Source organism: Cuculus canorus, chromosome 26, assembly GCF_017976375.1.
Source record: "Cuculus canorus isolate bCucCan1 chromosome 26, bCucCan1.pri, whole genome shotgun sequence".
In the NCBI taxonomy this organism is placed as follows: Eukaryota; Metazoa; Chordata; class Aves; order Cuculiformes; family Cuculidae; genus Cuculus; species Cuculus canorus.
Window position 1 is genome coordinate 1684248 of NC_071426.1, and position 135799 is coordinate 1820046.

General features: G+C 56.2%; 5 protein-coding genes across 14 annotated transcripts; 4 read left to right on the forward strand and 1 right to left on the reverse strand.

Moving 5' to 3' along the window:
• The first annotated feature begins 15554 nt into the window (after window positions 1–15554).
• On the forward strand, window positions 15555–54285 carry TACC1 (transforming acidic coiled-coil containing protein 1). 4 transcript variants are annotated; one of them, XM_054088825.1, is made up of 16 exons: window positions 15555–15689; window positions 27165–27271; window positions 34456–35521; window positions 37047–37082; window positions 39735–39795; window positions 40100–40298; window positions 41789–41844; window positions 43908–44042; window positions 44218–44294; window positions 44675–44718; window positions 44820–44980; window positions 45475–45581; window positions 46183–46303; window positions 47094–51789; window positions 53087–53200; window positions 53925–54285. In XM_054088825.1, the coding sequence occupies exons 1-14, from the start codon at window positions 15673–15675 to the stop codon at window positions 47160–47162; spliced, it is 2256 nt and encodes a 751-aa protein (XP_053944800.1). In that variant the 5' UTR covers window positions 15555–15672; the 3' UTR covers window positions 47163–51789; window positions 53087–53200; window positions 53925–54285. The 4 variants fall into 4 exon arrangements, with proteins under 4 accessions (XP_053944800.1, XP_053944797.1, XP_053944799.1 ...); XM_054088822.1 differs by lacking the exon at window positions 15555–15689 and adding an exon at window positions 25584–25784; XM_054088824.1 differs by lacking the exons at window positions 15555–15689; window positions 37047–37082 and adding an exon at window positions 25585–25784.
• Window positions 54286–54991: 706 nt separating this feature from the next.
• Window positions 54992–77573, forward strand: PLEKHA2 (pleckstrin homology domain containing A2). 4 transcript variants are annotated; one of them, XM_054088982.1, is made up of 12 exons: window positions 54992–55111; window positions 63177–63340; window positions 64339–64395; window positions 65674–65722; window positions 66213–66310; window positions 69288–69434; window positions 72393–72539; window positions 72698–72766; window positions 72865–72935; window positions 73790–73853; window positions 74207–74284; window positions 74680–77573. In XM_054088982.1, exons 2-12 carry the CDS (start codon window positions 63200–63202, stop codon window positions 75022–75024), a joined length of 1266 nt encoding a protein of 421 aa, XP_053944957.1. In that variant the 5' UTR covers window positions 54992–55111; window positions 63177–63199; the 3' UTR covers window positions 75025–77573. The 4 variants fall into 4 exon arrangements, with proteins under 4 accessions (XP_053944957.1, XP_053944956.1, XP_053944958.1 ...); XM_054088981.1 differs by lacking the exon at window positions 54992–55111 and adding an exon at window positions 58517–58654; XM_054088983.1 differs by lacking the exon at window positions 54992–55111 and adding an exon at window positions 58744–59896.
• A 252-nt stretch (window positions 77574–77825) lies between these two features.
• Window positions 77826–81607, reverse strand: TM2D2 (TM2 domain containing 2). Of its 2 annotated transcripts, XM_054088918.1 has the most exons (4): window positions 81395–81607; window positions 81232–81319; window positions 80408–80523; window positions 77840–80152 (listed from the first exon to the last, which is right to left on the reverse strand). In XM_054088918.1, the coding sequence occupies exons 1-4, from the start codon at window positions 81577–81579 to the stop codon at window positions 79939–79941; spliced, it is 603 nt and encodes a 200-aa protein (XP_053944893.1). In that variant the 5' UTR covers window positions 81580–81607; the 3' UTR covers window positions 77840–79938. The 2 variants fall into 2 exon arrangements, with proteins under 2 accessions (XP_053944894.1, XP_053944893.1); XM_054088919.1 differs by lacking the exon at window positions 80408–80523 and having other exon boundaries at window positions 77826–80152.
• A 5442-nt stretch (window positions 81608–87049) lies between these two features.
• ADAM9 (ADAM metallopeptidase domain 9) lies at window positions 87050–114580 on the forward strand. Its single transcript, XM_054088969.1, has 22 exons — window positions 87050–87258; window positions 94593–94690; window positions 95695–95759; window positions 96805–96883; window positions 99044–99120; window positions 99796–99985; window positions 100754–100819; window positions 101226–101297; window positions 102002–102171; window positions 103379–103460; window positions 103921–104054; window positions 104273–104444; window positions 104553–104645; window positions 104877–105072; window positions 105570–105675; window positions 106405–106588; window positions 107237–107317; window positions 108265–108370; window positions 109579–109711; window positions 110173–110266; window positions 110887–111014; window positions 111674–114580. The coding sequence occupies exons 1-22, from the start codon at window positions 87171–87173 to the stop codon at window positions 111786–111788; spliced, it is 2529 nt and encodes an 842-aa protein (XP_053944944.1). The 5' UTR covers window positions 87050–87170; the 3' UTR covers window positions 111789–114580.
• An 822-nt stretch (window positions 114581–115402) lies between these two features.
• On the forward strand, window positions 115403–123807 carry LOC104068583 (indoleamine 2,3-dioxygenase 2). 3 transcript variants are annotated; one of them, XM_054049772.1, is made up of 11 exons: window positions 115403–116665; window positions 117762–117857; window positions 118380–118499; window positions 118693–118811; window positions 119212–119226; window positions 119494–119593; window positions 119765–119882; window positions 120280–120331; window positions 121601–121843; window positions 122116–122264; window positions 122502–122630. In XM_054049772.1, exons 1-11 carry the CDS (start codon window positions 116567–116569, stop codon window positions 122537–122539), a joined length of 1149 nt encoding a protein of 382 aa, XP_053905747.1. In that variant the 5' UTR covers window positions 115403–116566; the 3' UTR covers window positions 122540–122630. The 3 variants fall into 3 exon arrangements, with proteins under 3 accessions (XP_053905747.1, XP_053905745.1, XP_053905746.1); XM_054049770.1 differs by lacking the exon at window positions 122502–122630 and adding an exon at window positions 122888–123807 and having other exon boundaries at window positions 115406–116665; XM_054049771.1 differs by lacking the exons at window positions 121601–121843; window positions 122502–122630 and adding an exon at window positions 122888–123807 and having other exon boundaries at window positions 115410–116665.
• The last annotated feature ends 11992 nt before the right edge of the window (window positions 123808–135799 follow it).

A 135799-nucleotide genomic window follows, 5' to 3' on the forward strand; every position in this document is an offset into this window, starting at 1 on the left:
TGGGGCGCGATATCGGGTTCTCCTCTCTGCGGTGCAGCATCTCCTTGAAGCGTGACAGCTGCAATTGCTTCCAGATGTGCGCCTCCTCGCCTCCAGCCAGCCGGGGGGGATGTGGTAAACTCCACGATGGAAACCAAAACCCGGACCAGATGCACCGTGGCAGCCCCAGCGCTGCGCACATCTGGCCCCAATGCATGGGCACCATCAGTGTTAACGCCTGGTGCTGCTGCTGTGCCAACAGCATCGGCATCCAGCGCAGCCCAGCCGGGCTCAGCCTCCATCCCATGGGCTCCAGCAGGAGCGATGGCTTGCTCGGAGCCTGGAAATGATGGGGAGGGCTTGGGGACCCTTGAGCTGTTGCCCTGGCTTTGTTGACTGCTCCTTAACGCCGCGGAGAGCAGGATCTCGAGCCACTTGCTGGGCCAATACCACACTGTCCTGCCCTGCCCAACCCCGCTGCTGTGCCAGGGACGTGGGGAAGGGCTCGGGATGTCACCGGTGATGTCAGGAAGGACTGGGATTGATGACATCATGGGATACATTGAGTAGGAGGAGGGATCTCTGCCTGCGCACAAGGCTCTTGGCAGGCAGCAGCGACTGGGGAAGCAGTGGGGAGGCTGAGGACAAGCTCAGCGCTAGTCCAAGGGAACAGGCTGAGCGGCGGTGTGTGCCAGCCACCCCAGGGCTGGGGCTCTGCTCGGCCACACATCGCCCGCCTGGGCTTTGCCTCCCCAAGGAGCTGCAGGAATAGCCTTTAGGGATGGAGCCCGGGTACCAGAGGGCCTTCTCTGCATCTCCCGCTGGCGCTGTGACAGCTCAGGTCCCTGCTTTTACCTTGGACTCTGCTTCTCCCCTCACAGCCAGCACTAATAACAATTATCCCCATGCACCTCCTTTGCAGAGGACTTGAGAGAAGCAATTAATCTCTGTAGCAGGCTTTGAAGAGAAGAAGTGCTGTCTAAGCACTGTGCTCTTCTCCTTTTGATGGGGTTAGCCGTGTCGGAATACGAGCGAAGACATTTGGAGTAAATTAATAAAGAGTTTGATGACATCCAAAAGTTAGGGAGATGAAGCATTTGAGAGGAGTTTATAGCTTTATGGGGAGGGAATAGCAACGCAAAGGACATGTTTTCTTCATCAAGCCTGCTCTTTGGGTTCCTGTGTGACTGAGCCTTTGTACCTTTTACCCGGGTGCATCCGTTCACCCCGATCAGCCCACGCTCCGTGTCCTCCAGATCGGAGGTGATCTGTGGCAGCGCTGCCCACAGAGTCTGCAGCCGGGCAGGACGGGGCAGGGGTGCCCAGAGAGCTGGGGTTTCACCCTCGGTGCATCCACGGTCGCTTTGTCGCTGACGATGATCCCAAATGAAAGGACTTTTTGTGCAAATTCCTTACCTGAGGTGGGGGAAATCACTGCCTGGGCAGCTGTGGCTGTGCTGGGGGGGAATCACAGAATCACAGAATCACCAGGTTGGAAAGGACCCATTGGATCATCGAGTCCAACCATTCCTAACACTCCCTAAACCATGTCCCTCAGCACTTCATCCACCCGTTCCTTAAACACCTCCAGGGAAGGCGACTCCACCCCCTCCCTGGGCAGCCTCTGCCAGTGCCCAATGACTCTTACTGTGAAGAATTTTTTCCTGATATCCAACCTGAACCTCCCCTGGTGGAGCTTGAGGCCATTCCCCCTTGTCCTGTCCTCTGTCCCTTGGGAGAAGAGCCCAGCTCCCTCCTCTCCACAACCTCCTTTCAGGGAGTTGCAGAGAGCAATAAGGTCTCCCCTCAGCCTCCTCTTCTCCAGGCTGAACAACCCCAGCTCTCTCAGCCGCTCCTCGTCAGACGTTCTCCAGCCCCTCACCAGCTTCGTTGCTCTTCTCTGGACACTCCAGAGCCTCAACATCCTTCTCGTGGTGAGGGGTCCAGAACTGAACACAGTATTCGAGGTGCGGTCTCACCAGTGCCGAGTACAGAGGGAGAATCCCCTCCCTGGACCTGCTGGTGACCCCATTTCTGATACAAGCCAAGATGCCGTTGGCCTTCTTGGCCCCCTGGGCACACTGCTGGCTCATGTTCAGTCGCTGTCAACCATCACCCCCAGGTCCTTCTCCTCCGTGCAGCTCTCCAGCCACTCTTCCCCCAGTCTGTAGCTGCACAGGGTTGTTGTGCCCCAAGTGCAGGACCCGGCATTTGGCCTTGTTAAACCTCATGCCATTGGCCTCAGCCCAGCCTGTTCAGATCCCTTTGGAGCCTCCCTACCCTCCAGCAGATCCACACTTCCTCCCAGCTTAGTGTCATCTGCAAACTTGCTGAGGGTGCACTCAATGCCTTCATTCAGGTCATTGATAAAGACATTGATAAAGCAGCGCTCCCCTTCCTGCAGGGATGCAGGGCACCCACAAAGCAAGGCACGCAGCCCCTTCTGGCGCTCCAAAATGAGAGGATTTGTGCAAATGCAGCAGGAGCCTGGCAGCGCCGGGTTGGTGCTGGCACTGCCGCCGCTGCCTCTCCCAGAGCCGTGGTGGGGAGGTCCAGGCGGCAGCGGGAGGTTGTTTAAATCTCAGCATCCCCATAAGTGGTGGAGAAGAACCATTATAATGCAGCAGGTGCCTCGGGCTCTTCTGCCTGCAGTCTAAATGGTCTGAAAGCACTCCAGAGATAATGCATTCTCCTAGCGGTGTATTTATGAGAGAGTCAAGACATGAGCACTTGGCCCAGCTCCCAGCATGAGTGTCCGATGCTGCGCACCCCATAGATGGTGTTTTTTGTGTTGTTTTTATATTTTCAGCCTGATTAATGCCCTTGTGGGGGCTGGAGCATGGAGATCACTTCATATTTTGCCAGCAGGCTCTAAAGCCAACATAATTTACAGAGCTGCTGGCGGAGCAGGGAAGCACTGACACACAACAAAGCGTTTCTCGTTGCTTCTGCAACACCCTCCCACCCATCAGCTGGCCAGGTCCTTTGCTGGGATGTGACACACCAAATTCCACAGCACAGGTGATACCGCAGCCCTTCCAAGAATCAGGGAATGGGTCAGGTTGAAAGGCCTATCCAGTTCCAATCCCTGCCATGGGCAGGGACACCTCCCACTGGATCAGGGACTCCAAGCCCCATCCAACCTGGCCTGGAACCCCTCCAGGGATGGGGCAGCCACCCCTTCTTTCACTCATAATTCCGGAGTGTTGGAGCATCCTGAGCAGAGATGGTCCTTCCCTGCAGTTCTGTTTGGAGGACGGAGGGAAGGAGCAGGGAGCAGGGTGTCCTCCCTTCCCTCAATACCTACAGCTCAGCACAAGCGTCCAGTGCAAATCTAACGCTCGAGCTTTGCTGGGTGAGGTGGGGAGAAGAGCCCCCCGGTGCCCCTCCTCCGGCTCCAGGCAGCTGGGGCTGCTGCAGACGTGCTCCAGGGGTTTGTCTGCTCACACCAGCGCTGGCAGTTCTTTTCTAGACCTTGGCACAGGGCAAAATCAACCCCGTAGTTAGGAACACATGTTTAGGGAGTGACCAGATTAGCTTTTGCAATGGTGCTAATTACTCTGAGTTAATTAGCAATCAGTTACCTCTAGGCTATAAAATCCCTCAGTGAGTGAAAATACCTAGCTGGAAGGTTCTGAGGGCTGGGAGTTGTGCATTTGCTCCTCTCATGTTTGTCTTTCTCTCTGCAGGATTGGGGAAGTGGAAAAGTGAAGGGGGACTGTGAGGACTTAACGTGATCTCAGCTGCAAACAGACAAGCGAGTGGCTAAGAGCGGTGTTGCCATGGTGTGTTAAGGGATGCTGGCTGCAGGCATGGAAGAATATTGTTTCCTGAAGAGCACAGCCGGTTCCCAGTAGTGGGGGGAGAAGGAAGCAGCCCCAGAAGGAGAAATAGAGATCTGAGTGATCTGTGGTAGCTCTGGTAGCTGCGTAGGAAAGGTCATCTGCTCCCAGCTCAGCCCTTTGTGTGAGGTGCTCGGGGCGGAAGGAGCTGCATGTGCCGGAGTGAGATGTGACGGGGGTGAAAGGGGGGAGTTGGAGGGCTGTGGGTTGTGCTGCTGGTGCTCTGGAGTGCACCCCTTGTCGGAGGCACCTGCACCCCCAGGGATGTAGGGGTTGCATTAGGGCATCTCTAACACACATCAGTGTTTGTGCAAGCACACGCACCTTCCGAGGTGTTGACTGAAGCAGTGCACGGCTTCCTCGGTGTCTTGCGCCAGCAGAGGACAATCTGCAGTCTCTTTAAGATGACTTCTGAGCAGGTAGTGAAGAAAAACGACTGTGCTCGTGCTGTATAGCAGCAGGGGCTGAGTGCTTCCTGGCCAGCGAGCTACAGCAAGAGGTTTCCTCGCTCCTGTGTAGTTCTTGGCACCCTGACAGAGTGATTAACGCTGCCGGCTAACGGCTGCTGGTGGCACCTAGGAGTGGAGAGCACATCACTTTTTCCAGTGGCTTCTGCCTAAATACCTTCAGCCAAAGGAATGGGGATGCTCGCCAAAGCAACCAAGCAGGCAGAGCCCCACGCCGTGCCCGGAGGCCCCACCAGCCTGTTGCAAGGGGCCCTGCCCGGCTGTGGGCAGCGTGGTGGGACCAGTGAGGATGTGGCTGGAGGTGAACCACCCTGCAGTCACAAATGCAGCCTGGAGTGTCCCGTGTGCCACCTCTCTCCAGGTAAGAGGAGGGGCATGGGGCATCTCGAATGCTCTCTGGGCTGTAGCAAGACCCTGCGGGCTGCCAGCCCCGTGGTCCCGATTCTCCCTTTGGTGTTGCCATCGTTTTCTCTGCTGTGAGGGCTCTGGGCAGATGCGGTGACGGGGAGCGAGTGGGAGCATAAAACGAGCTGGGGTGGTGGAGTAGAAAGTCTTTCCTGTGGTGGGGCACCATGCAGCACATGGACCGCACTTTCCTCTTGCGATGGGCAGGTTCCTGGCAGTGGGGTCTGCTGCGGGTGCCCCCGGACCCCTGTGGGGCTGTTGGGGGTCAGCCAATGTGTGAGGAGCCAACCTGGGTTGCTCAGTGCAGCTGAGGGAAGCCAAAAGGTGCCTGGTGTCCCTCTATTTGTCCCAGGTCTGGTTCTGCAGCTCTTCCCGAGCCAGCGGGTTCATTGCAGGCTGCTGCCAGCACCGCTCTACAGAGGTGTTGGTGCCACACAGATGGGATCAAGGCCACCTCAAGTGGAGCCCTGAGCTACGTGGGGAAAAAGATGCTCCTCCAAGAGCTTGCAGGCTCCAGCTAAAGCATGTTGGCATAGCAAAACCGTGTTAGCTAGACCTTTAAAAAAAAAAGTAGGAATACATAAAAGGCACATGTACATTTATATAAACACACACACATGTGCTTGCACCTCTGTGTGCATATGGATCAGTTAGAGTGAGTCCTAACATCATTTTTGCAGGGAAGACATCTGTCTTTGCTTGGGCTGGATAGCTACCACGTTCCACATTGCTCCTGCCCTGATTTTCGCAGCACGTCCTCTCCCAGCCCTGGCTCTCGTGCTGCCGAGTGGCTTCCTTGGGCTTTGTGAGCACTCGGACCTGGCAATCGGCCTCTGCGTCCTGAGTGCTTCTTCCTAGCAGTGTGATGCAGCCACGCTGCATCCCTGTCCTCCTTTGTCTTTGTGTAGGGCCAAAACTTGGCTCCTGGTTTTCTCACTTCACAGCTCCAGCAGTGAGCGTAATGGGGACATAAGCGGTTTGTCCTTGTCCCCTGTGCATTGACTGAGCCCTGCACTGCTGCCCAGGTGCTTCTTCCCTCCTCCGATGGGGTTTGCGGGCTTCTTCCCAAGGAAGATCCGTTGCGGGAGGCAGGCAGGGCTGCTCCAGGTGCTGCTGGGCTCTCCCGTTGGCCCTCAGTGCACTTTGGGGCAGCGGTTGGAGAGCAGAGTGCAGCCAGCATGCACCATCCTGCCCTTTCCACGGGGCTGACGTGTTGCCTTGCAGATCTGCAGTTATGCCTTAATTCCAATCTGTAAGTACGCAATCAAGCTCTCCAGTGCAATAATTCCAAACCCTTTCTTGATTCCTGTATTAAATAAAGTACATTTACAGAGTATATGAATTCCAGATTTGGCCTGGGACTCCAGGGACGCATATTCCTCTCCTGGAACTTGTATATCCGGCCCGAGGATGAAAACCCCCCGAAGCCCCAAGCATAACAAGCATTTCTTGTATTTTTTCTGTCTCCGTCACATCGGCCGTGTAGCGTGTGCTCGGGCTGATAAACAGCATCTGGTTGGAGTCAGGTAAGGCTGTCTCGGGGGACCAGGTTTGTGGTCAGCTGCCAACCTTTCTCTCCCTCCTTATTGTGCTTTTGCAGATGGATGAAAGCTGCAGGCCGTCGGGGTTGGGGTTTCGGGTAGCGCTGGGGAGGGGAGAGGGTTGCGCTCGGTCTCTGCGCTGTCGGGGCAGATCTGCTGCCAAGGCTGTTGCTCAGCGCAAGGCGCATGCACGGCAGAGTCCACATCCCCTTGCAAAGGACTGAGGGGACTTTTTAGGGGGGCAGAAGCCCCCTGACCTTGGAGCACACTCCTCTTCTGTGTAAATTCTTCTTGATGGGAGCAAGGTGGCAGGGGAAGGAGCAGGGGCTGCTGTTGGCCTCATCCTCCAGCTCTGAGCATCCTGCAGCCGCTCTGCTCCGTCCGCTCTCCGCAGCGCTCCCGCTGCAGGCGTTGCCCGAGGGCTGCTGACCCCTCTTTTTGCCCCACGAAGGCACCTTGAAGACCTTCTCCCCTTCTGCAGCTTCTGGGTTTGGTCCAGGGGGGAAGGTTCTGCCTGTCCGCCTGGGATGCAGTGGGAAATAGCCCTGGGTGACCGTGGCATGTGTGACCGTCCCTGCTGGGGCAGCTGCCCATGAGACACCTTCAAGGAATTGGTTGTGTTGGAGTGGGTTGTACCCGTCCACTCGCTTTTTGTTGGAAACCTGGAAGTCCTGCTGGCTCATACGCCTCGAGGGATGCGCGGGAGCCTGCTGCCAGGCTCTGGAGCACTGGCTGAATCCGTATTTCTTACAAGCATTTTTTTTCCTGCAGGGGGAGGAGGAAATTCTTGTATAAAAATGGAAGTGCACCCCTTCTGCCAAGCTATTAATTGGGCTTCCTATGGAAACCGAGAGGTTTCCCTGCCTTTACGCTGTGTTTCTGCACTGAACTTCCAAGTTTATTTTTATGCCCAGGTTTGGCAAAGCATTTAAGCCTGAAGACAACATCGTGCGTGAGCTGAGGTCCATCCCTGCGTGAGGGTGGATCAAAACCACCTTACGGCACACAGACATGGGCTTCAGCGACCCCAACCCTCCCCCTCCGGCTCTGGGATCATTCCTTCCTACAGAGACTTTCTTTTTTCGTCCTTGCCAAGTTATCATTTGCTTTAATTAATTTCGCACAGCGAGCCTGGGAGCTGACTGGTGGTTTCAAGCCTTTGGAATAGCCAGGGAAACCAATTTAATTAGCTTAAGTGAGCCAAAGTTACTTAAGCGATTTGTAATAAGTTCCAGGCTCTCCCACACCAAAGGGGTTTCGGCTGAGGACAGAAACTTCCTGAGCGTGTTCTGCGGGGCAGGGATGGGGCTCTTTGTGCCGCAGCCAATGAACACTTGTGCAGGGACGGGAGCAGCCGTGGCCGGGTGGCTCAGAGGGTGCTCTTGGGGGTTTGGCATCCTCGATGACAGGGCTGCGATTCTGGGTGCAGCAGGCGTCGCTCCCCCTCCACGGCCCACGAGAGCGCTGTGCAAACACAGCAGTTTCTCATTTGTGCACATCTTGCTTTCCTGCGCTGCCTGCCCCGCGGCGAGGGAAGGGCTGGGGAGGCAGTGTCCTCGGCGAGGGGACCTCTCGTGTCTCCCAGCACCCGCCAAGGGCCATTCTCCGCAGCTTCGTCTGCGTGGATTTATGGCGTTAAAAAATCTGTGATCAAAACACTGGTTTTCACTCTTTCTCTGCTTTCTGGGAATTCAGTGTCGGTGTGTAAATCCATACATGTTCTTGTTGTTGCAGGCAAGCTGATAGCATGGATGTCCTGGCTCTGCTGGCATCGGGGCTGTCAGAAACTCCTGAACCCCAGTCTTCTTCCTCGCCTTGGAGGCAGGAGCTGCCACGTCGCATCCGCAGCCGATCCCTTAAGCCTCAGTGCAACTGATGCTCCTCCAGTTCAGCCCAGTTTGTTCAGCGAGGACCTGCCAGGTAGGCTGGAGCGCTGGCCCAGATGCGCTGTGTTGGCTCTGCTGCACGGCTGCGATATCCTGCGCAGGCAAAACCGCCGTGAGACCAGATGCCATTCCTGGGGCTTGGCTTCATCCCCTTGTCCGGCTCCTGGGGGCTGCAGGCTGCTCCTCACCTGGCAGCTGAAGGGCTGCAGAGCTTCAAAATGCCTTTAGTCAGGGAAAGCACCTGGCTGGCTGCAGGGATGAGCTGGGATGTGTTTCCCCAGCCTTGGAAGCGGGGCTGGGACCGCACAGGGCAGGTGATGGTGGGGGCTGGCAGCTCTCGGAGCAGCAGTGGGGAGAGCTCCCACCCGTGGGATGAGGGTGCCAGCATGAACAGGATCCCAGCTGCTGACGATGACCCTCCCAGTGCCTCCGCTCAGCTCCCTCCCAGGGAGAACAGTGAGCCTGGCAGCCCCTTTTCCCTGGCACGTGCTCCCCACAATTCACTCCGGTGAAGCAGCTCCAGCTGTTTGCCTGCGATGGGAAAAACAACAGCCTGGGTCTGCCATGGTGACAAAGCTGTCCTGAGCCCTGGGGCCAAACTGCCTTGGGGAAATGGGGGTTCTTCATCCCCTGGCTGCGTTCCGGAGCTCCCCCCATGCATGCCTACTGCCTTTCCTTTGGGAAATGATGAAGCATGGGCCAAGGTGCCCTCCTGACCATGCCCAGTTTCACCTCCAGCCCTCAGCAGAGGACTCCTGTGGTGACCGCAGCCCTGTGTCTTCGCCCCTTCCTACATGATGGCTTTAGGGACATATTTGACCTCTCGTCAGATATGCCAATAATGTGTCCAACTGCAACGGCATGTTTGTCTCCCTGGCGCCTCTTGGGAAGGATGGAGCGAGGCCAGGCAGCACATTCGGCACCGGGCAGATGCCAGAGCTGCTCTGAGTGGACACGAAGAGTCTGGAGCCACAGCAGGAGCTGACCTTGCCTTGCAGCCCTGGTGCTCGCTGCCACCGGCTGTGAGCTCCCGCTCTTGGCTTTCTCCATTGCAGTAAACCCTATTTGCCTTCCTGCTGCTGCAGAAGCTGTAGCTGGGCTTCGGATGCTGCAACCTCGCTGTTGCAGCATCACAGCTGTTGCAGCATCACAGCTGTTGCATCGGGACAGCCCCGCAGCCTCTGCACCACCCTCGGAAAGCGCCAGCTCTGCCCGAGCCCCTGCCACCCGCCCAAAGGCGAGAGGTGTTGCTTTGCAGGGGAGGCTGGAAAGGCGTGTAAATTAAACCCAGGCAAAAGTCAATTTAATCATTGGGGAATAAAGAACCCATTATTCTCTCTGCCTTGAAGCAAGCGAAATAAATTTCTCTCGTTTCCTCCTTGAATTCAGATGAGAGTGGAGAGATTTATAGGGAAGGTGCGCCTGGCACGGGAGGCGGGATGAGCCAACGGTGTACGAGCCTGGCAGGACCTCGAGTGGGATGGTGGCATTGACCCTGTTGCCAGCACCCTGGCACCACGCCGCGACCCATCCACACGCCTTGGGAGGACGAAGGTGCTGCCAGACAAACTCCTTTGGCTCCAAGCATCTCTGTGATGATATCCAACTTGCCCGGACAGCTCGAGGATCTTGGGCATCGATGTCTAACAGCTCGCATTGCGTTCCCACCAGCCTGGAGCCCCTGCAAGGAGAGTCCTGCTTCAGCTCTCAAAAACACGGACCTATGCAATGAAGAGAGAGGTTGTCCTGACTTTCTGTGCAGCTCTGGAGACCCCCACCCCATCTTCATCACCATGCTGTTAATTAAGTGCTGCTTTCTCCACGCAAGGAAAAGCTCCCAGCCTGCACCCCTCGATTCCTGCCGGTGCCGCCAGCGCCAGGTGCACACCTGGGGTGAAAACAACCATCCGCTGGGCAAAGTGGGGGATTTGGGAGAAAAACAGCTGAAACCACATTTTTCTGGCAGCCCAACAGTTGGGTCTTAAACAAGACATTTTAAATTTACGCTGCGAGCCAAAAAAAGTTGTAATTTGAATATAGAGCATGGCACATTCCTCAGAAATTGATCATAAAGTTCTGTTAAAACACAGGCACGGCTTGAGTAAAATAAATATTTTTGCTTCCAGAGAAGTGAAAGGTCTGGCCAGCAACTCAATTTATAATATTTTTAGCAGGTGATTCATCGAAGAGGCGGAAAAAAAATACCCAGGGCAGCTGAATCCAGTAATGGCTCTTTGTCTCCACAGGGCGATCGCATCCAAGCATGCCGGTAGCAGCCTGTGGCGAAGGTCCCTGGCTGGGATGGCTCCCCACGGCCGTGACCCTTTCCCAGGGTCTCTCCAGCCCCGCAGGACCTGCTGCCTTCAGCAGAGCTGTGGAACATGTGGCTGCAGCCCCTCGGCAAAGCCAGGGGCTTCTGGTCACTTTGGGGATGGTGCTGCTTACGGCATGGCAAGCGCTGAGCGTGGGAGCCAGCACTGCATCCTGGTAGTGGGTCCCCTCTCCCTGTCGGAGCTGGAGATGAGGCAGGCAGGGACTGAGATCCCTTTTGAGGTGTTGTTTGCCCAGAGCAACGCCGGGAGCTGTGGGTTTGGATGGTGTTTCTTGACCGGATTCCACTCACCACATCGCTGTGGTCTTGGAATGGAAAAACAAACCCTTTGGCCTTTCCAGCCTCCAAAAGAAGGGTTTTTGCTTTTCCTCCCCGCAGGTACCAACTCTCTCCCCCCAGTTGCTCCAGATCCGCAGCCACTGACACGTGGGCGCTCTTTGCTTGTGCAAATCCTTGTGCAGCGAAGGTGAGCACAGTTGGAGGAATTGGGGGGAAAGTACAGGTAAAAAGGAGTTTCTCCACAGCCCTGCTGCTGTATTCCTCATTTTGCACATGCACAGGTCAGGCTGTAAATCCCACGGGAGGCTGCACACCCTGCAGGACTGGGTGCTCCTATACCGGAGGTGGCAGCTCTGAAGGACACGAGTGAGGTACGGGGACACCTACGGCTCTGCTTCTCTGGCCGGGGCCGCATCCGGAGCCCCTGCTGCTCTGCTTCCCTGTGCACAGGTGAGAATCGGAGGCGTAGCAAGTTGGACCTCAGTCCCACAGAGGCATCCGAAGGCCATTTCTGGAGCTGGTGGGCATTGAGTTGCAGCGATGCCTTCAGAATCTGGGAAGGATTGTGGCCAAAGGAAAAGAGGGGTCTTTAAACTGGCTGCTTGTGATGCAGGAGACACCTGCTCCCGGCTATAAAAATGGATTAACTGCATTGCATCTGGAGCCCATCCAGGCAGCAGCGCCTTCTCCAGCATCCCATTTGGCACGCAGAGCCCACCGCCTGAAAACGCAGGGAAGCGGAGAGAAGGGATAAGGCACAGAGTTGAAAGGAGGCTCTGGAAGCTGTGATCCTCTCTAGGTGGAGAACCAGAGGGCTGCTCAAAGCAGGCCCAGATGCAGCGCTGACACCGAGGGCTGGGTCCTGCCTCTCCACCACCCCTTGCCGTGCCTTTCCATTGTTCTTTGTACTCCAGCCTGGTCCCAGCATGCTCCCAGCTGGCCGGGTTTTCAGCCTGGATGCAAACTCCAAAGCAGCAGATACTAAGTCATTGTATTCTGAGTGTTGGAAGGACTCCATGGCCCAATGCAAATGGAGTGGCGATCCATTAAATAGGAGGAAAGCCCTCCTTAGCGGAGCATCCAGGATGCACAGCACTGAGGACCTGTCCTGGGAACCTGTACCCAAGCCCATCCCTCCACGCTCCAGGGAGATCCTCTGGGATCAGTTCCTGCTGGTGTGATCTTGATGTTCCTGAGAGCCTGGCGTGGTGAGGGGGATCCTGCTGCTCCGTGGGGTGCTCGGATGGCTCCGTGCCAGAGCGGACAGCTGGGCACAGCCTTGGTGGCAGCGCTCTGCTCTGGCTGCTGCACAACGGAGGAGCAACTGGCATCCCGCTTCCAGGGTTCAGGAGTGTTCCAAACCAAGAGCTTCCTTCAGTCACCTGGAGATTTTACCCCTCTGCTAGACATCTGCCATAATGCAGTCCTGTTTGGATGGTGAACCACACGTGGAATTTTATTATGCTCTGAATACCAATTGTTTCAGGTACTCATGCAGCAATCTCTGCCCCAAATGATGCAATACGGGAGTTGGAGCGAGGCTGGGACTGTGTTTGGGTGATGGCTCTGAAGCTGTTTTTAGTGTAAGCTCTCTGGTCAGTGTGCCACTCCATCCTCCCCGCTCTGGTTTTGCCTGACGCCCTCTGCGAACCTTCCAGCTCACGCAAGGCCAGATGCTTGGGACCAGCTCTTGGAAAACAACTGGGAAAGTCAGGGCTGCAACCCAAGGCTCAGATTTCTGACCGATTTTTCAAGGCTTGGAGAAGCTCCAAGAGTTGCAACATCTTTCTGAACCCGTGGTATCAAAGGTGGGCTGCTGAAACGGGCTGGGATTGGAGCTGTGGAACAGCTGAGGAAGGCAGGGAGCTGCGGAAACCAGATTTCTCTGAATGCTGACCTTGGGAGGGACTGGGCAGAGCAGGCCACCCCTGCCCCATGGCAGCAGGTTTTTCTCCAGGACGCTCGCCTGGATTTGAATGCGAGCAGCATCCCTGAAAAGGGCAGATAAACAAAGAGTGGATGGGAAATTAATGTGGCACAAGGCTGAGCTCACTGACCGAGATGCGGCCAGGGTGATGCAACCAGGGTCAATTAAGCTGCCACCACACAGCCGCGCAGGGCGAATTAAGTGCCAATTTTCTGCACTGCTGAAGGGGTAAAGAATGAAAATGATAACTAACAGGAAGTTTCAGCTGAAAAGAAAGAGCAAGTGGGGAGTTGGGAGTTTGAGGCTGGACTCTGGCCAGCAATGAGGCAACCAGGCGAGCAGCAGTGCCCTCTGCTGAAGTGAGCTGCCACACAGGAGAGCTTTCCTGCCCCAGATCCTGGGGCGATGGTGGGGTCTGCAGGGTTGGCAGGGCCTGGGGGCTGTGTGCTGGGGCTGGGGGTGGCATGGGCTGTGTGCCGGGCTGGCAGGGTCTGGGGGTGGCATGGGCTGTGTGCCAGGGCTGGCAGGGTCTGGGGGTGCCATGGGCTGTGTGCTGGGCTGGCAGAGCCTGGGGGCTGTGTGCTGGGTCTGGGGGTGGCATGGGCATTGCCACAAGCCAAGCCTCACTGAGCATGGCTCCTGGTACAGGTAGGACACACAGCTATTCAAGCAAAGTGAAGGAGTAGAACCTCTTCTCCTTGACCGAGGTGCCCACACTCTGCCCTTCTGGCCGGAGGCAGCAGCGGGTGGCCAGGGAGGATGCTTGGGCATCCCAAGGTGCACAGACGAGGAGCTCCCCAAGGCAAGAGCGAAGTGGGCTCCTGGGCTGCAACACCCCTCCCCTGCTCGCCCAGGTGTCCCTCTCCTTGTGAGACACAGCAATGTCCTTCCCCATCCCCATCCTCCTCCTCCCTTCGTGCAGGAGGTGGGGATGCTGGTTCCGGTCCCTCTGGCCAGGTGAGGGGCGCAGGGGGGCACCGGGGGCTTCGGGACCGGACTGCAGGATGTGTTTGTCGAGGGAAGGTCCCTATCTGAGCAGTTTCCCCCCATCCTTTTGGGAAGCAACATCCCCTTCTCGAGGCTGAAATGGCTGCGAGGTCCCACCGCCCATTCCCTCTCCTTGCGCTCCCTCTGCAGGAGCGGGCGGGGGCCGCATCCGGCAAAAAAACCGGGAGGAGGGGGCGCTGGGTGCTTAAATCGAAAGACTTGAGCCGGTTTCCATGCGTGTGTGGCGGGCTGAGTCCTGTCCAGGAGCAGACTGCAGCCTGGACTGGGGCAAACTGGGAGTTGTGATGTTCTCGGAGTGTGGGAACTGGGGCGGAGGTGGGGGCTGTCCCGGAGGGGAGAGCTGGAGAGGAGAGGCCGTGGGATGCAGGGATGCTCGCCAGGGTATCAATGTCTCGGCTGTGAAAACCCATTGCTGGGGTGGAGCCCCAAACAAAGCCTCCAAAACTTCGGAGGAAAACAGCTCCTCTGTTCCAAAATCTGTTTTCTGCTCCTCAGCTAAAACTCCTGGCTGTCCCCCCACTGCCCCAAATCCGGCGCCTTCTGCACAGGGCGATGCTGTCTCCTTCCAGGCTCTCTGTGAGGCTCGGTGGCTCCATCCATCCCTGTTCCCCGGTCTGAGCAGCTTCCGTGACCCTCAATCCAGAGGCACATCCACTGCTCCCTGTCCTCCATCCCCAGCCTTGCGGGAGCTCAGGGATATTTCCCCATCTCATTGCCCCGCAGCCCCAGCACCGCAGCTCCTTCTCCTCCTGGAAGTGGAGAGTTTCCTCCCTGCCAGAGGCCAGGCTGCCAAATTCCAGCCAAGAGTGCATTTTTACAGCATGACACCAGTGGGGCCCCAGTAGGAGACGGCGCAGGATCGGCATTTGCCGAGGGGCTCTGGTACCGCAGCGGCATGCGTGGACAGCTGGACCAGCACTGTCTGTCCTGCTGGTTTCCTCTCCCAGCCCGGGAAGCACTCGCCAAATATCACAGAGCATCCTCCTCCCTTTTCCCAGGCTGCAGGGACACTCGCCTCAGCCTGGCGCTCCCCACCCTGCCCATCCCCTTCCTTCCTCCCTGCTCCTTTTCCAGGCACTCGCTCACACCAGTGGCTTTTGAAGGAGTCCCGGCACAGGTAGCAGAGAGTGACGGAGCCCAGGACAGGTCTGCAGCTGGAAAGGTAGGAAGGAGAAGGGAGCTGAGGGCTGGGAAGCTCGCATTGGGCAAGAGGGAGGAGGAGAGCGGGAGCGAGGTCTTCTCGGCCACCCCATGATGCAGAGCCCTTCCCAGGCTCCCACCAACCCCTGCAATGGTAGACCTTGGAAGACCATCACGACCTGTGATGGTAGACCTTGGAAAGCCATCACAGCTTCCTCCCTGCTTTGCCCTGCCGGGAAGCTGGATCTCGTGGTGCTTTCCCAAAGCAGAGCGAGGCACCGGCACCTGCCAGCCGGCCCGCGTGGGCACGCTGGGCTCCCCGCCAGAGCCTCCGCGCCGGGCGGCGATGCTATCTGCCGCCGGGGCCCGTGTTGTGGCTCTGTTTGTGTTGCTAAGGAGGAGCTGCCAGACTGGGATCCAACGCGGTGTGCTGGCACGCAGCTCCGCTCTGCCTGCGCAGCCGGCCAGGGCTGCCCTGCCTCGGCAAGCCGAGAGCCGAGATGCCACCGGTGCTCCGAGCGAGCCGCAGGTGAAGAAGGGCTCAGGCACAGGAGGGCTCGGATGCAGCACATTCTCTCCAAGGCATTTTGCTGCTGCGCTGACAGTGGGCACGGATCGAGGTGCTGGGATGTCGCCGCAGAGGCGAGATGCTCCTCCAGCCACCGTGCACCCAGCGGTGCTGGCTCCGGGCAGGATTGGAGGCAGTGGCAATTAGATGGGAGGCTCCAAGGAGGCATTTAAACACCATCCATGTGACAGAGCCAGCTCTTAGTCACTGTCCCTGGAAAAAAAACAAACAGTGAACCTCTGCCTCGGGCGGCAGCGAGGGCTTGGCCAGCCTCTTTCCCAGGCACACGGGAAGTTCCATGGAATTAGCGCCCAGGTAATTATTGCCGCCTGCCTCCTTGCAGACAGCAGCCGCCCCGCCGGCCAGCTTTGGTGCCCCTCGAGGTGCCGAATGGGCAGGGGGTGCCGGAGCCCCGTGAGCTGTGCCAGCGGAGCAGTGGGATGGCCCCAGAGCCCTGGCTGCTGCCCTTGGGATGAGCAGATCCCTACAGCTGGGGCACACCTGGCTGCTCTGCAGCCCCGCACGCCTCTCTCGGCACTGTGCCTGTTGTGCCTCCACGAGCAGCGCCAGCCCCTGCCCTCAGGAGAACGGCGTGCTGGGCTGTGGCATTGGCTGTGTGTGACTGTTAAAGGTCTTGGGACACGGAGCACAGCTGGGAAGCGAAGCCATCGCGTGCAGCTGTGCTCAACTCCAAACCCTCAGAGCGCGGCTGTGCCGCAGCTCGGGGCTGGACTGGGGCTCCTGGGGGTCTCGAACAGGACCCATCCCTGCTCTAAAGCAGAGGTTGTGGCTTGCAGACGGTGATACATCCCCTCGCTGTCGTCCTGCAGGGCTGGGAAAGCTGAGTTAGGTTTATGCCAGTGTTTGTCAGTCTGAGGGAGCTCTAGGGAGGGTGGGGTGGGGTGGCACTCTGCACTGTTTGGTGTTTGGCAACCAGTTTTCTCTCCCAGGGTGCTACGTCATTCTCATTTAGTTTTGGTGCCTTCCCCCTCCCGATTTGTCCTCGCAGCATCTGACCGGAAAGTTCCCAGAGGTCGGTATGTGTTCATGGCTCCAGGGAGGGGCCCCTTTGCCAAGGGGCGCTGCAGATGGAGCTGAAATAGGGAGCACAGAGTGGCAGCAGGGACACATCCCCTGCTCAGCGTCCGGCACAGCGTCCCCCAGCTCTGCCCAGCACGACAGCCTTGCGATGCTGGAGCCTCTGCTCCCCTGCCTGGTGCAGAGAGGGTGATGCCTTTGGGTTCACCCCTTTAGCTGAGATTCCTGCTCCGACAGGACAGACTGCTTAGGAAACACTGAATTCCAGCTGCCTGGAGGCCTCGTGGAAGGGCATTTCCGAGATCGGTCCCTGACGGCTGGATGCAGCATCCCAGCTCCAGCTCTGCAGGTGCCAGGCAGCGCTCCCCCTGCTTCGGGGGCGCTGAGCTGAAGTGCAGCCGTGAACTACACCAGTTCAGCATCTCCTGGCACACCGGGATATAACACGGGCAGGGAAGGGCAGCTTTTCTAAATGCACTGCTTGGAAACGGCTGCAGGAAACTCTTTTGAAACCAAAGGCACGGAAACAAAAGGGCTGAGCCCTCCGGAAGGATGCTCGTGCCAAGGGCCAGCCCTCGGGCATGGCACAACGGATGCTGTGCAGGGACTGTGATGCTCGGATGGTGCCCAGCCTGGCACGGGGGGGTGGCTCCCACCTGTTGGACAGGCAGGGCTCGTCCTCTGCTGCAGAGCGGGGAAGGTGGGCAGCGACACCAGGCGCAGCACATCATTTATGCGGTGTTCTGCCTTTTAAATGCACGCAGAGCATCAGGGCGGCCAAAAGACCACTCTGAGCTCTGCATCGGGAATGCCAGAAGTCCTCTCTTCGCCTCTTTTCCATACCTGCTCAGAGCTCTGGGCTTGTGCTCCAGCCTGACCCCACCATGTGCTCCCATCCCGGCCAGGTTCTGCCAGCACTGATTGGCAGGGGTGCTGGAGCGGGATCCCTTGTTCCCTATGGAGCTGCTGGGAAGGATTTGGAGCAGATCTCTTCCTGAGCCACACTCGGAGCTCCTCGCTGCTGGGTTTTTCCGAGCTGTGGGTGCAGTGCTGGGAGGTGATGAGCATCCCAGAGGGGGCATCCCGAGTGGCACAGGCAGCTGCCAGCACCTCCGGATGCCCTGGGAGTGCTGGTGGCTGCGCTGCCAGGGATTCTGCAGCCACACACACGGCCCCGCGCTGCGCCCCACATGGCCATTGCCTGACGGGGGCACAGGCACCGGACACAGCCTCCAGCCACTCTCCCAGCACACCCGCAGCAGAGGTAACACTCCCTTTACCGGGTGCATTTGTGGGATCGGGGGTGCCTGGCGTGGCCGGAGCTGTTGGAACGACTGCAGCTGCTGCGGGAGCTGCAGGTGGAGGGGGGGTTCCCTGCAGCGCCTGCATTGGGGTGCGTGGCTGCGGGCAGGAGGGCGCTCGAGCCCATCAGGGCTTTTTATTTCATCCAAGGTTTGGTTCATTTTGATGGGTTTTTTTGTGCTTTGCTGTTGTGGTTGTTCCTCCTTAGGAAGGTGAAGCCTCTCAAGGGTATCAACACTTTTCTGGTCAAAAAATAGCGCAACCTAAGCCAGAACACCCTGATCAACAGAAAAAAAGATTAATATTTGAATTTTCAGTTTTTTTCAGAAAAAAAACTGAAAGGTTTGCTATGTGGAAGAAGGGAGGGAAAGGGAACAAGTCCGGCAGCTGATGTGATTGCTTGTGGGATGCCGGTTCCTTGACGCTAGGCTGTGTGCTGACCCGTTATTAACAACCTGGCAGCAAAGTTGCATCCCAACAGTTCCCACCCTGTGCCAGGGTGCAGAGCCAGCATCCTCGCTGCCGAAGCCTTGGGCTCTGCGGAGTAAGGAGCGTCCTGGGAGCCTGGTGAGTAGGTGGTCAGACGCCACGGGGATGGGCATCTTGAAGGGCTGGTGGTGATAGCGGGAGATTTCAGCCCTGAGGTCACAGTGGAGTGTTATCAGCCCGGGGTGGGAGAGGACACCGAGAGCCGAGCACGGATCATAAATGCTGTGTGCGGGCAAAACAACGAGCAAAGCAGTGCCTCTGGTGTTTAGGTTTGTGTAGTAGAGGTGAGGTCTAGGACACAACTGTCGCGTGTGGCTGTGAACCACACCACTGCAGCACCTCCTGGCATGCTGGGATTTAATTTGGTCAGGGAAGGGCAGCCTTTCTAAATGCACTGCTTACACAGCTGTTCTTTCACCGTCAACGGCACATCCAGGTTGTCATTGATAGGGGAGAGGGTCTGGTGGGTCTCGGCTGCTTCTCCTTCCTACCTCTTTGCTCCACCTTGAGCAAACTTTGGTTCCTCTCCCATCCGTTATCATTTCCCTCACCCTGATCGTTCCTTCGCTCCTCGGGTGCCCCCCGTCCCTGCCAGCACCCCGCGCTGAGGGGCGAAGGCGCTGCTTGCCTTCCCCATATCACAGAATCATAGAATAGAATCAGAGAACGGTTTGAGTTAGAAGGAACCTTAAAGATCATCTGCTTCCAACCCAGCCAGGGCCTGACAAACACCTGATAAGAGCATTCCTGCTGCATAGCACCGGTATTTTTAGCAAACAGAGCGAAGGAGTTGATAGGGGAGTAAAGAAGCAGGAAGATGGAGGCAGATGCCAGTGTTCATAAAGCATCAGTGAGAAAATCAGGCTGGAACTCACGTACCTTGAGCCTGTTTCTATTGAATTGCTTTGCATCCTCACATCCCCGTGAGCAGCAGCAGTGAGATCAAACTGTGGTTGTTTTTAAAATGCAGGAATATCAGTGCGTTCGTTTTCGTGTTGGTCCTTTTTCATGCAGGCAGCACTGTGTGTGTTTATTAATTTGATGGCGGTGTGGTGGGGAAAGGCAGCTGGGGCGGGGGGTGGCTGGTGGTGGCGGGGGCTCATGCCTGACAGTTGTGTCCTTGGCTTCTATTTTTGTAGAGCTATTTGGATGGAATGTGTAGCGATGGGAACTGTCACATCCAGGGCTGTGAAGGGTCCTGGGGGAGCTGAGCTGCTCGGCAGTGTTGTCCCACGCTGGGCATTGCTCTGCTGCTCCGGGCATTGCCGCCGCCGGTGACACCTCGGTTCTGCTGTGCCCTGGTGAGCAGATGGCAGAGCCTGAGCTGGGAGGAAAGTGTGTTTTGTCTGCCTGAATCCCAGGGCATGACGTGTTGTGCCTCTCAGCCCCGTGATCCGTATCCAGGCTGCGGCACCACCAAGGTCAGGACAGACAAAAGGAAGGCGAGAACTCTCCTGTCACGGGTTGGCCCTCCCTTCTTCCTTGGCAGGGACCTCCTCTGGGTGGTGGAAGGCGCCCCAGATGCCAGCGGGGTTGAATCGGGCCGGTTGCCCCTTTCCACCCTGCAGGTGCAGCGACTGCAAAGCGTTACGGGGCTGCGCCCCTGCAGCCCCCCGCGTCTGTGAGCACGAGCACAGCGTGAGTGCTGCAGGAGGAGGGATGGGGTGAGGAGGTAGGAGAGGGCAGCGAAGGGGGCAGAGTCTCTGCTGTGCTCCTGCCTGCCTGGGATGGTGCTGGAGGGTCTTCAAGCTCCAGAGGCGTCAGCTCATCCCCAGGGCTCTGTTGGTCTATGCCCTGCGCTGGGTGGCAGCAGCATCCCGGAGCATCCCGCAGCATCCCGGAGCATCCCTCTCTCCCGGGCTCCCGCCCAGCTCCCCTGTTCGCACCCTGCGGGGCGATGCGAGCCCGGGGGAAGGCGATGCACAGCCCCAGCGCTCCGCACCCCGAAGTGTGGGAGATGCTGCAGCCCTTGGAAATCCCGTCCTGGAGTGCCCTCTAGCGAGAGCAGCGCCCGCCCCGGGATGCTCCGGGATACTGCGGGATACTGCCGTGCCTGGGGGATGCTCTGGGATGCTTCGGGATAGTGTCATGCCTGGGGGATGCTCTGGGATGCTTCGGGATAGTGCCATGCCTAGGGGATGTTCCAAATGCTCTGGGATACTGCCATGCCTGGGGGATGTTCTGGGATGCTCCGGGATACTGCCATGCCTAGGGGATGTTCTGGGATGCTTCGGGATAGTGCCATGCCTAGGGGATGTTCCAAATGCTCTGGGATACTGCCATGCCTAGGGGATGTTCTGCGATGCTCCAGGATGCTGCCATGCCTGGAGGATGTTCCAGGGTGCTCCGGGATACTGCCATGCCTGGGGGATGTTCCAGGGTGCTCTAGGATAAAGCCATGCCTAGGGAATGCTCTGGGATGATCCAGGATGCTGTTGCACCTGGGATGTTCCAGGATGCTGCTGTGCTGCCATCCCCACCCCTCGCAGGGACAGACCCCGTGGTCTTCAGCCGGTGCTGCCGCTCTTTCTTGGTTCCCCACTTGCCCACTGTCTGCTTTTTCCCAGGGCCCAATTCCCTTTTTGCTTCAGGCTATCAGGGAAGAGGAAGGCTGAGCCTCTCCTTGGCTGTGCTCTGCAGCCCCAGAAGATGAGTTGGAGGCAGGAGTTACCACTCTTCATCTTTTCATCTCACAGCAAAGGTCAGGAAGCGCCTTATGAAGCCATCGCTGGCACACCAGCCTTTGTGTGAGGTTCTCCTAATTCCCCAAGTCTGCATTTTTCACAACACAACAGCAGCGAATAACTTACCTTTTTACCCATGCGCAGGCCCGCTTTGAGCTGAGGAAAACATGATAAATAGAAACAGGGAGGCGTAAAAGACAGCAGCAGAAAAATGTTCTCATGAAACACCTCAAACCTTCTTTTCTGGAGGAGATAAATGTTGTGTGGATAAAGTGCTTATTGCAAGCTCCTAAGGAGACTTAAACAGCAGTGAAATACGGATTCTTGTTTCATCGGTGTTCTGATCGTCCTGTGCTGTCCCTGCCAGACCTTGCCTTAAGGCTCCTTTCCACCAGGGCACAGCCAATGGTGCCGTCCATGTGCTCCATCCTGGATCTGGCCATGAGGAGCCAAACCCCGGTCCTCACGGGGAGCGAACGGCCCTGCTGCAGCGGAGCAGGGCATCAGGAGTGGAGAGGAAAAATGAAAACTCACAAATGATCCATTTCTGGCTTGCTGGACCGTGCCCAGAAGAGCGCCTCAGCCAGAAATAGATGTTCTCCCGCCTAATGAAAGGGCTGAGAATGGAAACTCCAGGTGCACGCCTTGCCCTCACCCGGGGCGCTGCAGCTTCAAACGAGACAAGTGTGGCCGTGCGATACCTGTTCTGCAGCGCCTGATGCCCACACCCTGCCCGCGGACTGAGGCGTGGTAACGGCGAGAGTTGGGCACGCTGGGTTTGTGGGGCGCAAGGCCAGGCAGAGGCACCGCTGCCAGCCAGACAAGAGGAAGCTCATCATGAAAATACAGCGTATAAAATAAGGGAAAGGCTGTCTGAAGACAGAGCTGTTACCTCTGGGGGCAGCTGGCTTCCTGCAAGGATCAGCAAGCTTTTGCATCTTCTAGCTGGCTCTCTGATGCCAGGGCTCTTCCAGTTCCCAAACCCTTGGGGCTCCACCTGCTTGCTTGGAAGCGGAGTGCTGCTGCTCGCCCCCTTCCCTGGAAAACCAAAGCAGCGTAGGAGCTGTGGGTGGTTTCTAGGTCAGTCGATGCTGAGATGCTCCGCTGCCTGCCTGCTCCCGGTTCTCCTCCCTGGAGCAACTAGGACAGCCCTTGGCCAGAGCCACCAGGACTGGTGATCTGCAGGGAAAGGGCTGCCAGAGCCTGGATGATCCCTTCCCAGGGAATGCGCTGCCTGTTGTGTGCTTTGTGGAGCTGACGGAGAATGTCACGTACATAACCCACAGTGTTTGTTTGAACAGAGGCAAATCCAGGAAAAGCAGTTCCTGAGCAAGGAAGCCTTTGCTGGGAGGTCACAATTAAAGCCTCCTGGAGCTGGGAACCACCACGCTGCCACACCAACCTCTCCTCCTGCACCTGCTGTGTTTGACCTTTTGCCACACTCCAACCAGGAGAGGGGCAGGATGGTGCTGGGCTGTACATTGGTGGGCTGTACGTCGTCACACAGGCTGTTTGTCACTGCCTGTCCCCGAGCTGCTGTGCTTGCGCAGAGCTTGGCCCGTCTCCTGCGCTGCGGTGAGGTGCCAGCGGTGCAAGGACAGCCCGTCCTGCCGCTGCGTGCGTGGGCTGCAGCTCACCGCGTGATGGAAGCTGCTGGCAGGTCTTTTTTGTTTTTTGAGCAGGTCAGCATCCTCTCTGCCCTGCAGAAACGTGCCTGCTGACTACACCAAGCGGTGTCTGGCAGCCAGAGCCGCTGGTGGGACTGACAAAGTCAGGTTATCTCCTCAGCGTTTGGTTTGCAGCCAGCTGGGTTGGGTGCCAAGCTGGAAAATGCCACTCGAGGCATTTTCTTAATTGCTCACCGTCAAGAGCAAGCGGGAGCAGGCTCTGCTCTTGCACTGCTCCGGCATCTGCCTGCGCCAGGGCTTTGCAGGTGGGGAGCTTCCCAGCCCACACTGCTGCTGGGGTGGTTTGATCCTGCTGATGCCATTCCTGCCTGCCACTCTCCTTCCTCGGGGCAGTGGATGGGAGTGGGGGGGTCCTCGCTGAGCACATGGGGTGGGGGTGTGTGCAGCCATCACAATGGAATGGAATGGTTTCCTCCGCCAACGGCACACGTGCGCCTGTTCCCTCATCCAACAAGTGGGAGGGCTGTAGAAACCAGTCTATCCGGCATCCTCTGCCTTCTCCCCTGCAGCAGAGGCAGCTCGCTCCTGCCCTGGCACCCGCGCCAGCTGCTGCTCCTGCGTCACTCGAGTTTCTGTTCTCTCTCTGCGGTCACCGGCAGAACCCACGCAGCTGCCGGCGATGCGGTTGCTCCCCTGGGCCGGTGGGGATCCGGGCAGCAGCTGGTGCGAAGGGGGTGTGGGAGGAGGCGTTCAGGCTGCAGCGAGCGCTGCTGCAGAGCGGCTCACGCCGCGCGAGATCCCCTTATGTAAAATTCATCTGCAGAAATCAGCTCTGCTGCTCCGCATGGTGGGAAGCGGCTGCTCGTTTCTGCAGACGTAGGCGACAGGATGCTGAGGTTCTGTTGTTGCTTCAGCTCCTGGGGTTTTGGTGAAGCTATGACAAGTCTCACGTCGTCCCTTCTTGCTCGGTGACTTCTACGCAGAAGCAGGGAGGTTGCAGAGCTCCTTGGCTCGCGGACCCGGATGATGTGAGGGCAGCGCTGAGCTGTGGTCTGGGCATTATCCCAGGGTCCAAACCAGTGAGCTGTTCCTGCCAGCAACACGCGCTGGGAACTGGTAGCACTGGTTGAAGCAGAGGGACCTATGTGGAGGTCTGGAAATGTTGTCTGAAAGGGTAAAGGATTGTCTTTGGCAGAAGCCAGACAATAAAAGCATGCGGCGATTGTGTGTATGTTTAATAAGGACACTAACAGATGGAATCTTGGAAGGAAGGCTCCCTGTAAGGAGGTTATTTGAGATGCTTCGCAGAGAGGAATGAGCCATCTGATAGAGGCTGGTGATAGAGGTAGGCAGACCAGACGGACGGGTCTGGTCTGACCCAGGGGCCTCCCTGCCCATGCGATTCATTCCTGGCGCTCGGAGCTGGCTGATGATTCACAGGAAAGCACGGCGCTGCGGTCTCAGCCTGCCACGCGGGCTCTTGGTGTGGGTACACGGGACCCATAGCGCTGATTCACTGTGGGATGGGTTGGTTTCCACAGGACAGTTGTCTGCCCTTCCCCGGGTCACCCTTAGGACCCGCTGCTGGGGCTCCGGGCTCTGCGGCAGCGACTGTCACAGAGCCTCTGCCCGAGCCCCAGCCATGCCTCCCAGCGCTTCGATGCTGCACGGCATCACTAACGTCATCTGCTTCTCTCTAGCAAGCGCGTGGGAGGGAATGAATTTGGGAGCCCTCGTTAGGGGGGAAGATTCCCGAGGGAGACCAGCCTGGCAGTGTTTATTTCTGCAGGGACTGCTGCCTGTTATTTTTAAACAACAATAGTTTCATAAATAAATAAACTCGCTGCCATGGAAGTGTGCAGCATCGGCCAGGGCTGCTGAAGTCAGTGTTTCCTTGGAAAATGGAAGAGACAGGTGTTTCCCTGCCCTCTGCTCCTCTCCCTTGGTGGCCGGATCCTCAGAGCAATCGGCTCTGCCTGGGATTTGGGGGGTCCTAGTGGTGAGGGTGCCGTGGGATCAGCTCCAAGGGCGCCTGGTGGTGTTTGCTGGCACATGCAGAGTGGAAGGAATCTGCCGTCCCGCCGGCTGTGATCCAGCACAGGTGCAGTCCTGATAAATGTGTGATAAATCAGGGTGGGATCTGGTTTCACAGCCCCCGCCTCTCTGGCGTGGGGGTTTCCCTGGGCATGGGGGGAATGACAGGACAAAGCGCAGCACCAGAGAGAGTGGGGGACAGGAAAGCTGAAAAGTGCTAAAGGGAGGCTGAGGAGGGGCCCTTAATCAGAAAGGGCAGGGATGGAACGAGGGAGAATGGTTTTCAGCTGAAAGAGGGGAGATTGAGATGAGATCTTAGGCAGAAGCGTTTTCCTGTGAGGGTGGGGAGGCCCTGGCCCAGGTTTCCCAGAGCAGTGGTGGCTGCCCCATCCCTGGAGGGGTTCAAGGAAAACAGAGAGCAGGTGAAACAACAACCTGATCCAGTGGGAGGTGTTGGAACTGGGTGGGCTTTGAGGTCCCTTCCAACCCAGATCATTCCCTGATTCTATGACACAGCAGGAATCGCCTGGCAGGGTGCTGGGAGCGATGAGCACAGGGGATGATGCCCCAGCTCTGCGTTTGAGTAGAAATAGGTGGATTTGAGAGCTTGTGTGGGAAGGGAGGAGAGCGAGGGAGGGGCGCGGCAGGGTGGGGATCGCATCCCCCCCTGCACCCCACCCCGCATCTCACCCCGCATCCCCCCCCGTATCCCCCCCTGCATCCCCCTCCGTATCTCACCCCACATCCCCCCTGAGCATCCCACCCCCATCCCACCCTGCATCCCCCCTGAGCATCCCACCCCGCATTCCCCCTGCGCATCCCTCCCCGTATCCCCCCCTGCACCCCACCCCGCATCTCACCCTGCATCCCCCCTGTGCATTCCCCCCCCGTATCCCCCCCTGCATCCCCCTCCGTATCCCACCCCGCATCCCCTTCGCTCCCCCGCGGGCAGTGGGGGTTCGGCGGTTCCTGTCCCTCCCCGGGGCGGTGCGGGGGGCTCGGCGGGTCCGGTCCCTCCCCCGGGCGGTGCCGAGCCGAGGGGGCGGTGCGGGGCGCGGAGCATCGCGGAGCGGAGCGGGGCTGGGAGCGGAGCCGATGGCGTTCAGCGCCTGGCAGATCCTCTCGCCCGTGCAGTGGGCACGGTGGACCTGGTCTGCGGTGCGGGGAGGGGGCGGCCCCGAGCGGGGGGAGCACGAGGAGGACCCGCCGGCGGAGGGCACGGCGCTCGGCTTCAGGCAAGTCGCCCCGTCCTTCCCCCCGACCGCGTCTGCCGTCCCGCGGACACGGGCACCCCCCCATCCTCCCCCATTCTTCCCCATTCCTCCCCCATTCTTCCCCATTCCTCCCCCATCCCTTGCCTTCTCGCTGCCCGCTCCTGCCTGGCATCGCCTCGGCTGCCTGGGAGGGGGGGGGGGGGGGTTGCATCCCGCATCCCACACCCCGAATCCCGCACTGCACCTCGGGAGGGTCTGCATCCCGCATCCTGCATCCCGCATCCAGCACTGTGCCTTGGGAGCAGAGGGGGGATACGCATCCCGCACCCCACCTTGGGAGCAGAGCGGGAATATGCATCCCTCATCCTGCACCCCACCTTGGGAGCAGAGGGGGAATATGCATCCCTCGTCCTGCACCCCACCTTGGGAGCAGAGGGGGAATATGCATCCCTCATCCTGCACCCCACCTTGGGAGCAGAGGGGGAATATGCATCCCTCATCCTGCACCCCACCTTGGGAGCAGAGCGGGAATATGCATCCCTCATCCTGCACCCCACCTTGGGAGCAGAGGGGGGATATGCATCCCTCATCCTGCACCCCACCTTGGGAGCAGAGGGGGGATACGCATCCCTCATCCTGCACCCCACCTTGGGAGCAAAAGGGGGGGTGCTAATCCCTCATCCCACACTGTGCCTTAGGAGTAAAGGAGGGGTGTTCGCGTTCCACACCTCAGGAGCATAAGCGGGGAATCCGCATCCTGCATTCCACATCCCACACCCCACACCGTGGGAGTGAAGCAGGGTGGGGGCTGCGTCCCACCTCCACCTTGGAAGCAGATGGGGTGTTCACATCCCTCACCGCTCCTTGGGAGAGGAGGATGGGGGTCCGCATCCATCACCGTGTATCGGGAGCAGAGGGGGGTCTGCATCCCGCACTGTGCCTCCGGAGCGGTGAGGGGGTCCAGGAGTGCAGCCGAGCTGCCTGGCAGTACTGGGTGCTGCTCTCCCTGGAAGATGCTGGCAGGCACAAGGCAGGAGTATGGAGCCTCGCTTCCCATGCTTGTCGCCCTCTGGAGCGGTGTGGGAAGAGTCCAACAGGGCTGCTGCATCCTTGGAATCTGTGGTGGATGCTCAGACAGCCTGGAGGAGGCCTGGCAGACGCAACCGGCTCTGCTGAGATGCGGGTTGGGGTGCGCGGGGGGATGCTCGTGATGTTGTTTCACCTGCTCTCCCTTTTCCGTTCGCTAGCGTGTCCCGCTGGACAGGATGGAGCGGCTGCCGCGGGATGACCACAGCCGGCTGGCCCGGGAGCCAGTCTGGCTGGATGTGTAGGCAGTGTGGAGGATTTCAGAGCTAGCCTTGAAAGCGGTAATTCCTCACTCTTTTCCCCCCCCCTCGGCAGCTCGGACTCCGAAGGTAATTTTGAGACCCCTGAAGCAGAAACGCCGACCTGCTCGCCACTAAAGGAGTTCTGCGAGCCACCACCGCATCCTGAGGCCGGGACCCAAGGTAAAGAGCCAGCGCGCACCTTCTGCTTTTGGGCTTTCTGCTCCGGATGCAGAAAATCAGGGTGGGGTCAAGGAGGAGAAGTCGCTTGTTTTGAATAATGCCTGCCACATTTTTTGTGGTTAATGGCCTGGATGGCTCAAACGCCAGGGCTGAAGGGCTGCTCTCCCCCTTGAGTGCAATGTTGATGTTAATGAGTCACTTTTGAGGGAGGAGGCTGCCCTACAGGCTCAGAAGGGTCAGTTTGTCTCCCTTGGCTACGCTTATGCAGTGTGAAATTATCTTTGTGCTATTTCTCAACCACCAGTTGCATCTTTTTGCCGTCCCCGAGCCCAGGGCTGCGGGAGGCAGAGCTCTGTGCCTCGCGTTTTGTGAGCTGCTGAGCCGAGGGATGCTGAGCCTGCAGCCGGGATGGCTGGGATGGATTGATCGAGAGGAATCGAGCTTTTGTTGAACCGTTTAGTCAAAGTGCCCTCTGCCGCTTCCCCTGCGGGGTGTGGGGTGCAGGGCTGCCTCCCATTGCTGCTGCCCCGCGGGCTCTTTGCCCTCACGCAGGAACTGACGTGGTGCTGGGTTTGTGTCCTCTCCGCGTCTGGTTGCTGTTGGAGGTTTCATTGCACCTTGGATTTAGCAGTCAGGTGTCTTTGCTGCGTGGCTGCTGTAAAAGATGCAAAAGCTCCACGTTGCAACACCCCATTCCTGGAGAAATCGTAAACTGAAAGCACAGGGGCTCCTTTGCGGGTTCCTTTGTGGGTTCTGTGCTGTCGCTGTTGTTTGTCCTCGCGTCTCGCACCCACTGCTGCTCCTCAGAGTGTGACTCCCTGCTAACCCTTGGCCTTTTGGGCACTGATTCCCCCCGTGCCGCCGTACCCTCTCCCCAGGGGAGATCGCAGTTGGTCCCTGTGGCTGAGCTTAGTGTTTGTGTCTGTTTTTGCGTTGCTGGGAGGAAGCTTTGAAGCTCTGGCATCTCTGCAAGAAGGGCTGGAGGTTATCGGGCAGGGCAGGGAGGAGACCTCCCCTTTCCTCTGCTCTCCCAGCAGAGTGGGGTGACTGGGCAGTGTCAGGGTGGCTGTGATCCCCGGGGCAGCGCGTAGCCTGCATGGACCATCCTGAGCATCCTCTGCCCTCAGCTGCTGGGCTGACAGCTCACTGCTCGGAGCATGCTGGCTCGAAGCATCACCTGGGCCCTTCCCACACTTCAGCCAAGCGCTGCATGACCTTGGCTGTAGCAGGGTGCTGTGCAGCTCCATATCCCGTGGTGTGTTTTACTGCTGGGATGGATCAGGGTGCACGTTCATCCCCATGAAAAACAAAGGTTTGGTTTGCCTTGGTGGAGAGAAGTGTTCTGTTCGTGCTTTCGATAACACAGCTCTTGGAATAATCCTTCCCTTCTAAGAAGGGATGATACGGCATCTTTACTTTGGAGGATGATGTCTGGTTAGGGGGGGTAGGAGGGATAAAGGCTTTCCTAGCAGGCTTGAGGATCATTTCTGCCAAAGCTTCTGCTCAGGGAAGCGTGTGGCCTCCGACTCCAGGAAATCACCATCCCCAGCCCATGCGCCTGAATCCTGGGACGAGCAGTTCCTCGGAGCCAGCCTGGCACAGCGGGATGCGAGCCGGCTGCTCCCGGCGCCCTGCACACAAAGACTGCAGTGTTGCAGGGCCGAGGGGATGATGTCCAGCAGAAGCTGTTTTTCCATGCTTGTGGATGGAGAGCGGGATGTTGGAGATGGCAGAGCCAAACCCGCTGTGCAACTTCACCCAGCTCCATCCCTTCCCTGCCTGGGGCTCCGCTGCATCTCCTCAGTGCCTCTGAAATGGGGAAGGGATTACCCGGGTGCAACTGGGAGCTTGCGGTGTGCAGAAGGTGCCCTGGGGTTAGAATAAATAGGGTTAGGAAATACAGGGGTATAAAATAAACAGGGTTAAGAAATATAGGGATATAGAATAAATAGGGTTAGGAAACCCGTAAGACAGAAGCTGTGAGGGCGTTGGCCGCTCTGCGTGCAGCTGAGAGGTGGCCTGGATGCATTAAACCCTGTTCACAGGGACAAAAATCCAGCGGGTCCTGGGGAGGAGGGCTGTGGATAGGCTTTATGGCCACGTGGGATTCCTCTTGCTTGGCGATAGAGACTGGAATTCTGTCCCATTCCCGTTGAAGTTATTCTCAGTCATCTGCCAGAGGCACACGTTCTGTGCAAGGAAACGAGCCGAGGCAGCAAATATGGAAGCGCCGGTGATGGGAGCAGGCTCGCCGGCTTCTACTTCTGTTGCCCTGATGCAGGGCACGTGTTTTCCGGTGCGTTAGTCCAGCATCGTTTGCCGGTATGCTAATTCTTAACAGAATAGATTTAAAAATAGACCAACGTCTGTTAAACAAAGCGGAAAGCCGAAAGAGGAAAGAAAAAAGTCGTTAGCTACGTAAGTGTGAGCTGAATGCACCGTCCAGATATCCTGTGCTCAGCCTGTGTGTGGCAGCGAGCCGGGAAGGGAGAAATGCGTGACTCACGCTATGCGCAAAGCCTGAGCCCAGCCAAGGGCTGTGGATAGTGGAGGGGTTGTTCTCGCCGGTGTTCGGCATTCGGGGCCGTGCTGGGGATCGTTGCTGCTTCGCTTGGTTGCTGTCTGTGGGATGAAAAGGGCGCAGAGGCTTTGCCTTGCCGCGCGGCTGCTGCCAAGTTCTCCTGATTCATCTAAGGCAGCGAGGGGTGGCTTGTGGGAAAGCTGTGCCATTGGCCGGGGTTTGTGTTTCGTTTCAGCCTGAGGAAGACAAGCGGAGCGATTAGAACGCATCCACACGTAGTGCCTGTTTCTGCCGTGCCAGACTGTCCTCTGTACATTTAGCTTTAGAGAGCATAAAATCTCCTTTTTCAGCCTGTAATATCCCCTCTCCTACCCTGGCCGGACCAGACCAGGGTCCGATTTGGTCTCTGAGGTTTGGTCTCTGAGCACAGCCGGTACAACTGCTGTTTCCAGGGATATGTAGTGCCTTTATGGGATCTGTGTTTGAGGTGGATCCTGGGATCCCTGAGCTTCTGGCAGCACCCTCATGCTGAGGCTAAACCATCCCTGCCTGCAGGGCATAGAGCCAGAGGTGAAATGGGAGAGCTCGGGGTCACCTTTTCGGGATGCTGGGATGCCTGTGAGAGCGGGATGCGCTGCAGCCGCGTGAGGTGGGTCAGCCTGGCTGTGGGATCACCTTCCCCCGTGGGGCGTTCGGCACAGCTTTGGCCCCAGAGGAGCAGGGCGGCGAGGCGGCTGCGCTGGGGAGGCGCTGGCTGGCTCTGCAGGCTGGTTTTCCTGCAGGAAAACCAGGAGACGTGAGCGGAGGGAGCGCGTGCTGAGCCGGCGCGGCTGCTCTCGATGCGACGGCACGGGGGTGGCAGGGAGCTGGGCTGCCTTGGCGTGTAAATGCCTGCAGAGGCTGGGAAGGAACAGGGAAAGCTGCACGCAGCTCTCCGGGCAGGGAAAGGCTCCCTGGGGAGCTCGCAGTGCTGCGCTGGGGTTATCGCGATGGTTGTACCCAGCAGAGTCAGGCAACTGGGGAGGCCAGGACGCCGACCTTGGCTCTTTCCGAGCATCCTGAAGCCCTTTGGGTCACTGGTTTCTGTATCCTGTGTAATTGTTCCTGCAGGAACGAGCGCTCCGGTTGTTTGGCACCTGGTGGGAGGCTGCGTTGGAGGCAGAGGAAACGCGCAGGGGGAGGAACTGCGGCCACCAGGCTGGGAGGGGGGATTGGGGCCAGGCTGACCCCCAGCCTTCACTGGCGGGGGGCACCGTGTGGGGTGGGGTCGCCTGGGATGCCGTCACCTTTGGGACTGCTTCACAGGAGGGGTTTTTGTCCTGCTGTCATCAGCAGGGTCAGGGCTGGCTCTTCATCCCCACAAGAGGCAGCTGAAGTGCTGGATGGTGCTGGGGAGCACCCACACTCCCGGCAGGTCCCGGACCCACAAACCATCACACTCTTCCTCCTGTCAGTGCTTTCTGGAGATTTTATTGACCTCCTAGCTTTGCCTGCCTTTGTCCTCTGTGTGCAGTGCTCTCGGTGCCAACGCGAACTCGTCCTGGGATGGCCTCAGGAACGGTTGGACTCGATGATCCAGTGGGTCCCTTCCAACCTAATGATTCTATGATTCTCAGCCCCAGGGCTGTGGCTCCTTCAGGAGGCGATTGCTCAGCTCAAGCCGGGATTGAAAGCCGGGGCTCTGGGGTGTTGTGTGAGCGTTTGGGGAGGGCAGGGATGGGGTTCTTGTGGTGGAGGTGGGCAGGCTCCTTGCCAGCCCTTGGGCTCTTGCTTTGTGCTCTCATTTCCCTCGGGCTGTGGCTCAGATGCTCACACAGGAGATTAATGCCTGTCTTGCACCCAGCACCTCTCCAGAGAAGGGGAGAAACCCCTCCAGGCATGCAGGAGGGACAGTCCTACTTCAGAAGATTGCCAGCATCACAGGCGAGCTCCTACGCTGCCCTTCACCTGCCATCTCCCAGTATATCCCAGTTCCTCACTCTCGGGGCGGCTGAGCAGGGAGAGGGCAGCAGCTGAGCTGTCTCCGGGGGGGCAGAAAACATATGAATCGCAAAATTGGAGGGCCTGAGAGTGCAGTTCTTCTAATTTTCGTGAAGAAGCAGTTGTTCTGAGTGATGGTCACACGCACCATCCCTTCTTCTCTCCCGGCCCTGCAGACACCCACAGCAAGGAGGATGCTGTGCCAGCTGCTTGTTATTCGAGGAGTAATTACTCATTGCTTGGGTTAAAAACCAGGATGGGTTTGTGTCTGTGAGAACGGCGTCTGCAGAACCTTCTGATGGGAATGTAAAATGCATTTAAAAGGTGCCTTTTGCCCTGACTTTGAAGTCTGTTCTTCTATTTAGGGCTGTCTCAGTGAGGTTTAAAGCATCTGACCAGCACAGCAAGTGTAATAAAGTTTTCTTTGGGGTCTGTTAAGGAGGTTTTCCTGGTTCCTGAGGATGGAAGGGCCTGGCAGACGCTGTCTCCGAGTGTTTTCTGGCTGCACTCCAAGTACGGATCCACTGGATTTGTGTTTACTGATGCGTTTTCTGGGGCAGCAAGGCAATGTCTGTTTGGACGGAGCTTTTTTTTTGCAGTCAGAGGGAATTTTATTTTGCAGTTTCAGGGAGCACACAGCCCCTCATGATTCACTTCCATGAGTTTTAGCATCCTGAAGATCAATTATGCAAACCAGGAGCCATCAGCTGAGTCAGGGTCGCTGGCAGGGTATCCTGGATTAGCCCAGGGACCAGATATTTGCCTGATTGGCTTTTCTTCTCCTGCCAGCCCGTGACTCGCTCCGTCACCAGCAAATGTGAGCTGGTTGCAAATGCCCAGCAACAGAAACAGCTTTTCCAGGGAGATGCGCTTGGGGCTGCGGGGGTGCGAGGCTCCGCAGGAGCTTCTCCATCCTCTGCCCAAACCTCCTCCCTGCGAAAGGAGGGTGTGCTGCGTGTGACTCCCCGCCGTGGCTGTCACCCCAGTGCAGGGTTGCAGCAGTGGAGGGGACAGACAGGTTTCCCGAGGCCGAGCTTTGCATCGCCTGTGCTGCAGCTCTCAGCCAGTTTTCCAAACCAGTTTGGTCCTCAGGCAAACACTGCTTTTTTTTTCCTTTGAAAGTCCTGGCTGGGCTGCGTCTCCCCAGAAAACTGCTAAGTGAGAGCTGCGGGGTCCTGTGCTGCCCCCCCCCAGATAGGTGCTGAGCACCCCAGCACCCTGTTCTGCCTTATCCCAGGAGTCTGAGCAATCCCCACGATCACAACATGGGAGAGGAGGTGCAGGTGAGGTGACGCTGGGTGTTTTCCTCTCGTGCCCATGCCGAGGTCCTGGCTCTGGGTGCTCGGTGGGTGTAGCTTTCAGGATGCCTCGGTAGGTAAGGAGCTTCCCCATGGCCTGACAGCAAAGAAAAGATTAAACAGTAAAAGGATTTAGGGGAAGGGATTGCAGTAATAGTGATTAAGTCATGGATCAGGATTTGTGATTAAAAACTCTGACAGCAGCATGGTCAGCCTGGGACGTGGGCACAGGCAGGATTTGTGCAGACAGGGGCACAGGCAGCGTGTGGCCAGGGTCCGGTGGGCAGGATGGAATCTGTGGCAGGCGCCGTGCTGAGCAGAGCAGCTCCCAGAGCCTGTGCCCAGCTCCTGGCGGGCTCACTGCTTCTTGGGGGTCTACTGCTGTGCCCCCTTCCCTCCCACCCCATCACCATGCAGCGTTTTTGCTCTCCCGATGCTTTGGCTCCTCGCATTTATGCATTGCAGCAACACTTTATGAGCATCACCTGCATGTGAGTGCACTGTCTGGAGCTCTTGGCTTACAGGATAACCTCCTGACGGCTGCGTGGCTCGGGCAGTAGCAGAGCGGTGCCCTGGCATGGGCACGGATCGGCCGTACCGCGTGGCAGCCCCGCACTGGGTGTCTGTTGGGGCTGCTGAGGCTGCAGGGAGCGCGGGCTGGGGAGAGCAGAAGGTCTGTCCAACCCAATTCTGCACCTCAGGGTGCGGTGCCTGGGTCCTGGGGAGCTGTTTGCATTAGGCACCTTCCCTCTGCCTGGCGTACACCAGCCCTGGCACCGGCCACCCGTGGACGCTGGACCCCCAGATCTCCCTGCATCCTGTTCCACGCTTCTTCACTAAGCATGGCATCCTATTCCTGTTCTCCCAAGGACCTGCTTAATCACATTTCGTGGTGTTTTCTCGTGTTGTGCTTCCCTGAATTCCTCTCGGTGGTTTTCACCCTCCACCCAGGTGAACAGTGACTGCTGCCACTGCCGCTCGAGTGTTTCTGCGCCGGCAGCAGCCGCTCTGCGGTTGGTCCTGGCTGGTGCCTGGTCCTCGGGAGCCTCGTTGGGCTTTGCACAGCACCTCTGGCGCTGCCACCACCTTGGCTGGGAGAGGGAAGGCCTGACTGGAGTCATTGGAGGGTCTGCTCGTGTGGTGCAGACAGCGGCTCCCCCCCGGGATGCAAATCACCTTCATTTTTCCCCACTGTGTCCAAATTTACCTCTAGTCCTTGAAGCCAGGGCTGCGCCGTTGTCCTGGCAAGTGGGGAAGCTGAGCTTCGGGCCGGTGGCTCCCCCATAAAATCTGAGCCTGGAGCAGCTGTGGGGAGGGGAGAGGAATCCCTCTGGAATGGGGCGCACTGCAGGCAGGGGTTTAACTGGCTCCTTTTATCTTTTCAGAGCCTGGTGGCCATGGTGACCTGTTGGTAGGGGAAGCCGGCCGGGACAGCTCGCCTGGGAAGCACCCCGAAAATGAGGCTCAGCCGGACATCGGAGCCTCTGGAGCCAATTCGGATACTAAAGGGGACATCATCCCCGAAGACTCATCCCTGACGCAGCCTCCAGCTGCCCTGGGAAGCGGGGCTGGCGCTGGCGACGCCGCCGTGCCCGCTGCAGAGCCAGCCCCGGTGCCTGATGCGGGCAGAGCTGCCCCGGAGCAGGTCATGTCGAGGGAGGACACGGCGGATGCTGGGATAGGGCTGCTGGAAACGAAGGCTGATGCTGCACCCTGGGAGCGCTCACCCAGCCGGGACCAGCTCGGGAAAGGGAAACCACCTCCGCTGGGGAGGGAAACAGAAGGAACCACAGAAGAGATCCTGGTGCCCAAAGCATCCTACGGGTTCGACCCTGAGCACTATAATGAGAGTGTAAACCCCTTTGTGTCAGGGGGCTGCCGGCTGCAGAGCTCCCCGCCAGCATCCCCACGCCGTGTCCTGCATCCCGGCAGCAGCCCCGATGAGCTGCAGGGGGACCCCGCAGAGCCCAGAGCACAGGTTCCGAAACCCGAGGTCGATTTTACGGAGCGGGGAGAGAGCACGGAGGCCAGGAGAGCTGCGCCCAGGAAGGGCAGCAGGATCCCGGCTAGCAAGCTGACCCCGAAGCGGCAGCGGGAGTCCCCCAAGAAGACAGGTCAGGATGCAGAGAGGGGTCCCTTGGAGCCGCCCCGGGGCTCCCCACGGCTGGGTCGTGCGCTCTGGGACAGCCCAGGGCTCAACGCCTTCAGTGGCAATTCGGCGCTGCAAAACTCGCCAACGCTCCCGAAGGGCTCTTACCAGTTCGACCCTGACAACTTGGACTCCGTGGATCCCTTTAAGCCCACCAAGACCCTCGCCAGCACCGCTGGCAACTCCTGCCCCACCGCTGATAACAGCCTGAATGAAATCCTCGAGTCTCAGACGCTGGAGGTGCAGGAGGATCTCGTGAAAGGCAGAGACTCCCCGAAGAAGCCCAAGTCACGCTTGATAACGTGAGTGCCCTTGTGTGCGGAGCAGGCATTCAGCTCGGGGCTGGCAGCTCCCGCGTTTCTCACGCGCCGGCAGGGCGGTGGTGGTGCTGGTGGTAACGGTGCTCCTGCCCCTGTGCCTTCCGAGCAATTCTGATGTGCACCTCGGGCTCTGTTGCTGCTCTGTGTTTATCTGCCCGTGGTCCTGGCGGAGAGGCAGCTCCTGTCTCCGTGCCAGCACCCTGGCTGCTCAGGAGTGATGGGAAGAGAGGGACGGGTGTCCCGGAGCAGTGCCAGCACCTCAGGTCCCAGACAGGGCAGGGAAGGCTGGACCAGGACCCGCTTTGCAGGATCTCCTCGTTGGGAATGCCCTCGGGGCGCTGCTGGTGGGGTCGAGGCACAGGGCTGTGGAGCCAGAGCAGAGCTGTGATGGAGACTTGAGCCCACCATGTGCACAGGAGGACTCGTGAGTTGTCTGGAGCTTGTGAGGGCAAGTCTGGTTCTCGGATGCTGCTGGGACAGCAGCTACTGAATTTCCTCTTTTTAGAAGAGGGAAGAAAATAGAGGTTCAACAGGCAGGGTTATTGCTTTGATCACAGCGGCGGTGGGGAACTGCTTGTCCCTTGCTGAACCATTTCGGTGGGTTTTAGTTCCTGAACCGGGCTATTTAAAACTCCCTATGTAAATGGTGACATTCCCCGGCGCCTCGCAGGAATGCGTGCAACATTGCTCTCCTCTGGGAGCAGGCTTAATGGCTAAACCTTGCTATTTTCCTGCTCTGTCACCTGTTGTATCACAAACATCCTCAGAGCCGTGTCTGGGCACGCTGCAGCCTCAGCCGGAGGTTCGGGAGCTGCTGCTGAGCTGGGCTTGACTCTCCCTGCCCTCCCTCCCCAGGGTCTCTGGATGGGCAGAGGGGTTTTTGTACAAGGGAGCAATTGCCCAGCCAGTTTTGTGTTCTTACACTATAATTTGTGCTTGCACTTCACACAGGTAATTGGAACCCATTGCTGGGTTAAGCTGGAAATCAGCTTAAAAGGGGATATTTTAGGATCTCAAGAGTTTGTGGCTGATTCAGCAGTGGAACTGAAACAAGGCACCACTCTGCTAAGGGATTCTCCGTTGGGGAAACCAGGGAGAGTGGTTTTTTACAGAGAGAGCAGATAAAGCCCAGCAGGCAAAACCAAGGGTGCGTTGGATGCTTTTTCCTTAGAAATACCTTGCGGAGTGTGTAACCACGGGCGAGCAGGAGCTGGTGACGAGGGGAAGCAGTGGGGAATTTTCAGGCTCCCTCTCCATCACCTTGGAGCAGCACGGGCTGCTCTGGGCGTTCACCTCCCCCGGCAGCGGGATTTGTGGTTGAATCTCATGCTGCTGCCACGAATCGCAAGTGCAGAATCAGAGCATCCTTTATCTGTGTGTTCTTTCCCGAGAGACAGAGCCGGGCAACCTGCTGTGCTTCTCCAGATGAGAGTTAATATCCAGGTCTTTTCACACGCTCTTCTTCTCTCCATCTGTCTCTCTCCCTGTCCATGCTTTGGTGCATCAGGACTACTGAGCAAGTGAAATTTCTCTGTTTTCTGTTGTAAGTACTCTCTCCTGTATTTATTTCTTCCTTTCCTTTGCTGATTTTGTGTTCTCTCTCCGGGTGTGTGCTGGCCCCGCTCATCTCCGTGGCATGCAGGCTCCTTCTTGCCCTCTGACTTGTGCTCTCCGCTGTCTGGTTTGTGTCCCCATCCCCGGGGCAGCTCAGCCTGGCAAGTGCCCGGGAGCGAAGGCGGAGAGGAGAGCTGCACGGAGGCGTGCGCCTGCGCTCGCTCTCGCAGCATGCCGGCTCGCAATGCCTTCTGATGGTGTATGAGGATTCAAAACCAGCTATGGGAAGGGGAGCAGGTTTCTGCGGTGCAGGTCCCTGCGAAGGTTTTAGTCCTGAAAATGAGGATGTTTTTTACCCCTTCCCATGCAAAAGCAATGGGCAGGCAGCTGCTGCGGAGGGGCAGCGTGGAAAGCATCAGCTGGGAGGCGAGGGAGTCAGGGGGTATCTCCTCTGGCTCAGGGATGTGTCAGCCTCAGGGAAACTTTGCCCTCACAGCTCCAAGCAGGGCTCTCTTTAGACCTTTGGTGGCTGCCAGAGCTGATTTGCCCGGGGCTCCTTGAAGCATCTCTGCTGTGCCCACAGCCGGGGCAGTGCAGCTGGTCTGCAAGATCCTGAGTGGGTTAGAGAGCTCGACTCGAGCCTGGGCTGGCGCAGCGGGGCCAAGCTGTACCCCAGCATGAGCAGCGGTGGGACACCAGTGAAATATCGAGTGCCCCGTGTTGTGCCCCCTCGGGGCTCACTGTTACCCTGCGCTTCCACCCCGCAGGGAGGGCACACAGGAGGGAGCAGCCTTACCCCTATTTAGCCTCCTCGATGTCTCCTGCAGCCTGTCAGTTCCCCCTGGTCCTTCTGGGCTCATCTGGGCTTTGCTGTTGTGCCAAGGGAGTCAGAGGAAGGAGCCTGCTGGGCTTAGTTCCCGATCGTATGTCATCCATCCCAATGCCCTTCTTGATGCTCAGTGCCGCCTGCCGTATGCATGGGCGGAATTAGAGCTGGGCTCGAGCGCTGACAGCTGTGTCGCGGCCGAGAACTGCTCTGCCTTTCCACAGCACAATGTTGAACAGCAGATGCCCGTCTCGGTGTGGGACCTGCAGCGTGGCGGGTCTGCCCGCGCCTCTGCTGCCCACGTTTGGGTTTATCCCGCTGCAAACACTGCGAGCCCGCGTGTCCCAGCGTCGCGGCAGCGCTGGGGCTGTCTGCCTTGGCTGCCTTCTTCCCGTTTCCCCGTCCCCTTGGGCTGCAGAGCTGTTGCTTTGGTGTTGGGGGCAATCAAACCTGCCAGATGGTGCCCTAGGAGGTGGTGTGGAGCAGAGGGGTGGATGAGGGCACAGCGAGCTGCGGTTTAGCTGCTCACATTAAGGCGTGATGGAGAAAACCAGTCAGGAGCGATTTTTCAGTCTGACCCAGGTGTGCGTTGTAGCGTGCGGATAGGATTCCCGTGTGCCAGCCACGGTGTTCGCTGTGCTCGGCTGGCACGCGTGTGTGATGGGACAGGGTGGCTGGGGTGGGAGTGGCTCTTTAGACCTTGGTACAGCTCGTTGCAAACCTGCTCAAGACCCCGCCTGTGTCCCTGTGGTGGGCAGCGCCGAGTCTGGAGGTGGACATCCCTCACCACGTATCCCTAGTGGGCTCCCACCCTCCAGCTTAGGGAATATCTCTCTTCTGGGGAGCTGGGGCATGGCAGCGAGACGGGGAAGATGGCAAAACGTGGTGTGAGAGGGTGATGAGGTGCGGGAGGAGAGCTGATGCTCTCCTTTGTGTGCCAGGAGCAAGTGCTGGGATGCATCATCCCATTGCTGACTCTCTCCATCCCCGTGGGCTTTGGTGATGTGGATTTAGCACCGCTGGGGCTGAACCACAGCTGCCCGTCTGCTGCCTTGAGCTGCCTCGAGGTGCTGATGCCCAGTGTGCCAGGACACGGTCGTGCCCGCAGTCCTGCGTGGCCAAACTCCTGGATGCTGCATTTCGAGGGACAGAGGACAAAATCCCAGGGAGAGCTGCCTCTCTGGAGGGCATCCAGCCTTGACCACCTGCAAGAGCAACCTAAGCTGAACCTTCTCCCCTCTTCAAGGCCCTTCTCCTCAGGACAGCGTTTGCATCCGGCGGAGGGCACGTTTGAGGCGCAGCGGACTGCGCTGGTGCTCAGCTGCAAGCCCAGCAGAGCTCTCTAACGGGAGACACGGGGATGGTGTGGAAATGTCCCAGACAAACCTCCAGTTGCAAGCACAGTGCATGGGACGGCCTGGAAATGGTTTCATCCTGCAGAAAACCAAGGGGCGCTGAGACCTCAGGATGCCATCATGCTGGAGAAGGAAATCTTTCTTTGCAATCTCCTTGACAATCGCCTCTCTCTGTCAGCACCTCGGGGTCCTTTCTCTGATCCTTACCTTCAAACGGGAATAAACGCATCAAAGACAAACCCAAAATTGCTTTGTAGTCGTGTGTTTTCTTCGCTTCTTCCTTCTGTCCATTCCAGAACTTGCTCTGCCTCGATATTTCACTGGTGAGTGGGGTTGCTGGCACGCAGGGTGCAACGCTGGCGCTGGGGCTGCCTCCCCTTGCTTGGGCTGTCTCGCATGCGCCCTTGCCTGCTCCCCACGCAGCCCGCGCCTCAGCCGCCTGCTTCTCTCTCCCCTGCAGGAGCGGCTGCAAGGTGAAGCAATACGAGACACAGGCCCTGGTCCTGGATGCTTGCGCTCAGGTAGGTGAGATTTGACCGTGGGAGCTGCTGGCTGGATGCAGGATGCTCGGGCAGCCCAGACAGCGGCACGGGAAAAGCTGGGCTGGCTGAGGTTTGGGCTGGCGTGTGCCTGCAGTGCCTGGCCGAAGGGCTGGCTCCCTGCAAGCAGGAGCTCTCGGCCCCGTGAGCGGTTTCTGGTGGGAAGGGTGGGAGGAGAGCTGTGCTTCGTGCCTCCCATGCTTTCCACAGGCTGTCCAGGCAGCCTGGTTACCTGATCCCTGTGGATTAGCTCAGTCCTGCTTAACCGCATGCCTTAATCCCGCAGGATGAAGGACCGTTGATCTCAGAAATCCCAGCTATTGCCAGTCGGGATGGACACGCCACCGACGAGGAGAAGCTGGCCTCCACCACCTCTGTGCAGAAACCTCCTGGGCTGGAGAAGAAAGGCGAACCAGAAGATGACCTGGAGTACTTTGAGTGCTCGAATGCTCCTGTGCCGGCGGCGAAGCATGCTGTGGAGGCAGGTAAGGAGCATCCCCGCTGCCGTGTGTGCTGTGCATGCACCCAGGCAAGCTCTGCAGCCTCTGGTGATGCAGCGGTGCTGTTGAGGCAATGCAGCTCCATCAGGTTTATTTACATTGACAGGACTAAAGGCTGCCGCGAGCTCTAATGAAACCCCCATTTGCTTATCTGCACTATTTCCATTATGGAAAAATCGTGGTACGGGCTGCCTTTAGACTCTCTCGGTGCAGAGCGCTCTGCACACTGAGGCTCCCTGCCCTGCAGCCATGCTGCGAGTGCCCTCCTGAATCCAGTTTTCCACCGGCGAGCTGAGATAATGACCGAGCTGAGATACTCTCAATGCACGCCCTGCCCTGCACGAAGCCTGTGCCGGGAGCAGAGCTGCCAGGACGCAGTGTCCCCGCACAAGGGCTGTGGTTGATGATCTCCACGTCGCTACAGCAGACTCCGCTGATGCTCCTGGCGGCGTTCGGCTGTCAGTCTCCTCTGTAATTAGCCTCTCTGACCAATCCATTAAGAAATAATTAAAAGCCAGCAAGATGACATTTAATCAATAGCAAACTTACAGGTGCAAGCAGGAGAAATGACCGCGCGGGAGGTCTGCAGCTCTGCCGTGTGCGGGCACCCATTAATCATTTCTCCCTGTGGAGCTGCAGGCTCTCGGGAGAGGAGAGCGAGCCTTTGGCTCCGAAGGGAGGAAAAGATTTGCTAGGAGGGAGGCTGGGAGGTTTTACTTCTGGCTGCTCGTCTCAGAGGGCCAGGCAGGGGTGTGCAGGGATGGTGCTGTGAGCTGTGGCAAGCAGCCACTGCCCAGGACACAGGGATAAAGGGAGGATTCACTAGGAAATCTGCAGTCCTAAGCATTCCCTTGCCTCCTTCCTTTCCTAGCTGGGCTCTAGCAACACGTTTATTCTCTGCCCCGTTAACACGTGAATGCCAGTCACGCCTGCAGTTGTTTGAGCGAGGTTCATAAATTATCTCCTGCGCTATGTGAGATGCAGGGTGTCCCGCAGACGGGAGGAGATGGCTTTTATCTCCTCTCTGCTGCTGTTAAGAATAGCAGGGGCTGTGGGGGAGCTCCTCGAAGGGCGCTGGGCCCAGTTGCTGTGGGCTGAGGCTTGTGCTATGCAGCCTGAGCAGCTGGGCTTCATCCAGGGCTGCATCCTGCCTGCGCCGGCCAGAACGGTGCAAACTGACCCGTGAAGGGAGTGTTGGTTTCCACTGCAGGGATGCATCCTGCATCCCTCCTGCAAAGACAGGAGCTGGGGCAGGGGTGCAGGATGCGTCCTCCCTGCAAGGACAGGAGCCAGGGCAGGGATGCAGCATGCATTCTTCCTTCAAGGGCAGGAGCTGGCAGGAAAGAAGCCTTTTGGGAGAGGAAGTTCAGGGGATGTAGAGACTCGGGGGGGTCCCCTTCTGCATCCCAGCAAACCTACGTGTTCCGCCAGTCTTGTATCCAGGTAGCTAAAAGGTTCTGTTTCCTTGTGTTTAGGCTTTGAAAAGGACATCTCCAAGCAGTTGGAAAAGGATGGGCCTGGCATCTTCCCCGTGAGTGCCTCTCGCTTCCTCGTGCTTCGCCTGAGGGTGGCCGTGCCGGGGCTGCCGTGCGGCTCAGCAGGGCAGAGGGGCTGCGGGGGGGCTCATTCCCTGCCCCACTGGGCAGAGGTGGGGAGGAACCTGCAGAAACCTGGCTGCTCATCCTAGAAGCGCTACCAAAACCTCTCTCAAATGAGGTTCCTTGGGAGCTAAAATTCCTGAGAAGCCCACGCAGGGACTTGTTAAAACCAGCAGCGCTATCCCGTCAGGCCAGGAGGAGCCTGGCAGAGGACGGCGGGGTGGGAGGGAGAGATGCTGGGAACGGAGCAGGGCTGGTGAGGAGCCAGGGCTGCAGCCGTGGGAGGGCAGCGAGAGCCAACCCTGCGTTTGGAAGCGGCTGAATGGCAGTGAAAGGGCAGAGGAGGTCATGGCAGAGGGCTGAGCTGCAGGACAGGGGCTGCCTCTCATGTGAAGGAGTCCAGGGCTGGCTCTGATGGATCCTTAAATGCTGCTTTCAGGCACGAAGGATTAGTGACAGCAGCCCTGGCACCCCAGCAGGGGCATGGGGGCACCCCAGATGTGCCCTACAGAGCCATCAGAGGGGCCCGAGACCTCTCCATTTCAGGGGGACCCCGTGCCAGCTTAGCCACCCCTGGCCAAAGCTGCTCGAGGTGCAAGCAGATGACAGCGCGATTAGCAACATCAGCACAACGAGCTCCCCTGAGACAGATTTAACTGTGCTAAGCCCCGCAAGGACACTGGGCAAAGTGAACCTTTTGTTTGGCGCTGGGGAGAGCGTTGGCTGGCTCTGCTCCCGCAGACGCGCCGGGGTCATCCCAGACCCACAGCGTGGGAGGATTTGCCGTGGGGAAAGCGGTGGCGCTCGCAGGCGTTCAGGTGCGCGCCTGCTTTTTGGAGGCACTGCGGGTGGCTGCTGCCAATGCCAAACGGGGATGAACCACGCTGGTGTTGGGCTGTCCCGACCCAAAGCTGCCCCGGGGATGGCTCTGGCCGCTGGCCATCACTTGCCCACTGCTGCGGGAGCTGTGAAGGGCTCGGTGGTGCTTGGACCCGGGCTGCAAAGCGCAGGGAGGTGGGGAGAGAGAAATGCTGTAGCGCTCTCGTTTCCAAAACACGGCAAAAGCAGGCTGCCTCCTCCAAAGCTCTTCTCTATTTATGGCCTGGCAGCCGGTTCCCTAGGAGATGGCTGCGCAGGGCTGTCACTGCAGCTGGGATGATAAAAGGAGAAACAGGCGGTGGGGTGAGCCTGGATTTGAAGAACTGCTTCTTTGGAAGCCTTGCAGACTGCACGACTCGTGAGGGAAGGGATGGGGCTGGCATCCAGGCACTGGGCTGAGCTCCCAGTGCCCCCAGTTTGGTCCCTGTAGGTGCAGCACTGGTGGGAAGGAACTGGGCTCTGGGGGGAGAAAGCAGTGAGCAATGGAAGTGCCATCATCTCGTCTCTCGTAAGAGCACTTGTAATGGAAACAGGAGGGTGCTGGGAGCCCTGTGTGAGCGTCTCTGATTGCGGAGCTCTTCGGGCAGTTGGGCACTGTGGGATGAGCGGGGCTGTCCCTCGGGGAGGGGAGAGGGAGCAGCCTTGGGGCTGGCGCGGGGAGGTGAAGCCTGTGCCCCCCCAGCAGCTCCCTGGGCAGTCAGGGCAGCGAGGGCAGCCCGGCAGTGTCCCCACAGCAGCATCTCCGCTTGGAGCCTTGCAGAGCCCGGTCTGGCTCCGTCAGCGAAGGTCCCTCAGGCTGGAGGTGGTTTAGAACCAACCCTGGGGAAAGCGAAGGGGTGTGAGGTGTGAGCACATCGCTGCTGCTCCTTCTCAGATGAGGCCCTGCTCTGTCTCCCTTTGGGATGTCAAGCCCTGGGGCAACTGTGGGTGTCCCACAGTGCAGCCCCCGATCCTGGGAAGGGGCTTAGCAGAAAGTGCACTCAAAGCAACGTCTGGCTGAGCAGGGAGGGAGGTTCAGTGCCTGAGCAGAGGCTGATAAAATGGAGAGAAAACCCAAATGGGAGAGGCAGAGTGAAAAGAAAACCCACACAGCATCCCAACTGGGTGATTCCCCCAGGACAATCCTGGGCTGTGCTCCTTGGATAAGTCCCCCGTGGCCATCACCAGCGGGAGCAGGAGCGAGAGTCCCCTGGACGGTATCTGCCTCAGTGAATCCGAGAAGACGGCTGTGCTTACGCTCATCAGGGAGGAGGTAAGGGCTGGGGACCCCCTCCTCCCCAGGCTGCCCCTCACCAGACCCGATCCCGACCGGAGCTGCCGGGGATGCAGGGGCAGCGCTGCCCACCCTGCATGGATCTGGTCCCCTGCACATCGCAGGGAACCCCCCCAGAGCGCATCCCGAGGGTCCCGTGTCTGCTTCAACCTAGATAATCACAAAGGAGATCGAAGCGAATGAGTGGAAGAGGAAATACGAAGAGAGCCGCCAGGAAGTCTTAGAGATGAGGTAAAAGCCTCCTCCTGGGGCATTTGCCTGCCTGCTGCCCTGCACAACGCGATGCTGCGCTCTGCGTGTTCCCCGTTGAGTCCCAGAGTGGGTTGGCGGGGCCGTGACGGGGTGATGCGTCTCAGCGCCGTCAGGGTGGGCTGCGTTAGGGGCGATGCGCTCTTTGTGCTGGGCTGTGTTGAGCTGCCAGCTCCTTTGTGCAGGATTACAATCCCATTAGCTGCGCTGGCTCCAGCGGATGGAGGGAGGTCGCGGCGCAGGGGAGCGAGGATGGGCTGCCTTGATGGTGTCGGGTGGCCCTGGAGCAGTTTGGTGGCAGCAGAGCTGTAGGAACCTGTCTACAGAAACTTGCTGCCTCTCACCTGCTTTTTTCCTCCTAGGAAAATCGTGGCTGAGTACGAGAAGACCATCGCCCAGATGATCGGTGAGGGGCCCTCACCTGGCTGGGGGCATGGGATGGGGACCCAGCCGCCCCGCCTGTCCCTGCTCCCTCACCATGTCCCCGCTGTTTGTTCTCCATCGCAGAGGATGAGCAGAGGACAAACATGACGTCTCAGAAGAACCTGCAGCAGCTCACGATGGAGAAGGACCAGGCTCTGGCAGACCTCAACTCCGTGGAGAGATCCCTGTCGGATCTCTTCAGGAGATATGAAAACCTGAAGGGTGTCCTAGAAGGCTTCAAGAAGGTCCTTACCTTGGTTTTCCCTTTCTCCCTGCAGTGCTGGTCCCTGGCCCGGGCAGCATTGCCTCTGCTTTACCCCATGCTGCGTCATGGCTCTCCTATCCCACGGAGCGTGGCTCCAAATCCCCAGCTTGCAGCACTGCTCACTCGCTCCCCTCTGCTTTCTGATAAACCAGCGGAGTCTTTCAGGTGCCAAAGGAAGGCAGCGAGGGGCGCCGGCCTCTGCAGGGACCCAGCTCTTCTCCACACCCCTACCCAGCGCTCCTGCTGAGCTGCCAGCGATGGAGCATCGTGCCCTGGGCAGAGCAGGGCAAAGTGCCGCGAGAAACCTTCATTTCTCCATTTTTCCATGCCGCAGAGCTGGATAAGGGGCTCCAGCATAAGGGAGAACTGATGCTATTTAAAGCCTTTCCATTTACACTCAGGAGATACCACCCCCTCAGAGCAGCTTCCCTGTCCTCAGGCCCAATGCAGACGGATGTGTTTTTTCTTCCCCAGAATGAAGAAGCTCTGAAGAAGTGCGCTCAAGATTATTTAGCTCGGGTCAAGCAAGAAGAGCAGCGGTATCAGGCCCTGAAAGTCCATGCAGAAGAAAAATTAGACAAGTAAGGTCATGCATGAGATCGCTGGGTGCGCTGAGGAGCTTTCTGGGTGCTCAAAGCCCTTATAGGGCAGTGTCTGCTGTGGCTTTCCTGAAGTTGGAAGGCAGGAGCTCATTGATGTGAAAAGCTGTCTTTGTGCTCAAGTGACTTAAAATGACTGTAAGAAAGCCGGCACAAATCCCTGAGTGGAGTCTGAGCTCTGCCGTTAAACCATAAATTTGGTTTAATGGAGAAACTGAGTTTCACGGTTTATTTGCAGTCACTTAATGGGTTTCCACGTTTCCGAGGGCTCATGTTTGTGGTGTGTGAAGGGGCTGCACGGCCGCAGAGGTAGCTCACCGACCCATGGTAGCCCCGAGTGAGGTGGGTGAGGAACCAGTTTAGCTTCACTCTGACAAAGGAGAGTTTCCATACAGGAGTTTGGAGAAGGTGAATTTAACCCCCTTTTGTGCAGGTTTTCCATATGGGAAAACCACTTCCGATGCATGCAGGCAAGCAGGAGCCAGGCTCTGCCAGGGCTGCGTGGCTGAATGTTGTGCTGTGGTGCTCCTGCCTGCACCCAAAGACGTGACTGGTGTCTTCTTCTCTCCAAACTCCACCACAGAGCCAACGAGGAGATCGCCCAGGTGCGCACTAAGGCCAAGGCGGAGAGCGCAGCGCTGCACGCCGGGCTGCGCAAGGAGCAGATGAAGGTGGAGTCCCTGGAGAGAGCCCTCCAGCAGAAGGTAACGCGCCCACCCTGCCTCCTCACTGCGACCCGCGCCAGCTTTGCTCTGCATTGCCAGGGCTCCCTTTTGCTTCCCTGAGCATCCCGTGTACAACTGTTTCCTCTTGCAAGGAAGGAGCTGCGAGCTCTGCCCAGGAATGCTCACCTCCAGGGATGGGGCACCACCACTGCTCTGGGCATCCTGTTCCAGCGCCTCCCCACCCTCACAGCACAACATTTCTGCCTAAGATCTCATCTCAATCTCCCCTCTTTCAGCTGAAAACCACTTCCCTCATCCTATATCTGCCCTCCCTGATCCAGAGCCCCTCCTCAGCTCTCCTGCAGCTCCTTTCAGCCCCGAAAGCTGCTCTAAGGTCTCCCCGGAGCATTCTCTTCTCCAGGCTGAACAACCCCAACTCTCTCAGCCTGGCCTCGTACAGGAGGTGCTCCAGCCCTCGGATCATCTCCGTGGCCTCCTCTGCACCTGTTCCAACAAATCCATACCCTTCCTGTGCTGCATGGGCAGAGCTTGCTCCCCTGTGCCCACGAGCAGACGAGGGCTGCGTGGAGCGTGGTGGGCTGCAGCGCGGCAGCCGCTGCTCTCTGTGCAGCACTGGGAGCGTTTGGGGATGAGGAGGGCTGAGCCCTGCAGTCCCCGCGGCACCTGCGTGCTGCGTGGAGGAGCTTTCGCGGGGGTGAGCTTAGGAGCCGGCTGTCCCTTGCCGTGCTGGCTGGGTGACAGATGGGCCGGCGCGTTATCCCCCATCTGTGCCACCGCAGGGGGTCCTCAAGGTCTGCTTCTCTTCCAGAACCAGGAGATTGAGGAGCTAACCAAGATCTGTGACGAGCTGATAGCGAAGCTGGGAAAGACGGACTGAGCCTCGCCGCCCCTCGCCCAGCGCTCTGCACTTGGCCGCTTTTCTCGTAACGTCGAGCACCTTGCCTTATTCCCAGGAAACCCTCTCGGCAGGGAAGCACACGTGCCCAGCCGCATCTCCGCTTGGCTGCCAGCCCCCGGCCCCATGCAGAGACGATCCCCACGCTGCTCCTGTCCCGTTTTCCCAAGGGCTTTGGGGCTGGGTTCCCCAGGATCTGACTGGGCGTGCGTGTCCCTCTGGGCATCAGCAGCGCCGTCCGGCTGCACGGATGCCACCTCTCAGCTGGGAGGTGACACCCCGGGCTCTGTCCCCCTCGGCCGAGACGGGTCTGGTCGTGTCCCTGTGTGCTCTCTCGCTGTCCTCACATGCTCAATCACAGCTTCTGCCCCGGGATGTGGGTGATGCACAGCAGAAGGGGACTTTGGCATGCGGGTGCTCTGCTGGGGAGGCAGCGAAGGGGCTGGGGGACCCCGGGCACCCCCCATAGGCAGTTTGGGGCCACCAGCGTGGATCCGTTGGCTGAAGCAGCCTCCCGGTCGATTGGTGGGGTTTGAGGAGGCGGTGGTATTCAGGGGCTGGTCCCGCTCTCGGGTACGTGGGTGAGACATGGCACAGTGCATCCTCGTCCCTGACTGCACCAGCCTCGGGGTGGGAAGCTGACGTCTCTGCATTTGTGCACTTTATTAGCATTTGTGAGCAGTTGGGCTCTCTGCACACTTCTTCCCATCAGCACAGTCCCGCTACACATCTCGTTTCCCCCCAGGAGCACAGATAGAGTCACTTTAGTGGTATAACTTCGGTCCCCTCAGAGGAGAGCTTGGTCAAGGGAGCACAGGAGGCTTCTGCACCGAGAGGTGTTTGAGAAACAGGGAAGGTGTTGGTTCTGGAGAGCCGGGACTTGTCCATCCATCCATCCATCCATCCCCGTGGCCGCCCCATGCACAGCCCTGGCACCTCCTGTGGCTTCATAACGTGGGGTTTCTGGTCAGCTTTAAAGCCCACACAGCCAAGCCCTTTGCTATTGTCTCCCCGTGCTGCGGCGAGGTTAGCTCCCCTCTTTGGATGCTGCAGGAGGAAGGAAGCAAACCCTGACCTGCCTTGTGGTTCTGCTGACTTAGGGCTCTTTTCCCAGCCGGTACAGAAAGGCAGGAGGGTGCAACATTGACCTGGGCCTTATGCTGCTGTCAAAAACGCCTTTGCAGCACTGAGTGTTAAGAGAAGCAAACGAAAGCCTTTACAGGCAAAGGCAGATACAGACAGCAGTAAAATACACTTTGAAATCTGTCTGGATGCAGCCCAAACTCTGAGTCCCCATGCGGGCGGGCTGCCTGCTCTGTGTCAGAGGAGTTTGCTTTCCAGCAGCGTTGCTGGGGTTGCCTTTGCCCTGTGCAGGTAACTGCGCAGCTCTGCGGTGATGCGCTGTGTTTGAATCCATGTGTGGGACCCATCCCACCCTGCACGAGGCAGATCGATGGGATCGGGCAGGAGTTGCAGCGGTGGAGAATTCTTTACTGTCACCTTGAGCACGTAGTCGTGAAGCATCACATAAGGGAAATATTCGCTCTTTAGGCTGTTTCCTACCCAGCCTATCTATAAGACCTTCGCAAACCTTTTTTGCTGCTGCCTTTTTGTAAAAGAATTGAGTTGTTTTCCTTCTGTTTTCTAATTCCCTGTGTTGAGTGTGCAGTGCCAACATCGGTTTAAGTCAGAGCCATACACTTGGTATCTATTTTATTAGTTATATTATGTATAGAGAGAATTTATTATACACTTAAGCAAAGATGCCGCCAGCCTGTCTGAGCACGCAGAGTCCAGCCCTGTTCCCTGTGCTCCCAGTTAGGCCAGTGGATGCGCTGGGAGCCGTGCGGTGGGGAAGCCAAGGGCTGACACCGCTCAGAGCTGTGCGCTTGTGGCTGTGTGCTGAATATTCACCCCTTTGCACAGCTGACAAAGGGAAACCCCCTTTGTTTCTTTTATTTTTTTCCCCTTTGTCCTCCCTGCGCATCCCTCTGTGGGCTGGTAGAGAAACCTCCGTCAGATGAGTTATAAAGACAGTTTTAGTGTGGGGAGTCACAATGCCAGCCCCATCCCGCAACGCGACTGCCCTCCTCTCGTCAGCAGTTGGGGTTTGAGGGGTGCAGCACTGCTCTCTCGTGTCCCCCCCTCGACGCGGCTTTCCTGCCTGGCTGCAAGTGGCCCTTCCCTGGCTGTGGTCACTTCGCCTCTGCCCGGGGTGGTGGCAGCAGGGAGGGATGTGCTGCCCCTTCAGACCTTCTATAGGGCTGTACAGGTGAATTAAAGCCCTTGAGACCCAGGGGTTTCTTAGGGAGTTGTGTTTCTCTCTTTGCGACTATTGGGAAGTCGAAGGGGGTTCAGAATTCAAAGAGCAGCTTTGCAGAAGCTCTCAGAGCTCCTAAGCAGTTGATTTGGGGCCAGTTTGTGGTTTGGGATGTGTCATACGTCGTTGCTGTCACGCTTGTAGCAGCGGTCGAGGTGCCAGCACGGGGCTGATGGAGCCAAAGCGTAGGAGTTCACAGCACGCTGCACGGCACTGGCTTGGCACAAAGTATGTGCCAGTGATGGTTTGCTTCCCACTCCGCCTGAAGGAATGCCGTTGCTGTGTTTGCTGTGCCCGGCTGGGGCCAGGTTTGCTCACCCTGGGGCAGCTCTGAGGAGCAGAGCACCAGGCTTGGGGCACCAGGGAGCCGTACTAAGCGTGTTTGAGCTCGGTCTCTCCTCAGGGGTGTCATTCTGGCTGCAGAGGTGGGAGATAATTGCAGAAGTTTTGGGTTCAGCACTTCCCCAGGGCTCCAGCCCGCGTACGGCACAGCCAATGCTGCCGTCTTTCCTCTTCAGCGGAGAGGAGCCAGCTGGGAGGCCGGGCTGGCTGCGGAGCGCAGCTCTCCTGGCAATAACCCACCCCGGCACTTCCTCCCCATCTCCGCTCGCTCTTGTCTCCTGGTCCCATTTTGCTGCCTCTCTCCCCCCAGCGCCGTCGCGTTCCCATGCCTGTCAGCATGCACTTCCAGTCCGGGCAAAGAAGATTCCTAAGGAATGATTTGTTAACTATAATATGGTTATAGTTACATATATATAAATATATATATAATGGTCATAGTCCCATACAATAGAAGGCATGCGTTTATAACAGTCGATGGGCAGGGCTGTTGGATCTCGCGTGCCGCTCTCTGGCGTGTGAAGCCAAGGGCATCCGAACACCGCCCTGTTCTTCCAGCCAAGCTGTGTCACCAGTGCAGGGAAACTCTGCAGCCACTGCTGCGTCGTCGGGATCCCAGCCTGGTTGTGTTCGTTGTCTCTTTCTTGCCGTGGAGTTTCAGTGTCCCTTTCCGACAGCGGCGGGTGCTGCCCACGAGCCGCCAGCGTTGCCGTTTGCCGGTGTGCGTTCGCCAGCAGATCCCTGTCCACAGTAAGTGCCAACTGGTGAATAACCTGACCGCGAACCACTTCCCCCGTGCCCCCGCCCCAGAGGTAGGAACTTTCTCTGCGTTGACTACTACCCCCGTGTCTGTAACTGCCGTCGCCATAGATTTTATATGTCTGATAATTTCCCTTTTATATGTCAGGTAAATATTTGTAAGAGTTACACTCACACAAATGAGATTATTATAAGGATTACTAATATATTTTTTTTCCATGTTTCATTGCCTGAATAAAAATTGTGTATATCACTCTTGAACGCTTGCTGGGTGTTCGTGGGGTTGGTGCGTGGTGTTCGGGGAAGCTGGCTTTGTCTTCCAGGAAGGGCTGTGTTCTCCACATTTCTATTAACGTGGTTGATGATGCAGTTGGTTTTAAATAAGTGTGGTTATCATCTGTTCCAGAAATCTGTGTTCATAGACTATGGGATTCAGACCTGAGCCAACCTGGATGCCCCATTGAGTCTTACCACACTGCAGTGATGCTCCCGACAGTGGGCTCGGCCAGGAGGAAGCAGCGAGGGGACATTGGGCAGTGGGAACTGGCGTAATCCTCACTCTGACCCTGATAACCTTTCCTAATCTTGGGCAAATCCTCCTGTAAGGATGGAGAGTGCGCCCTGCCCAGCTGAGGGCTGGGAAGTAGGCAAGCGCAGGGGCGTCTCTGCTTGGCTCCCAGTCCCCTATGGGTTTTCCATCATTCTCTTCCACTTCTCTTTTGGGTGGGGTGGAAAATTTGGAGGCTTTTCCCCCAGCTTGGCTGCTGCAAACAGCAAGAAAGGGGTTATTTATTGTCTGGATGGAGGAGATGTGCTTGCACAACCTCTTTGAAAGCCACTCCAAGGGACCACGTCTGGGATGGAGAGGGTTCCCAAAGCAGGCAGAGAGGGGGTGTGGAGCAGAGCCCAGCCCAGCAAGCCTGGGCAGGTCCAACCACCTCCACCAGCACTGGGCAGGACTGGCCCATGCCCTTGGGGAGCCGCGTCCCGTCCTCCTCTGCTAAGATGGCATTAGCCGGGGGCTGCAGTAAGTGTGTTATCCCCAGCCGGGTGATCCAATCACCCAAGCAGATTAGCTGTAAGACCTTAAGACAAAACAGAGGCTACGCGCCCCGTGCTGCGCACTGCTGAAAATGTCCACCCTGAAGACCCTCCTGGCCCTGGTCGTCGTCACATCCCTGGCTGGAGAAAGTAAGTGTCTCGTAGCTCCAGTCAGCGCTCGGTGGGATGAATTGCTGTAGCTGCTCTCCTGCTTGCTGGCTGGCTCCATCCCTCCCGCCTGCACCCACGCGCCCGTTGTGCCCCTGCCCAACACTCCCATCCCTGCAGAAAAATGGTATTTTGGGGTGGAAGGTGGCTTTCTCCTCCCAGGAGCACCCAGAGGAGCATCCTGCCCTGTGCAGGCATGCGGCGCTCAGCAGGAACCGCAGAGCCTCCCAGTCTCCATCTCTGATGGAGCTGAGAAGGTACCCGAGCCAAAGCAAGGCAGCTTCTCCTCACTAGAGTGGTGTTTCCCAGCTAAAATTTGGTTCCTGAAAGGCAGGGTCACAAAAATCCATGTGAAAGGTGGGAAGGTTGGTTGTGCTGCTCAGAGCAATGCTGTGAAATGTAGTCAGGATGGGACAGCTTCAGGGTCTTTGCACCAGGAGAAGATGACCCCAACTGTGTTTCCAGCCCAGGGTAGAGGGAAGGTTGTCCCGTGCTGCAAAGACCAGCGAAGAAGAAGCATGAGACAAGCAATTCCGCTCTGGAATTAGGGGTCAGCATGGGTTAACGGCAGGCGTTTGGCCCTGTGCAATTCCAGTTTTCTCCCAAGACATGGTTTTATCCTTTTCTGCTAGCTGGAGGTGGGAGCTCTGGTCTCTTGCAGGATCCACCTTGCTGGCCCTGCTTGCCACGAGAGGGCTCTGCTCGGCCAGCAAAGCAGTTCCCAGCGTTAGTCCCAACAATCCCCACCAAAACCAAGGGTTACAGCTTCAGCGGGGAGCAGAACCTCCAGGTTTGGGGGTATTTTTGGGGTGTGTGAGTGTGTGCTTTGCACGCAGGTATTTCAAACAGCGCAAAATGCTCATTAAACTGAGATTTGGCTCAAGAAGACAAACATTTAGGGTTTGGGCTTTCTTTTAATATCATTTCTACCTGTAAGAGGAATTACAGGAATCGTGGCTGGAGGAAGTTTTTGCAGAGCAAGGGCTCAGAAGAGCTCACCTGTCCAGTTTAACACTCATCTTGAGTCACACTTGGAATAGTTTTGCATGAATTTTGTGGATAGAAGAGCCCCTCATCCCGAAGCCGAGCTGCGTGCCGTGGCCTTGCCGATTCCCAGCTGGCAGAGCTGCTCGGCTCTGACCAGTGCTAAAACCCTCACCCATGCCTCCATGCTGGTGCTCACCAGTGGCTGTGGAGACCCACAGACCGCAAACAGCACACGGGGCTCCAGGCTGGGATGTCGCCGCCGCTCTCACTCCTCCTCCCCGTCTTCGTGCAGGTAAAGCACTGAAATGCCACAAATGCATTGCATCCAACGAGAACGACTGCAACAAGCAGGGCTCCCACAGCTGCCCCCAGTATGCCGATGCCTGCTCCACCATCACCGCGCCCAGTAAGTCCCTTGGCTGGGGGGACCGGGGATGCTGGAGGGACAGAGGGACTGGGGGGACCAGGGATGCTGGAGGGACAGAGGGACTGGGGGGACCAGGGATGCTGGAGGGACAGAGGGACTGGGGGGACCAGGGATGCTGGAGGGACCAGAGGGCAAGGAGAAGCAGAGGACCTGGCAGGACAGACTGGGATCTTTTTATCCCCATGAAGCAGGGATGGGCCATCTGGGGTTTTTTTTCCCCCAAGATATTTAGTCCTCAGAAATCAGTTTTTGGTCTGAGAAAACTGCCAGCTCTTTGCTGGTGTAAAGGAAGTCTTTCTTTGCGGCACACTGCTTCCATCCTCCAGAAATGCTTCACCACCCTCGGCGCAGCTTTGTGGCTGCAGGGTAGCAGCGTGGCCGGCGAGATGGACAGAGATGGTTCCCGAAGCCAATCCTTCCTGGCCTTGGGTTCATTCCGTTGCTGTAAATAGACGCGCAGGGCCGTGTGATGTGCTTGGATTTGGAGCACTGTGGCCATGGGGACATTCCTTGACCCCTGCACTGCTGCTCAGCTCCCTGACAGCCCCGCGGGCAGGAAGGATACCCTTTTATCCCACATCTACAAAGCGATGCGCTGTGACGCCACTCTGCTTCCTCACTTTCCTCCCTCAGCAGGGGAGGAGGGAAGCCTCCAATGCTCGGGAACCCCTAACCCCTACGTTATGTATGTCTTCTCTTGCAGACAGCGTCATTAAGTCTTGCTCCTACAAATCCTTCTGCGACCAGGCACGGCGTGGCAGTTCCAGCGGGGCCACCCTGCAATGCTGCTTCAGTGATGACTGCAACGGGCCACCGCGGGGACCCCGGAATGGTGGGGGAGCCCGACTGCTGCACCCCCTGAGCCTGCTGGGCGCCGCGCTGGTGGGGAAGCTGCTGCTGAGCTGGCTCTGAGGATCCCAGGAGAGTGGTGGCCAGCCCAGCGTAGCTGCTTGCTGCAATAGCCTAGGGACGCGCGCAGGTCGGCGGCCGGCGGGTTTGCTCTGCTTAAAGTACAGGAGAGGCTCATCTGCCATCCGTCAAATAAAACCACGCAGTTAAAACCATGTGTGCAGCCACTGCGTCTCATTTGCAGGAAAACCATCACCTCCGGAGAAGAGCCCGAACCGAAATGATTTGGCCTGAACCAAAATGATTTGACCCAAACCAAACTGATTTGACCCAAACCAAACTGATTTGGATTCTCAGTGCTCCATATGGGAATGGGAGCTCATCCGAGCACAGCCCCCCTGGGGGACAGAGCCCCTTCTCCCAGCACTCTGCCCAACAGGGATGCTTTTGGGCTGCTAACTTGAGATTTGTGGCTATGGGGAGCGGCTTCTTTCCTCCTGTGGCTGCAAAGAGATGGGCCTGGAATGGCTATAAATAGATTTAGTGTAAAATGTTGGCCGAGCAGGTTTGGTGCAGCTCTTTGTGGTGCTCAGCAGGAGTGTATTTTCAATATATGATGCTTATAAAGGTGAAAGCACGTTCCCTGAGAGAAAGCTCTACTGGAAACACCCCCAGGAGCGTGCAGTGCTGCTTTGTTTCATAAGGGAGTATGGTGAAAGCAAGAATGAGGAGGAAAGAAATGGGAATGACACGGGGAGGAGAGCGAAGGGTGGCCGGGAATGCGGAGAAGAGAGCAGGAATGTGGCTGCAAGACATGTAACGTAGGGCAAGCCAGCAAAGTGCTGACTGAGAGCCCAGCCACTGCCCCTCCAGCACAGCGACCTGCCGGGAGTTTCCCTTAGTCATAATGCAAGAAAAAAAAAGGGAACGGGTACTGAAACAGAAAAGGACAAGTTCGGACAGAAGAAAGAAAGAATTCAGCACGCTCAGATCCAGCCATGGAACTCCTTGCTGCAGGATGTGACTGAAACGGAGACCACGGTGAGTGCTGAGGGATGAGAGGGGCAGGAGCCCTGGAGGACACGGGTATCGAGTCTTGAGAGGGTTCCCACCAACCAAGAGGACGCTTGGCTGCTGTCGCTGGTTGGGAGATATCCCCAGTGTACAGGGAGGGTGTTTTCCTGAGGGGGACCCTGGATGCTGGTGGGAATTCTAAAGGCAAAGACGTGCCCTGGGAATCCACTGGTGGCCCTATATCTGCTAATGGGGCGTCTCTGCGGGTTCCAGGGGCTGCTCGTAACCCCAGCGGCCAAAGACATCGAGAGGTACGGGAGGAGAACGGAGAGGCTCTCAAACGAGGGCAGAGCAGCGTGTGACTCGCTGCCGTGTGACTGCGCCCCTAGAAAAGAGAGCTGCTCCACAGCCGGGCTCGGGTGCGAGTCACAAGGTCTGCAAGAGGTGCCCCGGCGTAAAAATACCCTATGGAACAGTTTAGTCCTTGCAAAGCAGGCGGGGAGGGGAGAAAAAGACAGCACTTGGCAGGACACGGCTCGTGAGAAATGCTGTGGGGCCGGCAGTGCAGCGAGCACTGGGACGGAAAGGAGAGCACGCGATGGGACCGACGAGGGTCGTGCGTGAGGCTGTGCTGAAATCCCAGCGCAGAAGCTCTGCATCTTGTCTGCTGTGCATCTCAGAGTGCATGCGCTAACGCTGAGCCTGCTCAGCACCAGTGCATGTGGGATTAAGTAGGTAAGCACTGCAGCGGGCTGGTGTGTGTCCACCTCCAGGATCTCCAGAGCTTGCCTGGACGTGGTCCTGTCCTCACCCAATGCAGCTGCCAGCCCTGCTTTGAGGCAGAAAAGCTGCTTTTTCGACCTTCTTGTTTTCTTTTTTGTTTTTGTTTGGTTTTTTTTTTTCTTTTTTTCCTATTCTAATTATAACCCTTTGCCATGTGTGGCTTTTATTTCCATAACTGGTCGTTTGTCATGCCTCAGGTTTTGGTTCCCTTCTAGCACCTTCAGCAGCTCTGCAGCGAGCGCTGTGTGCTTTGAGACTCTGGTTCCTCCGGGGTTTGCAGTGGGTCGGGATGGGCTGCAGCTGCCTGTGGTGGTGGGGAGGTGGGCAGTGCAAGGAACGAGGTACTGGCTGCCTTGAGGGTCGATCCTTCCCTTAAAATGTTCAAGGAGCAACGCCAAAATCCCGCTGTCGTGCACAGCAAGGTGGGCATCCAGGCTGGAGCAGCCCTGGGTGTGCTGGATGCATTTACACGAGGTCCCGTCGGGGAGTGGGGGCAGGAGGAGATGCACTGGGACACAATCATGACTTTTCTCCTAATGCAATAAATAAATGCTGCCCTTTGGGCTGCTGCTTCCAGCAGGGCATGAGGATGGACTGTGCCCCAACACGGGAACTGGGGTGGGCTGAGAGCAGGCAGCGAAGATGCTTCTCCAGCACATGGCCAAGGTCAGCTGGCAACAGCGAGGAGAGTCGGTGCGGCAGCGGGGACGGATGGGGCATCTATTTTATGACACTGAGCGCTGTGCTCTCAGAGATAGATGGGATGAACACCCCTGTCGGGGACCAACAGGAAAAAGACGACCACTTGTGCAAAAAGTTGGAATGCACCATTTGTGCAGAGTGTCCGTGGGAGTGAGGCTCTGGATGCACCCCTGGAGGGGCCGGGTGCACCCTCGGCGGTGCTGGCAGCCCCAGGATCAGTTTCACCCGCACAGGGAGAAAGTGTTTGGGGGCCAGATGAGCTCCAGAGAGAAAGCAGGGACTTTCTGAGGGTGCAGCACAGGGTGCCCACGCTGTCCTGGGAGGCACAGGTGGGGAGAGTGAGCCTTTCCCACTCCCTAAACCCACCCAGAGCTCCAGCAGCATCCCAAGTGATGCTCCTGCAGGAGCTGTGCCCAAACCGTACGGCTCATCTCCATCCACACTCCAGCACACGTTTGAAAGCCCGGTGTGAGCTGAGCCTCACCCGCCACGCTCGGCACTGCGACAGCGTGGGGTTTCACCCGCTGTTGGGGCACTGACTCAGGCCCAGAGCAGAGTCACAGAGAAATGAACACACATGGTTTCAGTAACAGCGTTTGGGCAATCTTCCGGAGCATGGAAAGGGGAAAAAAAAAAAAGCTTTGTTCTAAAAATGACCCAGGCCATAGGAAATGCTGGGGGCTGAGGCCATGTGTTCACCGAAAAACGCTTTGTGCGGCGAGCGCTGAACTGCGGGTGATTGCTCTGGGAAAAACATAACCTTCAAATGTGCAGCACTGGATCCTCAAACCCGGTCTGGCCTTCAAATGAAAAAACAAAGGCCCCCGCGATGCCCCAGCAGCGAGGAGTGTGGAGCTGGGGGCATTTGCACTGCTGGAGCAAAGCTGGTGGCGGTCCCTGGATGAGGACCCTGCGGAACTGATCCCTGCGTGGGTCCCCGGGAGCACCGCTGACTTCCCAGGGCTGCATCAGCTCAGGCGGGGGGAGCTTTTGGGTGGGGGTGACAGGCTCAGCCGACTAATAGATCATTGACCGATGCAACGTGAGGTTCTCTGAGGGACCAGGCAAAGCACTAACGATGCCCTACGTGCTTTGGAAGCCTTGAGTTTGTGTTGATGTGAGAGCAACCTGCCCTTAGGAACCATTCTTGCATGAGAACCTGCTCGGTGTTTCGAGCATCCGAGCTGGGGGAGCGACTCTCACCTCAGGCAGGGTCTCAGTCAGGATCAGTGGTCCCAGGGATGCAGCTGGATGTGACAGGGATGCAGTTGGATGTGATGGGGATTCAGCTGGATGTCACAGAGATGCAGCTGGATGTGATGGGGAAGTAGTTGGATGTAGCAGGGATGCAGTTGGACGTGACGAGGATGCAGTTGGATGTGATGGGGATGCAGTTGGATGTGACGGGGATGCAGTTGGATGTGACAGGGATGCAGTTGGATGTGATGGGGATGCAGTTGGATGTGATGGGGATGCAGTTGGATGTGATGAGGATGCAGTTGGATGTGACAGGGATGCAGCTGGATGTGATGAAGATGCGGTTGGACGTGATGAGGATGCAGTTGGATGTGATGGGGATGCAGTTGGATGTCACAGAGGTGCAGCTGGATGTGATGGGGAAGCAGTTGGATGTACCAGGGATACAGTTGGATGTGATGGGGATGCAGCCGTTCCCATGGACCCCGGGAGGCAGCGGGCAGGACGGGCTCGGGAAACTTTCCTGCAGCATCCCGGTGATGGAGAGGGAGCTGTTTGGAAAAGGGGGATTTACTGAGGGTCTGGGCAGCTTTTGCCAGGAGGGACGCGAGCCGGGGGGCTGTCGGGGGAGCCCTCCCACGCCGCGGCGAGGATGGGGAGGGGACCGGGACCGGGTCCCAGTCCGGTGCCGCGGGGAAGGATGCGAGCGCTCACCCACCGCCCCACGGAGCCGCCCTGCACCCCTCACTCACATCCGGGGCCGGGTTTGCTAATGAGAGACGTAATTAACCCGGAAAAGAGCGGAGGCAGGGGCACACCCCCGTCCCCTCATGCCGCCCGCCCTCCGAGAGCCGCTCCGCCCGCTCCGAGCGCGGCGAGCGCTGCGCGGTGAGTGCGGGGAGGGGGCTCCGGGGGAGAGGGGGGGCTCTGCAGGGAATGGGGGCTCTGCAGGAATTGGGGGTCCCTCTGGGGATGGGAGTTCCCCCCGGGGAAAGGGGGCTCCGTTCAGGGAGTGGGGCTTCACTCGGGGAAAGAGGTTCCTCCCCCGGCAAAGGGGGTCTCTCCTGGGAAAAGGGTTTCCCCGGCGACTGGGGCTCCCCCCGGGGATAAAGGGCTCCCCCGGGGGTTGAGGGCTCCCTCCGGGAAAGGAGTCCCTCCAGGAAAGGAGGCTACCCCCGGGGAAAGGGAGCTCCCTCCGGGAATGGGGGTTCACCCCGGGGAAGGGGTTCCCTTGGGGAAAAAGGGGTCCCTCTGGGCAAGGGGTCCCTCCGGGAGCGGAGGCTCCCTCTGGGAATAGGGGCTCCCACTGGGAATGGGCTCCCACTGGGAATGGGGCTCCCTCTGGAGAATGAGGTCCCTCCAGGAAAGGAGGCTCCAGCCGGGAAGGGGTCTCCCCCGGAGAAAGGGGTCCCACTGGGAAAGGGGCTCCTCTCGGGGAAAAGGAGCTCTTCCAGCAAGGGGCTCCCACCGGATTAAGGAAGGGAGTCGTGGGGGGCTGGAGGTGTCGGTGCCCCCCGGGGTTCGGACAGTTGGTCCCTCGGTGCGGGGAGCTGGCAGAAAACTGTGCTGGAGATGCCTCGGGTGATGTTGGGGTCTGCGCTCCTGCCTGGGGCAGCTCCTGCACGGATGGATCTGGGAATGGGGTCCCTGCGGGACGCCCGGGGTGCGACACGCACCCACCGCTGTGGGATGGTGGCGACAGTGCAGGGTGATCTGGGATCCACTTGGAGTGCATCCCCTGACTGCATCCTCGCTGCTGCCAGCCCGCCTTCCAACAGGTTAATGATTTCATTAAGGCAAATGTCTGGAATTAGCAGGAGTTGGTTGCTGGGCTCTGCCTCCACCGCCTGTCTCCGGTGCCAGCTGCCGGATGGATGTTGGCACCGCGAGCTCTGGAAGCTCCGTTGCAAGGCCAGGTAGAAGGAAGTAGCGCTGCAACCGCTGCAGCTCGCAGCCGTTGCCCTGCACGGCTGGGGCTGTCTCAGAGCTGCTTGAGGACAGAAAGCATCACAACTTGGGGCCCTCTGAAACAGGAGTGGTCGTCCTGTGCCTCGGACATCACCAGGGCAGCTCGAACAGGCAGCTGTGAGAGACAAAGAGGAGGATGCTGTGTCTGCTTGCAGATGCGAGGTGCTGAGGAGCCGCCTGCGGCCAGCGCTGCAGGGATGCTCTGGGTGTCAGCGCTGCGGGGATGCTCTGGGTGTCAGCTCTCCGGGGATGCTCTGGGTGTCAGCTCTCCGGGGATGCTCTGGGTGTCAGCTCTCCGGGGATGCTCTGGGTGTCAGCTCTCCGGGGATGCTCTGGGTGTCAGCTCTCCGGTTGCCTTGGCTTCTTCTGGGGTGGGTTTCTGTGGGTCGCGCTGTGGCTGTAGCTGTGCACTGAGGGCTGGGAGCAGGGCGCAGGCAGCCGTGAGGCACGCACAGCGCTGGCCGCATGGCTTGCTTCCCGGAAAGTCTGGCTGTGTGGCTGTGCACGGGGCCTTTGAGCCGGCAGTGACCACAGAGAGGAGCTTGGGTGCTGTTTGACCAGCGCCCCGCACCTTCTGCATCCTCCCGGGAAGCGCTTACTTGTGTCTCAGGAGGCAAGCAAGGGACTGTTATTTCTGTAAACCTTCTATAGCTTAATTGCTTGTCATCTCATTAAGTGACCAGAAAAGGGTTGCCCTTCTTTGTGGGTTATTATGACTCTGAATAAGCTGGGAAGTCGTTTGCTACAGTGTGGGGAAGGATCCTGGAAGCCTCTGATGTGCTTCACTATGAAAAGGCATCAATTTGCGATGGGAATCTGGTAATGGGATCCCCAGCGCCTGATCCGGGCAGCTCAAATCCTGGTTGGATGGCAGATCAGCCTCCATGAATCAGGCACGGGTGTCATCCGTAATTCACAGCTTCCTCTGCCCCATGCTGGTGTGGTGTCCGTGAGGTTTCCATAGAGGATGTCCTCTGGAGCTGAAATGCCTTCCTCGCTGCGAGGCCTTCAGGGACTCATCTGTGCTTTTAAATGATGCTGATTTTCCGTGAGGTCCCTCTTATTCTGCCTCACCGGTTTAGTTTTGTGTCCTTCCCACCCAAGTTTGGGTCTCGTGTAGAAATATTTATGATCGGAGTTTACGCAGTGTTGTATAAATAGTAGAAGTTAGTAAATAAATAGTAAACGTTTGTAAACCGAGCCTTTTCTGGCCCTCCTGAGCAGGAGGAGCAGATTTCTGCCTGTGGTGGAGCTGGAGATATGCTGCGTTTATCCCTATCCTATGGAAAAACGCAGCTCTTGGTGGCTGCAAGGAAGGAGGCAGCTCGTGTGCTGCTGGCAGTGGGGTACGAGGGGACAGGGAGCGGGCAGGGAGGAGCGCGGTCTGGAGCGCAGGCTCTGGAGCTGTTTACAGCCTCCTCTGCCCGAAGGGTTTTGCATATCCGAGTGCAATCCGAGGTCAGCTCGCACAGAAGAGTTGAGCTCGTTTGCGGGCTTCCAGCTGAGCCCGTATTAATTAGGGATGGCAAGGGGGATGCAGGGAGTCCCAGGAGGCTGGAAGGGTCCAGCACTGCAGCCCTGTGGTGCTGTGGTCCCATCCCTGGTGCCTGCAGCCACCTCGACTCCTGCCCGTCCCTCTCATCAGCAGAAGTCTCTGGACTTTCATTAGCAGCGGGAGGAAGAAATCATTTATGAGGCCTGGCTGGAACGTGTCGGGATGGTTGGAGGCATATGGGAATCTGCTTCCTCCCACCTGCAAAGAGAACCCCGCAAAAAAGCAGTAAAATGCAAAGTGCACGCATAACCCCTGCGTCAAGGCAGATGTGTTGCTTTAAACCTGTCTCTCGTACTGAAGCAGCACCATTTCCCTCCTAGAAAAGCCCCGATACCCATCTCCGAGATGCTGGTGATCAACCCCGAGATCCTGGCAACAGGTTGTCTTGTTTTCTGCCACCTCCACCTCTGCAGCTGCACCACAGCTCTTGCACAACACTCGTCTCTCGGGGCCCCCGCTGCGCTGCAGCTCTTCAGCTCAAAAATAGTATTTCCTCCTTTTCTGCATGAGATCTTTTATTTGTGCAGCCTCCCCTTCTGGCACCTGCGCGAGTCGTCCCTCTCGTACCGGACAAACCGCACTGGGTTCATCTCGCATCCTTTCGCTGCCGGCTGCCTCCGTCCCTGCCTGCCCACGCTGAGCCGTGGCGAGGGGGCTCTGCCCGATGGAGGGGTGCACCCTGCCCGCCTGAGGCTCTTGGCGCTGCTCTGGTGCAGAGACCTCGTCCGCTGCGACAGCCCCATGGCAGGGACGCAGCGGGGCTCCCCTCGGCGTGGCTCTGCCCCGTGGGTGGGAGCTGCTGCCAGACTAAAGTGGTGGCAATCTTCACCCACTCCCGCTGACTCAAAGCGGTCACGACTCCTGCAGGGTGACTGAAAGCGATGCTCGGGCTCCGCTGCCTCTTGTGCCCACGGGGGACACGAGCAAAGCCCAGTTCCAGGCACCACAGCTACGCTTTTCTCTGGTCAGACTGCTCATGCGCTGCGCCCGGGCTGTGGCAGCTCTGACTTGGCGTTTCTCCCTTCTTCTGCAGAGGGATTTGTGCTGTGGCTGCCTGGGACAGCCCAGCTCTGCTCCTCTGCAGCTCTGTGGCCACAGTGAGCTCAGAGGTGACCTCCTGGCTCGCCTCCGGATGACACCGGGGAGGGTCCGTGCCCGCCGCAAACCTGGTGAAGGCTTGGCCCCACGCGATGGGTCATCGTTTTCCCTGCTGACTCGGCATCCTGGCTGCACAGATTTTCTGCTGGAGTTGCAGATTGTTTCCCATTTCCTGGGAGTGTGCTCAGGCTCTCTCTAGCACGCAGTCTGCCTCGGGATTAGTTTTTATTATGGTTCCCAGAGACCTGGTGGCTCGCGTCAAACCCTTTGTGGCTACTCCGTGTCCTCTCGGTGGGCTGAGCTGTGGCACGGGGCTGCTCCGTGCTACGGAGCATGGTGGGATGCGACCGCCACTGTGGCAGGGGCAGTTTGGGGCTCAGGGCTGTCACTTGGCATCACTTTGTCCCTGCCTGGGGCCATCCCGGTGACCGTGGTGCTGCCCTGTGCCACCCGTGGTCTTGCAGCGTGGCCAGCATGCTCCCTGGACCTGGCGGGGTTGGCGGCTCTCGGGGCTCATGAGCGATGCACACCTCTGCGGGGAGGAACACGTTTATGCAAACGCCTAATTTTTCGGGGAGGGGAGGCAGTTAACGTGCTCGTTCGGGTCAGCCCTGGCAAGTTGTCCCTTCCCTTTCCCTCTTGGCATCCTTGCACTGCAAGCTCCGGTGGGCACTGAACAGCCGCGCTGGCATCCCCGCACGCCTGGCACCGGTGGGTTGAGGTGGCCCCGGGGAGTTTGGGCTGTGGGAACAGAGCACCCACCTCTTCTTGCCCATTCCTCCTCCACAGGGTGATGCAAGAAGGAGCCCGGCATGCCGTACGTGGATCGACAGAACCGTATCTGCGGGTTCCTGGACATTGAGGAAAATGAGACCTGTGGCAAGTTTCTGCGGCGGTATTTCATCCTGGACACCCAGGCCAACTGCCTCCTGTGGTACATGGACAACCCCCAGGTAGGTTCCCGTGCTGTCCTAACTTCACGCTGGGCACCTTCGTGGAAGTTGTAGGGAGTCTTTAGCTGTGTCTCGGGCTCCTCGCTGGGCTGCCAGGGTGCAGGCATCTCCTCTGGGTCCCCAAGGGAGGATGCTGACTGGTGCATCCGTTGTCTGCCAGGGTCTCCCATGGCTGAGTAAGGCCATGACCAGCCTTCAGCAGAACAACTTCCCTTGACTTCTGTGGTCTCCAGGACTGCCCAGCAGCAGCTTCCACCACCAGGAGCCACTGACACCCTGGAGTACAGTAGAAGTACTGTGAAGTAAGAGTAGAAGTGCCAGTAGAAGATGTGAGCTGTTAACATCTCCCCTGCATCTTAGCATAGAGACAGCGATAACAAGTAAGAGAAGAGGTTATCCTGGAGCACTTGTCATCTTGGAAGCAGTGTCATGCAGCAAAAGCACTTGGCCCCGGAGCCGGGCAGCTTGGGGGAGTTGGAGTCTGTGTGTGTTGTACCCAATGTCTGGGGGGGCTGCTCCAGTGCTTGCGGTCAAGCTCAAAAGCACAAGCGCCAGAGCAGAGCTCGAGGAAGCCCCTCCTGGAAGCCCCACGGTGCTCGAGCACCGCTCGTAGGCTGGGGAGGCACCTGCCTTCCTGAAGAGCATCTGCAGCAGGTTTTTCATTGCCGTGTTAGAATGGGAAGGGGAAGCGTCCTGGCTGGCGCGAGCACGAAGCGCTGCTCTCTGGGCTGTGCGAGGTGGGAGTGGGAGCCCGTCCTGACCTGCGGCGCCGCTGCACGGGGCGGTGAGCGGGGGCCGAGGAGGGCACGGTGCTGGGGTGCAGCGCAGCGTGGCCACTCTCAGGGCGTGAGATGAACCAGGTGCACGGAGAGGGGAAGTGGCCGAGGCCGGCAGCACGAATGTGGCTCTGACCCCAGTGACACCAAGCGACGGCGTGGCTCGCCTCCTCTGCATCCTCCCTGTCATTTACCTCCCATTGCTTGTTATGTGTTTTGCAGAACCTGGCTATCGGCGCGGGTGCCGTTGGATCTTTGCAGCTGACCTACATCTCCAAGGTGATTTTGGGGTGGGGCAGAGGGAAAAGCAGCACTCCCTGTTGTCTGTTATCCATGCTGCTTTCCTGGGACTCGGTGAAAACAGTGCAATAAGTGACAACTGTTGCGGGGCTGGTGACTGGAGCGTGTGGAGATCGCAGCCACGGAGAGCGCAGCTGCCACCGTCTTTTTCCCCGTGAGCTGCTCCTCGTCTGCTGCTGAGGAGGAGCAGGGGAGCGGCCGCTGTGCCGGGCTCGGCTCCGTGCTGGAGCCGGATAAAGAGCAGCACAGATCATTCTGTTCCTGCTGAATCATGATTTATAAATTAAGCGCAGATGAAGCAACGCTGGGAGGCTGAGCCTTCCCCATTTCAGAAGGAGCCTCGCTTATAAATTATATACGTTTTAGCCTGAATGTGAATTGCTGCAGGACAGCATTTGGTCACAAGCGGCAGGACTGGGTCGTGCCAGCGGCTTTAACTGCCGGCTGTAAACATGCCAGAAAAATGGAAGTTTGCTTGAGAAAACATGTTTAAAGCATTATAGACTGGCTCCAAAGGAAGACGGCTGTCAGAATAAATGCTCCCCGAATTCTGTGCTGGGAGCCCTGGGGAGTATTTTTCTTACATAAATGATTCCTACTCTTCAGGGAGAAACCACTGCTATTTTCCCTCAATTTTCTTAATTGCTGACAAGAGCGGCTGTGTTGGTCCGGCAGAAACTCGTGGTTCTCAAGGCCTTTGAAAGCTTTCCGCTCTTCGCTCAGCAGCGCAGCCGGCGCCGGGGGGGACAGCGGGAGATGAAAGCCCTGTCTCCACGCTGACCTTCCCCTGGGACTGTGCGTCCGTTGCCGCATGTGCTCCGCGTTACAGCCCGTACGGGCCAGTTCCCCAGGGCTCGCACAGCTGCGCGGCGCCTCCTGCACTCATGCCGTGCGTGTTGTCTTCATGGGCATGGGATGCTCCAGTGCCCCCAGCGCCGCGGTGCCCGTCAGCCCAGGGTGGCAGAGCCTGGGTGGGAGCGGGAGATGTGCTGCTCGTGTTCATTTTCGCTGGTTTGAGCTGCCAGGCTCTCCTCATTTGCAGGTGGGGGACGTCGAGGTGGGCAGGGCGGGCGATGCCTCCCCTGTGGCTGGAGCGATGCTGGGCATGGTGTAAGGAGGCTGCAGCATCGGGGCTGGACATGGCTGGCTTGGAGCTTCCCCTCCAGTACGGATGAGAGGATGATACCTCCAGCTCTTGTGCGTGTTGTTATATTTGGTTCTTATCTTTAGTTTTTCCTCTCATCTGCTCTGTCGCAGGTCAGCATCGCCACCCCGAAACAGAAGCCGAAAACTCCATTCTGCTTTGGTGAGTGAGGGGCTCTGCTGGCAGCACTGCCCATCAGGGGGACCACAGGAGCTTCCTGGACCCCACCTGGGGTTCTCACCAAGGTTTCCAATGGGAGCTAACACACGGGTGCTGAGAGGATGGAATCCCAAGGGCCCTCAGACGCCCTGTGCGAGGGGCTGACTTCAGCGCTAGGTCACATCCTTGTTTGGGCCACGCCACAGCCTTGGTTGAAGCCCAGCGTCAGCCCTGCCCTCTCTCAGCCCTGATGCAGGAGCTCTGAGGTTACATCAGTCTGTGGGGATCCCCCTGAGCAGCTGCCCTGTCCCCCCGTCCCTGAGCACCAGCCCCTTGGCCGCTTTTCCACACGAGAGCTTGCAAGACCGATACCTGCAGATCGCTCTGGGAGCTGAAGGACACTGTCCTGTTGATTTATTGTCTAATTTGTTTCGAACGATGCTGAGCGCTGAACGCGGTTCCTAACTACTCTCTTTGTTCCCTCTTTTGGCAGTTATCAATGCTTTATCTCAGCGCTATTTCCTACAAGCCAGTGACCAGAAGGACTTGCAGGACTGGGTGGAGGCGCTGAACCGGGCCAGTAAGATCACGGTAGGTTGCATTTACTCCTCTCTGATGTTGCTGTGTCTTGCCTTGATGAGCCACTCCGCAGCGCCCTGGAAGAGCTGTGCTTTTCCTTCTTGCTGTGCTCTCCTCCTCCATCGCTTCCCTGGTCCCACCTGAAGAGCAGCGGTGGAGGTGGCCGGGCTGTCCCCAGCCTGGGAGCAGGTCTATGCCAAACCTGCCAGGCTTTCACCTGCGTTAGTGCCCAGGCGGTGCTGGGGAAGGATCAGAGCACAGCTTGCGGAGGGTGGCTGCAGTGTCTTGTCCTCCTCCCGGAGTCTGCTCTGCTTCGGCTGCATCCCTGTGTTGCTGTCTCCGGGGTGTGGATTCAGACGGGGATGCTCCCTCCATCACCCCCATGGTCAGGGTTTACATCGCTGCTGTTTGCTCGTGCATCTCCACCCTCCCTGCCCGGCTGCTGGGAGGATGGCGCCTGCACCCTGGGGATGGTGCTGCAGGATTGATCCCCATCCCTGCCCGCTCTGGAGCGTTTCCCTCCTGTCTGCTGGGCTGCCTATAATCGCTCCTCACCGTGGCTCTCAAAGGAGGTGTTTCATGTGCTTCGGTCATTTATTTACTCAGTTTTTGTTCTTCCCGGAATGCCGAGGCACAGCAAATGCCCTGCACTGTAGTTGTGCCTGGATCCAACGGAGTTTGTCTGCCATCACCCCTCGTTTTCCGTCGTGCTCATGTAACCATGAACTCATGGTTGCTGACCCGGGAACTGGCGGAGGCTGCGCTCCTCGGCTGCCCGGCGCTCTTGGCAGCGAGGGATGCTGCTGCGCTGCCTCTCTCCTGCAGCAGAGCTGAAGCACCGCCTGCGTGCGGTGCGTGATGCTCCGCTGGCAGCGCCCGTGTGCCAGGACTCCTGCGGGAGCGGGATGGCTCCTTCCTGGGCCTGGGATGCGGGGGATCCCGGCGAAAGGGGCAGAGGTACTGTAGGCGTCTGCGTACCCAGCGTCTGTTTGATGCCAGCAGGGTGTTAACTGGATCACGCACTGCTGCTGTTTGTGGTTTGTAAGCTAAATATAAGGAAAAACCACGGCAAATGGTTTAGGATTGAGACCTGTCAACTTTTATCTTGGAGTTTTTGTTTAAAATGACTGGATTGCTGTTGTTATCCCTGTGGGAAACTCATCCACAAGACCAGACCTGGCTTGTGTTTTCTATTTTTATCTGTGATACATTAAAAGTGACAACCTCTGTGCCTGCAGCCACCGAGCTGACTGCACGGGCTCTGGCTTATGCCTTCTCTTTTATGGGTTCAGGTGATAGTGGCTACAAAAAAACCCATCTCCAGAGCTGGGTCGGGGCTGTAACCGGAGCCTGCCAGCGCCGTTTGCCCCGGTGCTGCTGGGGTGGTTTTCCTGGGGTGATTCCCTGTGTTGCTGCTTTGCCAGGCTGGCCACGCTGCGAGCCAGTGTGACGGTGGGAAGAGACACAGCTCCCGTGTCCACAATAACCCATGATGGTTTTCATACCTCGGTGTTGGCCACCTCTGCCCCACTCTGGCTGAGTCCCGGATGGCTCATCCAGACCTGCGGAGAGGGGTTCTCGTGAGCTGCCTGGGGATCACAGGGCTGCCGGGATGCAGGTTATGCTGCTTTGCCCTGCTTGGGAGATCCCTCTCCTACTCTGCAGCTTCTTGGAGGTCTCTGTTTGCACCTGGGCTTCCCTGGGCTCCCAGTTGCATCACTGTGGTGTGGATGGAGAGGCACAGGAGGGGCTGTGGGGTGATGTTCTGGCTTTTGGCAGGGTTTTGACCAGCGCAAGCCTTTGCCATCTGAGCAGCCTCCCTCTTCCCTGGGCTCTGCTGGGCTCGGGGCCATGGGGTGTGCCACACCAAGCACTCTCACGTGTATGTTTGGTGCCCGCTGCCGCCGGCCGAGCCGCTCACCGCGGTGGGATGGGAAGGATGGGGCAGCGGTTTGGGTCTTGGTCCGGTGCAGAGATCCAGGTTCAGCTTCCGCTTCTCACAGAGACTTCTCCTCTGCTCTTGGCAAATCGGTTCCTGTGTTTCCTCACCCTGCACGCTGTCTCTGTAGCCACGGCCTCGGCAGCTGAAGGCGTGAGGTCTGCAGCTGGCGTGACCGTGACAAGGGACTCGGTGGTTCTGCATGAAGATGCTCAAGCTGGAGGCAGCGCTGCCTGTGCTGGGCACCGAGCAGCACCTTCCCCCTCACACCGCTGCCTGCGGAGACGCAGCTCCTTCCCCCTGCCCTGATGCCCGTACGTGCAATGTCTCTGCATCTGCATTGCGAAAGCATTTCCTCGGCTGCATCAGCTTCCCAGGCTCTCCGTGCTGCCTCCTCGTGCTGGCGCAGGTGGTTGGTGCGTGATGATGCCCTTGGAGCTCTGCGCGGGGCTGAGCGGTTGCAGGCGTGTGGGAGCCTGCGTGATGTGGCCCTCGCTCTCACGGCAGTGGCGTTTCGGAAGCGGGGAGCGATGGTGCTGGAATGTGTTGCTGCTGCCGCCTGCTCCGTCAGCAGAGCCAGACTCTGGGAGAGCATCAGGGCTTTGCGCAGGCAGTGAGGCTGCGGGGGCACCGGAGGCTCATCCTTGGCGCAGGCGACCGATGCGTAAAATAGCGCCCGGGTGTCTGCTGCGCTGCTCGGCCTCTTTAGGCAGCCGAAAGCTTGTCATTAAGCCTCGCTGTAAGTAGAGCGGGGACAATTAAAGGAGTGAGTGTCCCACAAAAGCACTGGGCTGCAGAGGCGAGTTGCAGGCTTGTGTTTGGCGATGCTTGATTATTCACCACCTCTCCTCTCCTATCTGGGTGCCTCCTGCAAGACACCAAGGTGGGGCTCACACCCTCCCTGACGGGGGTGGCCCATTCATTTATCATTTTTTAAAGGGACGTTGCTGTATTTAGGCTGGGAGGACAGACCTGACCGTGCCCGGTGCAGGCGTGGGGCTGCCCAGCGTGGTCATACCTGTGCCCTTCACTCCTTTCTTTCTCCCGTAGGTGCCGAAGGGCAGCAGTGTCCCACCGGCCACCGAGGTCGCGAAGCCTCCCGTGGTGCCCCAGACCCAGGAGAGGAAGCCCCAGGTGGCCTATAAAACCGAGATCATCGGGGGGGTGGTGGTCCACACGCCCATCTCCATAAACCAGGTGAGCAGACGGGATCCATGCACAGCCCCAAATCCTGGGGGTGAAATCCCTGCAACATCAGCATCCCGCCTTGGTCTCTGTTCCCTGTGCTTTGAGAGCAGCTCCTGGTGGGGATAAGCAGAAAAAGTGGCAGCTTTCTCTGTGCACAGCTGGGCGAGGGCATTCCCACCATGCTCTGCTTTGGCGTTCCCATTCCTCACTGCCGGAGGTCTTCGAGCCCTTGAGCCGGGCTGGGAGGGGTCCGTGCCCGCTGGGGTTTGTGTCTGGCTCCTGCTGCTCTCGTTGCCTGCCAGCGCGGGTGCCTGGGTCTGCAAACCACTTGTTGCAAACGATACCCACATCCTAATATCCCTGCCCGTGGCAGTGGGGGTCAGAACTAGATGAGGTTTAAGATCCCTTCCAACCCAAACCATTCTGTGATTCTATGATTCCTGCTTTAGGGAGGGAGAGCGCAGGGAAAGCGAGTGTTGGGGCGTTGCTATTGCTTTGGTGTCCAGCTGTGCCGCACCAGCACTGAGCAGCACAATGGGTGGGGAAATGCTGTTGGTGCACAGCTGTGATGGGTTCCGTCCTTATCCACCCTGCGGGCTGGAGCAGCAGAGCCTGTGTGCCTGGATCCCGCAGTGTCGGGGGACGCTGGGCGTGGGGGTCTGGGGTGCTCGGGGGGGTCCAAGGGAGGTCCAGCGTGGGGCTGGAGGCAGATGCTGCTCTGGGCTGTTGGGGAGGCTGGTTTGCACTTTCATTTCTGGAAACCAGCAGGGTGCTTGCAAACCCTTCCCACTCTGGGGGGTATAAATAGCTGCGCTTCTGCAGCACCTCTCCTTTGTCTGCTCTGAAGTGTGAGGAGATGAGGGGGCGTGAAGAGGAGGAGAGTACAAATCTGCTCCATCCCAGCCATCCCACACCATCCACAGTCCAAATCCCCCACCGAGGTGCCCGAGGCAGAGGGACCCCGTATTGCTGCCCCCATAAAGCAGCCGAAGGGCCAGCCTGGTGCCGCTGGCCGTGGCTCTGCACCCCTTCCCTCGGCACGAGGCCGGATGCGCACATGCCCTGTGGTGTCTCCCGCCTTTGGGTGCTCATCCGGCCCCGGGTCTCACTTTAGCTCTTATCAGCGGCAGCACTAAAAATAGAGTGGAGAATTAGATCATTGCAGGGTTTTTTTTTACTGTCAGGTGCTTTTAACGCTTCCCTTGTGGCAGGGTTTGGGGAGCTGGGTGCGGAGGGCTGCAGGGTGCGAAGGGACGGAGCTGGTGGCCATCCCCTTGGGATGCTGCTGGACCCTCACCCCGGGCTGTGCCTCCCCCCTGCTCCCCCGCGTGCCGTGCAGCCGGGGCAGCCTGGCTGCCAGCTTGCAAACACGTGGCAGCACCCAGCCCTGAGACTTTTCTTTTTGCTTTCAGTGAGTTAAAGCTGCTCTTTCCTCCTGATTCTTAAGTCTGTGTCTCTCTGCTCCCCTGCCAGCTCCATCCTCCACCCACGAGCTCCATCCTCAGCCCTTGCTTGGTTTCTTCCTTTCACCAAGGTGTTTTCCAAACGTTGTGCATCAGCTGCTGGGATATTTTCTGCTCTCTTGCTGCTTGCCCCCTGTGAAAAGGTTATTCCTTTGCTGCAGCTTCCTGGGTGCGTCTGTGGTTTCCTGGCTCTGCCCGGGCCGGTGCTACCCCACAGCAGCTCTGTGACTGCAGTGGGGAGCCCTGTGCTCCGGCTGCACCCCCCAGCCGGCCAGCAGCATCGCTCCTGGGTGTCACATTCCCTATTTCAGCAGCATCCCCATCCCTGGGGACACAGCCGGCTGTAACACTCGGCAGAGCTGGTGCAGCCCAGGCGAGGGGAATGCGAGGTTTCCCCTTGGTGGCCGGGCTGGAGCTCTGCTCCACACTCTTTGCAGGTGCCGCGTGTCTCTGTCCTGGAGAAAGCAAAGCCTCTCGAAGGTGCTGGAAGGAGCAGGGCGGGCAGGTCGCTGGTTAACCGCAGCGGCAGTTGCACCGGCACGGGCGCCGTATAAGGCTGGCGGCAGCAAGAGCCACCCCGGCTGCCATGGCAATGCTCAAACCTCAGCGCGGAGCTGGAGGAAGGGGTTGGAGGGATGGGGGAAGGAGATGAGCACAGATGTTTCATCTCAAGCATCCTCTGCGCTGCGGAGGGGGAAGGGAAGGAAAAGAAGGGAGATGCTCACAACGGGGCAGGGTCCAGCCCTTGGGATGCTCTGGGAAGGGCTCGGAGTGAGCCCGGGGATGGATGCTGGGTGTGTGGCCACGTGCACAGCCCATCCATGCTCAAGGCAGCGAGCATTGTACTTGGGGAGAGGCAACTCAAGACCAAGGGAAGCGCGATTTTTCTGCCTGGGCTGCAAACATCACAGTTTCTTTTGGGAGAATTTGGCTGTGAAAATGCAGAGCGGAGACTTTCTGGCTTTCCTGGGCAGTTTATTCCCATGATATATTGTCTTCTCCAGTTGGAAAGCATCCCTGCTCTGTAGCTTGGGTCTGGCTGGCTCCAGGTCCCAGCTGGTGGTTTTCATTCTGCCTCCCTCTGCTGAACGAAAGAGCTCCTTGAGCCTCGTGTTGCCCCTGGGTCTGTGGTGCAGTTGAGTCGCCTCTTGGTGTTTGATAACCAGGCAGATGAGGTCCTGTAACTGTTTGCTTCAGCTCTCGAGTTACTTTTCTGCAGCCTTTCCAATTTCTTCATGTTGTTTTATAATATGTGGGTGCCGAGAGGGTGAATCGTACTTGGGCAGCAGCTGCACGGGATGAGATAAAATCAGCTCTTGACTCTGGTTTGTTCCCCTGCTCATGTCCAGGCATTGCAGTCAGCCCTTGGCAGGCAGCGCTGCGCTCAGGGCTTGCTCTGGGCTGCTTTTCCCTCCAGCTCTGCTGTCGTGCCTCCTGGCAGGGAATTGCTCTCCCTGCTCTCACCGTTTTCCCCCATAACTCTGTGCTCTCCGTTTCTCTGTAGAACGGTGGGGATGGAGGAGAGGGCAGCGACGTGGCCGTCCACCCGCTGCTGCGGCGCTCACAGAGCTACATCCCCACCTCTGCTGCCAAGCCGCCCGCCGGGCCGCCCGTCCTCAAGAGCGGCTACTGCGTGAAGCAGGGCAACGTGGTGAGTGTGGGATGCTCTGCACCGCGGGGAGGCTCAGCCGGGTGGGCTCCCTCCCCCTGGGCTGGGGATGCTCCAGGGATGCTCCGGATGCTGCACCGCAACAGCGTGCGGGAAGCATCGGAGCCCAGCACTGAGCAGGTTCCTCCTCTCTCTTTCAGAGAAAGAGCTGGAAGCGGCGATACTTTGTCCTGGATGAATTTTCCATCAGTTACTACAAGTGCGAGCAGGTCAGCAGCCCTTCCCTGGGCCCAGATGCTCCCGTCCCAGTGCAGGGGGAACCCCAGGGGCTGGCCAAGCCCATCGTTGTCTCCTCTGGTCTCTGCAGGACAAGGAGCCCTTGCGTTCGATTCTCCTGAAGGACATCTGCAAGACCCACGAGTGCCTGGTCAAGTCTGGGTAATGCTTCCATCCACTGTTCCCAGCCAGAGCTGCCTGCAGGAGCTCCGGCTGCTGGTGGGAAGTGGCTCCCTGAGGAGCTGAACTGGAGGAGGGCAGGAAGGGAACTTGGCTCCCTCCTTTGGGGAGCCCAGAGGGCCCCGAACAGCGGCTGCAGCGGTGAGACGGTGCCAGGCTGAGCTGTGTTGCCGCTCGCTTCCCTTCCACAGCCCCATCACGAGGGTCAGGGGATGCGGCTGGACGTGGGATATTGGCTGTCCTCTGTTCCTCCTGGAGCTGATACCCATCTCCCTTGGCAGGCATGCTCCTGCAGCCCTTATCTCTGAAGATTAAGGAGTGTGGGGCCCTGCACAGTAAATCACATCGTACGACACAAAAGCAAAGCTGTTGACAAAGCTGCTGAAAGCCACATAGAGGCATTTTCCTTAAATTGGCACCAGTGGCCACACAGCGTCCTGGGAATGATTTATTGCAGCAAAGGCTGATAAAATCAAAGTAACTTGAAGAATTCCAATGGAAAACGAACAAAGAAAACAAACCTCTGCAGCAAAAGTAAAAATGTATTCGATTAATCTCTCTCCCAATTGTCATTCGTAATGAGTAATGGAAAGTTCCCATTTAGACTGAGCTATAAAGGAGAGGGATCGCAGGCCTGGGGAGGGGCAGGGTTGAGCTGGAGCATCTGCATAGCCGAAGGTCGCTGGGGAGCCAGAGTCTCCTCAAAATCCCAGTGAGATCCAAAATTTGCCTTCAATACGTTTCACCTCAGCACATCCTAAAGATGAGGTTCAAACAGGCTTTTTCTCTTCCATGGTGATGTCTCGGTGGTGACCGTTTTCTCTCTCTGTTCTTAGTGACCTCCTGATGCGGGACAACCTCTTTGAGATCGTAACGAGTTCCAGGACCTTCTACATCCAGGTGAGGCAGCCGAGGTGGGCACTCCGTTCAGCTCCCGCCAGCCCGTGCCGGCCCTGCTCCTCCGAACACGCTGTTCCTCGCCGCTGGCACGCACAAGCCGAGGAGTTTGGAACAGCTTTGCCGGGCACGGGCAGCGAGGGAGAACTGTGGGTGGTTTCACTTCTCCCTTGGGCTTATTTATAACGGCGAGCAGGAAAAAGCAGGGACACAAGCACAGGGCAACGTGATGAGCATCGCGGGGGTGCCTCCCGTGGATTTGTCCTCATCCGTGCTTCCTGGTGGCAGGGATTGATGCTGGCTGCACCGGAGGGGGGATGGAGGCGAAGTCTTGCTCAAGCTGGTGTGTTTTGCAGGCTGACAGCCCCGAGGACATGCACAGCTGGATCCGAGTGATCTCGGGAGCAGTCCAGGCTCTGAAAACTCGCCCCAGGGTAGGTCACCTCTTTTCTGCTCCATATTCAGTGTCAGGTGAAGATCAGAGCAATGTAGAGGATGTTTCTTGAGGGGCTGGTGTTAGCCAGGATGGGATTCCTGCCCTCTCTGTGTTGGTTTGCCTGTCACTGGAAAAAGTTTCCTTGAAAAAGATGGAAAAAGGAGATTCAGACATCCAACTGGACCTGTACAAGCCTTGCTCCGCTCCTGGTGAGCCTGGAGAGCCCGGCTGGTGGCAGAAGGCCATTTAATTCAGAGTTCACTTCGGGTTCTTCCTTTCTGCGGAGTGCCTAAAAGGCCCAGTCCTGGTCCCCAGAGCTTTGCAAACTGCTCACAGCATTGCACGCACAAACCCCAGCTCCAGCCAGCGCTCACTCCGCATCTGTCCTTGCAGGAAATCTCCTTCATGAGATCCAGCTCCCTGGTCAAGGCCGGGGCCCCCTCGGCCCCTTCCCCGCAGAGGCAGGCGGCCGGGGAGAGGCGAGCACTGAGCAAAGCCCCCTCCACCTCCTCCTGGCAGCCCTGGACGCCGGTGCCGCGAGCGGAGGGGAAGCAGCCGGTGCCGGAGGAGACGCCCGTGCCGCTGAGAGACTCGGTGTTCCTGCCGGCCTTCATGGAGCACAACGCCGGAGCCGCGCCGGGCAAGCGTGTGCGGCACAAGTCGGAGCCGCAGCACCTCAAGGAGAAGCCGTTCCCCTTTGACTTGGACGATGAAAGCATCCGGACCTCCGATGTCTGACCAGGCACCAAGCCTGTAGGATGCGCAGCCACGCCATGCCCGGGACGGCTGCTCTCCCGCATCCACTCCATGCCTCGGACTGAACTCATTCCATCGTCTCCACATGGGGGAAGTGGCCCTTTCCCTCCACCGCTGCTCTCTCCTGTGATCCAGTATCCATCTGGAGCTGCGTCCCGGTGCCCTGCTCCGCTGGGAGCGGGGTCCCTGCCTGGGCTTTGCCCTGCGTGGCTCCGTGGTTCAGACGCTGCCCGTGGGTACCTCATCCTGCCATCGAGCGGGAGGCGCCGTTCCCTGGCACAGCCTGGTGTGGGGGCATCCTCCTCTGCAACAGCATCCTTTTCCCCCCAAACCAATCCTGGAGGAACCATCATGAGGTCTCAGATGTGTGAAGGGGAGAGTGGCCTTTCTTGTGTTTGGAAAAAACACTTTTCTCCTCTTCCAGAGCCAGGGAGATGCCAGCACGACAGCTTCCCACTTTGACTTCTTCCCTAGGAGACCATCTCTTTACGCTGCCCGACCGGTGCCATATCAACAAATCTGTGGGCTTTTAATTACCTTTATTTTACGCCTATGGACACTGTTAAAGCCCCGAGTCCCTGCTCTGCCCTCCTGAAAGGCTTAGTGGAGCTTTTGGAGCGCGAGGTGGTGGCTCCCAGGCACGAGAGCATCCTCAGGTACGGTGCTGGATTTGCACTGTGAACATCTGGACACCGGGAAGCCGCACCCAGGTGGTAAAGTGCTTTTAGCACAAAGCAAGGAACGCCGAGTGTGTAAATGCAACTGGGAAGACTCATCCAGCCAACCCGCCCGCTGCCTGCCTCAAAACGGGGATAAGCAGAAGCTTTGAGTGCAAAGTCAACTCGTCATTTCCACAACCAAACCAGCTCCTGTAGGAGGTGATGAATAGCCTGTAGAAAGCTCAGGTATTCCCTAGGCAGCAGCACGTCTGATGTCTTCACCCCGGGATGCGTGTGTAATCCTTGGACACCTCTCCATCCTTGCTGCCAGCAGCAGGTTCTGCCCATGCGGCTTCACGAGAGCGATGTTGAGCCTGTCCAGGTGTGGGTGCTGCCTCACCCTTCTGCTGAGGGCTCTCACAGTGGCCTCGCCCAGACCCAAAGTCCCAGAGCATTAATGGCCCGTGGCGTGGTCGGAGTGAACAAGGCTTTCTGCTGTTGTGGACTGGTTACCTGCTCTTTGGTTTTCTTTTTTTCTTCCTTTTATTTTTCTTTCTTTTTTTTTGGCATTATGTGTTCTCTGCTCTGTAAACTTGGCTCAATGTGCTCCCCTGGAACCAAAACATCTGGTTTATCCCTGCCCTTTCCAAGTCTCCGGCTGTTTGACAGCTGGCTCAGGCTCAGCCTAGGATGGAGTGGAGCTTCATCAGTTGAGCTCCGGGACGTTGATGAGCCCCGTGGATGTTAATGGGATTAAATCTCATCTCCCCACATCAATGCTGCTCCCCTGAAGGTGTCCTAATGCCGCCGGGGGGTGACAGCACCTCCCAAACTGGGGTGAGGGTGGCTCAGAGAGGGGTGTGCGGAGCTGCTGGAGAACAAAACTATGAAAATGAGTGGGAATCAATGCAAACGGTACAGTGTGAGTGTTAATATTTGTTATTTAATTGTAGGAACCTAGACCAGGCTCTTCCCTTTTCTTCTCCTTTTTGCTTTATTTGCACTCGTGTGTTTTAAAACCTGGGGTTTTTTTTAGGCTGCCTTTGCTGTTTGGCTCCTAACAGGGTGCTTCAAGGCTGCTTTAATAGCTCGGTGAGCCTGTCGCTGGCAGTCAGTGCATTTGGTGATAGCGCCCTGACCTCATTTCTGGAAAACGGGGAATGCAGAAGGACGAGGGCTGCTCTGCGCGAGGCTTCGAGACCGCGGAGCATCAGGGTTTGTGTTGCTTGGTGATTGCAAAGTTTCCTCGGGCCTGGGATGGTGCAGCAGGAGCTGTTGCACAATGAGGGTTAATTATCTGGGAGAAGCCGCTGCCAGTGGCTCCAGTGCTGTTGCAACATTCCTGTTTCTCATTCCTGCCCTCCCCACATCGCCAGGACAGTGTGGAGGCTGAATGTGAGGCTGAAGCAAGCGTGGCCAAAGTCCTGCCGGGCTCCAGCCCCTTTGCAATGTGGGTGGTGGTGAGGGAGGAATTTTTCTCACATGCCCAAGGACCAGGCGGATCAGCCAGACCTGGAGGCAGCTTTGCAGCAATTTTGAAAGCAGCCAGGTGTCCCCTGCCTCCTGGCTCAACTGCCTGGGGAGGAACGCATGGCCGCTCAGAACGAAGGGTGTGCCGTGGGTTCCCCCGGGATGTGCACAGGTTCCAGGTGTCTCTTGCGGAAAGAGTGGTGTGAGGGATGCGTTTGCTTTTTCCTGTGGAAGCTCCCATGCAGTTCCAGCCGTTTCTGGCTATGGATTTCAAGTGCTCTTAGGGCTGGGGTGCCTGCGCGGGAGATGCTCCATGGCTCCCGTGGTGCCAGTTACCCAGCTCCCCCCCACCTTCACCTGGAGATGGACACCCCCCCCCTTTTTTTCCCTGTGTTTTTAAATAAAGAAGGAATTCCCAGTTCCTTTTCCGGGTTCTCTGTTGGCACTGTGCATTTTGGGTAACGATTGCTGGGGGTTGAATGCCGTCCCTGCAGGGTGGGGGGACCAGGGGCACCGCCAGCAGGTGCTCCCCCCATGCCAAGGGCACAGCGATCAGTGCTGGGAGAGCTTTGGCGAGGCTGCACGGAGCTGCCCGAGTCCCGATTGGCATCTCTTGTGCTTCGCTTAGAGCCAGAGCCCTCGGCTGCCAAGCTGCTGCCCACCCCACAGTGCCCCAAAACACCCCCAGACAGCTTCAGTGGGGAAAGCATCGAGGGGAGGGTGAGGGGCCATCCCGGGCTCTGCTTTGAAAAGTGTTTGATCTCATCACTGCTGCAAAACAAGGGGATGGAGTCTGGGTGAGAAACAGCCCCCTGCACCCAGAGCCGGTGTTTGGTGAGGACCAGGACAGAGCAGAGTGGAAACTGCCTCCGGGCGCTGTGCATGCTCCCAGCCTGAGAGTTGAGTTCGATTTTCTTGCTGCTGGTGTTAAGACAGCTCCAGCCATTGCTCAGCTCAAGTCCTTCTGTGGGTAAGTGCATCCCGTAAAGCTTTTGGTTTAAACACTTCTTTTACTGGGGTATTTGGCTTTCAGCATCAGTTTTTCCAGAGCAGACAGGCTGAGCACGCTCCTTGTGGACACTGGAGTAGCGTAGGCAATGCCAGCCTCGCACGCAGCAGGAATCTGAAGTCCTGCTGCTGCCTGGGGTGAGGACACAGGAGATGTTAATGATTATGAGCGTTTGCACACAGGATTTATTATTCTTTTCTTTCTGGCTCGCTGCCCAATTCCCCCACTCCCTTCCTTGGGATTTGCAGCCCTGTTGTTCCACTGGCCTGAGGAATGTGGTGTTTCATGGTGAAGCTCCCCCCACCCCACCGCCCTGCAACCTATTTGAAGCTGCCAAGTTCAGATTATTTGTGACCTAAATGGGATAGAAACTCTGTTCCCTGCAGAGGAGGAGTGGCTGTAATAAACCGCAAACCAAAACTGGGATGGGCAGAATTCCCAGCCAGGCTGAACCCCACTGCGGCTCCGTTGGAGGCAGGAGTAACGCAGGCAGGAATCGGTTACATGGGAAGGGCTGGAGGGCCCTCAGTTTGCAGAATTACATGACAGCAGAGCATACATTTGCTGTATTCTGCATCAAATGTGACCAGGCTTTTGCACGTACAGACTTGTGTCCAGTTCTGACTGTGACTGCAGCTTCCTTTTCCCATTTTTATTCAGCTTGGTCAGTTTTCAGACTGCATCTGGTGGGGCTTCCTCTTCTGGGTGCATGGTTGCTCAAAGCTCCCACTCATGTCAGTACCACCCCCACCCCGCGCAGTGGGCTGCAGCCAGAGGGGTTCCCAGCACATAGGTGGGAGCTCCCTCAGCAGTTCTGCCCCTTCTCCAGCTCTCTGGATGCTCCCGTCCATTCCCTGCAGCTCTGGCTGGAAATGAGCCTTCAGTTACTGATAAGTGACGCTGGTATTTAGCAGTTATTCAAAACACCAGTGGCTGCCGCTGAATGGTCATGGTTTGAAAGGATGCGACTGTGTGGCAGCAAGGAAAAGAAACACGGCCTGCGGCCACGAGCAGCACCATGGAGCAGGTTGGGGAAAGCCCACTCATTTCCTGCACATGGCAGGGGACAGGAGGAGCAGCAAAGCAGCTGAGAATAACCCAGGTTCTCCTTCAGCATGGTTGCAGCGTCCTACAGACGCTGTCTCTGTAGTGTGAGCATGGCAGGGAGAGAGACAGCAACGGCCACAAGCGCCAAGAGGTCTTTAGAGTCAATTTATTGGCTGCACTTGGCTTTCCCAGCCTGCAAGGGAGTGGGAAGCGATGTTCTCCAAAGGCTGCAGCTTCTGCTAGATCTGACCCAGCTTCCCTGCAGCCAGCGAGCAGGGTTTTTAATAAATAATGTAGAATTGGAGCTCATCGCTTTGCCTCAGAGTCTCCATAACTTCGTGTTAGGCTCAACTGTGAAGTCTGACAACCCAAACCCCAGGTACACGGCTGGCGTCTCTGCGTGGTTTCTGCTAATACCAAACCCATGTGAAGTCAGCTCCTTCCGGGCTTCGTTAAGATTCATTTGACCACTTCTGTTGCACCACTTAAACAGCCACTGCTTGAAGCTGGGAGGATCCAGATTATTTTAAACAAGCAAAATATATAATGAACATCTTCATGTCCAAGGTTTGTGCAGAGGAATTAACAGAACAGCTGTTCCTCAGCTCTGTAAAGCCATGGCTGTGCGAGGCAGAATTCTGCTCCGATGCGGCAGAAGAAGCAGAGGAGTCCATCTCCTGTTCACTGCTTCCAGAGCTGGCTCGGCACTGCTCAGTACACGGTGCACCAGTTGCTGCCGTCGCTGGGCATCAGCCCACCAGTGATGAGGAGAATCAGATCCACGAACCACCAGATGCCCAGGCCTCCCAGTGTCAGCAGCTTCCCCACGGCGGTGCCCGTGTGGCCCAGGCAGAATCGATCCACACCGAAGCAACCCAGGAAAAAGGAGTAGAGCAGAGTAGTTATGAAATAATGTCCAGTGTACCTGCAACGGAAGCATTCAGAGGGGTGTCAGGTTGGGGCTGGGGAGGGAGCACACCTTTCGGTAGCACCCTGTTTCTTAGCAGAGGGGAGGAGAGGGGAGCCGGGATAGAAGACAGTGGGGATGGGGGGAGAGGAGGGCCCGAGAAGAGGGGTTCTGGAAAGGACGGGGGTTGCAGAGAAGGGGGGAGAAAGAGGAGAGGGGGCTTTGAGAGAGGAGATGGGGGTTCCCAAGCCACCCCCCTGCCCCAAGTCGTACTTGACACAGGGCCGGCTGCCCCGCAGGAAGCTCCTCGGTTCAGCGCACTCGATGCCCTCCAGCGCTCGGCACTGCACCCGTGTGTGCTCCACCTCACCATGGGCCTGGCCGCCAAACTGTGGATGGGGTGGGGGGCTCAGCCTTGGGAGAGGACACAGAGCTTCGGGGGGTTGGGACACGGACCTGAGTGGGGGACACAGAGCCCGGGTGGGGGGCGGTGGATAACAGGGGCCCAGACTGGGGGGGACAAAGGGACCTGAGATTGGGGGGGAGGGCGGGGCCCTGGGACACCACGCTTGGTGGGGGGGTATGGACACGACAGACCCAGAGTGTGGGACAGAGCCCCAGGGGGACAATGACACATGGAGCCCCAGTATGTGGGGGTCTCAGAGCCCCGGGGGGTGACAGGACACGGCCCGAGGGGACACACACACACAGAGGGAACTGAGATGGAGATGAGGGACACAGAACCGAGGGTGGGGGACAGACCCCTAGGGGGAATGGGACGAGGCCTGGGGACACACACTCGGGCACCCGAGATAGAGATGGGGACACAGAGCCCAGAGTGGGGGACAGAGCCCCAGGGGAGATGGGACAGGGCCTGTGGGGGGACACACAACCCTGGGGGGGAACATACACACAAGGACCCAAGGTGGAAATGGGGACGCAGAATCCACGGTGAGGGACAGAACCTCGGGGCAGACGGGACACATAGATCTGAGATGGAGATGGGGACACAGAACCCAGGGTAGGGGGGACAGCCCCGGGGGAGATGGGACAGGGCCGGTGGGGGTCCCAGACTCCGGTGCCCGCCCACCGCCTACCTTCACGCAGCCGTGTCCCAGCTCCTGCTGCGCCGTGGCGTTCCCGCCGTGGTCCACAGGATCCTCGCACTCGACGAACTCCTCGGGGCTGCGGGAAGGAGGGGCGGGTGAGGCCGGGCCGGTTCCCCCAACACCTGCCGCCCCTGCCCGGCCCCGCGCTCACAGGTGCGTGCAGAGCACGAGCGGCGCCCGCGGGTCACTGTAGGCCCAGGCGGCGGGCGGTCCCGGCTCCTCGGTGTCCGTGCCGTTGTGGGGGAGCCCGCGGGACGCGCCCCGCAGCAGTAGGAGGTTGGCGAGCAGCAGCACGGCCTGCCCGCACAGCAGCACGTACCCCACGGGCGCCGCCATAGCGGCTGCTGCCGGGACACCGCGCGACTTCCGGTTTGGCCGCACGCAGCCAATGGGCTTCCGGTTTGGCCGCACGCAGCCAATGGGTTGCCCATAGGGGGGCGGGGAAAATCTGCTCGTGGCCAATCAGAGAGAGGGCGGGAGAAGCTGTGAAGGGGAGGAAGCGACAGGGGAAGGCGGAAGTGAGTGAGAACGAGGCGCTGGTTGGGTGACCGGAAGGCCCACTAGCCAATGGGAGCTCGCTCCCCAGGCGCTGGGGGCCGGAAAAAGCCGCTCGCAGCCAATCAGAGAAAAGCCGGAAGAAGGCGGAAAGGGGAGGCGGAAGTGCGTAATGGGGGAGGCGGGTGGTTGCGAACAGGGGTGGGTTTTGTCCCTGCGGGGTACCGTGCCGGTCTCCGGTAGCGAGGGGGCTCCGGCCGCCGAGGGGCGGTGGGAGCCGTGTGTGAGTTGCCGGCTTCCCCCAACTGCAGGACTGCCCTCCTGAACTGCAGCAGGAGGGGTGTGTTTGTGGGAGCGGTGCGCTCCTGTCCTGCTGAGTCCCTCTGCATCGGACAGAGGGCTCCCGGGGGGCTGCAGAGGCAAAGCGGGGGCTCTAGAGGCAGAGTGGGGGCTCCCGGGGGGCTCCGGAGGCAGAGCGGGGGCTCCCGGGGGGCTCCGGAGGCAGAGCGGGGGCTCCGGAGGCAGAGCGGGGGCTCCCGGGGGGCTGCAGAGGCAGAGCGGGGGCTCCGGAGGCAGAGTGGGGGTTCCCGGGGGGCTCCGGAGGCAGAGCAGGGGCTTCCGGGGGGGTTGCGGAGGCAGAGCGGGGGCTCCGGAGGCAGAGCGGGGGCTCCCGGGGGGCTCCGGAGGCAGAGTGGGGGCTCTGAAGGCAGAACGGGGACTCTCGAGGGGCTTTGGACACAGCAGGCAGCTCCCCAGAGGAGGAATTAGTCCTGCTTGGATAAGCAAGTTGCAGATTTTCCTTTCCTAACACTCCCTGTACAAAGTGATTGGCACTGAAAGACCCTTCCCTAGACCTGACCCTCAGTGCTACGAGATCCATCTCCGAGTGCTGTCTGGATGGGATTCCAGGATTCACCAAAGAGAATGATGCACTCGGCTATACAGTAGTAGAGGGTTGGAGCCTGGGATCCTGCACTGACTCCGGGCAAACTGCTGTCTGTTTCTGTCAGTGCCCTTCTGCCTCACTTAATCCCCACCCAACCCCACTGCACAGATTGGAAATGCCAAGCACAGCTGGGGACAGGTACATGGTGTTCATTAGCTCCAGCTGGAAGCCAGGCAAAGCGTGTAATTTGATAGGAATGCATTTGGGAAAGAGCCACGACCAGGATCCATGGGTGCCCGCCAGCAGGCGAATGCTGGGGTGCTTCCTGAGCCAGGCAGTGATGTCAGCGAGTCCTGACTGCATCCCAGATCCTTAATCTGTTTTATTTACAGTGCTTATAAGCAAACACCAGGCACGTGGTGTGTGGAAAGGATGAGGGAGTCAGCAGAGTTGGGGTTGGAGGAAGAATGTGACCCATCTGACTTTGCTGTTTCAAACTGCTGTTCATGGTTGGACAGTTTAGTTGGAGCCGTTGTATCCTTCAGCCTTCTCTGGAAAAGGGCCTGCCATGGCCGGTCCCAGCACGGGGATTGCTGAGAAATGTCTGTTCTTGCTGATTGTACAGCTTTGGGGTAAACTTCTGACAAAGAGCAGATGTTTGGGATTCAGCCCGTCTCCTCTCCCTGTCCTCCCCCTGGAGCACTGCAGCCTGGCAGTGCTGGTTGTCCAGCTCACAACCGGTTGGGGAACCCCACATGTACAGATCCACACCCTGATACACCGCTTGTGTCACATCACTGGTCTTGCTCCCTTAGAAACCAGACTGAAAACCTCCAGAGCCTCTGGAGGGGATTGGCAGTGACCAAACACGAAGGAGACAGCACCCCTTTTCCTGGGCTTTCCTTACACTGCAGGCGAGATGCAGAAGTGCTGGTTATTGCTGGTCCTTGCATCTTGGGCCTTGCTCCGTCTTCTTTGCAGCATCCCTTGGGAAATGGGGCTGCTGTCTTGTGGTCCCGCTTTCAGCCAAGGGCAAGGGGTTGTCCCTGCTCTGTCCCAGGATGCTGGAATGCTTTTGCTTGACAAAAGTCCAATTCCCTTCCCCAGCCAGTGGGTGAGGTCCTTTTTTGGCAGCTACCATGTCAGCTGTGTTATCCCACTGGACACTGCTTTGCCTTTGGTGTAAATAGCTGGGTTTGCATCTTTTTGGCTCCCCAGCTGCATCAGTGAGCGGTTTCGGCTGGCCTGGCTGCTTGTATTACCAGTGTCCTATGGGAATGGGATCTCCAGCACATGTATTCGCTTTCCATTTGTGTACATTTTCTCTTAGTCAGTTCTTCTCATTGAGGTATTTCCTGTTTCTGCCTTTTATGCCTATTAAAGAGACAATTGCTCCTATTTAAGCCTTTGAAAGAATGAAACATCCTGATTTTAATATCGAGTAATGTCTAAGTCTCTTGTCTGCAATCGTTTTCTCACTTTGCCTTTTCTATCCATGCTGATGACACCCAATGCCTGCATCCCAGTGCTTGCTTTTGAGGCTTCATTTGTGACTTCAGGTTTTGCAGAGATTCAAGATTTACCAGATTCTTCTCCAAAAGCATCTTCCACTGTGCCTAAGCGATGGCTGTGCTGATGCTGACGTTCCAGGTGTGTTCTGACTGGTTGATCAGATGAGTCGTTCTCCAAGTTTTTTGTTTTCAAAGCTGGCAGGTTTGCATTTGACCCAAACCACATGTTCAGAAGCTGTTCTAGGTGTCCAGCCTCAGTTTTGGTTCATTTCTGGAACTGTAAAGTATTTTATCTTCCATTCCTTGCATTGCCAGGCTGTGATGGTGGTGGTGAGTGACAGGAGAAGTCAAGGGGGACAGATGTAGCTCTTGCTAAATACAGACCTGAGAATCTTATGCCCCTCAGGCAGGAACCTGGGATGATTCCTGTTTGTGTGTAATTTGTTCAGTGCACAGTGGTATCCGTATTTGATCCATGATATTAGTATAATCCATGGGACGCCTCCGGTGTCTTGGGTAACGCCCAGGTTATGGGAAGTGCTGGCTGTTACCTGACTCACAACTGTGTGCAGCTTCCATACGGGCTGGCAATGCAGAACCTTCTGTTGTTCCCAGCGTCAGCAGGAATGAAATCCACTGTCTCACCTTGCAGCATTGTACAGTTTAGCGTGCTGGCTTCCTGCATAGCTTTGTGCTTTGGTCTGTTCGGGTATGTAAAAGCAGCTTCATAAAGTTGAGTGGTCACCTCCTTCCAGTAGGAGCAGGAGGTTTTCTGGAGGCTGCAAGGGGGGGGAACCGAAGTCACAGGTCATCCTCCTACAGCTCCTGCAGAAATGGATGTGAAGTTGACGGGCCAAATGACTTTCTCCTATTTAAGTGCTCACCATAGTGTAAACCTCTTGTAAAACCTTCCAAGAACTCAGCTCCAGGGAGAGGGGGAAGACGTGCCAGTGGCTCAGCCAGTTACCTCTGTATTAATGGCTCCTTTTGCATTATGTGTGTTCCAAAGCTGTTAACTAGAACAGCACAGATGTTGGGCAGACCCCTGTGAGGGAGGACCTGGCTGTGCTGGGCTGTTTCTGGCTGGTTGCCCTCCATGGGCACTTGTGGCTCGCAGAGTGTTGCTTGTGCTGATGAGATGCACGAAGCCTTTGGCGTCAGGCTGGCTCTGCAGCTGCAGTGAGGTGTTTCACTGCATCTATTTGATTCAAGAGCTAGGGAAAAGAATGTGGAGGCTCAAACCAACCCATGAATTACCACGCCTGGAAAGCCAGAAGAGGCTATCGCTATCTGAGAAGCTGTCAGTAGAGTGGGATTTTGTTTGCCCAAGCTCTTGTACGCTGCTTTATCCCAATGCCACAAGGTGTTTCTCCATTGCTCCTTTGTAATGTGACTGATGCGTCACGTGTTTATTCCTCATTCTCCCACAGGAAGACACTGCAATCTGTGGAACACTTTGGGTGGGTGTTTAATGGGTCACTGTACACCGGATGGGGCCACGTCAGAGCGCAGGGCAGTACAGTACAGCCTGGGATGGTGTTTCATTCTGCAGAGCTTTGCTCTTACACACCTAGGAGCCATGGTGTGGTAACGGGAGGTTGTATTTCATAGAATGGGTTGGAAGGGATGTCAAAGCCCATCCAGTCCCACCCTTTGCCACGGGCAGGGACACCTCCCACTGGATCAGGGGCTCCGAGCCCCATCCAACCTGGCCTGGAACCCCTCCAGGGATGGGACAGCCACCACTGCTCTGGGCACCCTGGGCCAGGGCCTCCCCACCCTCACAGCGAAACATTTCTTCTTAGTACCTAGTCTAAACTTCTCCTCTTTTATATTAAACCCATTTCCTCTTGCCCTATTGCTACAGGCCCTGCTGTTTCCCCAGGTTTCAGATTTGTGATGTAGGTTTTTGGAAGGAAAGAAGAGCCATTGCGTCTGTGTTCCGCGCTGACCCCGGTTCCCTCCAGCGAGCTGGTTCTTTGCTCCCCGCTTGTGTGTCTTGGGGTCCAGAGGGTCCCCTCTCACGTGCCCTGGGGTCTCCATTTGTGGCCTCTGAGGGTCCTTCCTCTTGGGCTCCAGAGGTCCCTGCTTTTGGATTCTGGGGGGCTTGGCGTGTGCACCCAGGTGTCCCTGTTCTTGTGCCCAGGGGGCCCTGCTTGTGGCCTCCGAGGGTCCCCATCTGGGGGCTCGGCTGGTGCGCCCCTCAGTCCCACTGGTGGGTGCTGGGGGTCCCATTCAAGGACCTTGAAGGTCGCAGCTGATGTGGGTCTGGGGGTCCCTGCTCTTGGGCTCTTCATTCCCCACCTGTGAGCCCAGATGTCCCTGTTTGTGTGCCCCGGGGTCCCTGCCTGTGGCCTCCGAGGGTCCCCACTCCTGGGTGCTGGGGGGATCTCTGGGGCGGCAGTTGATGTGTCTCTGGGGGTCCCATTTGGGGATCTCTGGGGCGGCAGTTGATGCGTCTCTGGGGGTCCCATTTGGGGATCTCTGGGGCGGCAGTTGATGCGTCTCTGGGGGTCCCATTTGGGGATCTCTGGGGCGGCAGTTGATGCGTCTCTGGGGGTCCCATTTGGGGATCTCTGGGGCAGCAGTTGATGCGGCTCTGGGGGTCCCATTTGGGGATCTCTGGGGTGGCAGTTGATGTGGCTCTGGGGGTCCCGTTTGGGGATCTCTGGGGCAGCAGTTGATGCGGCTCTGGGGGTCCCATTTGGGGATCTCTGGGGTGGCAGTTGATGTGTCTCTGGGGGTCCCGTTTGGGGATCTCTGGGGCGGCAGTTGATGTGTCTCTGGGGGTCCCGTTTGGGGACCTCTGGGGTGGCAGTTGATGTGTCTCTGGGGGTCCCTCTCGGGGTCCCCCTCGGGGATCTCTCGGGGGGTCGCAGCCCCTGGCCTGCCGGCTCCCCCCCGCGGGCTCTGGGGGCGGACCCCGCTCGGTGCCCGCAGCCGCCGTGGCGGTCGGTCCGTCCCCGTTCCGGGGCGGGGCGGCGCCGCTGCCGGTCTGTGTGCCGCGGGCCGCAGGCAGCGCCCGGCGCGGGGCCATGGCCGGGGCGCGGGGACGAGTCCTCCTCCTCCTCCTCCTCCTCTTCCTCCTCCTGCCGCCGCTGGACGGGCAGCCGGACCGCCACGGTGAGCCGCGGGACCGGGACCCGCATCCCTCCCTGCCCCAACACCGGCACCGGTTCCGGTCCTTCCCTGCTCTGACACCGGTACCAGTTCCTTTCCTCTCCTCTCCCTCTTTGCTCTGACACCGGTACCGGTTCCCTTCCCTCCCTCCCTGCTCCAACACGGATACCAGTTCCCTCCCTCCATCCCTGCTCCAACACCAGTACCGGTTCCCCCCCCCCGCCACCGGATCCCATGCTTCCTTCCCTCCCCCACTCCCTCTCTTCCTTCCCCAACACTGATACCAGTTCCCTTCCCTCCCTCCCTGCTCTGACACCAGTACCGGTTCCCTTTCCTTCCTCCCTCTGCCCCTACACCGGATCCCTTCCCTCCTTCCCTCCTTCCCTCCTTCCCTCCTTCCCTCCTTCCCTCCTTCCCTCCTTCCCTCCTTCCCTCCTTCCCTCCTTCCCTCCTTCCCTCCTTCCCTCCTTCCCTCTCCCAACACCAGTACCGGTTCCCTGCCCCTTCCTCCCTGCTCCACCACCAGTACTGGTTCCTGTCCCTCCCTGCTCTGACACTGGTACCAGTTTCCCATCCCTCCGTCCCCGTCCCTCCCTGCTCTGACACCAGGATCGCTGCCTGTCGTATCCGTGGGGTCAGACCCCCTCCCCAGGTCAGCTCACTGGGGTGGCCGTTAACCTTGTTCCCCCTTGCTCCCTCCTTTTCTCCGTTGCCCCCCATTCCAGTGCTGGCAGGTGGGCTTTCAACCCCTGTTCCTCGTGTGCATAGGGCTCTGGGCTGGGGCATCTCCCTGGTGGGGTGTGGGGGTCCCAGGTCCTCCGGGAGGAGGATGCTGGAGGTGCCCCTGCTGCCCAGGACCCTCACTGCCAACACGGCTCTGATCAGCGCTGCGTGCGGCTGGAGGGGCCGAGGGGACAGCAGAGCCTTTGTCTCACACTGTAATGCCATCTCGGGTCCCTTTACACCTGCCCGAGTTTGCCAGCGTCCTGGAATGCTATTGCTTCGCTCTCCGGACGCTCTTCCAGGCTTTAACTAGGCAGGTGGCAGGTCACGGACAAGAAACCCTGGAAAATGAAGCGCAGGAAGTACAAGGAGCTGTTGGAGCGAGTCCAGAGGAGGCCACAGAGATGATCTGAGGGATGGAGCACCTCCTGTACGAGGACAGGCAGGGACGTGGTTTAGTAGTGGCATTGGCAGTGTTGGGTTTAAGACTGGACTCGATGATCTTAAAGGTCTTTTCTAGCTTGACTGATTCCGTGTGATGCTGTGCTGTCCTTATGGGCTGTTCATGCATTGGAACAGGTCTGTTTATGGGCTTTTATGATGCTGGTTCTGATGTGAGGTGGACACGATAGGCTGAAATGTCTCCTGTGCTGTTGTTTGCCTCCTCTGGAAGGAATATATGCGCTGCATTAAACTGTGTTTATTATTAATGCATAGGTTTATAGTCAGGGCTTCCTAATTGAGGAGTCTTCCCTGACTCTAATGTCGATATCTGGGGCTGCGAAATGGTGTGGTTGTGGTGGGTACTTCTCCCTGAGGGCTTCCATGCTGCGAGTCTTCTGCCTCTCACTTGGTGCGGTGTTCTCGGTGCCTGCGAGCAGTGGGCGAGGCGAAAGCCGAGCTTTGCCGGGTGGCTGTCGGGTTGTGGTGGAGGTGGCAGGGTGCTGGAGACTGTGAGGTGTAAAACAATGCAGCAGAGTCTTCACAGCAGGAATTCCAGGGGGATTTATCTTCTTGAAGCAGAGAGAAGTGTGGGGTTGCTCTGTTTCTCCTTGTAGGGAGGTTGGAGGGGATGTTGTGACAGAGCCAGAGAAGAGGTGCAGTGGTCCTTTTAGTGGAACAAGAGTAGCTGTTGTCTTGCTGTGGATAGATTGGTGTGGCGTTAGGAAGGGCAGAGGGAATGGTAAGTGTCTAGACAGGAAACTCCGACAGCGTAGGTCGGGTTCTCAGCAAGAGGGAGGTAAAAACATTCTAGGAAATATTGCTGTAGCAGAGCTCAGTGTCCTCACTGACTTCCAACGCCCCAGTAAGAGGCTAAGAGGAATTACATTAATCGTTCCTTCCAGCTTTAATGCTAAAGAAATATTCCAGGTGAGGAGTAAATCAAGTAGGTGGACCTGCTTCTCTTGCTGTGGTAGCTGATCATTGCTTCCCACCTTCTGAAACAGCCCTGTGGCACAAGGAGACCCCCTTGGTCCAGAGATTTAGAGGATAAGGACAAGCACCCTGTGGAGGAACAGCCAGCCTGATGTTCTGGTGCTTTGGGGTTGGAGCACGCCGAGGCATCTTTGTCCTTTGAGGTGCAGGAGGAGCTGGAGCTGCTGGTCTCACAGGGAACGTTCCTGCCTTTGTTAGCTCAGTGTTTTGGATAAATCTCTCGCAATTTGGAAGTGGACTCGGGTAATATTTATGTGGTGAAAATGAAGGAGATTTTTGCTTCAAAGAGTAAATCTCCCTTCCAGCTCTGTGTGGAAAAGCCAACTGCACCCAAATGGGCCGTTCCTGGTATGGAACCAATAGGAGAAGTAATTGATGTTCCACGTTGCTCTGGAAGGATGTCAGTCAGCCAGTTCACAGCAGCTTCCCCTCCAACAGATGCTGCTTGGCAAACTCCTTTATGATTCCGGTAAGGGGATGCAGAGGATGTATATTGTGTTTGCAGCCGAGACCCCTGCGGTCAGATTGGATTTGGGCTCCTTAAGGAAGGGGTTAGCGATCCCAGGAATGTGGACACATGGGGGAAAGATGTGGCAGCAAGAAGTGGCTTTGAAAGGACCAGGGCAAAGTGTTCTTCTGGGGTGGAAATAACTGTCCGTGCAGCTACAAAGAGTTCAGGAGCGTGTCGGCAGGAAGGGGTTGAGTGTTGGACTCGGTGAAATGGCACGTGGGTCAGCCACGCTGTCCTTTGTGGAAGAAAGGTTAACCCATGGAGACACTCAAACACCAAAGCCCGTGGACTGTGGTACTCATGAGGCCCCGCTGGACTGTGGTGTTGTGTTCCGGATCCTTTTTCAGGATAGGTGCAGTCTGCCTGGAGAGTGGAGCCCAACACGAATGGTCAGAAAGCTGGGAAAGGAGTTCCACAGGGAAATATTGTCTATGGGTTGTGGAAGGAGAGGAGGAGGGAGTGACAGCAGACAGAGGGGGAGTGAACTGTCTGCCTTCCTGGGGATTAGAGCTACAGCTGAAAATGCAGAGAGGGAAATCCTTTGGGCATCAGGGATGCTGGCTGGAGTTGTTTGCGTGGAGCCAATCCTGCCTCGGGACCTGACCTGGCTGCCTAAAGCTTTCGGCACCACTTTGGGTGCGCAGTGTGCTGCCTGTGTCGAGTGACTGGTGCCGCTGACCTCCTCTGGTAATTGTAATCGATTGTAGCAATGGTTAATTTAATGAGTTTGTGTATCTCGTGCTTTAGTGACTTGCATCTTCTGACTGAGCTGCTAGAAGGGTAAAACTCACTGCTGCTGAGTGAGGGTTTGACATGGCTTTGGTCGGAGTGAAATGGCTCAAAGTTGCCAGGGGAAATCCCAAGGGAGCATTCACAATGCCTGCCTTCTGTTTGGTGCTGAGTTTTCTCCTGGGTCCATAGGAGACTTTCTACTCTTCCTCAGGGATTCGGTAAATTGAGGGAGGTGGACACACGCAGGTGGTCGTAGTGAGTGTCCTTTCTCAGTCTCCCTGCTGGGAAGCTGCAAAAAACCCCCGAGTGCCATCAGAGGGGTTTTAATGTGTTGTGGTTGTACAGAATGACCCTATCCAGTATCGTTTGTGATGCTGACAGCAGTGCGAATGCAGGAGGAGTGGTTGGAGCAGAACTGGAGCCCCGCAGCCCTCGCTGGCACTCCCAGCTCACAACTGGGCACTGTGGGGCTGCAGGGACTGGTTTGAGCCTTGTCTCTGCAAATCCAACCCTCCTTTTCTTCCTCCTCCGTATGGGACCATGGCTTTTTGCGTGTTCCTTCTTGGTGTCTGCCTTCAGCCTGAGCTGGTCACATCCTGATGAGCTTGGTTTTGTGAAATGAGTTCATTTGGTGGTGTAATAGGCTATAAACTTCCCCGTTTCTTTTGTATTTTTTGCTTCCATGGAAGAGCAGACCTTTGACCTCACTTTAGTCAGCTCGGGAAGGAGCTGTGGTAAAGGAAGGGGGATAATTGGGGTGAACTGTTTGGTGTGGGTGGATGTAGCTGCGTCCTGTGCTCCTATCGCTGAGCCAGCGATCCGCAGGCGTGCCAAGGTCTATGGCGATGGGAGATGCAGCTTGGCTTCTGCTGAATATGGATCCTACCTGTGGGGAGCCAGTGCCCTAACAGAGCACCTCTGCCTCTGGAGAACTGCAGCGGCTGCAGCACATCCTGATGGTTTCCAAGCTCCTGCACGCTATGGGTGCACGGGATTCCTCCTGTGGATTTGGGGTGGGGAGGGGAAGCTGATTCACACCGTCCTAGTTGCCTCCGATGCTTAAGGTAATTAAAGGCAGTCTCTAATGAGAGAAGATAAATATAGTGTGTGCAGTTGTGTTTTTTTCTCCTTGGAAATACAATCTCCGTACACCCAAGGATGACTGATGAGAAGCGCGTTCTCCGTGGTGATGGGTGGCACAGCTTGGGCCCTGGCAGCAGCAGGAGCACCCAAGGACAAGAAATCCTGGAAGTCACTGGAAAATACATAGTTTACTCCTATGCTTGAGATCTGCGCTTAAGATATTGCAGCGAAGTTTCCCAAAGCGGATAGAGAAAAAGCTATAAAACCCAGTGAATCTTAGGAAAGCTGAATGTAAATATCCTCAAACCTGTGGAAAACTGCTGAGAATCTGGGTTTGGGTTTTGCTGTTGCTTCTGCCTTTCTGTAATTGCTATGAATTAAACCTGCTTTTCTTTGTACTGAACGTATGGATGAATCTTCATGGATCGTAACCATCTTGACTGGAGGGCAGCATCCTCATGGCTGGAGCAGCGTATCTGGCAATGCCTGCAGTGCATGCTGGAGCCCAGTCCTGACTGCTCTGATAGCTGCAGACTGCCCCGTCCTTGCTAGAACGCTGTCTGGTGCTTCCTAGGTCAGACTGGGTGTGTTTTTCTTCCCGATCTGTGTGTCCATCATTGGAAGGAGCATGGGGTGGGGATTGGTGGCCAGTGCGTTACTGGGTTAAGGACACATCCCAGAGTTTGTGTGTCTCGGTAGGAAGACGTCGTGTTACCCAGGCAGAAGGAGAATTTAGGGATGGGATCTTCTCTTGTGTGTTCTGTTTTCTGCTTTGTTGAACTCGTCTCTTCCATTGGATTTTTAACAAGTCTGGTGCCCTCTTTGAGAGTTGCCAAGTAGGAAGTGCTTTAAGCAGGACAAACACGCCCTCCTTTGCACCCACAGTGAAGGGAAGAACAAGACTGTACCTGAAATCGTCTGCCCCACTGGTGGTGAAGGGAGGGCAGGAGATCAGAGAGCAAAGGGAGAACTGTCAGAATTGAAATCGTACTCCTTTAGCTCCGTTCCTCTAACGGGAAGCCTCACGGAGCTGTGCTCTTCCCAGAAATCCCTCCCAGTTGTGCTAACTCCATGTGATGATTCACTTCATCTCCTGCTTCCAAGCTGTTTTTTGCGAGGCAGGCTACTTTCCGAGCACTGCAGGGATGGACCGTGCCCTGCCGCTTCCTTAGCATCTGCCCTAAGAGAGCCTCCAAAGCTCTGTCCCAGTGTCCCAGTGCCACATCCCCACGGACAGAAGCACTTCTGGGTGACAGCAGGGAAGCAACAAGTGCAGAGCAGTGACGTGCGAGAGCTTGGGACTGGATACAAGCAAAGCATGTGGTTGGAAGTGCCAGACGGAGAGATTTGCTGGAGTGTGCACTGCTGGTGGTTTGTTCTGGGGAAGGAAGCAGCCCTGCCCGCCCCTATTTTTGGGCTGGGGAGGTGTTGGCATTGTGCTTTCTGTCGCCTGTGGACATAAGGGCTGCTTTTGGGAAGTTTATCTTTGCTTTTTTTATACGTTTGTTCCAACAATCTCTGTTATTAATAAACTGCTGCAGTGGTAGGTGTGTGCTGTGTGATTTCTGGAGAAACAGCACAGCTCTGCGTGCGAGGTCCAACACAAAAGCCTGAGACCGACTCTATAGCTTGGGAGCCGAGAGGAGAGGAGAGACAAGGCTCAGCTCGATCGCTTCACTGAGTGTGAGTGTACGCGTGTTCAAATAGAAATGTTTTATTACCCTTGGTTGGAAAAATGTTGCTATGCAAGAGTTTTTGGAGGATCTCAGAAACCAAACACCCCGTTGCGACCCCTACCTGTGGGGCGCTTGTGTCTGGAGATAAACGGTGGCAAGGAGAACCGTTCCCTTCCCCCTGCCGGGAAGCTCGGGCTCCTCTGATGAGCTCACCGATTCCATTGCCATGAGCCATTAAAACTGCTGCTCTTGCTCCTGCCTGTGATCCCAGGCGACCAACCTCCCGCTTCCCTGAGGAGCAGCTCCCGGGGCAGGCACGGGCAGCGTCTGTTGATGGGAAAAGTGATTTACAGCTGCAATTTATTATTGGTTACACAGCTGATATAGAACAGTTGCTTCCAAAAACTGATGTCTTAGAAAGAGAATTTGATCCAGAGGCTTTGTTTGGTCCCGAGGATCTGCCTGATGTCACATGTGCAAATCAATTTATGAAGAGTTTGCAAAAGGCCACTTGTGTACGTTTGTTTTGCCTCAGTTGTTTTTGTCAGATCCTTAAGAGCTCTCTAAGAACAGGATGAGCAGCCCTGGCCCTGTGTCAGGAGCCCAGAGGGAGGGCGTAGTGCTGAGCTGGGCTTTGGGCTGTCGTCCTGCTGGGAAGTTCAGAAGCTGCTGGAGCCCCGGGGAGCTGATGCAGAGGGACTGCGTGGTTGAGCTGGAGCTGTTCTGCAGCACAGGACAGCCAGATAGGTGCTATCTCTCTGTGCTGACCTGCTTCGTTAGATGCTCCGATTCCAGTGATGGATGCTGGTGGTGTATGGGATGGGTGCTAACCCAGGTGTGCTGTGCTCTGAGATTTGCTCTGTGCTCTCCCAGGCCTTTGGCTTTCTTGGTTTGGGTTACAGCTCTCAGTGCCTTGGCAGTAGGGTGCTGTGTTTGTAGAAGCAGAGATTGCCAGTATGCGATAAGGAACACCGCCAGCCTCATGGGAGAAGGACCTGCCCCAGATCGCATTGAGCAGCCCTGTTTTGGCATCTCCAGCTCTGGAGAACTGAGCTGGAATCACAGTCTGCCTTTTCCGACTGATGGGGCTTTTTCTGAAATAGCAATATCTTCCTTGTGCCCAATCCTTCTGATTGCTTTGCTGCTTTAACCGGTGTTTCTGTTCTGCTTTCTAGGTTTCCAGCAGGTTTCTCTGTTGTCTTCCTACGAAGTTGTAATCCCGCAGAGATTGGGAAGAGATCGGCGAGATGCTTCCAACGTCACCCCAGTGCAGGTACTGGGCAGTCTTACGAATGCCTTCAGTTTAGTACACGCTTCCTAAGGAGGTCCACCCCAAACTGGCTTAGACAACTCACACTTCAGAGTGGGTCTGGATTAGACCAACCATAATCAGTCACAAATCTTACAGACCCTGGCGGAATTCAGCATTAACACAGAAGCCTTGCAGGTTGTTGCAGCTGCTGACCAGTGCTCCTGCCTTGCTCTTTGTTGTAGTGAGTAGGCGACTCAGCGTGTCCCATTACTATTGGGGTCTGCTGTGCGTAGCACTTGGCTAACACGAGGCTGTGGAGGTGCCCGTTTGCTGTGGGTGTTCGTTAATAAACCTGCATTGTCCTCTTCCACCTGTAACTGAGGGTTTTTCTGCGGAAGTCTTAAACCAAGGAATAAGAAACCACAAAGCTATTTTGAAATAGCTTCCTTCACATGATTTTTCCCCAGTTAGACGGGAAGGGGTGCCAGGCTCCGGAGGTAGAGGCGATTATAGAATGGGTTTGGGGCACACCTACACGGGGTTATTCCTGGTCTGGTACAACAAGCAAGGTTTAAGAAAGGAAGCTGATGAGCTCAGTATCCAGCAGGTTCAGTGGGTGGCCATGCCGTCGTTCCATCCGCTGGGTATCAGGGAGACAGCGCAAATCCCCATGGCTGCAGTCGGCTCCTCGCTGTGAAGCCTCGTGGGCTTGGCGAGGAGCACAGGAACAGTTGCTCCCCTGCCCGGCGTTGTGGTACCAGTGGGAAGCGTGCTGGGAGAGGACTCCCCATCGCCCCTGGAGCTGATTCACATTTTGTTGGTACCTACTCTGCCTCCAGCAGGGTCGTTGCTGTGTCTCAAGGTGCTCAGAGTGCTCCCAAGCTATGGAAGGTGACAATAGGGGTTGGAATGCTGCAGTTGTAGAAGCAGCGGAGCTCGCAGGCTGTTTTCTGCCAAACCGTTGTTGATTTCAAACAATGTTTTATTCATTAACGGGAGTAAAATGCGTTTTTTTGTGTCTTCAGGACAAGGTGTCATATGCTGTTCAGATAGAGGGGAAGGAACACACCATTCACCTAGAAAAGAACAAGTAAGCGATGAATTTCTTTAGATTAAATCCCATTTATTGTGTCAATATAACGAGCTGGGATTGCATGCAAGTCGTGATTTGGGAGGTCCTTTCTGAGAGACGCAGTAACCTGCTGGCTCGGCGAAGCCTGCAGAGAATGAGGGCGAAAGGGGATTGAATCGCAGCCTTGGCCGTCGTCCCAAATTGTGGTGACCTCGGCCACCCCAGGGATCGCCTGCCCGTGGAGGAAGCGGTTTGCTCGGAGGGACCTGGGTAATCGCTGGGATGGCTCTCTCTGTTCACAGCTAAAAATAAACAAACCCAACTCTATTTCAAGTAAATATTCTCACTTTCTTCTGGGGTTTGTTTATTGCTTCAGGGCTTTTTTTCCTGTCTCAGTAGCACGGGAATACTGGTAAATGAGGAAGCTGACTGTATATCCAAGGTCCTGATAGCCATAAACAGAGACAATATAGATGTTGTCTGTCCCCAGTTCAGTTTTTAAAGGGCTACTTGCAGCGCCAGCAAGTTTCCATTTATCCCTGCCCTCATAACAGACCAAAGAGACAGAGCTATTTAGATCTGCCAGCCCCGGGGGATCTCCAGCTGCCGCTCGCCCAGCTCTGACCCACAGAAACATGGGAATCCAGCTGTGCCGCGCAAGCGATTCACCAGTGTGGGTCAGTGATCTTGATCGTGGGAGCTTTTCCCAGTGCATTTCCTCCCAAAACTGGGAATGAGAAGAGCAGCAGGCTGAGCGCAGTGATTTTGATTTATTCTCATTCTGGATGAAAGCCAGCTTTTAGCGCACCTTAATGGCTTTTGATGCTTGTTTTACTGTCCGGAGGAGGTGGTAGATTTGATTTCATTAATGGTTTTGTTGTTCTGCTCTGCTGGGTTTTGTTGTGGAAATGCACAATTTTGTTGTTAATTTAGGTATTTTTTTCCTGTTGAACGTTTCCTTATTTAATTGCAGTTACGTACTGGAGGTGCTTTTGGTTAGGGTCATCACACTGCCCTCTCACAGTTGTTTCATGACTTCTTCTTGTATTCCTTCTCCGTACAGAGAACTGCTGCCCAAAGATTTCACAGTTTACACCTACACTAAGGAGGGGAAGTTGCAATCGGAACATCCAGATGTCCAGGTGGGATTTATTTCTCTTTGTGCTCTTACTGAAGGTGGCATGAACACTGAGAATGAAGGAGCCGTGGATGACAAAGTGACAGTTGTGTTTTTCACTGGACCACTTTCCAATCCCTGCCGCACTCTTCCCGGGGAGGAGCCTTGGTTTTGGATGAAGCTCTAGCCTGGAGCTTGAAACCAACCCGTACTTTCTTACATGGAGGCAGTATCTGTGTAGTTATAAGCTGCTCTCTCCAAAAGAAGTGCTCTTCGCTGTCAGAAATGTTGCTGCCAGAGAGCGGTGCTGCTCTCATCATACAGCGCAGGGCTGGTGTCGCTGCTGGACACAGGCTGGGCTTCCCGCGAGGATCGGAACACCTGGAGCAGGACCAGGGTATCCCAGTGTTTGAATCTATGGCTTTGCTCTTACACACAGTGCTGTTCCAGATGGGTCAGAATGAGTGCTCAGCTGCTGACCTGTCTTCTCAGTTGTGCAAGGTTAGGGATGCTGAGTATTTCTGAGGGCTGACAGGCTATCCGTTAGTCCAGAAACTGGGAATACTGGAAGGGATTGACAAGATCTCGTCCAGAGGGCCTTTGAGAGGGATGTCTCTATAGCACTGGAGTTTTTCCACTTAAAAGCAGAGGCAGCCTGCTCTCTCTGTATGAACCGCCTGGCAGATTGCCTTTGAAAATGCAATTTGCTTCTTAGAGCAAGAGTAAAAAGCAGCTCTTGTGATACAAAAAGCAGGAGAGTATTTCTAATGGTTTCAGTTCTTATGTATCAGTGTTGTTCCTTTGAAAGGGAAGCATTAATCATATATGATTCATAGGATCGTGATTTTGAAGGTAGAGTTAACCGGGTATTCACACGCTATCTGAAAGCGAGGGGCTACGAGGAAAAATGATTTTTCTGCACGAGGTCGTGAACGTTAGAGTGGCCTGGAAGAACAAGGATGTGCCTTCAGTGCTCTCTGCATTGCTGAGACAACAGACTCCTATAAAAATGTTAAAAAATGCACCTGCTGGGTTAAACAGGGTGTTTCCCGTGCTGCCACCTTGCCTGGTTCCCAAATGCGCGTGTGCAGAATGGAAGTGTTCTTCTTTGCCGGGGCTGCTGAGGGATGCGCTGTGCGGCTGAGAGGTTCCGCAGCCCAGAGGAGGTGTTGGCCTCCCCTTGTGGAGAGAGGCTGCGCACAGGCCAGACATCCTGCAGGGCTGTTCTCTGGGTGATGGAATGGTCTTTTGGCCCAGATCGGCAGGGAGGGGCCGGCTTCAAAATATTTGAGGCGGGATGGAGGAGCAGGATTGCTTTCAGTCAAGTTAACGCTTTTGAGCCCCACTTGCCTGATGTTGGTAATGTGTGAGCAGCGCCAGCTCAGGATCCGTCTGCAGGCAGGTTGAGCGGGTGGGATTGTAATCTGAAATGTATAACGAACCGCTGGCCCCGTCAAGTCATGTTTTCCAGGACAGGGAGGCAGGGATCCAGCTGCGGTGCTGTGCTCCCGGCATCTTGGTTAGCTTTGTGTATGTAAGTTCTAAGGCAGGGGAGGAGATTTTCAGATGTACTTTAATGAATCATAGAAGTCTTAAACCCCATCCAGTTCCACCCTGGGACACCTCCCGCTGGATCAGGGGCTCCAAACCCCATCCAACCTGGCCTGGAACCCCTCCAGGGATGGGGCAGCCACCACTGCTCTGGGCAACCTGGGCCAGGGCCTCCCCACCCTCACAGCAAAACATTTCTGCCTAACATCTCTCCTCAATCTCTCCTCCTGCAGCTGAAAACCGTTCCCTTCATCCTATCCCTGCCCTCCCTGATCCAGAGCCCCTCCCCAGCTTTCCTGCAGCCCCTTTCAGCGCTGGAAGCTGCTCTAAAGTCTCCCTGGAGCCTTCTCTTCTCCAGGCTGAACAACCCCAGGTCTTTCAGTCTCTCCTCATACGGGAGATGCTCCAGCCCTTGGATCACCTCCGTGGCCTCCTCTGGCTTCGCTCTAACAGCTGTTCAAAGCTATCGACTGTAGATAGAGTGATGTGGTAAATTCAGCTTGCAGCACCTTCTGTTCTCAAGGTGTAACCACTGCTGGTCGGGGGCAGGTGCAGCGATGACGCGCCCGGAGATCACCCCGACGGGCAGATACACATGGAACACGTGTGTAACGTGCCGTTGTTTTCCCTGTAGGATCACTGCCATTACCAGGGATATGTGGAGGGCACTCTGGACTCCGCGGTCGCTGTCAGCACTTGCTCGGGGCTCAGGTACCTCAGCATCTCTCACATCCCTGTTTTCACACGCATCACGTAGTGCACTGAGCCCGGAACAAAGCCTGGGCTCTATTTGTAGCTGCTGCTCAGCCAGATGGGGATCATCGACCGAGGCCAGGCCTCAGGCAGCCTTCCTGGGGTGTCCTTTATTCCCACAGTTAACAGATATTTGTTAAAAGACAGAGTTAAATAAGCTGTTTAATGTCATTTGTTATCAGAGCACAGTCAGTTGTTCTCTGGCACAATTTGCACAGATAGTGACCACAAAGAACCGTACGCGGTGCAGACATGGCAGCTGGACAAAACTGGCCCTGACAATTCAGATCCCATGGAAGTGTTTTCTGCTTTGAGCTAATTCTTTAGGTTTTGGGACACTGATTTTTTTGCAGTGTCTGACACTGGAATGGCAAAGGTGCGTTTGAACTAAAAAATCTCTGCTGAGGGCTTGTGATTTCATTTCTGAGGCATCAACAGAAATGTTTGATTTGCTGTGTTTGGGAAGGACCTGTCCAGGGAAAAGCTGCTTCCAGCCCCAGAAGGAGGCACAAGGCTTTCCAAGGACTCAGAGAGAGCCGTGCATTTAGTTATCAAAGAACAACTGTTCCTTTGTGTTACTGTACAAATCTGGGTACCTTGATGCAAGAATTTCTCACGCACACTGTATTTTAGGGGTTTGGTGACAATAGGGAATGTCACCTATGGTATCGAGCCCATGGATTCCTCTTCTGACTCCAAACACATCTTGTATCGATTGGATAACGTGAAGAAAGAGCCCGTGACGTGTGGGGTAACCACTGGAGACCACGAAAGGGAACACACAGAGGAAGATCACCATCCCAGCATGACTCAGCTGCTGCGCGTGAGTGCTCCTCTCTGTTCCACCGTCTCCTGTGGTGGTGGGGGTTGTGTGTGTTCAGTTAAGGATGTGGAAGCAGCTTATCAGATTTCCCAGGGCTTAGCACATACCGAAAGATTTCTGATTCTGAAGCTTTCTGCCCCACTGGAGAACTCGGTCGCTTCAACAAAGCAGCTCTAATTTCCCTCTGCTGCCGCCCATAGCAGCGAGAGGCGAGTGGAAGGTTCGATTATGTGTGGACAGAGCTTTTGGGGGCGTTTCAGGGCAGGAACATTGCCTCATTAACAAAGGATTGCCGCAGAAGCCAGCAGAATACCATGTTATGTGTTCCATTCTCCTAACCATTGGGATAAGTTTGATGTGACGATCCCTCTTGTCACACTGGCTGCGAGGAGCAAGGCTGAAGGAAAAGCAGGAGAATGAAAACCATGTTTCACTCCAGGGTTCCTGGTGTTTGGGTGTCAGCATCTTCCTGTCCGTTTCTAAAGTTGTGTGCTGTCTTTCCAAAGAAACTGATGTGAAAAGTAAAAAGTCCCTTGCTTTGGAAACACAGGAAATCTTTGTGCAGTTAAATTTTAGCGTAGAACACTTAGAGAACTTGTTACTGCATTGAATTGCATCTCTTGAGGTTGGCCTGGTTCCCTCCTGGCACAGCATACGTTGGGTGGGTCTCAGATCAAGTTATATCGAGTGAAGTATGACGGCGTCAGCATTCTTTTCGTTTACACTTGAATTAGTAGAACCAAAGTTGTCTAAACCTTCTTTCCGCAGAGAAAGAGAGCGGTCCTCCATCAAACGAGATACGTGGAGCTGTTCATAGTCGTGGATAAAGAAAAGGTGGGGACTGTGCGTGGCTTTTCCTGAAAAGCCCTCAGCCTTTGTTCTTCCCAAAGGGGTTGTTGAAAGACACTGGTGCGTTAGCTGAGGTTATGCAAATATGGGAACCTAAACCCAAATAAGTGTATTCTCTGCAGGAAAAGAGAAAACTCTAAAGCATGGAGGGTTTTTGTCAGCAAGGGATCTAATAATGTAAGGAAAACCCATGGCAAAACGTGCCTTTGCTGTTTCCTCTGGAATACTGAGCTGTCGGGCAATAGCAGTGAAGGTGCTGCTGTCTTGATCAGCATCTTCTTGACAGGAGATTTGAAGCCAGGCAGAAATACATTTTGTTTTACTGGTCTTAAAATGCTTTGTTCCTTTTTTCTATCTCTTCTCTTGGTGACTGAGTTTCTTTGTCTTGCAGTTTGAAGATTTTGGGAAGAGTGAAACAGAAGTAAGAGAGCACATGGTGCAGCTGGCAAACTTCCTTGACAGTGTGAGTTACAGCTCTGTGGGCGCCGGGGGAACGATGCTGTGTGCAGCTCCCTTTGCTTTTGTAAACTTCCACCTCACAGTCTGTTCTGTTACTGCTTTGGTGAGAATGGAACAAAGCCAGGAGCTAAACCGTTCCCTCAGCTGTGGTGCTGAGTCTGACAGGACTCAGAGTCACACCTGAGTGTGCCAAAGGAGTGCTGGAGGAGCAGGGGCTGCAAAGCCATGGCAGTGGTTATTGACAGTGAATGCATTGCTGTGAAAGCTTTTCCACCTCTTAAATTCATCTGCAGTCATGCAGCTTGGGAATTAATGCAGGGAGCTCTTCCAACCTGCACTACACGCAGTGAGGGACAGGAGAGATTGCTGCAATTATTGCAGTTCTTGTGTATGTGTAAAGGTTTGAGCAAAAGCAACTCCAGCCTGACTTTTTCGGGTGATGCTGTTTGTCAGGATTGAGACCCCTTCCTATTTCTGTCTCGGATTTTCTTATACTATGGCCAGTGGGGCATTTAAGTGTTGATCCTTTAGCTGATGAAAGTCTAAATCGTGAGGAAAACACAGTCTAGTGATTTGGATTGTGACTTCTGAAAAAAGAACAAACCCAAACAGAAGAAGTAGGTTGTTGCCATAAGGTGCATAATGCCAGACTGCTTGTTATTAGCTGAAGGTCTTCAGTAATATTTCTCTTTCTTTTTGCTTCCCCAGATGTATGTCATGTTGAACATCCGCATCGTGCTGGTTGGCCTGGAGATTTGGAAGTATGAAAACATCATCAGCACAGATGGAGGTGCAGGGGATGTGCTGGCAAACTTTGTCCAGTGGCGAGAGAAGAACCTCGTGTTGCGTCGGAGGCACGACAGTGCCCAGTTTGTGCTGTGAGTTGCATTTCCCTTCTTCTGACTCCTAAGAAGCTTTATTCTATTCCTGTCTGCTCAGCCGTGCCGTGGGATCAAAAGTGGCCGCTATGTTTCAATAGAGAATCCTGTGCTAACTGCTGTGGTTTAAGTACGTTCCAAGTCAGCTTAAGCATTTTTAAGAAGGTTTCTGTGGTCCTTGAGTTCAGTGTCCCCTCTGACAGGTTTATTTGACTTTTTTCTTGTCCCACGTGTCCTGCAGTGATCTATGTTGTGCTGCATAAAGCTGCCACTCAGATAATCCTTTCTCAGGCTGTACACTGGTTGCACTCATGACCTTTTTCCACGTGAAAATGAGCACAGACCTGGTGCAGAGTGTTGCCTTCCAGTGGTGAGCATGTTGTTTCTGCAGCTGGTGTCCAGGAGGTGGCTAAATGCTGTGAGCTTTCACACGGGACGTCTATTTGTCCGTCCCTACAGCCTTAAACCAGCACAGAGCTTCCTGAGCTGTCGCCTCTGCCCCGTTCCAGGACGTTGGCCCCTGTGCACTTCCCGCTCCCGCAGATAGCGCAGCCCATAGGAAGTCACTGCCCAAAGAGCGAGAAAGGGCAGAGGTGCGAGCACTGCTTCCCACAGGGCAGTGGCCCAGCCTGCTCCCCTTCCCACAGGAGCTGGAAGCCTTGATTCCTCCGAGGTGAAGCAGCACCATTCAGCTGGGGAGGGAGAAAGGCCTGAAAAAAATACTTGGTTTTAATATTCCTTTCTGTGTAGTAAGGTGTGGTGTTTTGTGCTGTGGCTCTTAAGCTTTAAGAACTGTGTAGAAGCAAAATAAAACAGTAGTGACAAGGAAGTCAACAAGGAAAGAACTCTGTGAAGCTTGGCGAGAGTAGAAAGGCAGCTCGCGGCCAATTAAAACAAATGATTATTAGGGTGGGACGTTTTGCTCTTCATATTTAGAGGGAACCCGTGGAGGAAGAGAACTTTCTCTGCAAACTCTTGTCTTAATTTAGAAGAATAAAAGACCCATGAACAGAAAGATGAAGCTGAACTGGTACATTCACACTCGCGGTCAGAAGCAGCGCCTCTGGCAATGCCCCTGTGTTGGTGCTGGAGCTGGAAACACCGTGTTTTGTGCCCCTGGAGCAGAAGCAGTGCATTGTGCAGAGGGGCTGTGCTGCTGTGTGGCTGTGCAGTTGGGCTGAACACCTGCCTTTTTCTCCCCGTGCAGGAAGAAGGGGTTCGGTGGCACCGCTGGAATGGCCTATGTGGGAACAGTGTGCTCCAAGAGCCACGCGGGAGGCATTAATGTGGTGAGATACCATTAGTGATACTGTGACTGTTAGCAAGATAAGGGCTTTGCGTTCCTGAAGCGCACGATCTTTAGTAACGAAGCTGAAGCGGCTTAGTGAGGGCCTCCACGTGGTCCCCAACTGTTTCTTGCACTCCTGCCATGTCTGGATTCCAGCTTTTCTGTAAGCGTCTGCATCCTCTACTCCGCCTTCCCTCTCCTCAGCCTGCAGCACTCCCCAAAAAAGGGATGGGATTTCTCCGCTCTCGTTCTAAGCACCTCTGCCCTAGAAGTGTGTGGGACCTCTGGGTATTATTACCAAGCAAATGCTGTGCACTTGATTGGAAAGTCAGCACACTTGGCGTGAGAATCCCTTTAATGGAGGGGCAGAATGGCAGAAGTGTCTCTTCTGCACCTGAGTGAACGCTGTCATCCTCAGTGCGAGCTGTCCGCTGATTTTCTTCTGCTTCATTCTTGTGCAGTTTGGACGGATCAGCATACAGATGTTCGCATCCATTATGGCTCACGAGCTGGGACATAACCTGGGGATGAACCATGACGATGAGCGCGTCTGTTACTGCGGAGCAAGCAGTTGCATTATGAACTCTGGAGCATCGTAAGTAGCTGGCAAAAGGAAAACCGTTTTCTGAGCATTAGAACTCCCCACCCATGCACTGAGTTGTTACAGGTTGCTTTCATCTTCAAAGTGCTCTCGCAAAGAGTTGTGTTGTGCCTGCAGCTCACCGGGAAGCAAATGTTATCCTTTTTCTGCAAACTGAGGGAATGCTTGTGGGTTGGCTCAGTGTAACAATACACTCATGTTCTCTTTTGCAGGGGATCGAGGAACTTCAGCAGCTGCAGCGCAGAGGACTTTGAGAATCTGACTCTGAACAAAGGTGGGAGCTGCTTGCTCAACGTTCCCAGGCCTGATGAAACCTACAGCATCCCGTACTGTGGGAACAAGTTGGTGGATGCTGGGGAGGAATGTGACTGTGGTTCTCCAAAGGTGAGCAGTTGTGTGTTTTAGAGGTGCTGCCAGGGCAGCCATGGGTGCCCCTCGCTGGATGTGGCAGAGGGGGCAATTCGCTGATGTTCACAGTATTTCTGTTCTCAGGAATGTGAAAGCGATCCTTGCTGCGAGCCGGGTACCTGCAGACTCCGATCCGGCGCTGCATGTGCTTATGGTGACTGCTGTAAAAACTGCCAGGTGAGAAGCTCAGACGCAGTATTCAGACGTATTCTTCAGTGATTGAGAAAGGAGAGCATTGGCCTGGGCAGTGTGTCTGGGAAAGGGAACGGTTGTGTGTGTGCATCACACCCAGTGAGGGCTTCAGATCCAACCCCGTTTTTGGGGCCTGTTCTGGGTTGGGTGCAGCGTTCAGCTCGACTGTGAGGTTTCTGTTTTGTGATGCAGTTTCCCATTTCTCTCTCCCTTTAGTTCCTTCCTCGAGGAACTGAGTGCCGGGCGAGTAACAACGAGTGCGACCTTCCAGAGTACTGCAACGGCACCTTCCAGTTCTGCCAGCCGGACTTCACCGTGCAGAACGGCCACCCGTGCCACAACGAGGAGGCTTACTGCTACAACGGCGTGTGCCAGTACTACGACGCGCAGTGCCAGGCCATCTTCGGCTCCAGTAAGGAAGAGCACAGCCTTACCGTTTTTCCAGGAAATGTAGCTAAAAGAATACACTAAATTTGTTTAAATTAAAAATATATTGACCTGTTTTCCTCTAGCAAGGACCAGCTGGCTTTGGTAAAGGATTTGAAATGGTGTTGTATATGGCTGAGCCTTCGCACGTTCTTCCTTTGTTACGTTTAACGCTGTGCTGGTGGCACGAGCAGCGTTTTTCTCTCACTGCTCATTCCTGTTACCGCGGGTGTGCGGGACTGTGAAGGAGCCATGAAGAAACACCAGATGGTATAATTGGCTCTGTGTTAAGTGACTATTCTTGTCTCTCTCCTTTTAAAATTGGAACCTTGTAGTGCTGGTGTTTCACCTCTTTATTGTTTTGATCCAGTTCTTAAGCTCTCTGTGCATGGAAGATCCTGAGTGATTGCTCTGGGCGGTGTGTGGTGTTCCTGTCCCTGTCTAATGCGGTTCCTCTCTCTGGGGATGGGTTTTTGTTTGCAGAGGCCAAAGCTGCCCCCAACATTTGCTTTGCTGAAGTGAATTCCAAGGGTGACAGATTTGGCAACTGTGGTTTCCATGGCCATGACTACAAGAAATGTTCCAGCTGGTGAGTTGAGCCCAGCGCATCGGGAAGCTCCTGCATTTATCATTTAGAATCCTGATTTGGGTGTTGTAGTGTTGGTTTGGGGTGATTTAGAGGGTGCGCTGTGGAGAGCTGTGCTATCCCATAATCTAACCTTATCGACGCACGTGCATCGTTCTGAAACCACAGTCAGGGGGATGAGAAAAGCTGTATTTTACCCTAATTTCTGAGCTGTTAGTAGTACTTCAACCCCCACACTTAAGCAGCTGTGAGTTTTGCTGACTTTTGCATTAGATCGTGTGGTTTTAGGCCTCACACATAATGGTTAAAATGAGTTTGGATGCTCAGGCAATTCTTCTGTAGCTGGATATGAAGCTTTCCGGCTCGTGCCACAGTTTGCGAGCAATGTTCTATGGCCCCAGGGGATGCGTCGCACGTTCCATCGTGGGACTAATGGCAGGGAGAGTGCGTTTCACATCTCCTGGCACTGACTTCTTATCTGAAGGGGTTCACGTACAGAAAAACAAGCAAATCATCGTGTTTTCTGTAATGTAAAGATCCCAAAAGCTCACAGAAAAAAGGGATAAATCCATGCTCTCACAGCACTGAAGTGAGGCCCGGCTCCGTTTTATTTGGCGAGTCGCCTCAATGTTATTTTTCCACTAGAAAGAAGAGATGATCTCAAACGCATGACAGACATTTTGTCAGCATAAATTCAAGTGTCATCACAGAATCTCTGTGTTGGTGTTGTAGGAATGCCATGTGTGGGAAGCTGCAGTGTGAAAATGTGAAAACTATGCCTGTGTTTGGAATCAAGCCTGCGATTATCCAGACTCCCATTAACCGCACCACGTGCTGGGGCGTGGATTTCCAGCTGGGCTCTGACGTCCCGGACCCAGGGATGGTGAACGAAGGCACCAAATGTGGTAATGGAAAGGTAACGAACAATTAAAAGGTGATTTCTTTAATAATTCAGGGGTTCACGTGAATAAAGCTTTCAGCTTTCTTCGTTTCATGAATATTTATGGCCATTAATTTTTTCAGTGCCTGTAATTAATGCAGAGCCGCGTGAGTTTGTTGGTTCCCCCCATGGCCTGGTAGCACAGTGCCTACACAGAAAACCTGCAACAAGCCTTTCGTCTACAGATGAAGCCAAGGAAATAGTGTTTGAGAGCCAGAATCTTTGCTCTGTCGATAAGCAGGACAAGCTAGGCACACACAAGTGCCCTTAAGACAACTTTCATTTAAAATCCAGCTAAATTAAAAAGCCTAGAAGCTTAACTCCAGCCAGGAATGTGCATTCCACACATCCTTACTGCACAATTTAATTGGTGTGCCTTTACATTCGGGCTGGAGACAAAAGACTGGCAGTGACAGCTCAGCCCCCACACTGAGAGGCCTTTTGTAGCACAGATGGGTTTCTGTGGGGTTGGTTTGATGGAGTGTGAGACAGGCTTTGTGGTCCAGCAGCACGAGGGGCGCGGGGCTGTGCGCTGGGGGGCAGCTGGGCAGGCGGGAGGACGAGGCAGGGGTTGGTCAGTAAATGCCGTCTGCCTTCACTCGTACATCTTCTCGACTCCCCCAGATCTGCAGACACTACCAGTGCGTGAGCGTCTCTGTGCTGAACTACGACTGCGACGTGGAGAAGCAGTGTCACGGGCACGGGGTGAGTGGAGCAGCAGCTTCCTCTCCTGCTGACAGCCCGCTCACAGGGTGAGGGGGGACAGTTTTCAGCTGAAAGAGGGCACATTGAGATGAGATCGTAGGAAGAAACGTTTTCCTGTGAGGGTGGGGAGGCCCTGGCCCAGGGTGCCCAGAGCAGTGGTGGCTGCCCCATCCCTGGAGGGGTTCCAGGCCAGGTTGGATGGGGCTCGGAGCCCCTGATCCAGTGGGAGGTGTCCCTGCCCATGGCAGAGGGTGGGACTGGATGGGCTTTGAGGTCCCTTCCAACCCAAACCACTCTGTGATTCTGTGATAATCACAATGCTGAATACAGTGATTAATAACTCAGTGAGGATCTTGAGGACAGGTGTTGCTACAAAAAGCTGCTTTTGGTAATGTTAGTGGCAAAAGTGCCTTTAATAGTTGGCAGAAATGGGGCTAAAATCATGTTTGTTGGGCAAGTTTTAAAATGGTGGATAGTAACTTAATTTTTGAGTTTTGTTTAGCTGCAAAACTCTCTATAAAATGTCTCTGGGCAAGAGAGACCGTAACAGCACAAAAAAAACTTGTGACAGAAGCTCTTCAGATGATACTGTTTTGCCAGGGAAGAAGAATTCCCAATTCCAATATTTCTGATGTAATTTGAAACTCTGCATCTCACAAAAAAAAGAGCAAGCCATGGTCTTTAAGCCATTAGGATGGGCTGATCCTTGGAAGCTCACCCTGAGCAGAGCTGTGCTGCCTCAGTCATGTGAGAGCTCGGGACGCCTCGCCAAGGGCTGTTGAGAATTGACGTGGGAGTTGCTGGTTAACGTTCTCCAGGCTGAGTGATGCGGGAGGGACGGGATAGGCGGTCATGGACGCTGCATGCGGCTTTCAAATATATGGAAACTTAGGTTACTAAATATTTAGATGAGTCTCATTGTGGTTTTTTGTGTTGTTGGAATCCAGGTGTGCAACAACAACCGGAACTGTCACTGTGACCCAGGCTGGGCCCCTCCGTACTGCAGCACCAAGGGCTACGGCGGCAGCGTGGACAGTGGACCTCCGTATGCCGGCAAGTAGCCGTCGGGCACCTCCTGAGCCGTGGGCCGGCTGTGTCGAGGGCGTGCGGGGCTGCAGGCAGTGCCTCTTGGCTCAGAAGCAGCCAGCTGCTACGTGCAGACAATTCGAGCGAAGAATTTGGGTTCCAGGAGTTGCGCTTCTCTCTTGGGATGCTGAGGGACCTGTAGGGAAACCAGGCTGCTTTGATTGCCTTCAGGTGATTTCTGCCACCCGGCACCAAGATCCTCTTGGACTTCTCTCTATTCAGGCTGGGAACTGAAACCCTTTCCATCTTAGATCCAAGCAAAACATGACATTTGGCTGAGGATGTGGGTTCAGATCCACGCATGTGAACCTGCATCTCCATAAGGATGTGCTGCTCCTGGCGGTGGTGGCAGGGACGAGGAGTTGCCCTGTTCTGGCAGGGAGCCACACGTGCTAACTCTGGCCTAGGTGGGCTAGGGCAAGGCGTGGTGCCAGGTCCCTATTTCATGAATGCCTATTGTTGGGGTGCAGGCAGCGTGCTTCGTTTGGTGGTAAATAAATACAAATGTGGTCCCTGCCCCGAACAGCTTACGGTGTAGGAGAAATGTGTATGAAAAAGGAACAGGGAGACACGGAGGCTTTGGTATTGTGTTGCTTGCAGATTTTGTGGAGGGGAAAAATGGGTTGGTAAGGGAATTTTCTAGGCGTTTTCATGTAGTTTTTCCCCCAGACTGGAGAATCACAGCAGAACTTGGACAGATACCTCAAAGCATCAGGAAAAAGAAGGGAAAGGCTTTACTTGTACAGCCTGTAGTGGAGAAATTCGCTGCGTGTGAAGATGTAGAGGTTTCTAAGAACCTGAGTTCTTTGCCTACAGCAAACGGTGGTAGCAGGAGAGGAAGATTTAGGATCAGACCAAGGGGCAGAAGCTCTGTTTTCCTCTCTTTGAGTTGAGCTCGTAAGATCAGTAACACAGGTGGAAGAGAAATTAAGTATTGATCCAGTAATTCAGTGTGCTGCTGTAGCCCAGGGCATCGTGGCACATACGTTTCTGTCTCTGACCAGGAAGGATAATCAGAAAAGAACATCTTTGGGCATCTACATTGCAGCCTTCTTGGATTCTTTCATTTTTTCTTCTATGAAATAGAATAGATCCTGCCACGTATTCACTGCTATGATGAGTCTGATGCCGGTAACGCCATCTAATGCTTCTTTTCTTCTCCCTCCCCACCAAAGACACCTCGCTGAGAGATGGGCTGCTGGTGTTTTTCTTCCTGGTCCTCCCACTCCTTGTAGCTGCTGCTCTGGCCTTTGCCAAAAGAGACAGGCTGAGGCGAAGCTGCAGGAGGTTCATGTCGCGCTGCCACTCGTAAGTACATTCTCTCGTTCGCCTTCTCCTCTGCCTTTCTGAAGCAGTCTACAGGCATTTGTTCACCCAAGCCAATGCCGAAGTGCGGAGGCGTTTTCCAGTCCCATGATGTCAAGCAAAGGCCCCTGCATCAAATGCCACTTGCCCCAAGCAACGACAGAGGAGATAAATTCATCTGAAACTGAGAAAGGAAAGAAACCGCTGTGTTTGCTGTCATGCATTGGTGATGGGCTTTTTGGTTTTGGGTCCCATCTTCGGTATAAAGTGGCAAAATGAAGCTGTCACAGAACAGAAGGGTTGTGGTGTTTGTTAGGCGTGAGGCAGATGTTATCTTCCTGACATGTGATATGTGCTGAGATTCTATTAATCTATCCAGCGGGTTCGGAGTGTGGGGATTCATGGCCTTGCATGGTCCTTGCTGCCGTGATATTCACACACAGCCCATGTCCATTGGATTTCAGGTCGCCGCCTCCTAGGACAGAAGCCGAACCGCGAGACTACCCCCACAGAGGCCTTTCACACGGCGTGCCGTACGCTCCCAGGGCCGTTCCCATGGTAGGAAGGATCACTTCCTGTTACTTTATTCGCTATCTCTTATTCTAAAATAGCAGATGAAGGCAGTTTATAGAATTTTTGTCCTAATAAACACCTCGAGGTTACTTTATTTTTTCATTTCTTCAAGTTGGATTTTCTAAGGGGAAAGAGACAGAGAGAGGAATTGTTTCCTAAGGGGTGTGGGTGAGGAACTGCTCAGTTTCCCACCATTTAACTTAACCACCATTTAACTTTTTACGGGCTGTGCTTTGCTTGGCAAGTGGTTCACCTGCTTTGCTGCCCCCTCTCCCTTTCACCCGAGCAGGGAGCAATCCCTGCCAGCTCCCCCGCTTGCTCCTTTGACAACAAGTTCTCTCTCTGAATGCTGGAAGTAGCCAAAGCACAGTTGCAGAACAAACCAAATGCTTGTCCTGACCAGCCTTTCTGCTATTTTTCCCCAAAATATAGTACTTTTCAGAGTGCTTTTGCTTCTTCCTACTGAGTTTCTCAGAAGTAAAAAGCGACTCTGACCTTTCCGTGTTTGTTTGCAAGCGGTCTTAAATGTCGCTTACCTTATGAAGCAAATCTTTTCATTCCCTCCGTGCAGGTTTGTGAGTGTCCTTGTTATGTTTTCTTCGTAGGACATGGTACCAAATACCTTTCCCGTTCCATCTTACCCAGTTAACCAACACCCTCAGCAGCGTTACCACCAGTCTTACTACACGCCCCCGCCGTACCAGGTGCCGCAGCCCCAGAAGCTGCCCGCAAGGTTGGTGATACAGAAACCATCAGTACCTTCGTCTCTGTAAGCATTAGGGTGTTTCATCCCCTGTTATAGCCAAGCAGGCCTGAGCTTTCGGTGAAAGAAGTTTCTCCTTCACGTTAAGCTAAGGTGCTGTTACCTATCGCGTTCCCCTTACTGTCACGGCTGCATTTTGATTACTGGGTCTGGGGCCAGATTAGCCCCACGTGCAGGTGAATAAAACGCTTAAAATGTGCAGTTAAAAAGGAAATTAGTCAAAAAAACTATCCTTCCACCGATTGGTGAGCATTTACGCTAAGAACAGGATCATTTCTTAGCAACTTATAGCAGAAAGTTTCCCTTCATTTTTCATTTCACTTTTTAATTGTGTTTCTAAGCTGTAATGCCGTAAGAAAAGCGGATCCAGAAAGGACGAGGTAGCGAGTGGAAGTGCTTTGAAATAGCTTCTGGTGGTGGAAACTCATGGGGGGCCTTTATATTGAGAAAAACGCTGTGTAACAAACGGGTTCCCTGGGGATTTCAAGCAGTGGGAAGCAGAGCCTGACCGTGGCGAGTTCAAATTGGAGCTGAGGGAGCGAGGAGTGGCCGTGGCGCTGTGCTGGGTGAAAGGAGCAGGATTGGGTGCTGTCGGTGGGGCTGATGACAGCTCGTCTGTCCTCTCGCAGGCCGCCGCCGCCGCAGCAGAAGTGCGCACCTCAGGGACCTCCTCCAGCCCAGCAGAAGTGTTTACCTCAGGGACAGTATTTCCCTTCTCGACCGGCACCTCTGCCTCCCAAATAGCTTTGGGCTGCGCTGGGGCCTCCACGTGAGCTGACCTGTTCACCGAGACACAGCTGGAACTGCAGTTTTCCTTCTGGCATTGAGTGGCCCATGGCAATCCCGGGAAGCGCCTGGGAGAAGGCCAATGAGATATGGAAGTGAGGAATGTAGAACTTCAAACTAAATACCTCTACCAAAGCTACAGAACTGAAATATCCGACCCGGCCTCGGGTCTGTCCGAGCACTGTGGCTTTGGGAACAGCAGCCGAGCTGCCAGCTGGAAGCGGAGCAGCCCGTGGTTAAATCATCCTTCAAGTACAGCCCTTAGGGAGTGGCTTTTGGTTTCCCTATTTCTGCGCTCAGCCCCGATAATGAAATTGTCTGATTTGTGTTCGTCTTTCAAGAATTGGAGTCACCCGTCCTGTCTTCCGAACAAGGGAATCTGGCCAAGGAATTTAAAGTTATTCCGCATGGACTGGAAAACGTTATCTATCCACTTCCGCACTGATGGCACAAGCGAAATAAGGTATCAATGTACTTTTTCAGAGGAAGATCAATATATTGTAAACATGTTTATGCATGTATATATGTTTATTGACGTGTAATAATGCACTTAAATTCCTCCTTCCATGCTGACTGACACTAAGCTGTGCTGTGTGAGCACTACGTTTAATGGTTTTAAATCAGTAATTGTGAATTGCTAAATGAGAACCCTGTACTAATTTCCACTAATATCATGAATGGGCAGCGAAGACAAAGGTACGAAGAGATGTGGTTATGTTTTGGTTTTAAAAACGGGTTGCTCTTAGGTTTTTTAACTTGGGTCTGCAGCCTGAGCGGCAGTCCCTGCAGAACACTGGGAAGCTCTGCCTGGAGCACCTCAGCTTCTCCGCGCACTTTAGACAGGACAAACGCAGCCCTCTTGCCTGACCCTCAGACCTTTTTAGTGTCAGTCAGGATGCTCAAACAGGCAAACTCGCCTTGGATTGGACTGCTGGCCTCTTCTACACCACTGGCTAAATGAGGTTTTCAAGCTCTGGAAAGGGGTGTTCAGCATTTGGGGTGCTGGCCAAGGAGATTGAGATCTGTTAATCCCGATACTGTTGTGCCGAGGGTAGAATCAGGATGCTGGTGGTCACGATATTAGGTTGGTGCAAAAATAATTGCTGTTTTTACCCTAAAGCAGTCTGTCTTGCCTTAGAATTAGATTTATTAATCGAAATAGGAACCCTTAGAATCTACGCATTTTTGCCAACAAGGAACAAGTCTGTTTATTCCCTTTAGCACAGAATTCTGGAGTCCTGGAGCCAATGGATTATTGAAAGGCATCTTGAGCTGCTGCTTGGTTGTGGAAAACTTTGTCTTGCAGTAAGCTGTTGAGATGCTTGAAAATGTGGTAATCATTGGGGAGAGGTCTGTGGAGGAGGCAGAGTGAGGGAGAGTTTCGTAGCACAGTTCACGCAGCTCCTGCAGAGTTATTTGTGAGTCTTGCAGTCAGGTGCTGTCATGGAGAAGAACTGTTCTTCGAGACTGACCAATGTTGGACGTAAACATTGCTGTTCTTGGTGCGTTCTGTCAGTCTCCTGTCAGTCCTTCTCTGCTGGTTGAGCCATATGTTCACCATGGCCAAGCGCATGGGTGGTGTTGGGGTATTGTTGGCAGCTTGAGCTGCTTTGCTTCCCCTTTTGAACTCCTACAACAAAATCACTTCAATTTGGTTTTTTCCTGTCTTCAGTTGGACAGCAGAATATAAAAAAGAATAAACAGTGAAACCAAAACCATGAACAGTGGTACAATTCTGTGCTTTAGAATGGTGAAATGGATTCCTTAGGGATTTCAGGCAATGGAAAGCAGAGCCTGACCGTGGTGAGTTTGAAACAAAGCTGAGGTAGCTTTTGTTAACCCAAAATACACATCATAGTTCGCAATGACAAAACCAACAGTTATTTTTGCACCACCCTAGCAGAAACCTGTTGCACAAACTTGCTAGAAGTGAAATAAGATCTGACAAGAGTGCTTGGCTTTTTCACTCTGCTCTCGCCAGCGACTACAGACGCACCCTGTAAAATCCCCCCCATAATATTGCCAAAACCCAAATTTTTCTCTGTAAATACATCTCCAAATATCTCTATCTATAGTGTTTGCATCTGCAGTAATAGAATACTTGAACTCCTGTGGTTTCCCTCAAACGTAGAGCTCTAACACTATTGCAATACGACAGCGTTGCCTAGAACCTCACCGGCTGTTGTTTGTGGGGTCTCCTGTCTGCTCCACGATAATCACTTCCCAGTTGTCGTGTTCTCCTCGGTTTGGGCTGGCGGTGAGGACCGGGAGCAGATTCCGGAGCCAGCGCCGCTCCCGTTTGCAGGGTGGGGATGAGGAGAGAAGCCAGGCAGTGAACTCATCGAGGGAGAGTGTACTCGATTGTGTTTGAAGCTGTATGTGTGAACTAAAACTATGCTGAAAACGGTGCCTTTTAATAGATACGAGTTTTTATACTTCCAGCACGTTCGTTCGCAATAGCGGCGGGGTGGCGTGGGGCGGCGGGGACGCAGATATCGAGAGCGATCCTATGGAAAGGAGACAGCTAGCTTGTGCCTGCAGTACTGGAGATGACTACTGACTTTCTTTTTAAATGTACACTAATGCCCGTCCTGCAGCGGGGCCGGAGAAAGCCGTGTCCGTCTCTGTGTCCGGTGCGTTTCGGCCTCGACACGCGTCGCTTAGTCCCATGGGGCTGCCCAAGGGCTGTGACCGGTCCCTTGACCCCTCTGTACGAGACACCTGAGCAATAAAGATGCTGGTTTTGTACAAAACGCACTCCTACACCTCTGCTTTGGGGTGGGCAGGGATGGGTTTGAAACCAGTATCATAGTATAGTTTGGGTTGGAAGGGACCTTAAAGATCATCCAGTTCCAACCCCCTGCCATGGGCAGGGACATCCCACTAAAGCAGACTGCCCGAGGCCCATCCAACCTGGGTACCAGCTGGGCAGGGATGGTACTGGTGCCCAGTGCTGTTGCTGGGCAGGGAGGGGTTCGGTACTGGTGCATGAGGCTGTTACCAGTCCAGGCAGCACAGGAATGGGTTTGGTACTGGTTCAGGAAGCCCTCACCAGTCCAGGCAGCACAGGGATAGGTTCAGTACTGGTGCACAGAGCCGTTACTGGTACCAGCTAGGCGGGGATGGGTCCGGTACTGGTACGTGGAGCCGTTACTGGGACTGTAAGCTCAGGGGTGGGTTCGGTACTGGTGCACAGAGCTATTACCAGTACCGGTGGGGCAGAGATGGGGCTGCGACTGGTGCTGCTGCCGCTATGTGAGTCCTGGCTGGTCCCTCCTGGTTCCCCTCAGTTTCCTCTGGTCACCTGCCTCCTCCCTCCCCTTCTTTTTCCCCTTCTCCCCGCTCCCCCCTATGCTCTCCCCCCACCCCCAGTTCCTCCCAGTTCCTCCTAGGTTCTCCCAGCCCCTCCCAGTCATGTCTCTCCCCCTGGACGCCCTCCCTCAGTTCCTCCTGGTCCCCCATCCCGGTCCCAGTCCCCCCAGTGCTGCTCCCCAGCACGGCTCCTCTCCCCAGGCTCTGGCCCAGCTCACAGTCCTGCAGCGGCTCCGGTACCAGGGGCAGTGGGATGGGGGCTCCAGCTGTGGGGTGGGGGGGACAGATGTGCTGATGGGGGCGCGGGTGCTGCACTGGGCATTGGGAACCGGTTTCTTTTCCAGCCGCTCTCAGCTGAAGCACTGTCTCCCAAATACTTCCAAGCGTACGTTGTTTTGGACAAGGCTTTGGTAAGTCTGTGTCAGTCACCTCCTCCTCTTGTTTGTTCCTCCTCTGGTTTCTCTGAGCACAAAATGATGCTGTTTGTGTCCTCTTTGGAGAAGTTACATATGGTGTGGGGAAAAAAAGAAGGAAAATCCATAGGTCCCATTCACGTGTTTGCTGGTGGCCGTCATCTCAGCGTTTCAGCCTTATTCTGCTCCGTCGTGGCAAATGCCTCATGAGCTCCTGTGTCCTCTTGGGTTATTTTTCAGTACGACTCCGTGGGGTCGGACAGGAACGCCATGGCACAGAAGATGATCCAGGTCTTCAGCTCAGTCAGCACTGTAAGTGTTCAGTCTGGTTTGCACCGTAGTGAGGTGCGGGGGGACTGGTGTTCGTGACGGCTTTGTGTTTCCCAGCTGTCTTTGGTTTTAGGGGGAGGTTAGGTAAAGAATTCCAGACAGAGGTCACCTGGGGGTGTCAGACACAGCCTGCTGGGATCTGCCCCGCCGGTGCTGTTCCCGGTGGCTGTGGGGCCGTGTCACGGTGTGGTGGGTCCATCCCACCAGCGTGGACGCGGATGGTCCCCAGTCCTTGCGTGGTTCCTGCAAACCAAGCACAGTACACAGGACACGAGTTCGGCATTGCCGGGATCCTGGGGAGACTCAGCTGCAGAGACAGTGACCCTGAGCTGCCACCAGCCCATGGAGCTCCCATGGAAGCCTGGAGCATCCGTGCAGCTCCGAGGGGAGCCAGCTCACAGCTTCTACCCACGGCAATGAGCTTCCCTGAGCCTTCCCCACAGGTGGATGCCCACAGGGATGGAGATCGGTGCTTCCTCCATGACAACGCCTTATCAGCAACCTTTAACCATGTTTGCTCGGACGCGCCGGCCATTGGGTGGGCAGACCTGGCTCCCCCCAGGACAAGGTTCGCTCCCGTAGCCGGGGCACGCGGTGCTGGCTCAGCACATACCAGGAGCATCGCAGCCAGTGCGTATCCGCCGAGCCGGAGCACATCCCGATCCTGCACCGGCGCAGCTGATGGAGGTCAAACACGGCACAGAGGAGACCCCGCTGCCCCTGGCACTGACCAGGTTTCAAGTCTCGGAGGAGTATGGCTTCCTTCTTCCCGATCCTCTGGTAGGAGATGGCTGTGCCCTCGTGTCTGTGTGCTACAAAGGACAGAGAACAGAAAAATAGAGGGGTTGGTGAGCGGCTTTCTGGTTGGGGTTCAGGTCAAGGCTCCTCTATAACAGAAGCAGCAGAGCAGGCACATGCGCTTTTGCTCCAGGGAGTTTCACAGGGCAAACCTCTTGCTTTAAAAACGATTGAACAAGTGCTAGAGAGGAGAAGTTTGCAATTCACAGCTTAGCCTTGGCTCTGCAGGGTTTTGGGGAGCGCGAAGGGAGAGGTCAGAGTGCAGATCTCCTGTGCTGAAAGCGGTGCCGTTTGTCACTGGGATCACTTCGCAGTGGGAGCCGCTCAGGGACAGGCAGATACTGGTTTGTCATCCATTAACTCGTGATCGTACAGGCTGGTAACACAAGAGGGGCAACCGGACACGAACCATTAGCCACGATGAGCAAGGGTGGGTGGACGCCGGGCGCCTGGGCTGGCAGCGCCTGCTCCCCTCCCTTCCCCGCAGGCGTGAGTGCGGCCCCAGGAACAGCTGTGCAAATATGTGTGTCCCTATCACTACTCTGATCCCCTTTTCTCCCTGGATCCTACAGCAGAGACTGGAATTTGGGTGTTGACTCTCAGCCGGCCTCGGCTCTGAAGAGTTTACCCAGGGCTGGGGTTATCTCTGAGCCCCCTGTTCCCTTCTACTCCCGTTCCTGCGCACCAGCACAGGGTTATCTTCCCCATCCCGGGATGGAGAGGCTCCATCTGCCTTTCCAGTGACTCCCTGAGCATCCCACTGGTCCCCAGAGCTGCAGGACTGCTCTGGCCATCCCCCAGCTGACAGGAGACCCCAACCCAGGGTATGCGCTCCCCTCTGCCTCCCCGATTTCCAGGGGCAGCCAGCCTGGTTCCCTCAACCGACCCATCATCTCTAAGCCCAGTGACTTCTCCCGGGTGATCTTCCCGTGCTGGGATGTTCTGTATCCCATTTCCCGCAACCTCTGCCTGTTTTACGAAGGAGGACAGCCCTGAAGCCTCCTCTTGGGGAGGATGACACCATGTGCAGCCGCTCTCTGTGCATTAACAGCCCTCGCTCTCTCCTCTCGCTTCCAAGACACAGCTTCCAGCACCTTATGCTCCCTGGATGGAGATTGCCCACCACCTGCCTCAGCTGATCGCGAGCCACCGGCTCCGCTCACGCGTTCACCAGGTACCTGTGTTATCTTTCCTGGCTCTGGAGCTCTCCCAGACCTTGGTCCGACAAAGCAATGGAAAAGCAAACCAGCAGCACAGCTGTGTCCTCAGCAAGGACTCACACGCACAGGATTAATGCTGTGCAAAGCCTGATACTGGCACAGAAATAACTCCTGCAGCAGATCCCAGGTCCCACCAGGGCTGGAGCGGGGAATGCGCTGGTAGGGGAAACCCCCTGGATATCATGAGAGCTGTGGATGGTCCCGGCCACGCTCCACAAGCTCTCCAGGAGTCCCCAGACCCCTCGGCACGTAGGGATCAGCTGCTCTCGCGTGCATCCCGGCGCAAGGGACGGGGATGCTGTTCTGAGTAAAGTCCTGCAGGTTATGGTCAATGCTCACAAACCAGCAACAGCAAATCCTGCGGGAGAGGGGGGGGATGGAGGCTTATGGGGAGGCAGGAAGAAGGGGCAGCCCCCATCGCGGGGGCCCTGGGCATGGCCGGCGGTGCCCGCTGCTCCCAAGGGTGTCCCTGGCAGATGCCGCAGCTCAGCACCCGGCACCTCCGAGGGCGCGAGGAGCTGCACTTGGCGCATCTGGTGCTGAGCTTCATCACGACGGGCTACGTCTGGCAGGAGGGTGAGGAGGGCACCGTGAAGGTAAGAGCCACGCAGAGCAAGTTCACCTGCTCCTTGGCAGCCGGGGGCTGATTCTGCTTCCCTGGGACTCATCCCATGGGAGCAAAGCTGCTTTCCGGAGGCTGCAGCAGGAGTGTGACCCCTCCTGCCTGGCCCGGGCATCTTTCTCCAGCCTGACAGTGTCCTGTCTTCTCCTGTGCTTTGTGCCTTTCAGGTTCTGCCTCGAAATCTCGCTGTCCCCTTCTGGGAGGTCTCACAGGCCCTCGGCCTCCCCCCCATCCTCAGCCACATGGACTTTGTGTTGGCCAACTGGAGGAGGAAGAACCCTAAGGGGTAAATGGGCAAACATTGACAGACCAAATGCAGCTCTCCTCGCAGTTGGGGCAAAATTGAGGAGCCCCCAGCAGGTCCCAGCCAGCACAAGGAGGACAAATGGTCCCCAAACAGCTCCTCATCTGCCAAAACCCCTTGAAAACCCACCCTCCCTGGGGGTATGTGCCGTGGGGAAGGGTCTTGCTGGGGACAAAGGAGCGATGCTCTCCGGGGCTGCTGTGGGTGCTCGGTGGGGAGCAGGGGGCATCTGGGGACATCTGCCCAGGAGATGGTGGTTCCCTCGGGTCAGTGAGCTCATCGGTCTCCGATGGAGCACAGCCCATCGCTGCAACCATTTATAACATCTCTTTCTCTCTCTCCTTTCCTATGCGTTTGCTGGTAATAACCGAAACACCTTCAGGCCTCTGGAAATCGAGTAAGTGTTTAAGATGCTTAAATATTTTCTGACAGTATTGGTTTTGTTTGAACTGGCTCAGCCCTCCAGCTCTGCTCAGGCTGAACCTGGCTCCTGGTCCACAAACCCAACAAAACCAGCTCAGTCTTTGGCCCACGAATGCCACTGCGACAACGGCAAAGTGCTGTGACCGCGGGGGTTCAAAGGGCTCAACGGGGAATACGGGGAAATCCCGAGGGAGCACCTCCTAACCCCAGCCCTCGGCTGCTCCGCTGGGTGCTCCTGCAGGAACCTGGACACCATCATCTCGCTGCCTGGGGGAGAGAGCCTGCGAGGCTTCACCCTCGTCACCCTCCTGGTTGAGAAGGCAGCTGTTCCCGGCATTAAGGTAGGGAACCGCTACCCCAAAAGCTCTTTGCTTTCCCCCGAAAGCAACCTCGAGGTTCACCCATCCGCTGTGCTCATCGGGACAGGGCAGACCTGGGGTGGGTGGAAGGTGCCCAGAGCTGCTGCGCACGGACATCCCAACCCCTCATGGCTTCATCCTCTCGTCCTGCAGGCGATCGTTCAGGCCATCTGCGCCATCCGCCAGCGCGACGAGGAGACCCTGCGCAGAGCCCTGCAGGAGCTGGCAGAGGCCATCGGGGACATGAGCAAAGCTTTGAAACGGATGCACGGTAACAGCCGCCGTCGGCTGGAGGGCAGCTCGCGTCCTCAGCTCGCAGCTTTCGCTCGTCGGGTGCATCGGCACAAACGCACTCGCGCTCAGCCCATAGAGCATCTTTGGAGGGATTGGAGCAGGAGGAGGTGGCAGCCGTTCCGCGGAAGCTGAGCGCTCCCGGGGTGATGTGTGGTGTTTGAGCATCCAGACTCAAACAGGGTGTAAGAGTGACACAGCAGAGCCCGTCTGGGGAAGCCCACTGTGAGGAGGGGGCACCGCGCAACGCGCCTGCCAATCCTGCTGGGTCCTGAGCATGGGGCTGGGTGGCCTCGGCCGCAGCGGGGGCAGCTGCGATGCACAGGGAACTTTTGCCTTTTCCCCATAGTGACATCTGTGCTCTGATTTCCTCCTAGACTACGTGGATCCAGCAGTATTTTACGCTGTGATCCGGATCTTTCTCTCTGGGTAAGTCCAGCGCGTTTCCCTCCAAACCCATTGCACCATCACCTCACTGGGATGGGGGAACAGGGGATGCGCTGGGAAGGGGCTGCCCGGGCAAGGGAACAGAGTCCTTTGGGGCAGCGCTGTGCCTGGTCGCGGTGGCCCAGGGGGTGGTGTGATCCTATCCCTTTCAAGGGAAGGAGTTCCCAACCCTCCATCCAGCAAGGACCACGGCAGAGGGCTGGGTCTGCCCCCATCGCTTCTCTCCAGCCCACACTCGGCTCAGCCCCTGCACAATCCCTGGACCACAACAGTCCTGACTGTGCTAAAACGAACCATTCCTGATCTCAGCCAAACGGTTTTGGCAGAAGACTAAAATTCTCTCTGCTTCGTGCATGGTGCGCTCGAAGCCGAGTGGGGTCTCTTCCCCCTGCATCTTACAGAAACGTTTATAATGAGCCTCTGGCTGCTGCTCCAGTACAGTTCTGTTAATTTAACAAAATTTTCCCCTTGAATATTGAAAAAAAAGTCATTTGGGCAGAACAGGGCCCTGAGAGCCTGCAGGGTCACTATGGCTCACCTTCCCGGCAGGGATGCGAGCATCCCCATCCACTCCCGGATGCCTCAGGGGGGTTCTATTTTTACTTTTCTCCAGCGGATCTCAGCATTCCTGAATCAAAAGACTCCATGCATCCTGATGAAATTTCTCTCATTTTTTTGGTCCAAGCTGACCTTGTCTTGGTGGTCATCAGCCTGGAAAAACATGCCTTTTAAATTCCCTTCTGCTTATAAGGGCTTCCCACTAGTAAAGGTTACTATAAATACATCCCTGGGAGAGCTAAAAATACTGTGGTATTTGATAATGGATCTATTTTCTCTGCATTTTGAGCAAAATCTGCTCCAGCAGTCACACAGCCCTCGCAGCCGGCACTGAAAGCTTCATGAAACAGTGCATTCTTCAGAAGGTCAAGAGATATTTTTGTGCCAGGCACATTATCTCTCTCTCTCTGAAATTATAAATCCTTTTTCCGTTGGTGAGCGAGCATTTATCCATGTTTGCACAACGGGTGCAGAAAGCCGAGTGAGAGGAGCTGTGAGTTCATGGTGCGCGGGGGGAGGCACTGATGCTGCCCGGTTCTCCGGCCTGGCTGAGGACAAACAGCTTTATGAGAAGGAGGAAATCACATTACAGCCTCGTTCTCTACTGAAATAAAGAAAGGCAGGTCGTCCTGTGCTGGTGTTAAAGACGTCATCCCAAGAGTAACAAGAACAGAGTAAAATCCTCATTTCCAGGACTCGGGAAAGCATTTGGGCAAATCCATCTGCCCACAAAGGCATTCTGACCTCAGCCGATGGCCACTGGGATTTGAGGGCATCAATGCTGGTGCCGCTGCTGCCCAGAGAAGCGCTCTCCCCTCTCGCACCCCCAAAGCAGCTCTGTGCCTGCGAACCACGCGGCAACTGCCTTGTCGAGAGGTGGAAACACAGCCGGACAAGGGCAGATTGTGCCGGGACCACGCCGTGTGGAGCTCAGCGGTGCGTGGCAATGCCACAGGACCATCCCCACCCGTAGGCAATGGATAGTCAAGGGTTTCTCCCTACGACTATGACCTTGTTGAGTGCCCATGTTTGATTTCCGAGTTTATCTCGCGTTTGAGGACAGCTGTCAAGGCTGAGCCAGGAGGAGGAAATCCATGGGCTGGGTCAGGAAAGGTTCCTTCAATCTTGCCAGCCCAGGGTCCCTTCTTGCAGCCCCTCCGTTATCAGCCGCCCACAGCCGCTCCCTGACTGCCATTCTTCCCGCTCAGCTGGAAAGATAACCCCGCCATGCCGGACGGGCTGATATACGAGGGGGTATCCGAGGAACCCATGGCATACTCAGGAGGGAGCGCGGCACAGAGCACCGTCCTCCACGCTTTTGATGAGTTCCTGGGGATCCACCACAGCGAGGAGAGCAGTAAGTCACTTTTCCTTTGTCCTAAGCAAATACGAGGCAGGGGAAGTGCTTCCCACGGCTGTGCCCAGCTCTGCCAGTCGATGGGACACGCGCCCATCTCGCCCTCGCGGAGCCCGGCTGTGCCCCGCTCGTTAGGGAGGAAAGCTACAAACGAGGCTTTGGCAGGAGAAATTCCCAGATGGATAGACTTGGCTTTTTTGCACGTCAACTTTTCATTGAGGTTCTCTATGGGTACAGAGACGAGGGAGCAGCGCGCGCCAGCATCCTGTCAGTAACTCAGCTCATCCATTCGCACGGCTTCGCACCCGTCCTGCCCGCAACAGAATGGATTTATCAGAAATTAGCAAACCCACTCTACTTGCAAAACAACCCACACAACCCGAAACCAAAAGCCTGGGAGCAAGGGGTAAAACTTGCCTTTTAGGGTTGAGACCAGCCCTAGCTCAGCACTGACCTAATATGGGGTTTCTTTTTCAATTAATTGGAGGCACTGAGACCCGAGGCTGTGCAGGCGGTTGGGTACCACCAGCACCACTGCTCCGGTCTGGCTGCTCTCTGAGAGCATCAAAGTGCTTTAACCCACTCACTCGCAACTTATTTCTCTCTTTGCCGGTGTCTTGCAGCTGCTTTCCTGCACAGGATGAGGGACTACATGCCCCGTCCCCACAGAGCCTTTGTGGAGGAGATCCGCCGCGTCCCCTCGCTGAAGCAGCACGTGCTCTCCTCCGGAGACACCCGGCTCTGCACTGCTTTCAACCAGTGCATCTCCGCGCTGGCGGACTTCAGGTCCTACCACATCGCTATTGTCACCAAATACATCGCCGTCGCGGCGGCCAAAGCCAAGGCAGAGCTGGGGGGCAGGGCTGGACCCTCCACGGCGAAGCCCCCGTCTGCGCTGGAGGGCAAAGGGACTGGGGGGTCCCACATCTTCAGCTTCCTGAAGAGCATCAGGGACACCACCAGGGAAGGGATGATAAATGCCTGACTTGTCCTGAGGGTTTGCAAGGCAACGCTCAAAGCGGGCGCAGGAGCCCAAATGGCCCTATGTTCGTGCCTGGGGCACACGAGCCAAAAGCGACCACAGCGACCTGCACTGAAATCCTCCTCTCAACAGCCCCTTTCCCACTCACACACGTCTGGGACACGGGGAATGCTCTGGGAAATGGGGAACGCACCCTGGGCTGTCAAGGGAGGAGAGCACTGCTGTCGATAACCCCCAAAAGGCAAGCAGTGAACATCCTTCCACAGTAGTAGGATGGACCCAGCAACCTTCTATAGACCGAGGATAGGTGCCACATCCTTCCACAGCACCGGGATGGGTGCAGCACCCTTCCACAGCACCAGCATGGGTGCAGCATCCTTCCATGGCACTGAGGTGGACACAGCACCCTTCTGTGGTATGGGGATGGGTGCACCATCCTTTCACAGTGCCAGGGTGGACACAGCATCCTTCCACAGCACTGGGATGGGTGCAGCATCTTTCCACAACACCAGGGTGGACACAGCATCCTTCCATGGTACTGGGATGGGCACAGCATCCTTCCACAGCACTGGGATGGGCACAAAATCTTTCCAGGGCACTGGGATGGGCACAGCATCCTTCCACAGCACCAGCATGGGTGCAGCATCCTTCCACAGCACTGGGATGGGCACAGCATCCTTCCATGGCACCAGGATGTGCGCAGTATCTTCCCGCAAGCTGCGGGGCTGTAGGCGCAGGGGCAGCTGGAGTCACACAGCCCTAAATAAAGCAGCAATCCCCAAACCCAGCCGTGCTGCCTGTCCCTGTGTCCGAAGCCTCTTCCCTGGCCCCCCCAACACGACATCCCAACACTTCTCCCTCGCGAGGTGGCGACAGAAACCAGCTTTTGGCTCCTGGCAGCAGAGGAGCAAGGAGGGGGGGAGCAGAGGTGGGGTTTGGGGGGGCTGCAGGGGGTGCTGGGGCTGGGGAGTGCAGCAGGGTGCTGTGCCCATTGCCTTTGGCTCCTTTCCCCCCGTGCCAACCCTCCCCATCCTCTTCACACCCAAAGAGGACACACCAGCAGCTCTCATCCACCCTTTGCATCCTGATCCTGAGGCTCCGGCTGGTACCGGTGAGCAATCCAGGATCAAAGCCAGACTCTTGGTTACCCAGAATTTCACTACTACTTATTCCTGTACCAGACAGATGGTTTTTTCCCTGCTGAAATCCTGCTCTCTGTTTCAGGCAGAGATGCTGAGGAGCTGCGCCCGCAGCTGCACCAGAATCACTCACAGTGGAAGTTTGCCGACAAACCCCAATTCCTCAGTCATGGGAATGATGCTCAAACCCAGCCAGGAGGGGAAAGTGGATGAGAGAAGTGAGCAGAGCACACAGGGGGAAAGCAGGAGGGCAAAGAGGTTGGGATTTGCTGCCCAAGGTTTCTGTCTCTATTGCCACCTCTATCACAGCCTCTGATCTAATAAGGATTCAGGATGTCACGGAAGCAAAGCTGAGACATTTGGGCACACGAAGGATGCACTTCCTTAACTCTCAATGAGCAATATCACACTGTGTAAGGGGATGTGGGATGTACAGTGTCCTCCAAGGAAAAAAAACAATTCCTTAGGCAGCCCCTGGGTCCCCAGCAGGTGTCTGCAAGCAGAGCAACACCAGCCTGATGCCAGGTTCCACCCAGGACCTGACAGACACCGCAGCAGATGAAACAAGAGCAGCAAACAACCCTGCGGCTCGGCACGGCTGCCAGGGCTCCCGACTGCTGCCCCGGGCATCGCTGCCCGGTCCGCGGCTGCGGCACTGGGCTCACCTCACCCCACCACGCTGCACCATCTCTACACAATGAGAACAGCACCAAAGCCTTTTTTTCCTGATGCTGGGTGCACGAAATGCCCTTTTACAGCAAGAAAACACTCTCAAATTCTTTGGAATCATCATCTTGAGGGAAATCAGGCCATTTGCCGGGGTGCTTTGCCTGCCCAGGTTTCGCTGGCACGGCCACCAGAGACAGGTTTCTCACCCAATCAGTGTCTCTGGGCTAAAATAGCTCTGGCAGTGCCCCTTCTCCTGCGCTATCGGAACACAGTCAAGGTCCTTTGAAATGAGGCTTCGTTCCCATAAGGGCGGCGAAAGGCTCAGCACACGGCGGTTTGAATTATTAAAGCTCCTTGCTAAATTTTATTTCCCCTTTTGAAAGGCAGCCTAAAAACTGGGGCTGAGGAGAGGAGATCGTCGGTAAATAACCGACGGGAACGTGTCAGCAACTCTAAATCTCTGCCTGGCAGCCCTCGTTCCACTTGATCTTCTTTTCTGAATAGCGGCTGCATATTTTATGTAGGAAATAATTCACTGTGATGATTGTCCTGCTCTGTTCCATTTCAGACCATTTCAGGAAAACAGCAAACTTAGAGAGGATTAAAAAAAAAATAAAATGACTCTGGGTAAATGAAAAATGCAATCAGGACCTGCAGGGAGACGCCTGAGCTCCACGCGTGCTGCAGGATGCCCGAGCCCTCGCTGGGCAGAGGCGGTGTCGGTGCCAGGGAGGGGCAAAGGACACCGGGAAGGCTTCATTCCTGCTGCAAACCCCTTGTGAAGCCCCGAGCCCTGCGCCTACTGCCCCTGCTCTGGGCTGGAAGAATCACAGCAATGCTGCTCCAACTGAGGAGGAAGGATTTATGCTGCGTTGGAAGGGAAAAGGGGAGCTGGGAAAGCAGAGGAGAGATGTCAAAGTGCTCTGGAGATCCAAGGGGTGACCCTGCACCGGTGGGCACGCTGACCTCCAACAGACGGTTTTGAGGGATGAGGAAGGTGCCTAAAAAGCTGCTCAGAAGCAGAGTCAGAGCACAGAGCTCCCGGGTCGGCCGATGGCACGGCAAGGGCTCACCACGCTGGAGTTCAGTTCGGAGCCTCACCCAGCGACAGCATATACATTAATCAGATTCAGTGCCTTTAAATTCAGATTCAGCTGCTTTAAAGTCAGATTCAGGGAGGATCCTGCCGCACTCCCCGCTCCCAGACAGTGATGCACAGCGATGCACAGACCCTTCCCATCTTCTCTCCTGGCAGGCTGAGACAGACGCTCCACAAGAGCTTTGATTTCTCTCTGTTTCCAAACCACCGCTGTCTAATATTGATCACAAGACGCAGACATCTAAGGTCTCAGATGCATTTACGACTGCAAGGACGTTGCATTTAAATAATTTACGCCTGTGCCTAAAAATGCCACAATACCTTTGAGACTAACACGGTGCTTGGCATTCATCGCGCGTGCCGCCATCAGGAGCCGCACTGCGATGCGCTGCCCGCAGCACGACGGGGCTGCGCACCCAAGTCCCGCTCTGCTCTGAAGGTTTCATTTTGGCAGGTGCTGGGGGAGCCCAGGACGAGCCAAGCCAGAGCTCTCCATCGCCTGTACGGAGACACAGGTGCGGCAGCAACGTTCGGTCTCAGCTCTTCCCATCCACTGCACCCTCTTTGGACATCACAGCCTTTCTCCAGCCACCATCTGGTGGGCTTTCACTGCCCTCCTGCCACCAGGAGTGATACGGAGAGGAAAGGAGATCCAGCGCTGAGCCTTGGTCACAGCCCAGACCCCAGCTGGGACACCCTGAGCCCATGGGACAGCCGGCACTGTCACCTGCAAAGGGGCGAGTAGGGTGAAGCCCATTCCTGCAGCTCTTTATTAAAGTGAATTTTGTTTTCAGCAAGGGAAAACCTGCAAAAGATCCCCCACTTTCAGAGCTTCTGCCCCCAGACCTCTGCTCCCGGAGACATTTCTCTGCAGTCAGGTTCCACACAAACAAGAACGACATCTCGCAGCATCTCCAAACCTGGCAGCATCCTCTGGGTCAGCCAGGGCAGAGACCATGGTGGAGCCGAGCAGAACCAGAGGGGACATCGCAGCGCTTGGCCGCAGCCCGAACAGCCACGACAGACCCGAAAGAGCACCACCCGCACAGAAAACTCTGTTATCGCTGCAAACAGAGGCCCTGCCCCTGTTGTGATGATGCACACATTTCCATTGTGAATCTGCAGCGCGGCAGCCGCCCTGCATCCCGCTCCTCCGCAGCCCAGGCAAGCTGGGGTCTCTCACCTAGGCACAAAATCCCCTTTCCTGCTTTACCCGAGAGGCTGCCGCTTTGCTTCCCTGGAGCTCTGTGCATGGTCACTGGTGGGGTACAAGGAGGGAAGGCGCCTGGCTGCCCTGCAGTGAGGTCTGTTGGGTGCCCACCACCCTGCCTCACACAGGATAGAGTCCCTGGCTCTGTCCCACAGCCTCACCACCTCCTCTGGGCAAGGGGAGAGACAACAGCAGCCTCTGCAGGGTCCTGGCGCTGCCCCCAGACCCAGCTCAGCCTCTCGCCATCCCTCACAGCCAACACCTCCCGTGTCCTGGGCCAGGGGACAGTGGCACACAGGGTTTCCCAGCTCTCTGCTGTTGCTCACAACAGCACCCAAGAGTGAGCCTCTCGCTGCAGGTTCCCCAGCAGCACCCACGTCGCCCATCTCTGCCTTCGCCCTCCCCAGCCTGCTCACACCCTGCTCCCGCTCGCTGTGCTGTGCCCAGCCCGGCAGCCGCCATCCCACCCACGCTGCTTGCTCAGACTTTCCATCCTGCTCCTCGATTGCTTCAGCCTCCGTCTCCCTCCTCGCCCTGTCCGGGTTTCACCCCGGTCACCTTCCACCACTGTGTAAAAGTTCCCGGTGGTGAGGCTGCTCCCAAGGCGCCTCACAGCCCTGGGCAGATGCAGCCGAGTGCTTTGCGGCCGCTCCTTCTACCTCTTTTGTCCTCCTGAATATTTGAAAATCGAACAAGAATACAAACATTTGGATTCTAGACACTTCCCAACCCCGACCTTATTTATCATACTTGGCTCTGCTCCTGGAACCGGGGCCAGCGGAGCCTCCGAACGATTTAAGTTATTTAGCATGCTGTGCATAGATCAATCTCGTTCTCCCCTCCAGCCACAGGTCTCCCTTTGTGGTTTGCTGCACACTTATTATGTCCATCAATATCCAGGTAATTAAAATCCCCCATTATCCAGGTCCTGGTTGCCTTATGAGCTCCTCATAAGCCATAAAACGTTTCATGATCAACCTTTCTTAAGTGCCCGGGAGGTCTGCAGCCCCATCTCGGGATCTCTTGGCTGCTGTTACAGACCCAAAGGTTTCCTCTCCACCTCCGCCTGCTCCACTCGGACGCGTGTCTGCGCGTGCATGCGTGTCTTCTCCATGCATTCCCGTTCCGTGCCAGGATTGCTCTATTTTATCCCTACCTTTCCCTGTCTCCTGGCCAGCTTATTCCAGATCAACCCCCCCCAGCTTCTCCTTGCTCTCGGGGCTGGAGGTGAGCTCTGCACCCGCTGCATCCTCAGGATCGCCAGGCTCTGGATGGTCACATCCCGAATTTTCCCTTGCTTCACAACAAAAAGCCACCAGCCCCAAAGCTGTCACTCCTGGAGCCAGGGAGCATCCTGGGGCTCTTCTGGAGATGCCCTCACACCCCAGCTCGACCCATCCAGCCCTCATCCCGGCTCTGTGGAAGCAGCCACCAATTGTCCCAGCTCGGCACTTTGCTCTTGGCACAGACATTACAGCACACCGGGCAGGTCGAGCGGCACACGCAGCCCCAACAGCAACGCCGATGACTGCCACGAAGCGCGGTGATAACCTCTCTCCATCCCAGTACTGCTCTCCTCGCCAGGCTCTCCTCTCTAGCACCGCTCAGCCACCGGTCCCAAAGCAATTTATTGATAACAACCGAATTTGCTTTGCTATTTCCCCTCGGGAAGGCACGGAAAATAATTGCCTTCACCTTCTTTCTGGTACCACCACTTGCCCAGTGCCTGGTGCTGCGTCGGACAAAAGCCGAGGAAAGGCAGAGGGGTTTATCTCTGCCTGGGAATTACTCGCCTTGGCAGGAGCGGCTGCAGCCCAGATATGATTAAGGGACATGACTCAAGCTAACAAGTGCTAATTACAGCACAGAAGGAGGAGGAGAGGAGCTGCTAAATTACTCCTAAGATGGAAGGGGAGTCAGGAACAGATTGAAAAGCCATTTCTGCAGAGATGACAAATGCAGGGCTGTCCCTGCCGGGGTCACCAGCACTGCTGTGCTGGGGACACACAGGACGCAGCGCGCTGAGGCAGCCGCACGCTGCCAGCATTGGTTTTGTTCCACGGTTTGCATCGTCCTGTTCTACCTGTTGTGTCACTTGGCTCTGTGCCTTCTGCCCAAGGGTCCCTGGGAGCTGCACCCCAAGCCCGGCAGGGCCTGGAGGAACTGGGGAGGGGTTTCTTTGTGCTCCCTGGGTGACATCCAGTGAATCTCTGGGTTTCTCCTGGGGTTCAGCTCTTGACCTGTTTCAGACCAAGCAAAGAAGCATCTCTACCCCATCTGCCAATGGCACGAGGATCCCTCTCCTGCCCTGCTCCGCTCCCTGCAGGATGCAATCGTGCTCTCCATCACCTCTGTAGCTGCCTCTGTTTGCAGAATCCTAACGCTTTCCCTTGTTTCATCGCTGCAGCGCGGGGGCTGCAGAGATGCAGTCAGCGCTGCAGCGGCGCTGGGGTGAGGTGGCATGGGATGCATGGCCGGGGATGTCACACGCAGCCACGCAACTCGCTCAGCTGCAGCTCCTCGCATCTTACCTTCTGCCTGCTGGCAAGATACAAGGACAGAGTGGCTGGTGTCAGACTGACACTGGCCACTTTTTCCCATGGATCACCGGTGCAAAGGGAGTCACCAGATGGAAGGAGACCCAGGGGGACCTTTGGGAAAGGGCTTCATTTCAAGCTCTGAAGTCCCTGATGTACGGCCAGCGTTTATAAAACATTGCACTGCTAATGCTGTTTGCAGATAGAAGGAACGAGAGATGGAAAAAGTAGTATTAGAATAAAAACAGCTTTGCATAGTTTCTAAACAAGTCAAAGACCGGTCTGGACAAAGGTCTTTGACAGCCTTTTAGGATGACGATCACCGCAGTTACTGCGTGCAGCTGCCGCAACGCCACAAGCGAGCCCTCTACCAGCAACTCGAGTGCCTCAGCTGGCAGCTGCGGATTTATGGGACACGGCGGAAATCATAAAATTGTTCATAAAACGTACAGCAGAAATGTAGTACGGGGCAGGACAAAGGGCTGGGTTTGCTGCCGTGTCCCTAAGGCATCCATGCCTGGATGAGAGGGGTTTGCCGCGCACCTTCCCCTCCTCCATAGACAGGGGAAGCGTTCCAACTGCATCACGATTGTGCTCAGAGACAAGAAAGCAGCAGTGATGCTTTCATTCCTCTTTCTGACCATCCTTTCTTCTGAGGTGGAGCAGGGGAGGAGACGAGGTCCTTGTGTGCCTCCTGCTCCGGTTGCAGATGCCGGCTCCTCGGCTCGGCTCTCCTGCTGCCGGAGCAGCTCCGGGCAGGTGGGAGAACCCCTAGACTTTGGGCACACTCTCTCTGAGGCCAGGGCTGCCTTTTGCTGTGTTAACTCGGAGATGAGCACAGCAGGTTCCTGGTTTATGATGATGCGTTAGAGTAATTTGAATAACAAATACCATGAAGAAAGTGCATTATTATGAAACATGGGGTTTTCCAGTAAATAAATCATAGCCACTATTTGCATGTATAATATCCAGAGAGTGTATCTGGGGTAGCTGGTGCTGGCTGGAGCGTCTGACATGAAGAACCAACCATTCTCCCTATCCTTTAGCTCACGCTTACTCCAGCTCAGCCAGGTTTGCATTATAGGGCTCAAGGGGCTGATGCTGTTGGGACAGACCCCATTCCTGATTTTCCACGCCTGGAAAGCTGTGCCCTGAGTGCCAGGCAGAGCTGCTGGGTGCAGAGGTGCCGTCCCCACGGGCCACACGCTCAGTCTAAGGAGGGGAAAGCAGGCGGGCGGCTGGGAACGCTTTCTCCAGCGCATGCAGTGGCCTTTCAAGGGAGGATTTAGTCACCGTCTGCACGGTGGCGTGTCACTGGAGCCACGCTGGGAAGCTCCATCGCCATCCCAACGCCTGTTTGCCCACTTAGTCACTGTAGCCAGCGGTTGCTACCCCGGGTAAACAAGAGCAAACAAAGGCGCTGGTGTTCCAGGCAGGCAAGGCGAGCCCGTGAGGCAATCCCATACCCCGAGGGCTCAGTCAAATCCACTTCTTAGGATAGAAAGGAAAGAAGACACACCGCTGCTATGATTACAGTAAGAGGCTGCCGCATGCTGGGCTCTGCGGCTAAATATATTCTGTGTTTACTGTACGCAGGAACAGTGGGAAGCCTTCCGAAACGGCTCTGGTGCTGCTCCGATGTTTTTCGGCAATGAATCACGCCTGGCTTGAGCCGTTTTTATCCTGACAGAAACGGAAAATATTTTCCTGGTTTAATTCCTACTGATCAAAGAAGTTTCCTCAACAGAGAGGAGCCCCGGGGGGGTAAGAATTCCCGAGGAAAGTATTCTGCTGCGGAGGCACAGGGCACGGCTCACTCGCGGTGGGATGCCAGGAGCCCTTAGCAAGGCTGCCAATCCCTTTTCTTCCCAATGAATTTGCTGAACAAGAGCCTTGGGGTTCACTCGCGTGCTGGCCCAACGCGGCACCTGGGGATTTGTGGAGGCTGTTGCTTCAGCCCTGCCTGTGAACGGGGCAAGTTCCTGCCCCTCTGCTCCATCGGGATCCTCATTACCCCGACTACTGCCATCACGAGAGGCAGTTTGGGTCAGGTATCCACCAGACTATTTACTTTCTCTCTAAGACTTCCCTAAACAGCATTGGGAAACGCTCTTCCATGAGCCTCATCGTGGCCGGATCTGACTCAGCTCTTTCAAGGAGAGGGTTCTGCAGACAAGCTCATCAACCTCGTTAACTTGACGTCATGCTCAACACTGTTTATTGATAGACAACGTGTTTTATTTCCATTTGTGCCCCACGTCAGAATGGCGTGTGCGGAGCTCCGGGCGCATCCCCGGCTCCTCCGGTCCCTCCTCGAGCGCGGGCGCTCGCATCTCGCGTCCAAGGGAGCAACAGCCACCACCCCACATGATAACCCTGAACCTCAAAGTGCCGAATCCCCCTTTTCCCTGCCCACAGCCAGGGTAGGTCCTGCACTTTCCTTCCAGCCTTCACGTGCTCTGCTCCCCAAACCACGGAGCATTGCCCAGCTTTCCCTCCTTGATGCTTTTGCAAAGCAAAAGCGATCGACTCGGAGCAATCCAGGCACTGGAGCACAGTCAGCTCAGCAGTGGACAACCCACACAAGAACCGATTTATCCATCACTCTCTGTCTAAACGGCCCTTTCATGCATTATGGAAAAACATGCGGCTGCACTCAAGCGTTTGGGCACATTAATGGCATGCGGCAGCCGGGCACGGTGGCAGGGGCCGTGGAATGTCGTGTCACGCTCAGCTCCAGTGCCAGACCAGACAGGATGTCAGCAAGACTGAAAGCCCTTGTTGTGACCCGTTTGTCTTTCAGGGTTTCTTACACCGGAGAGAAAAGAGGGAAAGAGGACAGAGCTGGAGCAGCATCACGGCTCTCCCAGCCGCCTCTGAACCACTCCGCGCACTGATCAGCTCCGGGTGTTGATCGGCCACACTGAGAACATGAAGCAGTGGCTGAAGACAGAGCACTAACAGCTTCTGGCTGAGCTCGGTGCTGCCAGGGAGCAGCCCTGGCATTCCAGCCCTGAAAGAAACCAGTTGTCACAACTGTCTGCACAACTGGGACGGGGCTCTGCTGCTCTGTGACCTGCAACGAGGTCTCTGCAGGGCGTGTACAACCATTTCACCCATCAAATACAGAGCGTAACCTCCATGAAGGCTTGTAGCTCAGCAATCAGGCTTACAAGACCCGATATGCACCTCAGAGACCTTTTTCTCCCCACGCATCTTCCCAGGCCAGAGAGGTGGATGTATCGGTGCTGTTCCCACTCAATGAGACTCAGACAGACGCGAGCGATGAGCGGGTTTCTCTACCGAAGGCAGGCAGAAAGACAGCTCTGATTCACTTCTCCCAGGCAGACTCTGACAACGTACAGACAGTACCGTTTTCTGGTTTGCCGCTGCACCTCTGCCAGCGCAGAGCAGTCGCAGTCATAGCTCAGACCCTACAGGAGCCGCTCACTGATCAGCCGCGCTTCTGGCAGAGGGGCTACAAAGGACTTTTACCGTTCCAATCTCCATCCATGCAGCATCATCCCTCTCCCCTTTCCTCCCCTCCCACACAGGGCTGAAATAAACTTGCAGTTCTAAAACCGTTCTTTTTCTCGTTTGAACTGCCAGCATAAATAACGCTGTGCAGACAGAGCGAGAGACCCGTAACCCAGCGCTGACACTTGACGAGGATTCAAGGGCAGATCTGGAGAACAAAGACAAGGCTCCCTTGTAAACAAGGCATCACTCACTTCGCTTGCAACAATTAGCCTACGTGACTGTTGGGAAGCATCTAGAAGGCACCACTGCAAGAGCTGAACAAATCTGAGAGCAGAGCCTCCTGCTCAGAAAGCCTCGGTGGGTTCCCACTCCGCAGCCCTACAGAGCACTCTGTGCCCACCGAGCTCTCCAATTCAGGGATTGTGGGAGTCTCTCGGACTCCGGCTCTGCTCAGCATGGACTTGAGCCGGTGCAGGCAATGCTGGGCTGGAGCCCGAAACTGCCGACCTCGCCTCTGCCCCAGAGATAGGCTTTACAGCCCTGCTGCTGCTCTTTGGAGTGGGAGTTGATGTGCGCTGCTGACTGCGATTTTCTGGGGTAAACAGGTGCTGGCAGAGGTTCAGTAACCTGCTGTAATCCCATGAACAGCCACAGCGGTCCTGGAACAGCCTGAACACCGCTCTGGTGGCTGTGCTGGTTTCAAACCCATGTAGTATTCCTGCAACACCCATACATGCAGTGCCAGTATAGCACCGCTCCTGCTCCTCCAAAGCAGCAGGAGTACATCCAGCCCTGGGTGCAAGGGGATCTGCAGCATGGACTCAGCATGCAAAATCCACCCCCAAACCCTGTATACAACCATGTGCCACCAGCAGTCCCCAGCACTTGGGCAGCTGCTGTCGGCAGGCAGAGTAACAGCAGGAATTTGGGCTGCAGTGCTGCGCTGGTGACAGCGGCAGTGACGGGAGGAGGATGGCAGAAACTGCTTTTCCAGCAGCTGCAATGTGAAACCACGAGAGAAGGTGACGGGGGGCAACCACCATCTGTTTTCTCTGAGAAACTCTTTTGTTGCTGGAGGAATGAAGTACAAGGCTGACAGCACCACAATTTCGAGCCCATCTCCCACACGCTTTACGTAGTGGTTGATTTCCTGATAGATCTCCACGGGCACAGGCTGGGTGTTTCCCTCAGCTCTGATCATCGGTTCTCTTCTCCGATCATCAGTTCTTTTCTCCCAACGTTCCTCGGCTCCGTGTCCCGGAGCCTCCACCACACATTGCCACCAAATATGCTCTTCCCCACAATGCAGCCGGGACATGAGCTGCTTCTGCCACGCGCCCGTTCTGCTTTGCCACAAGATTAAGGAACTGAAAATGACATTTGCAGGTTTTCTGCTGGCAAAGCCCATCCCTCCGAGCCAGAACCTGGCTCAGCTGCCTCTGCCCCTTTCCCCAGGCTGCTTGCAGATCACAGCATTGCACACAAGTCGCTCAGGCTCTCCTCCCAGGTAGACTGCCAGCCCCAACGCTTGGTGAGCCCCTGCCCAGTCCGGAATCTCCGCTGCACCATCACAGCCCTCGCCAGGTACCGCACATCAGCGACTTAACACCCCCTGAGCCCCCGGCGTTGCTCATTGCCCCAGTTCTGCCTCCACCCCGACAGCTTCGCATCCCTCTCCCGAGCCCTGGAGGCTGTGCCAGGTCAGTTTGCACATCTGGTTCCAGATGCAGCGCTGACCCCCCGCGCACAGCCCCATCCCGCAGCCTGCGCGGCTCCGGGTGCGGTACGGGGCACCGAGGGCTGCACAAAGGCACGCATCCTGTCTGCCACCCCTTCCACAGCAGAGGAAGTAGCTCAGCAGAGATTAGAACCGTGACAAGGGGGACACTTGAGCGCCAGGGACGTGTGTCTGGTGCCATCGCCAATGGGCTGGGCTGCAACAATGGCTCTCGCCAGCCCGCGTCCCAGCCCCAAGGCAGGATTTCCCGTGAGCCCATCCACTCGGCACCAGACAATGAACTGTCTGACAACTGGAGACAGCTCTGCATTCACCCTTCTCCAGCGAGGGGTGTTCGGGCTCCTTCAGGAAGATCAAACAGGAAACTCAGCAGAGAAAGAAAAAGCTTGTTCGTGCTTGAAAGCCTTAAACGTTCTTTACCGTGCTCAGTCCTGCTGACCCGGGAGAAAGATGCTGAATTCAGGTTATTAAAATACTTGACCTGACTCCCATAGAAATAGTGGGACACACGGAGCTGCTCTGCGAGGGGTAGGTGCCCTCTCAGGACGCTGGCGCCGCCGGCACGCAGCAGCCCTGCGGCTCACCCCCCGGCTGTGGGGTCCCCTCAGGCTCCTCCGGCAACCAGCTGAGCTCCCAGCAAACCCGCTCCCTTCCACCCTGCCCACGAGCATCCCTGCCAGA

Coding starts and splice junctions, on each gene's coding strand:
- TACC1 (XM_054088822.1), top strand. CDS start 25,645: ATGGCGTTCAGCGCCTGGCAGATCCTCTCGCCCGTGCAGTGGGCACGG. Junction 37,083..39,734: donor AAATTTCTCTGTTTTCTGTT/GTAAGTACTCTC, acceptor TCTCCCCTGCAG/GAGCGGCTGCAAGGTGAAGC. Junction 44,295..44,674: donor CAGGAAGTCTTAGAGATGAG/GTAAAAGCCTCC, acceptor TTTTCCTCCTAG/GAAAATCGTGGCTGAGTACG.
- PLEKHA2 (XM_054088982.1), top strand. CDS start 63,200: ATGCCGTACGTGGATCGACAGAACCGTATCTGCGGGTTCCTGGACATT. Junction 63,341..64,338: donor GGTACATGGACAACCCCCAG/GTAGGTTCCCGT, acceptor TGTGTTTTGCAG/AACCTGGCTATCGGCGCGGG. Junction 64,396..65,673: donor AGCTGACCTACATCTCCAAG/GTGATTTTGGGG, acceptor GCTCTGTCGCAG/GTCAGCATCGCCACCCCGAA.
- TM2D2 (XM_054088918.1), bottom strand. CDS start 81,579: ATGGCGGCGCCCGTGGGGTACGTGCTGCTGTGCGGGCAGGCCGTGCTG. Junction 81,320..81,394: donor CTCGTGCTCTGCACGCACCT/GTGAGCGCGGGG, acceptor TCCTTCCCGCAG/CCCCGAGGAGTTCGTCGAGT. Junction 80,153..80,407: donor GGCAGCCGGCCCTGTGTCAA/GTACGACTTGGG, acceptor CTTCCGTTGCAG/GTACACTGGACATTATTTCA.
- ADAM9 (XM_054088969.1), top strand. CDS start 87,171: ATGGCCGGGGCGCGGGGACGAGTCCTCCTCCTCCTCCTCCTCCTCTTC. Junction 100,820..101,225: donor TAGTCGTGGATAAAGAAAAG/GTGGGGACTGTG, acceptor TTTGTCTTGCAG/TTTGAAGATTTTGGGAAGAG. Junction 101,298..102,001: donor TGGCAAACTTCCTTGACAGT/GTGAGTTACAGC, acceptor TTGCTTCCCCAG/ATGTATGTCATGTTGAACAT.
- LOC104068583 (XM_054049770.1), top strand. CDS start 116,567: ATGGAGGTCAAACACGGCACAGAGGAGACCCCGCTGCCCCTGGCACTG. Junction 116,666..117,761: donor TCCTTCTTCCCGATCCTCTG/GTAGGAGATGGC, acceptor CTCGCTTCCAAG/ACACAGCTTCCAGCACCTTA. Junction 121,844..122,115: donor ACGCCGTGTGGAGCTCAGCG/GTGCGTGGCAAT, acceptor CTTCCCGCTCAG/CTGGAAAGATAACCCCGCCA.